The 144179-nt window shown below is 38.9% G+C and overlaps 1 long non-coding RNA gene and 1 other non-coding gene across 4 annotated transcripts; both read right to left on the reverse strand.

Annotated features, from left to right (window-relative positions):
* Nucleotides 1-2949: 2949 nt before the first annotated feature.
* Nucleotides 2950-3056, reverse strand: LOC131820272 (U6 spliceosomal RNA). Its single transcript, XR_009349566.1, has one exon. It is a non-coding gene; the product is annotated as a U6 spliceosomal RNA (small nuclear RNA).
* A 26683-nt stretch (nt 3057-29739) lies between these two features.
* LOC131819949 (uncharacterized) lies at nt 29740-114061 on the reverse strand. Of its 3 annotated transcripts, none has more exons than XR_009349418.1 (3): nt 113857-114061; nt 40923-40982; nt 29740-29941 (listed from the first exon to the last, which is right to left on the reverse strand). It is a non-coding gene; the product is annotated as an uncharacterized LOC131819949 (long non-coding RNA). The 3 variants fall into 3 exon arrangements; XR_009349417.1 differs by lacking the exon at nt 113857-114061 and adding an exon at nt 49476-49562; XR_009349419.1 differs by lacking the exon at nt 113857-114061 and adding an exon at nt 43235-43336.
* Nucleotides 114062-144179: the final 30118 nt, after the last annotated feature.

The following is a 144179-nucleotide window of genomic DNA, read 5'->3' on the forward strand; positions in this document are numbered from 1 at the left end:
CCTTAGCCTAGTATTCCCAGCACGATGGGAGAAACCCGCATATAGCGATAGCCTCTTTGCCAGGGCATCCCCTCTGGGAAAGCACAGCATTCTTTGGGATCAGAGTCAGGTCTGTGGGATGCTGCCTGCTGCTTGCGGGAGCTAGTATCCACAGCACGGTGTGATAAACCCACATGGAGCGAAATCCTCTTGGCCTGGGCATCCCCTCTGCCTGAGAGAGAAGCGCGGTGGCGCCTGTGGAAAGAGCCTTAAGGGACACGTCTGTCACTGCAGAGCGACGGAAGCCTGGCTGCTAAGGAGACACGACGGGAAAATTAGGGCAGGGGAAAGGGCTCCACTCTGAGGAAGGAGTCAATGCAGAAAGCCTTTGGGCTCAAGGAGAGAGTAGCTCCTTGGCCACCTGTCCGTGATGGAGACATGGGCTAGCCACCACGCGCCTACCCTGAACTCGAGAAACAACTCCCAGAAAGAACTGGCCATCAGATGCCGTATTCCACCAGGATGTGGAAGCTTGGAGGAGGCACGGGGTTTAATGGGAAGGAGAGGGGGAGTCCCGCAAAACTCCCTATTCAGTGCACAGGGCAGTGTGCAGGGATCCTGTCACCGTCCTTTCAGGAGGGGAAAGCACTGGCCTAGTCCGCGAGTCCTGCTGAGCGCCTGAGTAAAAGGCCAAGCGATGCCTACACCGAGAGATGGTAGTGCATAGAGTGCCGTCCTAGGCTACGCACGCTACTGCACGGTGGTGGCTGTGTCTCCTTAGATCGGGCTGGCAGTGTGAACCCAGGACGCGAACATGGAGCCCGTTTAAGCAAGGACCAAGAGGCACCAGCTCTCCTGCAGCTCTTCTTCCCTGACGCGACTGGAGCCTTTCTGAGGAAGCAGCGGCGAAGTGCTCTTCGCTCCAAGCCAAAGCCTCTGAGAAATCAAAGCATTCGCTGAGAAGTGTTTTGCGGCTGCTGCTGCTTGCTTGAGCCCAGTCCCTCGGTGGGAGAATCCCGCATACAGCGAAAGCCTCTTTGCCTGGGCATCTCCCCTGGGAAAGCACAGCATTCGTTGGGAAATCAGAGTTGGGTTTGGGGATGCTGCTGCTGCTTGCCTGAGCTACTCTCCACAGCAGTTTGGAAGATACCCGCATGGAGCGAAATACTCTTTGCCCTAGCATCCCCTCTGCTTGAGAGAGAAGCGTGGTTGCACACTTGTGTCACCGCCCTCCCCAGGAGCACGTGTGGGGAAGGCGCAGCACGCCGCCCCCGGGGAAGAGAAGGAGCCGCTGGCTTTAGGGTCGGGAAAATTGAACAGCCACATGCAGAAATATGACATTGGATCATTTCCTTACACCATACATGAAAATAGACTGGAAATGGGTGAAGAAGTATAATGTGAGAAAGAATCCATCAAAATCCTTTAGGAGAGAGCAGATAGCAACCTCTTTGTCCTCAGCAGCAGCAACTTCTTCCTAGGAACATCGCCAAAGGCAAGGGAAGCAAGGGAAAGAATGAACTATAGCGATTTCCTCAGATCAAAAAGCTTTTGCCCAGCAAAGGAAACAGTTAACAAAGCCAAAAGATGACTGTCAGAAGTTATCTGGGAGAAGATATTTGCAAATGACATACCAGATAAAGGGCCAGTATCCAAAATTTATAAAGAGCTTATCAAACTCAACACCCTAAGAACAAATAATCCAATGAAGAAATGGGCAGAGGACATGAACAGACATTTCTGCAAAGAATACATCCAAATGGCCAACAGACACATGAAAAAATGCTCCACATTACTTGGCATCAGGGAAATACAAATCAAAACCAGAATGAGATACCACCTCACTCCTTTCAGAATGGCTAAAATGAACAAGTCAGTCAATGACAGATGCTGGCGAGGATGTGGAGAAAGGGCAACCCTCCTACACTGTACGCGGGAATGCAAGCTGGTGCAACCACTCTGGAAAACAGCGTGGAGGTGCCTCAAAAAGCTGAAAATAGAACTACTCTAGGACCTAGTGATTGTAGTACTGAGTATATACCCTACATATACAAACGTGGCATTCTGAAGGGGCACATGCACCCAAATGTTTATAGCAGCAATGTCCACAATAGTTACACTATGGAAAGAACCTAAATGTCCTTCAACAGATGAATCAATAAATAAGATGTAGTATATATGTACAATGAAATACTATGCAGCCATCAAAAGAAATGAAATCCTGCTATTTGTGATGTTGTGGATGGAACTAGAGGGTATTATGCATGGCAAAATAAATCAATCTGAGAAAGACAACTATCCTATGATCTCCCTGATATGATGAAGTAGAGATGCAACATAGGCGGTTTGGGGCGTACGAAAAGAAAAATAAAAGAAGATGGGATTGGGAGGGAGACAAACCATAAAAGACTGAATCTCACAAGACAGACTGAGGGTAGCTGGGGGGAGGTGTGTTGGGAGAGGATGGTGGGGGTATGGACATTGGGGAGGGCAAGTGCTATGGTGAGTGATGGTGAGTGCTATGAAATGTGTGAACCTGGTGATTCACAGACCTGTACCCCTAGGGATAAAAACACATTATATGTTTATTAAAAAAATTAAAAAATAATTTAAAAAATCCATTAAAGAGAAAACACATATTGCAAGCCCAGAGCTAATCTCATATTCAATCAAAAAAGTTTGAAAGTTTTCCCCTTAACGATCAGAAAAAAGACAAGTGTATCCACTTTCACTACTCTCATTTGACATACTACTGGATGTCCTAGCCAGAGAAACAAGGAACATAAGGAAATAAAAGACTCCAAAAAAAAAAGAGGAAGAAGTAAAATTTTATTTTTTTGGATAACATGAACTTACATGTTAAAAAATCCTAAAAACTTCACAAAAAATTTTGAATAAACAAATTTAGTAAAGCTGCCAAATACAAGATCAATATATAACAGACAAGAATTTTGTTTTGTTTCATTTCTTTTTAATATGGAATGCTTCCCAGTTTTTCATGTCATCCTTGTTTAGTGATCACGCTAATCTTCTCTGCATCATTCCAATTTTAGTATATGTGCTGCCAAAGTAAGCACAAGACAGGAGCATTTTAACACTCTAATGATGAACTATCTGAAAAAATAAAGAAAACAATCTAATTCACAATAGCATCAAAAATAATAAAATACTTAGGAATAGATTTAACTAAGAAGATGAAAGATCTGTACTCCATAAACTATGACATTGATAAAGAAATTGAAGGAGACACAAACGGAAAGATAGCTCATATTTATGAATGGCAAGAATTAACATTGTTAAAATGTCCATACTACCGAAAACCATCTGTAAATCCAATTCCTATCAAAAATCCAATGTTAGGGGCGCCTGGGTGGCTCAGTGGGTTAAGCCGCTGCCTTCGGCTCAGGTCATGATCCCAGGGTCCTGGGATCGAGCCCTGCATCAGGCTCTCTGCTCAGCAGGAAGCCTGCTTCCTCTTCTCTCTCTGCCTGCCTCTCTGCCTGCTTGTCATCTCTCTCTGTCAAATAAATAAATTAAAAATCTTAAAAAAAAATCCAATATTATTTTTTTACAGAAGTAAGTAAAGAATCCTAAAATTTATATGAGACCATAAAAGACGACAAATAATAAAAGCAGTTCTGAGAAAGAATGAAGAAGAGAAATTACACTTCTTGATTTGAAACTATACTACAAAGCCCTCATGCTCAAAACAATAAAGTATACTGGCATAAAAACAGACCCATAAACAAGTAGAACAGAATTGAGAGTCCAGAAATAAATCCTTTCATACAGTCACCTAATATTTGACAGGGGCCAACATATGTAATGGGTAAAGATAGTCTGTTCAATAAATGATATTTAAAACTGAATAGTCACATAAACAGTATGAAACTGGAACCTTATATCACTCATAAGTCTTAACTTGAAATAAATTAAAGACTTAAAGGTTATGCATGAAACTACATTACATTTCCTAAAGGAAAACATAGGACAAATTCTCCTTGACATTGGTCTTGCCAATAGTTTTCTGGATACCAGACCAAAAACACAAGCAAAAAAAGCAAAAATAAATAAATGGTACTACATCAAACTAAAGTTTCTGCATTGCCAAAAAAAAGAGAGAGAGAATGAAAACACAATCCACAGAATGTAAGAAAATACTTACAAATCTTATATCTGAAAAGAGGTTAATAACCAACAGATACAAATAGAAAAAATATATATAATTTAAAAAATAGCAAAAGGATCTCAATAGACTTTTTTTTTTCAAAAAAGTTATATAAATGACCAACAGGAGCATTAAAAAGTGCTCAACGTAAAAAACTCAGGGCAAAGTCATTATGTTGTTGTTGTTGTTGTTTACCTCTGAAAAACACAGCAAGATATTACTACCTCTTATAATACATACTACCCAAAAATTGAAACTAACAAATTTTGGTAAATATTGGGGAAAATGGGGAACTTATGCACTGTGATAGGGATATAAATTTGTATGGAAAACAGTATGGAGATTATTCATATTATTAAAAGTAAAATTACCATATGATTCAGTAATCCCACTTCTAGGTATATATCTAAAGGCAACGAAATCACTGTTCAAAGACATATCTGCACTCTTATGTTTATTATAAAATTATTAACTCTAAGCAAGAGATGGAAATAACTTCAGTATCCATTAATGGATGAATGAATAAAATAAGTATGGTAAAAATATACTATGGAATACTACTTAACCATGAAAAATTAAGAAATACTGCCATTTACAACAGCATGGATGGATCTTGAAGGCGTTATACTAAGTGAAATATTTCAAAGATTGTATATATTTTTTAAATTTATGTATTATGATATCCCTTACATACAGAATCTGAGGAAAAGGCAAACTAATGGAAACTTAGAGTTGAGTTGACAAGAGGTGAACCTGGGTGGAATAAGGTGGTCAAAGGGTACAAACTTGCAACTATAATATGAAAAAGTTCTGGGGATCTAATGTACAGCATGATGATCATAGTTAATAATATATACATACATTTTTATTGTGCTTCCCTTTATTAAACTTTGCATATATCACATTCTTACAAGTTGAAAGTTTATAGCAATCTTGTATAAAAGAGGTCTGCTGCCACCATTTTTCTAACAACATTTGTTCATTTTGTGTCTCTCTGTCACATGTTGGTAATTCTTGCAATATTTCAAGTTTTTTCATTATTATTGTATTTGTTATGGTGATCTGTGATCAGTAATTATGACCCACTGAAAACTCAGAACTAGTTTACTTAAGGTATATACATGGTTTTTCTTAAAAAGCATAATGCTTTTGAACAGTACAGTATAGTGATTATTTTTTATATGCACTGGGAAACATAATTTTTTATTTGCACTGGGAAACCAAAAAAAAATAATAATTTGACTTAGTTTTTTGAGATAATCACTTTATTGAGGCAGTCTGGAACAAAACCCACAAGACCTCTGAAGTTTATCTCTACTATACTATATACATAAAAGTTGCTAAGAGAATAGATCTTAAAATTCCTTACGATACATGCATAAAAAACAGTGGCAACTATACAAGATAGTAGATGTATTAACATTTTTATATAGATTATATTGCAATAAAGATGTATACCAATTTATCAAATTGTACAAAATTTACACAATGTTAAAAGTTTGCAATGTTATAAGAAATCATTTCTTACATTTACAAATTATAATATGTCGTTTTTTTTCAATAAAGCTGGAAAAAACTTTTTGTAGAATTAATCTATTTTTCAAAAAAGGAAGTAAGGAAGTAGAAACTGCAACGAACTCTGAAATAATAGAATATAAAATCCATTTTCGTTATAGACACTGTGACAAAAACTATTACTTAGTTTACAATGAAGGAGTACTTATGAAGCATGAAGGATGGCCTATAAATAAGGCTGAAGGAGCTCAGTTTTAAGGTTTAAATTTAAAATCTTCTTTTGAAATACTAAACTGACCACCCATTTTTCCAAACATAAATGTCTTAACTGCATGAATTTATTTCATACAACTCTATAATCTAGTTTCATAAGAAAGCAGCATGCAAATTTTGAATTAGACAGACTTGCTTATTCAGTAAAGGATACTTCACTAAAAATAAATAGAAGAAAAATCAGCATATTTATTATGATAATTATTATTCATAATGAGATTCATATTGAATTAGGGAATATATATCCTCAGAGGGGGTAAAGTAAAATGAAATTTATTTTGGTAAATGTATCTGTGAATAGTCAATACAATGCCTCAATATAAATGAATATTACCATTTTGAACAATTTAATTACTATTATTAGAATTATTATAAGTATAAAAATAGCTATCATTTTAGCATGGAATATGAGACTCTCATGCTCCATGCTTCATCACATCCACACAACAACTCTGCATAATAAGTATTATCATCACCATTTCATGGGTGAAAAAACTGAGGCTAACACATTTAGATAACTGGTTTATGATTACATGGCTAGTAAAGATGCATCACACTAATTTAGGCTTTATGATTTCAGAATTGTATTCTTTCCACTGCACATTCTATTACTCTGTAAATACTTGGCTTGTTTTCATTTAGTTCTTTAATTTTATTCATGTGGTGATGGCTTAAAGCTTCATTTAAAGGAAGCTTAAAAAATTCATTTAACCAAAAGCTCCCAAGAATTAAAAATGTCATGGATCTAATGTAGACATGGATATCATTAGTTAATGGGTAACTATATATTTTCCACTCTAGTGAGATAACAATCAGAGTATTTTTCTATGTTTTAGACTCTCAGTGTTAAAAAGGACTTTGTTAAAATAGAAATATTTAGACAAAGGTGATCAAAAGTCTGGATCAGGTCACCTTAAGATAAATATGAGGAAACTGAGGAAACAAATGGAGATTTGAACACTGAGCTATGATATAATGAATGGTTTAAAGTATTTAGTAGAGCATAGAAAAGCCCTTTAAAGCCTGGTCTTAGCCTAGCATTGCAGCTTCTGGGATATTTGTCTATCTATCATCTACCTACCTATCTATCTATCTATCTATCTAGATATAAATTTGAAAACTTTTTTAACTTAAAGATTTTGAGAAATAGAACATAATCAGCACCATAGAAGATCTGTTTATGATAACAACCTAGCCCCTCCTCCCAGTTTGTTAATATTCTCTCTTATTTAATGTAACATTGTGCAAATAGACCACTACTGATCTGCCGTTATGAATGAAATAGCTATAATCATCTGTGTGCATATCCTGGTGAAAATATTCATTTAGTTCCATGTTGTATTTCTAGGAATGGACCAAATCTTTATTTAAGTTTTTTAAGTTTTCTAAATATTGTCCAACTTACCTCAAATGTTTTTATTATGGGCACTTTCATTCTTTCACATTCTTGCAAGACAATTTTACTGTTGCCCAATATGGTAAGTGTGTAATAGTATGTCATTTTAGGTTTTAATTTATTTTTAATTTAATTCAATTTAATTCCAGATTCATAATAAAGATAAACAGTTTTTATATATGAGTGGCCATTTGGATTACCCTTTCTGTAAAGTACATGCTCAAATCTTTTGATTTGTGTCATACTGACTTCTTTAATAGATTTTCTGAATGAACTTTTAGCTGTGTAGGTCTTCTCTATTTTATTTTGAACTTGTTTTCATTTCAAAATCTTTATATTTATTTTCATAATCTGCTTTTATTTTGCTTTGTCTATTATCTATGTATCTATCTATTTATTTGCAAGCAAGAGAGAGCGAGCAAGTGAGAGCACAGGGAGGGATAGAAAAAGAAGGGGAAAGAATCTTAAGCAGGCTCCACGCTCAGCACAGAGCCCAACTCTGGGCTCTATTTCACAACCCTGACATCATGACCTGAGCCAAAATGAAAGAAATAAAATACAATTAAGGTGTTAAAAAAAAAAGGAAAAAGAATTGGAGGTTTAATTAAGTGAGCCACCCAGGCACCCCTGTGGTATCTTAAATTAGCTGTCATATCTTTAAAGTTCTAGAGTATCCATTTGGTTCATTTATAAAACCTTTCTCAATATCATTTTTAGTTTCAGTTTTTGTTCAATTTGCTTCCCCTCTCATTTCTTTGAGCAGAGTAATCAAGCCATTTTACAATCTTTATTGATCATTTTAACATCATACTTAATCCCATTTTGTCTATCAAATCTTGTTAATGGTTTTTCTTTGTGTGGTTTGTTACATTTTGCTATGTTCAAGACATTATATTTGAAACTCTTATTGAGTAGGGATAATTAAGAGCTATAATAATGGTATGGTCCTCCTTGGCAGGATTTTATCTTATATTGGAGACTCTACAAGACAATCATACTCCAAATTCAGTGATTGACTTTCTCAGTTTACACAGAAGGCAAGGTAGGCTATAGTCTTATTTCTGCTTCTCCTTGTGCTTTGGGGATCTCAACTTAAATTTGGGTTGTACCAAAGTCCTCAAATTTGATTGCTGCTGGATTTTGAATTTTGTTTCTCTAGTATCAAGAGTCTATTAACAACACAGCTCAGTGTGTTTTAGCAGTTTCAAATGCTCTCATAGCTAAAATGGCTTCAGGGCATATATCTCTAGGCTCTCATTGTATTTCGTATTTTGGCACAGTAATCCCACCCTTGATTTTTATAATCATTCTGATATTTTTAACTTTAAAAGCTATTTTGTCTGGATTATTAGTTGTCTTAAGTAGGAGTTTTTAGATCACCATTACTAGAAGCAACAACAAATATACATGAAAATGTCTGCAGTAGTTTATCACATCTTTATGGCTTTGAACTTCCATAAGCTGAGGCATCCTTCTCTAATCACTTAGGCAAACTCCAATTTACCCTTTAAAACAACACAAGAATTGCTTCATTTAAGAACATGTTCAGGGATGACTCTTCCCCACTGTTCTTACCAACATTCCCACACACTCTTTGCTACCCACACCTTGTTTATGAACTTTCATTAGGTATATCAGCGTGACCAGAATTTTGCTCTATTGTATTTTTGTCCTTTAGAGCTTTAATTAAATATGAATTCCATAAAAAGTCTGTCCCTTTTCTTTCAAACTTGGGTTAGTTATTTCTTCTCATTCTTTGTCAGAAGTTACTTTATTAGAGAAACTTATAGCTCTATTGTGACTTTGGAGCCTTTACAGTTTTTTGACTGGAAAAATCACCCATCCCTAAGATTTTTACACAGCTTCCTAGCTGATATTATTCAGAAATCTGTTCAAAACAGACTTTTTCAGGGAGGCCCTTTCGGACCACTCAGTTAAAAAGCCTCTTCTCAATCACTGCTCTTTTTAAAATGTGCTTATTTAGTTCAAATATGCATCACTATTAAAGAAAAACCAGTACGATTTTTTTTTTTAAAGTTGGCTTACCTATTATCTATCTCTCCAACTAAAATGATTTCTCTGTGCTGGGGTTTTGTTGTTCTCATCTTAAACCAGGCACTCAGTAAATTGTCTCTGAATGATTGAATTGTTTGACTCCCTTGCTAGATTCTCAACTTCATGAGGCCAAGGATTGTTCTATTCAGTTCTTCCTTATCCTCCATGTCTGTTATATTGCAGTCAATTACGTGACTAATGGGAAAAATCACAGAAAGAGTTAAAACAATAGAAAAACCCTGTAGGTTCAATAACATAAAGCTTTCTAAAATTATTTAGCCCAGGAATTGAATACTGGCTGCACTTTTGATTTTTTTTAAATGGTATTGAATTTAATTTAAATGGAAATACTTGAATGGTAGAATAATAAAAAAATTATAAAATCAACTTGCTCCTTAAAGTAAGAATTATATAGGGCATCTCTCCTAAAAGCAAAATTTTCAAATGTCAAACATCTGAAAGCATAGTAGGAGAAGTAAGAGTGTGAATTGTATTTCAATGCTCTTTTCTTTATATTCAGCAAACAGCTTCATTCACACCTTTCCAATTTTTTCAACTCTTTTGACAAAGCCTTAAGAGGAGTTACTGCTGATGACAACCATCACAGCCTAACAGGAGAAATTCTATAAAGAAAAATAATAGCATGTTTTTCCCAAATTGTTAAGGATATGGTGAAGCTCTGTCGGATTCAAAAGAGGAATGTGCAATTCCATGCTATATATCATAATAACTTATTTTAATAGTGGCTTTGCAATTTTTCAGATATATCCATTTACTGAAACCACTATCAAATAAACAGAAACAAACAAATTAACAGGGGTTCGAGACAGAAGTTATCTAATCTAAAAATAGCACATGTTCACAGAATACACAACACATATCCCAAGTACTACTATAGGTTTCAAGTAATAGTCAAAACAATAGTAAAAATGATTCAGACCCTACCAGTCAAATCATAAATGGGACCTTAACTGTAAATCCTTATCTTTAGATCAAAGCGCGTAATTGGGTGCTGAAGATACATTATAGAACTAATATGTTATAGAACTCCTCTGAAATGAGTCATTTATTCCATCACTTTTCCTGCACAGCTGCTGACCCATGTTTTGGTTCCTGGAAATAGCTGCTACCCTGTCATACTTCTTAAAAGCACATATATTGATAACTCTACTCATTCCTCCATTCCTCTGTGACTGTCACTGTGTTAAAATGTGGAATCAGCTGACTCACTTGGGGTGGTAATAAAGTAGATGAGTTTGCAAAGTATTTTGTTATTTCTAAAAATGCAAAAACCAAATTACATTGAAATCATAAGGGGTGTTTCAGGGAGAGCTGTAGGATGTGGTTTCTTGTGTAATCCACAGAGATTAGCTCCAACACATATTTCAACTCTCCTCTAGGAGCAACCTTAGTGGTAAAGCAAGAAGATAAACAGATGTATACGCACCCTGGCACAAAATTATCACTTATGTTTGGCTTCCTAGTCTCCTCGTGTTACTTATTTATCTTAACTTCTCTCTGAAATCAGGGAACACAGAATCTCAATCAGTTGACATTTTTCTACTGAATGACCCAATAGTGTGATCATACCCCTAAGACTTTTTTAAATTATTTCACTCATAATCCCAAATCTGCTTTGCTTCCTCATCTGAGTACACTGTAATTTGATTTCAAAATGAGGACAGTTGTCAGTAATGCCACATTCATTAATCTATTTTACAATTCCATGTACTTAGAACTATGAAGATATGTTAATAACATCCATTCCAATAAGCCACCCTAAATTTATTATCATGAAACAAGACCTCAAGTAAGAGAATTCAAAATCATCCATGTATTTGCAACTTATTGCAATAAAGCCTTTATCAATAGACTTCCCTGTGCACATGGTGGTCAAATTGCTGGTGAAAACCAGCCAGATCTATTACAAGCTTTCTCATGGCTTCTAGGTAACCCAAGTGAGCCTTTATTGATACTGGGAAGGGATAAAGCAGGGAAGGGATAAACAGTGGTGTAAGAATTGGCTAGACAAAAGTAATGACTCTCATTACAAAGTGAGTATTTTAAAGCAAAAGAGCCTGTTGGGTATATTGTTTTATAAAATAGTGGTTTTTTTTTATTAACTTTTAAAAATTCAATTAGTTAACATATAGTGTACCATTACTTTCAAATGTAGATTTCAGTTATTCATCCATAGCATATAATAGCTAATGCTCAGTACTTACTGTTATAGCTTCTTGAAAGCAGAATTTTAACCCACTGAGCCACCCAGGCGCCCTTGAAAGCAAACTTTTAGATCACATTTTCTGATTACTTCCATGTAGTACAACACTTTCCTGCTAGCAACCTTCAAAACATACAGTTTGTTAGAGGGATTTCTTTAATAATAAATAAATAGGAATTTATTTAAATTTATAAATATATAAAATAAATAGGAATTTATTTAAATTTATTTAAATATTGCACACTGTTTCATTGTTCATAAATAAGGTAATGATATTATAGCCATTAGTTGGTAGCACTGATATATCACTTTCTTTTTACTCCTCAGTGCATTCTCTTTACACAAAATAGATATATATTTTAAAAGAATCTGAATCTGTGGCAAACTTTTAAAAAACCCTATACAGTAAAGTTTATCATTTTAAGTAATCTCAATTATCTTCCTCAATTGTGATAGTATATCCTTCTATCTAGGCCAGATATTGTATGAGGGATTTGAAGAGACATACTTTTCTAAATTTCACTTTTCTCATCTGCAAAATGCTTATCAGGATCCTACAATAAAATACACTTACAATTTTTAGATGAAAATTTATTTACTTATTTTAAGATTTTATTTCTTTATCAGAGAGAGTGGGCGAGAGAGCAAGCACAGGCAGAATGGCAGGCAGAAGCAGAGGGAGAAGCAGGCTCCCGGCCGAGCAAGGAGCCTGATGCGGGACTCAATCCCAGGATGCTGGGATCATGACCTGAGCCAAAGGCAGCTGCTTAACCAACTGAGCCACCCAGGCGTCCCTTTTGATGAAAATTTAATCTGTATAAACAATATATTTGCTGTAATGCGTGGTTCATGGAAAACATCTTAATTAATTGTAAGCAACAACAGTATTAGAAATTAAGTAAATGTTTCTATAATATTTAAAGTTTTAACACATAATGCCAGTGCTTTGCCTTATTTTCTCAAATCCCTTTACCACTTTCACTGACAGAGTCAAATGTACTTTTTCTACTAGTAGCCAGCTCTTTGTCTTTTGTCAGAAAGATGCCCTTGTGAATTATTTATAATAGAGATATTAGCAATAATAATAATAATAATAATAATAATAAGTAGCAATGAAAATGTTAAAAAAAAAGTTTTCTTAACTAATTAGGGTTCTTAGACATCAGTTAGAGGGACCACCTCTGGCAAGCAAATTAATCTGCAAAACATTCCCAGAATTAACAAGTCAATCAGATACAGGGTTGTCCGTAGACTGAAAGGTGAAGCAAAAGGACTAGGTTTGGAAAATAGGTAAGGACAGTGAAAAAAATGATCAAATTTTTAGGCAAAATAAATTCTTAGGTGTCCTTTCAATGGAGTCCTGGGCATTATGTAGCAGAAACTCTGGAGATTATCTCAATCCATTGGAATCACCCCGTTTATTAGCTTGCTATTGACAAAGTTATTTACAAACTGTAGAGCAAGAGGTTATAATGTAGAAAACTGATGGTAATGCACAAGATTCTTGTTAACAATAATGCAAGTTAGTGATTTTTCATTAGAAAACATAAATTCTATATCCCAAATTATGGGCCCAGAGCACTACTGCTGCACAACTCTGCTTATATCCCAAATAACCATGTGAACTAGTTTTAATATCTGCTTCTCTTATTACTTTTTGAATAAAAATTATTGACACAAGTATTTTATAATTGTGTGATAATCATATTTAATTTCATGGAGAACAAAACACACTTTAGCATAGCTAGGTTCGTTCACAGAACCAGCCTTGATAACACACTTCTATAAGTTAGAAATGATGTAATAAATGTAGAATATTGGGCACTTGTTTGGTATTCTTTGCCATGTTTTGCACTATCTAAAAAGAGATCAGTGAACTTGGACTGGAGTTAGTAGACATGGAAGAAAATAAAATATTACAGAGAAGAATACTCTGTGGTCCACAACCTAAACGGGCTGGGATTCCCATCATTTGGATCCCTGTAGCTTTACAAAAGTCAATTAAATTTTTGTATCTCCGATTAAAGTTGATCCCCCAGTACTTTTTCAAACATCTCTTGTAAAGTATTGTTTCCCAGAAAAAAAAGGATTTTGCACATGTATCTGCCTTTGTCTCTGATCATGATCTCAGTCAGGATCCTGGGATCGAGCCCCATATCGGGCTTCCTGCTCATTACGGAATATACTTCTCAGTCTCTCTCTGCCGCTACATCCCCCTGCCCCACTCATGCTCTCTCTCTCTCTCAAATAAATAAATACAATCTTTAATTTTTTAATTAAAAATAAGATAAATAAAATAAAAAGTCTGGTCTTACTGCCCCATTTAGCTCCTTTTTTTTTTCAGTTGTATTTAAAGCAGCATGAGAGAACATGAGGCTCTCAAACTTAAAAAAAAAAAGGAAAAAATTGAGTTTTGTTAGGATTTAAGATCTTGTCTGCTAGACAAAAATGTTGGCTTTGTTAACATGTGAAAATTAACAAAAGAGAATAAGATAGAACTCTAATAATTTTTGTAGAAATTAAAAATTTCCTCCAACCCAATTACATACAGACCCATTAAGTAAATTCATTCCAATGTCCCAAACCGACCTTTTCTAATAGTTATGCATCCGTGTAAACAGGGTCAACCCAAGGAATGAATAAATATTATTATTTTTTTCCTGTCTCTTCCACAGTCACATCTGGGTAGATTGGTAGCAAGCCAATTATCTATCTTATAAGACATGATATCATAAGGAAGGGTATTCTGTCCATTTGGAACAACTGAAAATCGTTGTAATTTTATCTTGGTGCAGTAACTTGAGATGGCACAGTGTGGGTTATGAATATATTTTATTTTTTTTACTGGGAAGAAGAGATTATAGAGATATTGGTTATCCAAGAGAAACTGACAGGTGTTGATAGTTGCCAGGTCAATATCCATTTACTTTTTCCTTTAATATCAGAAAGCACTGAGGGATTGACAACAAGGAAATTTAAAACAACATCAAATATTTTATTGTCTCTTTTCTAGTTACATTGTAACCATATGACAAAGTATCAGTCGTACAAGATATCATTCTCTTTTACCTCTATCTTTCTGCCAGAAATGTGGGCTTAATAGTGAGAACTCCAACAGCAATTTTTGCAACTGTGAATAAAAAGCCATGAAAACCTCTAAGATACTTCACTTGACTTTCTTAGGACTCTGAACCAACACCAGAAAACACTCTCTGTAGTCTTCTTGTTAAATGAAAAAATATGGTTAAACCACTTTTGACAGTCTACTACATACAGCAAAATGTAAATCTTAATTGAAATATGTCCTCTCAGCTGTGCTTAAGCAACTGAGTCCTGAGCTTTTCAGGTTTTCAGTCTGAAAGAGTACACCTCTGGTGCTCTGAAAGGGAAGAGAAAGGACACCCTGTTCTCCATATAAATTAAAGAAGAGAAATCTGTGCATTTAAGTGGGCCATATAAAATTTATCAAGCAATTATCTCCTAACTCCTTCCTATCCAAATTACCTGATATGCTCTCCCTACTCCTTTAATCCACGTTACTGCCTTTTCCAGGATTCTGTATCACATCACAGCATGTCTTCTGTTATTTCCTTCTTGCAAGCTAGTTTTGTTTTCTCCATCTAAAAAAATCAACAATCATTGTGTATTTCAATTCCCATTTTCCTCAAATGCATTGATTCTTCTTATCTATTACTCTTTTCTCATACTCAGTGTCTTTGTCTTTATGGGGTTTGTACTTTGCTTTACCCCATCCTTTACTGCCCTTATATAATCAAATCTAATAACTTCTTAGAGAAAGTTAAAAATTCCTGCATAGCCACACGTGAACACAAAGTCACTGATTTTAAGCAAACCTATAAGATAGTCAGACATCCATTCAATTTCTTTTTTTAAAGATTTTATTTATTTATTTATTTGACAGAGAGAGATGACAAGCAGGCAGAGAGGCAGGCAGAGAGAGAGGAGGAAGCAGGCTCCCTGCTGAGCAGAGAGCCTGATTTGGGGCTCGGTCCCAGGACCCTGGGATCATGACCTGAGTCGAAGACAGTGGCTTAACCCACTGAGCCACCCAGGCGTCCCTCCATTCAATTTCTTAACTGAGTCTCAAATGCATCCTGAGTTCTAACCTAAACCTAAGTTCTACTTCTTACACGTTGTTCTATGACCAAATTCTTTCAGTTCAGTATTTTGTAACATGTAAATATTACTCAATTGATGCTTTGTTTGTGTATTTCTATGAAAATAATTTGAATGATTTATTGTTATATTTATAGATTTATAATCAAAGTTTCATCAGTTGAAGTTTTTGGAAATTTCAGATATAATGATTAACCTAAAATGATACTGCCTCAAATCCCTCTGATATCAAGGCCCAACACCTGATTATAGCCAAACCTGTGGTGGATAGTTCCATGGGAAATTGCAGCTACTTAACACTGATAGCATCTCATGTTCTCTCTCTCATTTTAGAATGTCTCCAACACAACCCAAAAGTGTAGGAGAGTTAATGTCCTCTGAGGACAGCTCTCAGTGAAGTGGAAATAAGAACCATAGGTAAAATTGTCAGTTTTCAGGTCTTCATGAGGACAACTTAAAGAAGTTTCTTAGGACCTTTCAGTAAAAGCAAGCCTTCATTTTCTATCCACAACAATTATATCAACAATGTACCTCTTTGACAAAGTTGCTTCTTCACTGTATCACTTTCCCATTCTTTTCTACCTTGGGTAATCTCCCAGATAAACTAACAGTACTCAAATCCTTTGTCCTACTCTTTGCTCTCAGGATAAATGGAGCCAAAAGTCTTAGATTAATATCAAGTTCTGAATGGGATCTTAGAGCTATTTCTGTCCAGATTTTCATAAACATAGGGACCTTTGAATTATCAGGCTATAAGTAAGTTCTAAATGGAGGGGGCAAAAGCAAAAAGTAGAAATTTTTATGTTTGATTTTTAATCATGATTAATTGACTTTATTGATTATTAAAAATACTAACATTATAAAAGCGTGGATCTTTGTAAAACAATGTCATTATGTAAGAAATAAGTTGCATAGTCCTTTTGAGAATATTAAACCAAGTGTTCAGGTGCCATCTAATTTCTTGTTTAATCCAGAACTTTGGTGTGCATTATCTTGAGGAATAGGATTTTGAAGTCCAGACAGACTAACAGAAAACTGATCGAAATGTGTGTGTTTATATTTCTGCTTTTGTTGTAAAAATCAAAGTGTGATTGCTGGTTTAAAATGGTAAAACTAATAATGTTCATGGACTCTATTATAAATTTTCTAATTGTATGGGAAGAATCCAATAAACATAGAATTAATTGATTTGCAAATCCTCAAAGAGCTACAGGATCAGGTAGTGGTATGTTCTGATTCAACAGCATCATAATGCAGCATTTTATATGTGTGGCTAATAGATATTTTCATGAGTGTTTGCTAGCTAGTCATCCAATACAGAGAAATATTAGGTAGGGTAATTACTCACAGTTCTGTTTAATAAAATGAGAGAAAATTATCAAATGACACTAATAATAATAATCCTATAGCAGGCTAAATAATTCAATGATAATTACAAGTATTAATCCGGCTTTCTTCCCTGATTATGACTCTTCTCTCCTTTATCCTAATGGGAGTAGCAGATTGTCTGCAATGAATTGTGAAAACCCAGCAGTGACTTTGGCAGTGAAGGCCTCCCATCAATTTTGATAGGTTAAAATGATTCTGGTTGGTCTTGAGCAAATGTGCCAATTTTTTTTTCGGTGTGTGTCAGAAAAGAAAGAAGCAATAGTAAATTCTTGCTGTTATTCCATGGAGCCAATAAAATCATACTGCCAACAAGAGGCTGTTGACACCGTAACTGTAGTTAACTGTCTTGAATACTAGGCCTGGAAATAAAATTCCAATATTTCACATAACCTCTTTTTTTTTTTAAAGAAAAAAACAAAACAAAACAAAACAACTATACAGCTTACATATAGGGCCCTGCTATTGTGTAACTATTTTTGAACATGTCTACTGTGTGTGTATATATATATGTATTTTTTTTCTGTGCAATAAATTCATTTGGAGATAAATTTGGATTGCAAATTATTTTGGGGGAGGCATGGTATTTGTGGCTAGTCTTACAAGTAAAAAGGACTAAAAGAAAGAAGAAAAACATTGTTTATTACAGCATATTTACATCTGTCCAAAGTACTTATTTACTATAATACTGACTAATGTATAATACTGTACACAAAGAAAGAAGTTAAATGAGTTATAATTCAGTCGAAGTATAGCTGGCCATTTTAAAACTTACCACTGAATCTTTCTGGTATGAAATGTGATATCTGGCAATCTGGTCCAGTTCATTACATCAGGTCATTTGTATGTTCTTATTACCATTTTGATAGCATAGCACATTTTATAACCCAGACATTTTACAATGGAACTATGATGCATGTATTTTCAAAAGTATAGACATACATGAAGCTAAGAGGTCAAAAAAGATGAATGTCCGTAGTACCATATAGACTCAACAAATAAAAGTGTCCAAGGCTCTGAGTGAGATTTATGAATATTGTATAAGATTAGGCCAACATGTGGTTTTGATATAAATAATCTGTTCTTAAATTAGAATTACAGTCGTTGAGTACAGTGTTGAAAATGGCAGATAGATTTTAGCTATCTTTGCTCACTAGGGAAAATGGAAAAATGTTTAGTTTGGTCAGATTTTCACTTAACTTCTGAAAAATCTTAAGTTTGAGAGAACCCTTCTGAAATAAGAATCGTTAAAGACATAACCCCTTTGGCACAAGTTTTCAAGAAACTTGTTGGATGTTGTAGACAATTATATGGCACGCGTACTGCTCTAGATGTTTCATGCCAATAATATGTAATCCATACCAAGGCGACATATACATATAGAGATGTTCCTCAGCTTACAAGGGGGCTATGTACAGAGAAACACATAAAAAATTGAAAATGCATTTAATACCCCTAAACTATCAAATATCATAGCTTACCTTAAGCTTATTTAAACATACTCAGAACACTTACATTTGCCTGCATTTGGGAAAAATCATCTTAAGCAAAGCCTATTTTATAACAAAGTATCAAATATCACATGCAATTTATTAAATATTACACTAAAAAAAAGAAGAATGGTTATATATAGAATGGTTGTAAGAATATCAGGTGTTCACCCCTGTAATCTTCTAGCTGACTGGGAGCTGTGGCTCACTGCCGCTGCCCAGCATCACAAGATGGCACCACCACATGTCACTGGCCCAAATTTATAAAGACCCAAATTCAAAATTCAAAGTACAGTTTCTACTGAATCACTTTCACTTTCACATCATTGCCAAATATATCATAAGTTGAATCACTGTAAATCAGGAGCCATCTTATTTGAAAGGTAAATCACAGTCACCCATATACACACAAAAAAAGGCCTTCATGTAGGGCCATCTATGGATCTCTAAACAACATAGCATGACATATCAACGGCAAAAAATGGACGTGAAGGGGACAATTGCTTTGCGTCAGTACTCTGAGCAGTAACATACATGGCCTTACTCACCTAGCAGAACTCCAGAGCTAGCTGATGGCAAGGAATTTTACAAATGTTTGCTGAACAGATGAAGCACTATTCTTTTTAAATTAGTGTGCATATCTGTTTTCTAAAAATATGTTAATTTATTTTATTGACTTATTACAAAACCAAATAATTTCCTCTTATTTAAGTGGCAGGTAAACAGAATTCTTTTTAATTTAAATCAAATGGCTTTTTAGGGAAAATATACTAAAAATTCTGAAACTTGTATTGCTTATGAATCTTTTATTGGAATCCTTATCAAGTTGTATTTTTCAAGTTTTTCCTAAATAATCTTCAATGAATTGAAAATATTTTTTGGATTTTATTCAAGGCTATTAACACACAATTTCACTTTGTTAAATATAGTGCTAAACTTTCAACCAAAACGTTGTTTCTTTTTTTTTCCACTACCACATCCTCCATCTACTGACTGGATTCTCTCCCCAACTAGCACATATATACCATTGTCTATCTTTAGGATAAGTAAGGGTCATCTTTTGTCTTTATTCTATTCCTCGTATGCTTCTGAACTTGTTGAATTTTAATATAGTCACACCATAAGCATCACATATTTGATTCCGCTTTAAATAGTAAACAGTGCACAAACAGAGCATACCTTCAAAGCTATCAATAGGCTTACTCTGATATATTATTTTTGTATTTTTGTAAATTAAAATAATTAAATTATAGAACAAGAGTTTCAGGTGGTAGGTATTGTAAGTTTTACCCAAACTGACTTTTGTCAAACTCGTTTTTGTCATCATATATGTCAAGTAGTTTTCTCGGGTTTATTTTTAGAATATCCTTGTATAATGAATATTTACACTGATATCTAGTATAAAAATCTTGCAATTTATTTTAGAAACATTAAGATATTGAAAATCAATCTATTTCTTTAATTCATTGAAGACATTTTTGGCTTGTTTCTAGTACTTTCTTACTGGTTAAAAAATAAATTTGAAGTAGTCTGAATTTCATTATCATATGGCACTTGCCCTTTGATGAATACAAAGACGATATTCTATATTAGCTATCTGAGAAGAATTTATTTTTTTAATTTTATTTATTTGTAAGAGAGTGAGTGAGAGAGAGCACAAGCAGGGGTAGCAGCAGGGTGAGGGAGAAGCAAACTCCCGGCTAAGCAGGGAATCTGTTGCAGAACTGAGTGCCAGGACCCTAAGATCATGACCTGAGCTAAAGGCTCAGGCGTTTAACTGACTGAGCCACCCAGGTGTCCCAGTCTGAGAAGAGTTCTGTATGTTATTCCTATTAATATGCAGTTTAAAGTCTAGGTAATTAACTTAATATTTAAGTGGCTATTACATAGATAGCACTATGTTCCAGGCAGAGGGTAAGAAAGAAATATTAAATCAACCATATTCTATGCATTCTAAATAAAAATAATTAATCAATCATAATAAATCCTTCTATTTATGGAATATCAACTTATAAGCTTTCCTCCATATGAACAATGCCAAATACCAGAATAAAGGGTCATCTAATACAAATAAAGGATAGAATTAAAGAATTCTGGTAAGCCATTTAATTTTGAAAAATGGTGTTCTATTGTTGCTGAGTTGTGGTTTTCAGTTACATAATATCTGATAAGTGTAGAAGTAACATGAGTGTTACGTGAGATGAGAAATGGTATATAATTAAGATATTTTTAAATGTACAGATAAATACAAATTTGTAAACATAGCATTATGGAGGAATAAAAATAAATGATAGCTACACACTCTAAAGTGAATAAATCTTGGAAAGCTAATAGAGAAGTAAAACAAGGACAGTGCAAAAAGTATGGTACATTTTTATGAAGTTCAAACAAATTCTGTGAAACCATAGATGGACTTAAAGATACTATTATGTATCAAATATTGTAAAAATTAAGCAAGGAAATAGCAAACATAAAATAACCAAAGCATACAAACTTGGGTAGATACAATAGGTGTGATCATGTTCTACTTCATAAAGAGATGAGTTAATAGATAAATAAAAGTAACTAGACTTTTTAGAAGTTAATAAAACTTTGCCTGTTATTTCTTAGTCATATAAAATATATGGTTTTCTAACAAAAACGTTTATCTTAAAAATATTTAAAAATAAATTTCAGGCTACTCATAAGGTTATATTTACTTTTCCACTGAAGGAAAAGCTGGTTGTTGTAGTTGTAGTTGTTTGTTTGTTTTAGTCTCCTTCTAGTTTTTATTATTATAATGTGGAATGAGGAATGTTAGATTGAAAAGGGAATTATTTTATAGACAAAAATCATTACTTGATTCACCTCCTGGTACAGCAGATGGAACTCCTGAATATATGCCCTTTTGCCTTACGGAAGAGTAACAGTTACGCTTACTTCTGAAACATACTTGGTGGTGGCCCTAAATAGTGACACCATAGTAAACATTTTGAATATTTGCAATTAATTTTTATAGTCATAGGGCTCCAAAAGGCACTGCTGGTATCGTAGCAGGTATTTCAATAAAGCTTAAAGTTGCCTGACTGTTAAAAATATTAACAAGGCACAAAACATGGCAGAAGTATTGTCCTCAGATATTATTTTTTCCATATGCTCCTGATTCCAGACATGACAAGTTATTTTTTAAAAAATTTTTTAATAAAAGATTTTATTTATTTATTTGACAGAGATCACAAGTAGGCAGAGTCAGGCAGAGAGAGAGAGGAGGAATCAGGCTCCCTGCTGAGCTGAGAGCCCGATGTGGGACTCGAACCAAGGATCCTGGGATCATGACCTGAGCCGAAGGCAGAGGCTTTAACCCACTGAGCCACCCAGGCGCCCCCATGACAAGTTATTTTTGATAGATATATATACAATGTATTTTCCAGTTATAAGAAAAATGGTTCTGCTATTTTAAACCTTTTTTTAAAATTACATAATTTTTTAATTAAAATTTTATTTTTTAATGTTTTACTTTTCTTTTCTTTTTTAAAGATTTTATTTATTTATTTGACAGACAGAGATCACAAGTAGGCAGAGAGGCAGGCAGAGAGAGAGAGAGAGAGGGAAGCAGGCTCCCTGCAGAGCAGAGAGCCCAATGCGTGACTCAATCCCAGGTCCCTGAGATCATGACCCGAGCCGAAGGCAGCAGCCCAACCCACTGAGCCACCCAGGCGCCCCAATGGTTTACTTTTCAATATACTACTTAGAATATAAAACCTATTCCATTTTGTAAGAAGTTTAACCATTTAAAAAATGGTAATTTTCTCATTGTGTCTTCCCCTCACATTGCTTTATTTTGAAAAAAAATTTTCACAATAAACATAACTGATGCTTTCCTTCTGATGGTCCCTCTGTTGGTCATAGTGTATATGAGCCATGACAATTAGTTTTACAAAATTTATTGATGTTTGTTGATATGTTTTATCATAACTAATTTTCCCTCCCTTATCTAGATTCCCCAGCTTTCAGACAGGTGGACACTTCAATAAACCATACCCAAGGGTTGTATCAAGTACTTCTTAGACATTCTCTCAGATCCTTGAGGTCTAATTTTGCCTAGGGATTTGCAATAGGTTCTGCCAGAGGCACCACTGTGACAACTGATGTCCATGGTCTATCTCCTGCTAAGCTAAAGAGGTCACTGGTTTCCAAGTTTATCTATACAATTAATGCATTCCAGCAAGTTCTTTTTTTTTAATATTAACAAACTTATTTTAAAGTTTATATGGAGAGGCAAAGACTCACAGTAGTCAACATAGTGTTGAAGGAGAACAAAGACTGAGGACTGACTTAAAAGTTTACCATAACGATGGGGTGCCTGGGTGACTCAGTGGGTTAAGCCTCTGCCTTCGGCTCAGGTCATGATCCCCAGGGGCTTGGGATCGAGTCCCGCATTGGGCTCTATGCTCAGCAGGGAGCCTGCTTCTCCTCATCTCTCTCTCTGTCTGTCTCTTGCCTATTTGTGATCTCTATCTCTGTCAAATAAATAAATAAAATCTTTAAAAAAGTTTACCATAACGATAATTGTAAGCAAGATATTGTAATACCACAGAAAGACTAGATTAAAGCAACAGAATATATATTATCAATTATATTTTATATTTAATATAAAAGCAAAAGCAATACAAGAGAGCAAAATACAATCTTGTAAACAAATGGTTCTGGAGTAATGGTGAAGCTAAATGTAAAAATATAAAATAAAATAAATTAAAAATATAAAATAAATCCAGGCAAATATCATACACTCTTCACAAAAATTAACTCAGATTGGATTATAAACCTAAACATGAAACATGTAGAAGGTAATATAGAAGAAAATTTAAATGACCTTGGTTTTGGCAATAACTTTAGCTACAAAAGCACAAGCCCTGAATTTAAAAATGTCTACTCTGTGAAACACAATGCCAAGAGAATGAAAAGGCAAAGCACAGACTATGAGAAAAAATTTGCAAAATACACATCTGGCAAAGGACTGTTAATCAAAAATACACAAAGACCCCTTAAAACTCAACAATGGGGGAAAAACCTGATTAAAAATGAGCCAAAGACCTTAGCAGATACCTCACAAAAGAAAATATTACAGATGGCAAATAAGCATATAAAAAGATGCTTCACATCATATGTCATCAGGAAAATGCAAATTAAAACAAAAAAGAGACACCAGTACATACCCAGAATCCAGAGCACTGACAACAGAACACGAAATGTTGGTGAGGATGTGGAGCAACAGGAATGTTCTTCCATGTCTATTGAGAATAAAGAATGGAAAACAACTTGGCAGTTTCTTAAAAAACTAAACATATTCTTGCCAGATGATTCAGCAGTAGCAGTTCTTGGTATTCATCCAAAGAAGATGAAATCTATACCCACAAAGATGTCTATAGTAGTTTTATTCATAACTGACAAAAGCTTGGAAGCAACCAAGATATCCTTCCATAGGTGAAAGGAAAAATAAAGTGTAGTATAGGCAAACAATGGAATATTATTTAATGCCAGAGAAATGAATTACCAAGCCATGAAAATATATGGATATAAATATTTAATAAATATTTGATTTTAGGCTTCTACCAGTCTATCAATAGTATTAGTATATTTTAACAGTGAATGCTCAGCATTCATGAATTTACCTAATAAAATATTTTGGTCTCAATATTTTAAATACTTCAACCTCTATGATTATATTCCTAATAATTTTGAATTGGGGTAAATAAACCTTAATTTTTTGTAACTTGTTTCTTATTGCAAAAGAGATCAATGAAATTTTAGAAAATACAAATTTACAAAAAAAAAGTTTAGTTTACTATTGCCAAATAATTTAAAACTTTATCTTATATTCAAATACATATATTTTTCTAAATTGATTTATATGCTACTAAAACCAAAAACTTTTAGTTATACTAGATTTCATATCATGCAATCAATGCCAGAAATCCATCTGGCAATGATTTGTCTTAAATAGAGTTAAGATGGGTGTTATTACAATGCAAGATGGAAACAAAGATAGTATAACAATTGGTGTTACATAACTTTTCCGTTTTGATCAAGTTACTAATCTACAAAAGGCTTTTATCAGTGACAGACTTGGGAATTTAACAAAACTTTTAAACTAGCATGTGCGACTCATTCCTAGAAAACAACACAAGAAAACAACACTTTATTTAGATTAAATCATGACTATTTCTCCATTTGAATAAAAAAGGTCGCAACCCCAATAAGTTTATTGAACATGAAAAGTTGAAATGCTATAATGCTCCTAAGGAATTAAATGATCCAGTCATGAATTACAAAAAAAGGATATAAATTACCAAAGTGTTTGTATAATTGGAATGTACAACTGCCCATTATCGTTCAATAGTGTAGGCTTGTACAAGAACTCTATAAAAGAACTCCACTTCTAAACTGTGGAACATATGTTCCCTTTCCCCCTATATACAACTATTAAGCCATTCATTTAGCTTTTAAAATATCCACTTAATACAGGCTTTTTACACATTTGAACAGGCAGCAGGGCTCTATTCTTATTGCTTACATCTGAAGGATAGACGTCTAGCGTAAGAGGTAAAGCCCATAAAGGAGCCCAATAATAACAACAAAATACAGTTTAGTGAGCCCTTACAATCTGCCAGCTACCTTTCTGAGAATACTTCAATTAATAAAACATATAAAATACCTGACCACAAAGAGCTTACATTCTTTTGAAATATAATAGTGAAATAAACCAATAATAGAGGGGCACCTCGGTGGCTCAGTCCATTGAGTGACTGCCTTTGGCTTGGGTCATGATCTCAGGGTCCTGGGATGTAACTCCCCAGCACGCTTTCTAGGCAGTGGGGTGTTTTCTTCTTCCTCTGCGCACCCTCCCAATTCTCTCTCTCTCTGTCTCAAATAAGAAAATAAACCAGTAATAGAATAATGATTGATGGTTGATGGTGATAAGTGTTACAAAGAAATACAAGAAAGGGAAAAGCCATTGCAGAATGCTGGGATGAAAGTTAATTTTATTTTGTGTTGGGTGGTTATATCTCATTTAGGAGATATTATTTGCACAAAGACCCAGGAAGTGAAGGAGAGTTTTATACAAATATTAAAGGAAAAGATTGCTCTAGGCAGAGCAAGTAAGTATATAGACTTTGTGTGAACAGCTTGTCTGTTGCTTTTGAGGAAAAGCAAGGAGGCCAATGTGGAGTTCATACTGGTAGAGAGAGGAAGAATGTATTGATGTATGACCTTCTAGTACATTGAAACGCCTTCAGTTTTTATTTAATATGAAAGGGGAACATACCAAAAGACTTTCAACAGCAGAATAAAATCATCTGACTTGATTTTTAGGTTAAATTGCTGTACCAAAATAAATTTGCAGGGAGAAAGGAGTGCAGTATGTGTGGAAGTGGGGTTATCAATCAAGTCAATAATTCAGGAACATATGATGGTGTTTTTAGCATGCTGGGTGTTAATAGAAGTGGTGAGGTATGGTTTTCATTTTGTATATATTTGGATGGTGAATATTCTGGTGAACGGGATGGGGTATGTGCAGGACAGACAATATCAACATTTATTTTACCTGCACAAACAGAAGGGTGGAGTCTTCATTTCCTGATATGGAGAGAACTCTGAGTTCAAATGTTCTTCCTCATTAAATGGCATAGTGATGATGAGGATTTAGTCAGACAGTGAAAGAGAGCAGTAAGCAAAGTGTTAAGCGGTAAGACATTATAATACATTTGAACATCAAAAAACGTTGTGTTGGATCATCTGTTTATGTGAGTAAATAAATAAATAAAGCTTCCTGGGGTTCTGATAGAGGTAAAGAAGACTGCTATATGATCCAAAGGGGCACGTGCACCAAATGTTTAAGGCAGTAATATCCACAATAGCCAAACTATGGAAAGAACCTAGATGTCCATCAACAAATGAATTTATATATATATATATATATATATATGCGATGGAATACTATGCAGCCATCAAAAGAAATGAAATCTTGCCATTTGCGTTGACATGGATGGAACTAGAGGGTATTATGCTTAGCAAAATAAGTCAACCAGAGAAAGACACTATCATATGATCTCCCTGATATGAGGAAATGGAGGTGCAATGTGGGGGGTTTGGGGGACAGGAAAAGAGTAAATGAAACAAGATGGGATCGGGAGGGAGACAAACCATAAGAGACTCTTCATCTCACAAAACAAACTGAGAGTTGCCGGGGTGGTGGGGAGGGTAGGGAGAGGGTGGTGGGGTTATGAACATTGGGGAGGGGATGTGCTGTGGTGAGTGCTGTGAAGTGTGTAAACCTGGCGATTCACAGACCTGTACCCCTGTGGCAAATAATACATTATATGTTAATTAAAAAAGAAGAAGAAGAAGAAGACTACTATAAATCATATGCTCTGGTGTTCAGCAAAGAGTGTGTAATCAGGCATATTTTATTAAAGTAACCAAGTAAAATGATGGTCGAAAATTGGAATAACAGAAAACATAAAAATCAGAGATTTAAAAAAAAATATGGGACAGTGTAGAGAATATAGTCAATGATATTATAATAGTGTTATATGGTGACAGATGGTGGCTATATTTGTAGTGATCATAGAATAATGTATGGAGATATTGAAAACCTGAAACCAATGTAACACTGAATATCAACTATACTCAAATGAAAAAATAGTAAAAATTAAACATTTTAATTTAAAAAGATAAAAAGAGGGACAAGAATTTGAAAAGTCAATTTCAAAAAGAGTAAGATGAGGCTAAGACATACTCTGAACCTTGAGGAAAACACCATTTTGAAAATTCTTCCCATTCTGAGAAAACTCAAATGAATCAGTACCATAAAAGAACCCATTTTAACTGAGAGATGTAATGAATGCTCAAGAAATAATTTTATGACAGGATAATTCCTCCCTCTGAAACAGCATACAGAAACCAGGGGAAACACCTGGAAGCAAAATAAGCTATACTGAAAATAAGAATTAGGAAAAAGATAAATGATGAAAGATAAGAAAATTAGACCTGCGACAAAGACCTAGTGAAGAGAATTTTTAGCTTGTGGTTTAATGTTTTTGAGGATAATCTAGAGTTCATAACTGCCTTTAGGCAGACTGGTTGTAGGCAGTTTAGGCAGACCCCTAAGACAGGCCTACTTTGGGCAGGTGGTGTTGGAGGAGGCCATTGGGCTGGACAAAGACAAATCCAACCATTTGACTAAAGTGTCTGTGAAGATGTTGAAGTCAGATGCAACAGAGAAAGACCTGTCAAACCTAATCTCAGAAATGGAGATGATGAAGATGATTGGACAGCACAAGGACACCATCAACCTGCTGGGTCCTGCACACAGGACGGTCCTTCGTACACTCTCATGGAATATGCCTCCAAAGACAACATACAGGAGTACCTGCAGGCCCAGAGGCCTCCTGACCTGGAGTACTGTTACAATATCAGCCACAATGCAGCAGAGCAACTCTCCTCCAAGGACCTGGTATCCTGTGCCTACCAGGTAGCCTGAGGCATGGAGTACCTTGCCTCCAAGAAGTGCATACACCAAGACCTGGCCACCAGGGAAGTGCTGGTGACAAAGGACAACATGATGAAGATCTCAGACTTCAGCCTTGCCAGAAATATCACCACATCAGTTACTATAAAAAGACAACCGACAGTGGACTGCCTGTGAAGTGGATGGTCCCTAAGGCCATGTTTGACCAGATCTACATCCACCAGAGTGACTTCTGGTCTTTTGGGGTGATCCTGGGCAAAATTTTCACTCTGGAAGCCTCCCATATCCTGGAGTGCCTGTGGAGGTGGTTTTCAAGCTGCTGAAGGAGTCATTTGATGGATGAGCCAATAAGTGCACCAGAGAGTTATACACAATAATGAGGGGTGGCTGGCATGTGGTACCTTCGAGCTGCTGGTAGAAGACCTGGATCATACTGTGGCCTTGACCTCCAACCAGGAGTACCCGGACCTGTCCTTGGCCCTGGAACAATACTGTCTATGCTTTCCCAACACCCAAAGCTCCACCTGCTCCTCAGAGAAGAATTCCACCTTCTCTCATGTGCCGTTGCCCAGGGAGGCCTATCTGCCCTGACACCCAGCCCAATTGCCAATGGTGGACTCAAATGACTAGTATCCCTATTACTCCTGTCCAGATTCTGTCATAAGCTGTAACCCTTACCCCCCACCCTCCCTGAAAGACTCACTGCCTTCTCCTTTGTCCCTTTCCTACTGGCAGGAGCCGGCTGCCTACCTGAGGCCTCCACCCGTTGAAGTTCACCTCTCTTCCCCTTTCTCTTCCTCCTCCTTACAACCTGCTCATGAAAGAAAGGCACAGAGAGGCAGGTACTTGCTCGTGGCTACTTCCTTCCCTCCCATATGTTGGACCAAGACCCCTCCCTGTCATCTGGTACTGCCTGGACGTCGAGGGAGTTGGAGATGAGGCATGCCAGTGAAAGCTGTCGGAGCTTTCCTGTTTTGGTTTTGTCTGCTTAGCATAACATGTAAGACTGAGTTCTGCTGGCAGGGACCTAGTCCTTGGGGCTATAGCACTAGCGAGGGGAGGTCAACTGCTCTGGGCCTTGGCTAAGAGCAACCCCTGCTCCAGAGATATGGTGCCAAGGGCTTATTAATTTTGATACTAATTTGCTTTTCTGACCAAATACCTGGTATCAAAAGATGGGAAGGCAAAGACTGGAAGCAGTGTTGTGACCATTGGGTCCAGCCCCAAACTATGAAGAAAACACAAAGTGTATAAATCTGAGTAAGTATATATTTACACACCTTTTTAAATAGGTTGTTATCAAAGATTTAATCAATGGGTAATATGCTTCTCGTGGCTGGGAAGCATCAGTTGCCATATATTAAAAACAAAGAAAAGAGGTGTCTGGGTGGCTTCCTCCATAAGTGTCCCTTCTTTTCAGGTCATGATCCCAGGGTCCTGGGATGGAGCCCCACATCAGGCCCTATGCTCAGTGGGAAACCTGCTTCTCCTTTTCCCTCTGCCCTGCTTATAGTTCCTCTTCCTGTCTCTCTGTCTGTCAAATAAATAAAATATTTAAAAAAATACAAGAAAGAAAAAAATGTTTTTAAAAGGTCTTTTTTTTTTTTTTTAATTTTCTAGGGGTGCCTGGAAGACTCAGTTGTTTAAGCAGATGTTTGCCTTTGGCTGAGGTCATGATTCCAGTGTACAGGGATCCAGCCCTGCATGGGACTACTTGCACCCCAAGGAGCTTGCTTCTTCCTCTCCCTTTGCACGTGATTCCCCCTGCTTGTGTGCTTCTTCTTCTTCTCTCTCTCTCTCTCTCTCTCTCCTGCTGTCAATAAACAAAATAAAATCTTTTACTAAATAAATAAATAAACAAACAAACAAATAAATAAATAAATAAATCTACTTTCACTCTAGGTCCCTTAACAAAAATTGGTACTGCTTTATTTAAAAAAAAAAAAAAAAGATAATTTAGAAAGATGCTTCCAGAGTTAAAAAGCTGTTTTGTTTCTTTGTCAGGATTAAATATATAAGTGCTTTAAAAAGTAAAAGAAAATATATGCTATATTAACACTAATCACACTATAACTTTGGTGGTTATATCAAGATAATGAAAAGTGATTTTAAAGCAAATTTCATTATCAGACATAAAGATCAATTCAAAATTACAGAAGAGTAAAAGGATGAATTCATCAGGGAGTATAATAATTCTTGACTTTTAATACTTAATAACAGGGCACCTGGGTGGCTCCGTGGGTTAAGCCGCTGCCTTCGGCTCAGGTCATGATCTCGGGGTCCTGGGATCGAGTCCCACATCGGGCTCTCTGCTCAGCAGGGAGCCTGCTTCTCTCTCTCTCTCTCTGCCTGCCTCTCTGTCTACTTGTGACCTCTGTCTGTCAAATAAACAAATAAAATCTTTAAAAAAAATACTTAATAACTGATTTGGGGATATATAGGGAAAAACTAAGAACAAAAATCATAACTTCTACCTTAGAAGAGAAATGGAAAAAAATTTCAACACCCTTATTTTAAGATTATATAAGATTATATAGACAAATGGTCATCAAATTGGTAAGATATGTAAGACTTGAACTAAATTATCAACTAACTAGATATGCTTGATATTACAGAACACTCCCAACAACTGCAGACTACATATATCTTAATCCATGATTTTCTTTGCAAAATCAACATTGATAATGTTCTAGTCATACCGCCGTGTACCAGGAAAGAAGTAGCATATTTCTTGAAAAACACAGCTATCAAAGCTCCATTGAGAAACCGTAAAGATGGAGAAGGGATTTGCAAATTATATATCTGATAATGGACATCTACTCTGATTATTAAAAAATGAATAAAAATAAAAAACCTTACTAATAACCAAACAGAGTATCCAATTTTACATGTGAAGAACATTATTGAAGAGACATGTCACCAAAAGTATATGGATGGCTTATAAGCACATGACAAATTTCTCAACATTTAGACATTGAAGAAATACAAATTAAAATCATAATGAGACATGCTTACATATCTATTAGAATGGCTAAAATTATGAAGGCTAATTGTACTTCGTCTGAGCTCGATTGGGAAGCAACAAAAAATCTAAACTGTTGTTGGCATATATCATGATACCACCACTTTGGAAAATAGTTTGAAAATTTTTTTAAATGCAAAATATGTTGCAGTTACACAAATAGCCATTTTACTTCTAGGCATTCAACCAAGAGAAACAAACCCTATGTTCATACAAGGACTTGTATATGAATTTCATAGCAGCTTTATTTTTAAGAATTGAAAACAGTGGAAATGTTCATCAATGTCCATCAATAGAGCAAAGACAAATTATGATCTTTTCATTAAAGAGATTACTGTTCAACATCAAAATGAACTATTTACAATTGGAGATTCTCAAAGTAATGATGCTGAGAAAAGAAAAGCCAGACAATGAATAGTATATACTGTGTGATTCCATGACTATAAAAAATCAAGAAAATACAAATTTATATATAGTCACAGTCATCAAATATATTGGTGTGATTTTAGTGCCTTCTTCTGTGCTCCCATAGCTTCCTCCACTTGGATCTCCGAGCATTTGTTACACCATGTGAAAATATGAACTCTTTTTCTTTATTCTGTATTACTAGAATAAGAATCCTTGAAATTTTATGGACATTTGAACTCTCCGTTATTAGCAGAAATTCTATCACACAGTAAGTTTCCAAATATAAAAGCCAGAGTTTTACAATGACTTCTAAGCTTTTACATGATCTAGCCACTCATTTAACCTCTGTGACCTCTTTCCCTGCTACTCTTCAGTCACTCACAGTGGCCTCCTTGCTATTCCTCAGATATGCCAGGCATGATCCAACCTTATGGCCTTCAAGATAGCCAATTCCTTTGTCTGGAGTGACCTTATTGCTGATAGTTCTGGGCAAATTCATCACCTTTCCATACCTTTGTTCAATTGTCAGCTTCATTGTAACTACCCTGATCTTCCTATTAAAAATTTTAACTCCCCATCCCCTGCCTAGCAATCTTGATTTTTCTCACCCTGATCGAATTTTTCTTTTTCCCCATTGTACTCATCATTTTTGAATGCACTATGCAATTTTTATTAAGGTGTATAGCTTTTGATTGTCTCACCCATTAAAATAAAAGTTCTACAAAGCCAAGTATTTCATTTACCAGTGTAGTCTGAAGTAATATCTGCCATATAATAGGTTCAGTAGACAACTGGTAAATTTCAAAATAAATTAATGTTGAGAGTATACTGAATTTCATAAGTCATTTCAATATTTTTTCCAAAAAATAAACTATGTAAAACATACTTTATATTTACTTTCAAAATATTTTATAGCATATAATGGACAATATACATAAGCCTTAAAGAAACAATCATATAAATAACCATTTCATACCTGCTTAAAAATTGCATAATACCACACTCCTAGATCCTCTCTGAACGCTCTAAAATAACCCATCAAAGGAAATACATTTTTAAAAATAACAGAGTTTTTGGCAAATAATTTAATAAAATTAAAGTTTCATTCATCTATGTAGATCATAATAAATGTTTTTAATAAGCATGAAATTATAACTCTGAAGTGTGCTAAAATGAAACCACCTGCGAAGGGTGAGAGAACAAAAATAAACATCATTTTTCCAAATAAGAGGAATTTATTGCCTTTGAATCAAAGCATGTGGATTTGTTCAAACTGGCAATAAAGGATTATGGAAACACAAACCATAGAAAGTCAGATTTTAGATTTCTAAAAGACTTCGAAGTGAAGAGTATACATTTTTTAAATGCTACATAATGCTACATAATGACAAGATGACAGGTTGTGACAAATAGCATTTTAAAAGCTCTACTCATAATGGAACGGAAGGTGTCATTTCCCTATAATTTTATATATATCATTAATTTACTATATCTGGATACAACATATTACCAAACAGATGTTCATCAAAGACTAAATCATTTCTAATGGAACATAATAATTTGAACCTACATGTATTAATCATTTTTTCCGATCTAACATTTATAGTCTCGCTAAACATTTTATCAGTTGTCGACAAAATTCAAATAAAATAGGATAAAAAGTCGTGTTTGGAAAAGTAGATTTTTTTTCAAATTTGCATTTAAATGAAAATATTTGCTGATATTTTTAAAACTTTAAATGTAATTTTATATATATCTGACCTATCAGATGATATAAAATTCTTAGAGAAAATATGACATATTTTTTTATCTTGGTTGAAGGTATTAATAAAGAGCAACTGTTTGTATTATTTGTATTGTGATATCTTAGTTAATAAACATGAATAACTGGTATAAAATATGTTTTTTTAAAAATTTTATTTATTTACTTGACAGAGATCACAGGAAGGCAGAGAGGCAGCCAGAGAGAGAGGAATGGAAGCAGGCTCCCTGCTGAGAAGAGAGCCCACTGTGGGACTCAATCCCAGGAACCTGGAATCATGACCTGAGCTGAAGGCAGAGATTTTAACCCACTGAGCCACCCAGGCGCCCTAAAATATGTTTTTTTTTTTTATATAGAATTATAGTTCTTGCCAAAATATGGAACTAGCTGGAACTGAATGCCTCCTTCAAAGTCCGCTCTGGAGAAATTATGCAAGTGTAATATGGAACTATTTCAGATATTAACCAAAAACAAAGAAATGATGATAAATTCCTTAAAAGACTCAAAGTTGCTCTTGACTGGTATATTTCAAGCTCTATTCCTGGTTTGAAGACAGGTTTTAACAGGCCTGTCACTGTAGAAATCAGCTGGATGTTTAGAGGCTATCAGAACTGTACAAAAACCTTAAAGGGGTAAGGACTTGAAAATCCTTTAGAGAGATTAGATCCCTAAGGCATTATTCCTCCACACATTTTCCTCCAATCAATTAAGACTGATGGATGAGGGGCACCTGAGTGGCTCTCTCATCACGTGGGTGGTGGGTTAAGCCTCTGCCTTCATCTCAAGTCATGGTCTCTGGGTCCTGGGATCCAGCCCCACATCGGGCTCTACTCAAAAGGAAGCCTGCTTCCCTCCCTGCTTGCCTGCCTCTCTGCTTACTTGTGATCTCTCTCTCTCTCTCTCTTTCTCTCTCTCTGTGTCCAATAAATAAATAAAATCTTAAAAAATAAAGGCTGATGGATGATAAATTATGAAAACTGCTCCCTCCAAATGATGCTTCTTCATAAGGATTTAAGAATTTAAAATTTTAAGAATTTAAAATTGAAACTTGATCATAGGATTTATCTTATAGAATAACATCAAGTGAAGGCAGTTATTATTAGTTCTTAAGTATTTGTGATTCTGAACTCTTGGCCTCATTAGTAAATTTATTTTTAAATTCTCCCATGGAGTGGTGATTGGCCTTCAGTCTTTCATTGATGTACATCATTGGGTCAAATGAGATGTGTGTGCCCAGAACTATATATAATCTTCTTTGTATTTCACTGGAGATGGCATTTCTGAGTTTTGTTCAATTGAATTTGGACAGATGTTTTAATAGTCACTTCTAGAGTTGGCCCTGGAGAATATCTTCCTTTTTTTCTCTTCCCGATTCTCTGAAAAACCTAATTCACATTATCACAGTGATATCACAATTCAAGTTTTTCCAAGCACTATAGCTGCAAAATAGAAGGAAGCTACTCAGAATGTAATACTATTGTGAATGATTGAGAAAGAAAACATTATTATAATTAAGCTACCAGGTTTCAATGTATTTTATTGTTGCTTAGAAAATCCTAGCATACCCAGACTTTACAGAGATTTGATGATCCGAAGAGGAGCTGAACTCATGGACCAAAATAACTATGCACATAAAAAGTACAATTACTTACCTAAAAAAGATGATGTGGTTAACTTTATATGGCAATCCAAGTGTTATTGGAACAGGAATATAAAAAAAAAGCTTAGGGGCGCCTAGGTGGCGCAGTGGATTAAGCCACTGCCTTCAGCTCAGGTCATGATCTCAGGGTCCTGGGATCAAGTCCTGCATCAGGCTCTCTGCTCAGCAGGGAATCTGCTTCCCTCTCTTTCTCTCTCTCTCTCTGCCTGCCCTCCTTCTACTTGTGATCTCTCTCTGTCAAATAAAGAAAGAAAGAAAATCTTAAAAAAAAAAAAAAAAGAATGACTGTACTTTTAAAAAATAGCTTAAAAGGGGCGCCTGGGTGGCTCAGTGGGTTAAGCTGCTGCCTTCGGTTCAGGTCATGATCTCAGGGTCCTGGGATCAAGCCCCACATCGGGCTTTCTGCTCAACAGGTAGCCTGCTTCCCTTCCTCTCTCTCTGCTCGCCTCTCTGCCTACTTGTGATCTCTCACTGTCAAATAAATAAATAAAATATTTTTAAAAATAGCTTAAAAGTATATGATAAAATAATGATATACATATACAAAGAAAAGATACTATACTGTGAATATAAATTAAGTGAAAATTGTTGAAATAAAGAATACAATAAATGGAGACTAAGATGAATATAGCTGTAAAATGAATAAATGAGTTGGGAAAAACAAACAAACAAACAAATTAATGACTTCTGCCCAAATGCAGCAGAAGAGAAAAAAAAATAAAGAAAATATTTAAATAAGTACTGAGATAAATTTTGGAGAATTAAAGAAAGATAAAAGACACCAGACTTAAAATGATGCCAAACATGAGAAATCAGAAACAAAACAAAACAAAAACCACACACAAAAAAAAACCACTCATATACATTATGGTGAGTTTTAAGAATATCAAAAACAGAGAAGAGCATAAATGATGCCCAAGAGAAGAACAGATCACCTAAAATGTACAAGAATAATACTGACAACAGAATTCTCAATAGTAATAGCATATAAAGGAGACAGCTGGGTGTTTGTATAGATGGAAAAGATATTTGAAACTAGATATTATACATCAACCCAAATTATTTTTTTTAAAGATTTTATTTATTTATTTGACAGAGATCACAAGTAGGCATAGAGGCACAGAGGCAGGCAGAGAGAGAGAGAAGGAAGCAGGCTCCCCGCCAAGCAGAGAGCCCGATGCGGGACTCGATCCCAGGACCCTGAGATCATGACCTGAGCCGAAGGCAGCGGCTTAACCCACTGAGCCACCCAGGCGCCCCCATCAACCCAAATTATTGATTAAATTTGAGAGCACAGTAAAAATACAATGAAGCATGTTAGGTCTTAGAACATTTATCACACAGCGACACACATTTTAGAAAACTTCCTTGGAGGACAGCTCAATTTAGATAGAGAAAACAGAATTATGTACTCAAAGGCACATTTTGAAGGAAGGATTGAATATAGTCTGCACTGCAAATATTCTTTAATCGTATGTTCTGAATTTCCTAAATTTAAGAAGTATTTGTTTAAATATTTATCTTTAAATAAACCCTAGGAGACTTTTTCTTGGATTCTGGAAAATCAGTCCATTGGGATACAAATCTTTTTGCCACTGATGGAAATTGCCTAATGTATTGTTACAGCAATTGTGATTTGCCAATACATGGGTGATGTGTGTGTGTTGTGTGTGTTTATTTTTATTTTTGATGGTTTTACTCTTCTATGAGATTTTTAAGTAGACATAATTTTAATAAATTATGATTTGTTGAAATTTATCTGAGGTTATATATAATAAAATGAAATTTGTGTGAACTAAAGAAGTGCGTCTCCATTTTTTTGTTTTAAGAGTAGACTGGTCTTTAAATATTGTCCAAAGAAGTACATTATATTCATTATTAAATTTGATAATATACAATAAAGTATTTATGGGCATATGGAACCATATCAAATTCTACTATTAATTCATATTAATAATTACCATAAGAGGAAAAAGGGATATTTTTCAAAATGAAAATTAGCATATTCTTCGGAATATGATATAGTGTTATTCACTGAACAGAGGGAACAAATGTCAAAGTTTAACACAGTTTACAGAATGTTTTAACATAAATTGAAATTTAAATCTGACCAAATTTCACAGTTTTAAGTAAAATGGTAGCATTTTATATCCTTGAAAAGTGGTAAGTGACCCAAAACATTGCTTAGAAAAACAAATTTAACACTACACTAGTCTGCGATGGTTAAGTGATGGTACAACTTGCCATTGTGTATCATCAAATGGTATATTTTTTTCTTTTGGTCTTGTCATTATATTTTATTTTAGCCATTCTGGTAAGTGTGTAGTGATATCTCAGTGTCATTTTAATTGCATTTCCTTGATGTCTAATTATGTCAAAATATATTATTTTGATGTTTAATGTTCTGAGCTTTCTCAGTTCAAGACCATGAAGCCACTTGGGAAAAATACAGTTGCAGATGCACTCATAGACCAACTCTTATTTAGAAATAAGAAGAAACATTACTACCCATTCCAACAAAAAATAGACTTGTTATGCAGTAGGGATTTTATAAATTACCTGACACAACTTATATAGTAAGATGAAATGGGACAGGTGGCTTCTTGCAGCTATATACAACATCATTTTAATTTCAATTTTCAGTATAATTTTTCCAAGGTATACACAGAATATATATTTAATGTAAATTGTGAACATTTTAAACTCTGTATATGGAAATTAATCAATCTTAAGTTTATAACAATCAAAATTAACGGAAGTTTATTTAAAATTAGTTAGCTTTCTCTGCATTGCAAGACAGAATAATCAAGAATTGGTAAGAAAAAAATAATCTCTGTAAAATTACCGGGGGTGCATTAATAAGTGTTCGGTAACCGATCAAACTCACAATTTGGATTGAATGGCAAGTGATTTTTAAAATCTGGAACTCATTGTCAATTTTTTTTTCTTCATTGTGTCTTAATAAATTACTCTGTTCATTTGCATGGAAGTGAAGAAAAATGCATGACATTTCATCTCAACACTAACACTTTTAACTGGCAACTCTGAATGTACTTTACAGCAGTGTCACAAAGTAAAGATCAATGATGTTTCATGAAATATTTGTTATAATTCTCAAGGAGATAGGGAGTTTGTGCAAAAATGCAAATCACTTTGCGACTAAACACATTGTTTATTTCAGCTAATTTTAAGAAAGTATGCTAAGACTCTCTCAAAAAAGGAAGCAATGATTTAGGTTTTCCTTCAAACTCCTTATCTAATCCTGAACCAACAGCACATAGTTCAAAGAGCAACTAATTGGAGCAGCTCCAATTTACACGTTTCCTAACAATGCTTAATTTAGTGGAATTTCTGTCCAATTATGTTAATTTGGTGTAGTGAAAGACAAACATTCAAAAAGATCATCCTTAATTTATATAGATTGCCAAACTCTGCATTTTCTGAATGACGCCCAGGAACGTATTTTCAAAAACAAACAAACAATGGCAGAACCACTATTATGTCATCTCTAGGCAGAAAGTGACTCAGAGCCTACATTACTCTCTACCTGAAAGTATACTGTAGGCACTGAAACTACTACCCTGAGTCTGTGCTATCAAATTCCTTAAGTTAGAAAGTTTTAAACCCGTCTGTGTGGGAGTATTTCATTTACAGATAGAGACTTGGTTGTTTATACATTTTCATACTTGATTTTTAGGGTGTAATAACTATGTTTTAAAATTCATGGTGGTGGGACGCCTGGGTGGCTCAGTTGGTTAAGCAGCTGCCTTCCGCTCAGGTCATGATCCCAGCGTCCTGGGATCGAGTCCCACATCGGGCTCCTTGCTCGGCGGGGAGACTGCTTCTCCCTCTGCCTCTGCCTGCCACTCTATCTGCCTGTGCTCCTGCTCTCTCTCTCTCTCTCTAACAAATAAATAAATAAAATATTTAAAAAAAAATTCATGGTGGTTTTGAATACTGTTGGATAATTGTGCTAAAATGGTATATCCATTCCTCCTAGGAAACAGAAATTATAGAAAGGTAGTGCTTTTCAGATCTGACATCTTTGAGTCATTGCAGTTTCAGTATAAATGCAATAGGAAAAGTGACATTCATGTTTATGATATTTTCTATAAATAAATTAGAATGTACTGGAGGCCTGATATAAAGTGGGATGCCTAAACTTCAGTAAGATCTTGTTTTCAATTCAAAATAAATTTTATTTTTTATTTTTTTTATAATGTCCCTCAATTTCAGATAAGTACCCCCCATTAGGTCCACTCCATTTTTTTTTTAAGATTTTATTTATTTTATTTGACTTATAGAGATCACAAGTAGGCAGAGAGGCAGGCAGAGAGAGAGGGAAGAGGAAGCAGGCTCCCTGCTAGGCAGAGAGCCCGATGCGGGGCTCGATCCCAGGACCCTGGGATCATGACCTGAGCCAAAGGCAGAGGCTTTAACCCACTGAGCCACCCAGGCGCCCCCAAAATAAATTTTAAAGTGAATTATGCACCTCTAAGTTCAGAGACAATAAACATCAACCAACACAATTAATAAGTTCTATTTCTTGAAATTTCGGGAGCATTGATAGTCTCATCTCCTGGAAGAACAACAGCTAAAATTTTTGGTCATGGATTCTTGCTAAAATATCACTTTCCCAAAGAAAATTAATCGAATTTTCATTGATTGTTATTGATCATGAAGAATATAACAACCACGATAAAAAGAATAGGAAAACCATGATATCTCATCTGTAAGGGCATGTGGAAAGTAGGAAATGCTAATAAAAATAACTACCATTATTTCCTAAGTTTACATAATATAACAGAACAAAAATATTTCATAACAATATTTTCTAGGCTCATTCTGATAACTCTTTTCTACATTCAAATTTAAAGGTTGAGGCATGTGATATATATTACACAAAAAACATCCCAAGGAATTTGTTAAAAAAAAAAAAAAACTCTTAATAAAGGACAAATGCAAAGGAATTTTTTTCTAATTTAATTAACAAATTGTGAATCGACTTACCTATTTCATCACAGTGTATCAGGCACCAATAATATTTTTTAATCGTCATACCTGATGCAATAGTTACCATCTTTCAGACATACTGATCAGGAACAAGCAAATAAACAAGAGCACTGTAGCTTAAGATCTACCTGCATAAATATAGGACTACTTCAGACAATCTCTTCACCACAACATAGCAATGAATAGAAATCATACATGCTCTGTAATGGACATACAGATGAGATAGAAGGGGATGGGTGTTAATATATGCAGAATCTTTATTAATTACATTGTAAAACATAATATGGAAAAACAGAATACAATTTTAGAAATACCCAGGTCACCATCATTGTTTTATTTTTATATGTGTAGATAAGGAGTTTAATAAACAATCCATGACTATTCAACTTCTTATATTTTGTAAATTTTAGCAAAAGTAACAAACCTAGCAACTAGAAAATTGTATCGATCTGCAAAATACAGCTTTGCCAGTATGGTAGAGGAAAAGCAAAACAAAATAAGTAAGAAAAGTTTAACATTTCACAAGAGTTTTACTTTTATTTTTTTATTTATTATTTTTTATTTTTCATTTATTATTTACTTCTATTTTCTACTTTATTTTAATGAAAATGTCATGACCATAACATAAAAGCAGAATTAAACCAACATGAGAAATTATTTTTTCATAAGTTATAATAAACTAGCTTGGTGATTCATTCAAAAATTATATTACAAACTTCAGTGTTCTTGCAGTAAGTATCACTGCATAAACAAATGAGTCAGGAGTCATAAACTAATGATGATTCTAAATGTTATTTAGAGAGACATTCTGTTCTTAATATATTTCAAATATTCTACACAAGGCAAAGTGGATCCAAGTAATCTGTAGGCAAAATAAGATTTTAGAGAAGTATATATTTCCAACAGTATTTATAAAATATTACCTTTATGTAAGGCATCATCCTGGACTTTGTGGAGAACACACAAAGGAGTAAGAAGTGGCCCTTCAAGAAACATATACAATATCAAGGTTTAACATGAAGCAGCATGTCTTCTCTAAGTAAAAACACATTGTACCAACTGACTTTACTGAAACTTTATATTTATTGCTCTCGTTTTAGGTCATAGTGTCCTTCTGCATGCAGGCTGCTATAACGGACATGATATAGACTGAATAGCTTATAAAGAACAGGAATTTATTTCTCACAGTTCTAGAACTGAGAAGTTCAAGACTAAGGAAGGGGCAGATCCAGGGAGAGCCCACTTCCTCATAGATGGCTATCTTCTCACTGTAAACGTACATGATGAATGAATCAAGAGAACTCTCTGGGGTCTCCTTTAAAAGGACTGTCATCCCACTTATGACCTAATCACCTCCCAAAGGCCCCTATGTTTTAATACTATCACTTCCAGAGTTAGATTTCATAATATGATTTTGGGAGACACAAACATTCACACCATAGTATATATAAACAAAAAAAGACACAAGAACAACAAACAACAAAAATTATTTTAACTACCTATTATTTTCAACTACATAAAATTTTAATTTGTTTCTATATAATATTAAATAACTCATTTGAGTGATTCACTTATATCCAATGCATCTGAGTGCAATTAAATTTGCTTACCCAACATATCCAGCAGCACATTTCTTCAGACTATCCCATTCCCCACCTTACAGGATTTACCACAATTAGAAGACAGGGGATAGAGGATAGATAGATAGATGTATACGTAAACACACTTGTACATACACATATGCACAATTTTCCCTGTTAATGATACTCATGCAAATAAAATTGAAGCTCAAGGAAACCTGTCTTGTGTGTTACTTAATATCCAGTTTTTAGTCAACATCCAAAAACAAATAATCCAATAAAAACATGGATAGAAGACATGAACAAGTGTTTCCCCAAAGAACACATTCAAATGTTCAGTAGATACATGAAAAGATGTCCATCATCATGTATCATCAGGAAATTGCAAAGCAATACTAGAAAGACATACCACCTCACACCTGTCAGAATGGCTAAAATCAACACTACAAGAAACAAAAAGTGTTGGAGAGAATGTGAAAAAGTAACACTTGTGGGGGCTGCCTGGGTGGCTCAGTGGGTTAAGCCTCTGCTTTCAGGTCAGGTCATGATCTCAGGGTCCTGGAATCAAGTCCCACATCGGGCTCTCTGCCAGGCATGGAGCCTGCTCCCTCCTCTCTCTCTCTCTACTTGTGATCTCTCTCTGTCAAATGAATAAAATCTTAAAAAAAAAAAAGAAAAAGTAACAATTGTGAACTGTTGGTGGTGATGCAAACTGATACAGCCATATTTGAAAACAGTATGGAATTTCCATAAAATTTAAAAATAGAAGTCCTTTGTGATCCAACAATCCTGTTGGTGTGTATTTACCCAATGAATATAAGAAAACTTATTCAAAGGGATGCTAGCACCCCTATGTTTATAGCAGCATTATTTGTAAAGCTAAGATATGGAAAGAGCCCAAGTATCCATCAATTTATGAACAAATAAAGAATAAGTGGTATGTATATACAATGGAATTTTAATCTGCCATAAAAAAGACTGAAATCTTGCCATTTGCAATAACATGGATGGAACTAGACAGCATAATGCTAAAAGTGAAATAAGTCAGTCAGAGAAAGACAAATACCTTTACTCATATATGGAATAAAAGAAAAGGAAACAAACAAGCAAAGGGGAAAATAATAAGACATAGAAAGAGAAACAAAGCAAGAAACAGACATTTCATTACGGAGAGCAAACTGATGGTTACTTGAGGGGATCGGAAAGGAGTGATGGATTAAATAAGTGATGGGGGTTAATTAGAGCACTTGTCATGATGAGCACTGAGTGCTATATGTTATATTGTACACATGAAACTAATACAACCATATATGTTAACTAACTGGATTTCAAATGAAAACTTTTTTAAAATCCCAGTTTTTAGCTCACATTCTGGCTTACAAAAGGGATTTAGTCAGGAATTTGGAAATTAGTTAATGAACAAATAAGGGGTGAACAGGCAGTTGTTAGATAAAATTACTATCCTTTCTGGCATGATCTTATACCTTTTATCTAGAATTATTTTTAGCACATTAGACTCTTCTTATTTTATTTTGAGTCATTAAACAAAAATTTCCTCAAAAGACCTTAGACTCCATCCAATTTGAGCAACACTGTGAGAGAGGAAATGGTGTCAAGGAGGAAAAAAAAAAAAAGATGAAACTACATGTGTTTACTAGTGAATGCATAGTTCTTCCACAGAAGAAGCTCTAAATGGTCATGGCTCCAGCTTTATATGTGTTCAGTCATATGTTCAGAAGTAGGTAACACTATCAAAAAATATAAAGCATCTGAGATTATTTTCCCTTATTTGAAAGCTGGTGTATGAGTCTGCCGTGGTTTCTTGGGTGTTGATAGAAGACGCAGACTCATGGTTCAGAAATAATATAGTTTATTATTCACAGCAATAGAGGTAGCCAGAATATTAACAGTATTTGTGTGTGTGTGTGTGTGTGTGTGTGTTTGTGTGTGTGTGTGTGTGTGTGTGTGTGTGTGTAGGGGTGGGAGTTATATATCAGTTCTGAGCCTCAGTTCCCACAAAAAGAATCAAAACAGAGGCAGATAATATTTGCAAACACAACAGGTTAAGTTAAAAAAAAAAAGATACTATTTCTGTCTTCCAAGTCTATTCAATACAACCATCTTCAAAGGATGGTCTAGAACAAATAATAAATGCAGAAATGTAAGCAACCAATTGAAAAGTGTCTCCCAAGAAACACACTTTGAGAGTCTTCATTTGACAAAAATACTATAGGATATTACATGGATCAGGTGCATTGAATACTGGAAGGTTAAAATTACAAGGGACCAAATATTTTTAAGCAGTTCTGGCATCCAGTAGAGTTCAAATAGGTTTTATAAGATTGAGGAAAGAAGCCATCAAAACCTGGGCCCAGGGGCGCCTGGGTAGCTCAGTGGGTTAAGCCTCTGCCTTCGGCTCAGGCCATGATCTCAGGGTCCTGGGATCGAGCTCTGCATCAGGCTCTGTGTTCAGCAGGGAGCCTGCTTCCCCCTCTCTCTCTGCCTCTCTGCCTACTTGTGGTCTCTGTCTGTCAAATAAATAAATAAAATCATAAAACAAAACAAAAAACCTGGGCCCAATTTTCCCAAAAGTATGATTCTGATCCCAAAAGTATGATTCTGATTCTAGTCTCTATGATGTTATCCCTTGAAGACAATGTCTCTAATTGACTTGAATTAGTTTACTAAAGAGCATACCCCCATTTGTTGTAGGAGATGAACAATATTTTAACCTATGCTCACGTAAGTAACTTGGTGCATAATCCCTTTTCTATTAAACCATAGTGCAAGGACCAATGCCGCGTTTTTGAGAGAACCCCAAGCTATTTTTCTAGAATGGCCGTATGCCTATATATCAGGCGTCCTGTTTTCACTCCCTTTGTGGAGCACCTACCCTGGAGGTCATGTAATAACCAATGACCAAAAAACAATCAAAAAGCCCAAACATCCAGGTCGAAGTGCCATCCCTGCCTGGAGATGAGTAGACTGCTCAACAGATCCCGGGCAGGCATCTCAGCCCAGGCCTGTGCTGGGGAAGCTGGTTGCTGGCTTTGGGCGCAATCAGGAAGCCAGCAAACTGACTGGAGAGTGCAGCCAGGGTTAACAGGACTGATGACCTTTTCGCAGCCAGGCCATGGGCGGACACCCGCTCAGGGAGCCAGGCTAGGAGTCTGCCCAGAGCCGGCGCTGGCCACGCTTGCAGCCCCCCAGGGCTTCGGTCCCGCGCCCCAGCCCGGGCCGGCCTCAGGAGGGAGGGGGGCGGGGGCGGCGCAGAGAAGGGGCTTTGCTAATTGCCAAAGCGGGTAGTGAGCTCGGGGAGGACTCAGGAGGGATGGGGGCGGGGGCGGGTCGAGGGCGGCGGGAGAAGGGACTTTGCTAATTGCCAAAGCGGGAAGTAAGCTCTCGGAGGATGTGGCGGAGAGTCTGGGAGGAGGTGGAGCGGCTGGCGGAGGAAAGGCACGCAGCGCCGCGGTGCTGTGCTGCGGCCCAGTCGGGACTGCAGGACCCACCGGACTCGCCGTCCGTGGGCTCCTGCGTGAGGCCCTGCAGTCCCGCTCCTGCTGCCTGCTGCCCCTTCCCGCCCCAAGGCTTCTCCGAACCACCCTCTGCGCACAGGTAAAGTTACACCGCGCCGCGCCCTCACCAGGAGCAGAAAGCTGGGGACGCGACCTGGGGGCGGGGAGGGGGGTTGTCTAGGCCCAGCCTCCCAGGAACCCCAGGGCACCGGGACCACCCCGGACGCTGGGCCGAACCCGGGTCCGCATGGGGTCGGGCTGGGGACAGTGCCTTGCGAGGTGCCCCCCACCAGCGGGCGCACTAGCCCCCATCGTTGGGCACCCCCACTCCCGCGTGCTGAGGACCACCTTCCCTCCCCAGCCTTGGCCCCGCTGCTTTTGTTCTGGACTTGGGATCCCAGGTGGAAACTAGACCCTCAGACCTCCCTGGCAGCAAGGAGGGCAGGGAGGGATTCTTGGTCTTCTGCCCTGGCTCTTCCTCTCTCCCCATTCACAAGCCTTCTGGCTTCCCTTTCCTCTCCTCATTGTCAGTTTTATTAAATGGTTTTCTTCTGCATGTTGACCCGAAGAGCTATTTCATGAAAGAATATACACGAAACTGAGTCGGAGCCCACCTGTGAGAGCCCACCTGTAGAGGCCTTTCTTTAGAATGGTCTCTGGTTCTAGCCTCAGTTCAGAATACTGCATGTACCTGAGGACCTAGTCCAGATGTTTCTTTCATCTCTGACTTGAATTTGAAATCCTCCTCAGACTTCAGCTTCCAGGATTTCTCCAGTCCTTGCTCTCCCACTGTCTTGGTGGGGATCCGCCATGAGTGTTGAACCCAGGAATGAATGAATGATATATACCACAGATCGCTGGGGCTTTGTCTTGTTTTGCTGAGGTTGGAAAGGCTTGGGAGAGACCCCCTGTATGCAGATACAGAGCAGCATGCAATTGCTTAGATAAACGTGATCCCCACTATATTGCTTGGGCATTGAACATTTCGCCCTTAACCTGTGGCTTGAGCAGTTAGGAGGAGACAATCTGGAGGTGAATCAGAAGATGGCTGAATCCACATGGTGGTGGTCTGGGTTTGGGAGATTTTCCTGGAGATTCAAACGAAAGATCTAAATTCTTCCAGTGGGGAGTGGTAAACATTTTATGGATGGGAGATGGAAAATAAATGGTCTGGTTAACCTTTCCCTCCCCCTCAAAACCCATTATTTGAAAAAACAAAAAGAGAAGTGAAGGGAGAAATCCTCCCACTCCCATCCCCACTCACCTCCATAGCCACCTCCTCTTCCAAGAACCGAACAAACAAGGTGCCAAGAAGTGTTAGGTACCAGCAGTGGTCTCAGATCTCATTCAAGGATCATGGTGAAAGGCATTCAGAGATTGTGGGGGCACAGGGATCCAATTAAGGGGGACAAGTTTAAGGTTTGCCTGGCCCCCTAAAAATTAATGGCACTAGAGAAGATGAGTTTTGGGAACTATAGGTTAATGGATACAATGTGTAAAAAGCTTCAGTGAGTCATGGTGGGAAGAGGCCATGAGGGCAGCAAATACAGTCTTAGATGATGTTATTAATAGCACTACAGGCTCTAGATTTCCTGTGGTGGCAAGACCAGCCCGGCCAAAGTGGATACTCACAACCTGGAACAGAGGGTCTTGGAGATCCCAGCACGTGAGTTATGATGAGAAGGTAAAATGATAGGAGGTGTCCTTTGGAAGGGCTGTCTCCTTGACTTTAAAAGGGAGAACCCACATCTGTAGGTGAAATCTTTTTGGCTACAAAGAGGGCCGAGGCCTCCTAAGGTCAAGGTCTCCTCGTCACTTGCAAAGATGTTGAAGAACATATTCAGACATTTCAAAGATGTCCTCATGTCCATCGGTTCCCACTCTGGAATTCTATCAATAAGGTGAGAGTTCCTCTAGTTGCAAAAAAGATCTAAAAAGACGTCCCTTTCTCATGTAATTTCTGTAACCTCCAGGGCACACCCACCTCCACCTTCCAGCTCTGTAATGAAGCCACAGCTGGTGCCAATTTGTGGAACTCCTTAAAGGCTATTCTCCCTTATATACCCCCGGACCAAGTTCCCATGCTCCCTCACCTGATTTCCTGCACTCACCTCCCACCTGGTGTGTTCACACCTGCAAGTGCCTTTTACCAACCCCTTTGCCAAAAGGCAGCCAGAGTGACCTTTCAAAGACCTATCAGTTCCTGGCATTTGTCTCCATAGAAATCTGCACTGATCTTCTAACAAATTCCCAGTCCTCCAAAGGCACCCATAATCCTCGCATCAGTTTCTTCATAGCCCTCCAACTGACTGATGCCTGTTCTGCCCCATCTCTCTGCCCTTCAACCACACTGCCTCCCTCTTCCTGTGGAGACCCCTCATGGCGCCTGCCTCCAAGCACAGGTGATTCCCATTGATGGGAAGACCCTCTTCCTCTCCCCTATCTCCCCACTCCAGTTACTCCCAGTTATTCCTGAGCTCACAAGCCCCATGGTACACACTCTCCATGCAGCCTGCTCTCTCTTTTCTAGCACTGGCCTCCGTTTCTAGCTGTGGTTGTGTCATGGATGTCCCTCCCCAGCCAGCCTCCAAGCTCTCCTTCCCTTTAGCTCCAACACCTGACACAGTGCCTGGCACGTAGTAAGCCCTGGCTAGCTTCTAAGAGCCTCACTGAGGGACTGAAAGCATTTTAAAAACGTCACCACGTAGGCTCCAAACTGTAGGCAGAAAAATCTTTGCCTGGATTGACATTTTAGAGACGTATTCGTCAAGTTGGATATGTTCACTGACTTTACCTTGTAAAATTAAAAAAAAAAAAAAGGACCTCTGTATCGCTTCGCATCTAACGAAGGCACATGTATACTATTAGACCACGTTATGAGCTTAATGGAAGGAGACAAGATGTTTTCGCTAAGAAAATGTATAAGACTGTTGAGGTCAAGTGGGAGGAAACAGTCCGTTTGTTGGAGCATTGCTATCTTACTCTATCACAGCCACTCATAAAAATCTGACACGGGGTGAGTCAGAATTGTCTGTCGGAGATGAGTTAGATCTTGCTCATGTTCCTACAGACATGAAATCCAGGAATGAAGAAGGAGGCTTTGAAAGCCTGGGTTGAGGAGGCGGTGTGGTTCACTGCGATGAGCTAAGTGCCCAGGGCCACCGGAGGACATGCGGGCCTGTGTCCTTCCTTTGTTCTGGGGTCCCTCTTGCACCATGTGGTGAGGCTGGTGGCTGGGAGCAGCTCAGGACAGGACCCGGTGGCATCTTACCTCTCCCACCCTCCTGTGGGCTCCAGTGGGCTCCAGTAGGTCCCAGGGGACAGCCTGCCTTCCTTGCAAAGCCCAGTAGCACTGGGAGCAGAAACTGGGACCAAAGAGTGAGCACCCTGTTTGACAAGCTGGACCAGCCACCTCTTCTCCAGATGCAGGGGGAGCCCTGGCATGCTGACTCCTCCCTTCTCCCTTTCCCCTTTCCTCTCTTCCTCCCTCTTCCCTTCCCCTCTCTCCTTCCCTGGTGGTGCCCTTTCCCAATGCCCACTTCATCCCTTTTCCTTTCTACATGCCTGTCTTCTAGAGTTTCTTCTCTTTCCTCCCCATTACTTCCCTTCATCTGAATCTCCTCTTTGGTCCCTTTGTCCCTGCTCTCTGCTCCTCCTCCCCTTCCCTGGCCCCTGTTCCCCTCCATCCCGACTGCAGGCAGAGCTGGACTAACATGCTCACTTGCTAGCTCAGCCACCCTCCAGAGAATCACTCCTTGGTGGCCACCTTCCTGACCCCCTGGTCCCTTCTCCACTTGTTCAGATATTGCTCTGAAGTCTGAGGAGGACAGAGGCGGGGCTGCCACAGAATCAGGCCAGAGGAGAACCAAACCATGTGTCCACACTGTCCCCCAGCACTGCTGCTCTGAGAGCTTTCAGAGTCCTCAACAGGGTTAGGATTTAGGGGCTTCTTCAGAACCGGGAGTGAAAACAACCATAGGTCAAAAGAAAAGCTATGACCCCCACACAAAAATAATAATCACAAATGAAAACTATGTAAACTCTGAAGTCCCAAAGTCGAAGAATTGCCTTGAATCTGTCGCCAGAAAGCACCCAAGGCCTCACTCTCTGGGTTCTGGGTGCCCTGGGAATGGCAGGAGGCTCTGACATGCTCCTGCCAAACGATGGGGGCTAGCCCGCCCACTGGCGGGGGGGTGGGGGTTACTTCGTGCAGCGCTGTCCCCGGCCAGACCCCTGGCGGACGGGGTGCAGGGAGGCGTCCGGGGTGTTCCCGGTGCCCTGGGGTTCGCGGGAGGCTGGGCCCCGACACCCACCCACCCCGCTCGTGCTCGTGGCCCGGGTTTTCTGCTCCAGGTGAGGGCGCGGTGCGGTATCACTTTACCTGTGAGCAGAGGGTCCTCCGGAGAAGATATGGGGCGGGGAGGGGCAGCAGGCAGCGGGAACAGGACAGCGCGGCCTCGGAGGCTAGGCTGGAGCACGGGAGCGCAAGGGCGGCGAGTACTGTAGGTCCTGCAGTCCCGACTGGGCCGCAGCACAGCACCCTGGCGCTGCGCGCCCCTCCTCCGCCAGCCCCTCCACCTCCTCCCGGACTCTCCTCTGCATCCTCCTCGCGCTCACTTCCCCCCTCAGGAATTAGCAAAGCCCCTTCTCCGGGCCGATCCCGCCCCGCCCCCGCCCCCCTCCCTCCTGAGTCCTCCGCGAGCTCACTTCCCGCTTTGGAAATTAGCAAAGCCCCTCTCTGCGCCGCCCCCGCCCCCCTCCCGCCTGAGGCCCGGGCCCTGGCTGGGGTGCAGGGCAAAGCCCAGGCGGGCTGCGAGCATTGCCAACGCCCACTCTGGGCAGCCTCCTAGCCTGGCTCCCTGAGCAGGTGTCCTCGCGCGGCCTGGCTGCAAAAAGATCATCAGTCCTAAACGCCAGCTGCACTCTTGGGTCAGTTTGCTGGCTTCCAGATTGCGCCCAAAGCCAGGAACCAGCTTCCCCAGCACAGGCCTGGGCTGAGATGCCTGCCCGGGATCTGTCTGAGCAGTCTCCTCTTCTCCATGCAGGGATGGCACTTCGACCTGGATGTTTGGGTTTTTTGTTTGTTTTTTTTGGTCATGGGTTATTACATGACCTCCAGGGTAGGTGCTCCACAAAGGGAGTGAAAACAGGACACCTTGATATATAGGCATACGGCCATTCTAGAAAAATAGCTTGGGGTTCTCTCGGAAACGCGGCATTGGTCCTTGCATTATGGTTTAATAGAAAAGGGATTATGCACCAAGTTACTTAAATGAGCATAGGTTGAAATCGTTTACTGAGAGTAAATATGTAAAATAGTTATATTTTAACTATAAATCTATCATCAATCATAAATCTATTACACGAAGGTTACAGGCAATTGAAATGCAAGAGCACTCTCTTCAGGGTTTTAAATAATCCGTGTCTGTCTTGGCACATGAGAATGCAAAGATAGGAAATGGTTTGTAAAAGATCATATAATAGCTTTTACTAATTCTATTTATTTGACAGACAGAGATCACAAGTAGGCAGAGAGGCAGGCAGAGAGAAAGATGGGGAAGCAGGCTCCCCGCCAAGCAGAGAGCCTGATGAAGGGCTGGATCCCAGGACCCTGAGATCATGACCTGAGCCCAAGGCAGAGGCTTAACACGCGGAGCCACCCAGGCGCCCCCAGATGAAATACATTTCTGACTTAGAAACTCCATATAGAATTTTTTTGTCCATGATGACAACTGAAGAAAATGTGTCATCCCTAAACCTAACCTTAACCCCTAACAACGCTGAAACCTAAGCTGACCTTAAAGCCCAAACTAGAACCCTGAATCCCAAACCTGAAATGGAACCCAAAGCCTGTACCTGAGCCCTGGATCCAAGCCCTGAACCACGAACCCAAACCCTAAACCAGACCTCCAAGTCATGAACCCTGAACCCAAATCTCAGCATGAAGCCAAACCCCAAATTTGACCTTGAACTTTATCCCCTAAGCCCTGAGTCTTAAAGCCTAAATCATAAACTTAAAGCCCTAAACTATAACTCTGTTCCCTTGTCCTTCACTCTAAATCCTCACCCTAACACTAAACCCAAAGCCTGATCTAGAACTCTGACTAAAACCTGAACCTGAACCCAAATTCAAACCCTTCACCACACTTTGCTTATGCACTTGCCATTGATGGATATTTGCAGTTTCTACCTTTTGATTCTTGTGAACATTGTTTGGGTTGGGGGCTAGGGTTAGGGTCTTGGATTAGGGTAGGGTCCAGGCTTGAGACCAAGTTGAGGTCAGAGTGTGGGTCTGCATCAGGGCCATGTTCAGTGCCACTCTTTGGGTCAAGGACTGTTGTAATTCCACATTGTTTCCAATTCATTGTTCCTTAGCTATTTGGGGGGAAGTTGGGGGGTATTGGGCTCCATGCAGCTTGAATTTCCGGAATGAAATGGCGTCAGCTGGACCCCGGGAGGGAGCAGGACCTTCCACTGAAGGGTGAGCTCCCACAGTCCTGCACTGCCTTCCACCGCCTGCAGAGGGCGCCAGACCGCAGCTCCCGCCCTGAGCCCAGGCTGCGCAGCCACAGCTGGGTTCGGAGCCCCGGAGCCCCGCCTCTTCAGGACCCACTGTGGAGACTTCTGGAGAATGTGGGGCGCCTCCCACCCTGACAGGACAAGCTGAGGAGGGTGTGGCTCTGCAGCCACACTGACCGGACCCGTTGTGGAGGACGCGCCCACACTGGCAGCAGTCCGACCTCCTAAGGACTCTGGAGGAGGTGAGGAGAAGCCGCCTGAGTGGACTGTCAAGGGGTTCATGGTCTCAGGACCCCACAGAGGAAGGGCGCCCTGTGTAGACACTGGGGCTTCCGTCGTTTTGTGTGAGGAGACGTGGCCTCCTGCTGTGCTGTGCGCGGGGCTGTGGGGTCCCCCCTTTCTGGGCTCGGGTGCTCCTCGGTCCTTGTCTGTGTTTGTGTGCTCGCGGATTCGGTTCCTGGGGCTCCTCAGATGGTCTGCAGTCAGGGAGCGTCCGCCTGCTTCGGTGCTTGTGCTCCCCCCACCTCAGCCCTGCGGGGTCCTTCCCGTGTCCACACCCACTCCAGGCTTGTGCCGAGTCCCGAAATTCAGGAGCCAGAGTGAGGACTCTGTAGACGGTTTTGGGGAGAGTAGGTATTTTCCCAGTGTGGGTTCTTCCCTGAGCACAGTGCCTCCCCATCTCCGTGTGTCCCCCTCCCTGTCTGTCGTCATTGTTGCAGGGCTGTCAGAGGACAGGTCTGTCACCTTCTTGGTTCAGGGGCCTCCCGGGTATCTTGCTGCCTTGGATGCAGGTGTAAATGAGATCGTTCTCCGTAGTCTCTTTCTGATGGTTCCTTCTGAGCACGTAGGAGTGCCACTAATTTGTGCATATTGATTTTTTTCCTTGCAAGTTCTTGAATGTATTAGTTCGATTTGCCTTAAACTCCATCTGCCAGTTATTTGACCAGCAGCATGGGTTTATTTGGGAAGAGCAGAGAATGGCAGTCTGGGCTGAGCAAGCTACGGTCCCATCACAGGCAAGTGCGAGAAACAAAGGAGAGGAACATTATTTCATGGAGGAGGAAGAAGTTGGGAAGGGTGCTTGAAGGAAAGTCCCCTGGAGAAAGGCAGAGTGATGGAGAATTCTCACCAGCTGAGCTGCAAAGCTCCTACAAAAAGTCAGGAGATGAACCTCCGGCTTCCCCTGTGGGGCCTGGAATTGGTGAGTCTCTCCTGTGGGGGATTGCAATGTGGGGTCTGTAATGGGCACTGAGCACCAGGCGCCCCCTTCCAGCCTCCCCTTCTGGCATCCCCCGTCCACTTTACTGGGGCTTCCCTTCCTGCTTTTGCACAGTTCTAACCAGCTTGTGGTGGAAGGTTGTGGAAAACTGAAATTCCAAGTCCACTGCTTCTACTGCACCTGAGATACAGGGGTCCATTATTTAATCCTCCCATGAGTCTCTTGCTAACATGTGTCCTCTCCATGTTGGGTGACCTGGATCTGGGAGGGCTTGGCCTCCATCCCAAAGTCTGATGTTCTCCCTGCTTCCGTGTCGTCGTGCTAACATGGATGTTTGGAAGAGTCATTTCCTCTGCGGTGATTTCAAAGTGCAGTCAGCTTGTTATAGCAGCACAAATACGTGCTGTCTCCACACTCAGATTCCCCAGCCGTCATTTCTTTACCACGTTTGCCACTTCACACGGGATGCTTCAGTGTGTTTGATCCCACACCAGGACAATGTCCTGCAGAACCACCACATAACCTGAAATGAGGAGATCATTACAGAACCCATCCAAGGGTTAGTGTTAGGGACCAGGGACATGGCAGGACTAACCTGAAGACCCCATGGAGAGCTGTCTGGGTGGCTGAGTTGACAGTGTACGTGAGGGTGTCTGGCTCTGGCTTTGTGTCCAGGAGTCAGCTCTGTGTGGGTGTGTCCTCAGCTGGGCATGCAGATTTCTGCTCCTCTGAATCCTTTCCGGAGTTCCAAATGGCACAGTTTCCTTCTGGGCGGCAGGCTGAGTCCTCTGGGATTGCCCAGGTGTCCCCAAATTGTAGGGCACCTACTGCAAGGCCTTAGGGGTCAGAATCCTGAGAACCAAACCAAAGGTTATGGTTAGGGCCCACCACATGGCAGGCCCGATCTGCCAGCACTCTGTCCATCTTTCTGGGGGAGGGGGCAGTCGAGGGATTTGTTCAGGGTGAGTGTCAAGCTCCAGGTTTGCATCCAGGGGCCTGCTGAATATGGGGGTGTCCAGAGGTAGGAATGCAGATTTCAGTTCCTCTGAATCCTTTCTGGGGTTCCAAATGGCATGGTTCCTTTCAGGGTGGCAGGGTGAGTCCTATGGTGTTCCTACTGTCTTCAATCTCTGAGGCTTTGGAGCCAGGCCGTCGGGGACAGACCTCTCAGGACAGAATCTAGGCTTAAGAGTTTGTGCCTATGGGCATGGCTGCACTGATCTGAAAGCACTGTGGCGAGGATCACAGGGGTCTGAGTTGAGAGCATGGTTCAGGATCAGTATCAAGGTCTGGGTTTGTGTCCAGGGGACCGCTGAATGTGGGGGTGGTCTCAGATGTTCAAGACGATTTCCCCTACTCTGAATCCTTTCCAGCATTCCAAATAGCCGGTGGCAAGCTGAAATCTCTGGGATTTCTCAGGTCTTGCCCTTGCCCTTGCAAGGGCAAGATACTTTTTACAGTAAAAGAATTCACCAGATGAGCTGAACAGCAGAAAAGACACAGCTCAGGAGTAAATCAGTGAACAGGAATATCATGCCAAAATCTTCTTTGAGAACACACTACAGAGCAAGGGAAGATAGGAGAGAAAGCTGAGATATAAAGGACAAACCCTCCAACTTTCCAACATCATTCCCTACTTGTTTATTTCCATTGCTGTCAGCTCCTCCCCAGTCAAAAATAAGTCACCTGAGCCAGCCTTTTTTCTTCCTGAGTTTGGGGCACTGCAAAGCCCACCAGAGGGGCCAAGGGCACCCCTGTACCTGCTGAGCTGAGCCCATTTGTACCCCAACATGGAGAAGGTACCAGCCTGGCCCTCTGGTGCTCCATGGTCTGTGGCAGTCCTTCCTTCTGGACCCTGCTTTGCTGCTCTTCCTTCCCTAACCCTGGTCTCAAACTAGGGATTGCTCCTGGAGGAGGAACTCAGGGAGATGAGGCTCAGGAGGGCCTCCCTGCCTGGAATCTCCGTGTGAGGAGTGCACAGCCAACAGATTTTGCGCAGGGACTTGCAAAATGCAGAGAGGCAGATTTCCTTTCTCTCTTTCTCTCTCTCTCTCTCTAGCCTCATACCAGCCGGGAGTTCTTAGAACTTTCTTCAGTGACTTCTAGGTGTAGCTTGGCCACTATTTCCACAGAAAGGCCACTTGAGCATGATCAAACCCACGTATAAGCAATTACATTAAAAAAAAAAAAAAAACAATAAGCCAATGCACACAGACCTTTGACAGCAGCACAGGACGCTCAAGGGACCAGAGTTCCTACCTTGGGCAATAGTGGTAGAGGCCGGGTTCTGCCACGCAGGTCCCTAGACCTTTGGCAGTTTCCATGATTGCAAATCCAGACATTCAGAATCCTGAGGGGCAACATACTAACCACAAAAGAGCAAAAATTCATCAGGATTCAGAGAGTGGAAATCCATTTGTACTGGAAAAGAAAGAAGTAGGCTTGCTGTGAATCCAGCAGGGAGGACAGGCATAGATAAAGGCTGGTGTATGGGTCACGGAAACTATTGTTTCTCAAGGGTCATGCTGTCTCTGTAAAATGCTATGAGGACTGTCTCTTGGGGAACTCCTGCTTTCCTACCAGTGACGCCCCCAGATTCTGCTTTGCTAGTCCCATGGATTCCTGGGGATACCCAGTTGATAAGCTACGCTGTCCTCATGACAACACTTGCTAATGGACTGAATGTGTGTGTCTTGTCCCAATTCAGATGTTGAAGCCCTGACCCTCAAGGAGTGCCATCAGGAGGTATGGGCTTTGAGAGGTGATGAGGTCATGAGATTGGAACACTTGTGAATGAGATAAAAGCACTTCTGAGAAAAGACCTGAGAGATTGTTCTGCCAGCTGTCATCCATGCAAGGCTACAACAGAAATATGGGCATCTATAGATAATGAAGCAGTCTCTTGCTAGATATCAGATCTCCCAGGATCTTGCTTTTGGACTTCTCAGTCTCTAGAACTGCAAGGAATAGTACATGTTTTGCTGTTTCAGCCACCCAGTCTGTCATCATTTGTTGCAGCAACTTGAACTGAATAAGGCAGAGCCCAAGTCCTGGTTAATCCCTGCTTCTACTCATTTCCCCTCAGAAAGAGCTTCTAATCCAGAACTGACCTCTGCTTTCCATTCACGTGCTTCAGACTCCTTCTGTGAGAGCCCAGACTTTGTAAAAGACTCTTCCCTCATGGCAACCAGCATTCTGTGACTCCTGAGGAATGTCCTCCCTGACTATATTGAGTCAATCAATCTGATTTTGATTCTGGAGTCCCAGGATCAAGGACTGCATCAGGCTCCCAGCTTCATGGGGAGTCCGCTTCTCCCTCTGACCTTCTCCCCTCTCATGCTCTCTCTCTCACTCTCTCTCTCTCTCTCAAATAAATAAATAAAAATCTTTTAAAAATCTGATTTTAACGGACCATAAGCTTGTTCTTGCTGGTCTTTGGAAGATTAGGCATTAGCCCTTCGGAGAAAGTTCTGAATGTCTGCTTCATGAAGGGGTGAACTGTGTCCCCAAAGTCTAATCACAGATGCTGAGACAAATCCTCCCAGGTGCTGGTTTTTCAAAGCACTTAATGCTTTGGCTTTGAAGTTCCTCACTTGACAGTTCTGCTTTAATCAGTTTGTGACAAAACAACCAATTGGTGGTGGATGCAAAGTGCACTGATAAAGTTAATGTCAGGGAACAATTTTTTGAGTATCAAGCATGTGCATGTGTGTGCACACACATATCCATGTGCTAAGCATTATGGTAAATGTCTGACAAGAACTAAAACATCAAAATGTCAGGATACCCCATTAGCTGATATTTTTATTATTCCTACATCCTAAACTATGAAAATCAGGGTCAGAGAATAAGAAGTGGCAAAAAGAATCAAGATTTGAGGCAGTTCGATTTCACAGCCAGCCTTGATCAATAGGCATGTACACCTGTGTCTACTTTCAGCTCTGTGTAACCTTGCCATAACCTTGGATAAGCCATTCATCTCTCAAGTTCAGGTTCTTGGTCCAAAGAGGGAAGGGGCACAGGTTGAGTACCTCCGGTGGGACTTCCTGGCAGGCTTGTTCATCCAAGCATTCCTGTTTCAGTTTGAGTAATTGAATCAAGTCTTTGTTTTACCGAAGGCCAAGCTTGTCCAGTGTGTCCATGCCACCAGCCAACAACATTTGTCCATGCCATGTAACAACTGAGCAACGTTCATAGGAATGGGGGGAGGAAAAGATGTCCACAGGTGTTGACAGATGTTCTGCATGGAGGGACAGGAGCTGGGGCCATCACCTGCTGTTTCTAGTGGCCTTCTCTGTCGAGTTAAAATAAATGGCAATAATTTGCAACGACAGGGATGAAAGTAGAGGGTATTATGCCAAGCGAAATAAGTCAGTCAGAGAAAGACAATTATCATATGATCTCACTCATATGTGGAGTTTAAGAAACAAAACAGAATCATAGGGGAGTAAAGGAAAAAAATAAAACAAGATGAAGTCAAAGAGGGAGACAAACCAGAAGAGACTTTAAAAAAAAAAAAGATTTTTATTTACTTATTTGACAAACAGAGATCACAAGTAGGCAGAGAGGCAGGAAGAGAGAGAGAGGAGGATGCAGACTCCCCAGGGAGCAGAGAGCCTGATGTGGGGCTCGATCCCAGGACCCTGAGATCATAACCTGAGTTGAAGGCAGAGGCTTTATCCCACTGAGCCAGCCAGGTACCCCTCAGAAGAGACTCTTAATCACAGTAAACAAACTGAGGGTTCTTGGAGGGGAGGGGGATGGGTGGATGGGGTAACTGGGTGATGGACATTAAGGAAGGCATGTGATACAGTGAGCACTGGGTGTTATAAAAGACTGATGAATCACTAACCTGTATGTCTGAAACTAGTATTATATGTTAATTAATTGTATTTAGATTAAAATTTTCTTTAAAAATAATTTTAAAATAAAATAAATAACAATCAAATAATGATCAGAGTTATCCAGCAGGGAGTATCAGATCTAGATGTCAGTTAAATTTAAGGGGCTTGCCGAAGTTTAGGAGAGTCACGCTAGGTCATTTTCCTGTGTGGGGAAGTCTTCAGGGGCAGTTCCAAAGACAAAGAATATTAATATTTCTCCTTCCCCCATTCCTCCTAGAGCCAAAGATGTTTCCTCCACTCACCCACTGGCCCTGTATGTAGGTGTTGCTTTCTCTCTACCAATCAAAAAATCAGTGAGTAACTAGAACTTCACCTTTTCCAGTATCCCCCTACCCCCGACCTTTTGTCTTTAATGGCCATGGGCAACAGGGACAAAGACATTTTTTAAAAACTTACAGAGATCTATTATGCTCTACTACCTTGGCCCGCATGGGCCACTGCAAAGGGATTCTGTGAACCGTGTACTCAGATGAATGGTCATTATCTTCAAAAAGGCAGGGGCAGTGATAGACACAGGAATCAAAAAAGCAAGAGTTAATGGACCATCAGAATAATGGAGTACCAACACTTTTTTGTCCTTGGCTTGAATCCTCAAGGTCCAGTGTCTCAACAGAATTTTCATTTTGGTCTCATCTGACTCACTTGTCCACCCCTGGGCCAGTTGGCAGTTATACTGAGAACTGGAAATTTTCCTTAGAAGAGAGAAAGAGTATTTGTCAGGTAAACCAAGGAAATGTCCATTATAGGAAGTTAGGCCTTTTGTCGTGGTACTCCATTAGCACCCTCCTGACTGTTAAAGAAAAAAAAAATTTGTGACACCCATTAAAGACAGTAAGGAAGATTTTATTCAAGGGATGCTACTACGATGGGATTTTATTTTATAGTATGGGAGAGAAATCTGGCTCAGCTCAGACAAATGGAGATTTACAGCTAAAGAGCATGGTGGGGGTCACTGAATGTAAAATTAAGATGGAACATCAAGGGTAAGGATGAAGGGATTCTGGCTAAACCATCTGGACAGTAATATTGTTGAAGAAAGGCTAGGGTCATAAACTATTGAGATCAGGGGATAAGGAATTTTTTAAAAGACTTATTAATATATTTTAGAGAGAGGGAGCAGGGGTAGGGGTAGAGGGAGAGGGAAAGAGAATTTTAATCAGACTCTTCACTGAGCATAGAGCCTGAGGTGAGGCTTAATCTCAGGACCGTGAGATCATGACCAGAGCAGAAACCAAGAGTCAAACGTTCAACCAGCTGCACCAACCAGGTGCCCTGGGAATAAGGGATTTGATCAGATATTAAGCATTATAGATACTGAAGCACCTGGGTGGCTTAGTTGGTTAAATCTCTGGCTTTGGCTTAGGTCATGATCTGATCCCAGAATCAAGCCTGGCATTGGGCTTGCTGCTCAGTGGGGAGTCTGGTTCTCTCTCTCCCTCTGCTATTCCCCCTGCTCAGGCTCTCTCTCTGTCAAAATAAATAAATCTTAAAAAAAAAAAAAAGAGTGGTAAGATACCAGGGGTGAGAGATAAGGAATTTGATCAGATATGAAGAGTAGGATAGGAGATTGCTGAAAAATTGACTAAGCAGATTTCTTGCTAAAACTGGGCTAAGTGGGCGGAGCCTGAGGTCAAGGCTGGACAGAAAGAGGACTCAGAGGAACTTGACTCCAGTCTGGTCAAGGAGAAAATCTTCATCATCCATGACCATTGTATTTTCTGCAGTCACACATTTTACTAATTCTTTTATCAGACATTCAGTGAACGAGAAACATGAACACAGCAGCAATAATATAACAAATGTAAGTGCTCTAGCAGAGACAAAGGCAGTATAGGAATCCACTTCATCAGATTTAGAATATGCATGACTCCATGACTGAATTACTATCACTGCTTGACTGTTGAGATTAAGATGTAGTACAGAGGATCAGAGGGAAGGAAGGGAAATCTGAATGGGAGTTATCAGAAAGGGAGACAAACCATGAGGCACCTTTAACTATAGGAAACAAACTGAGAGTTGCTGGGGCGGGAGGGGAGTGGGAGACATGGAGTAACTGGGTGATAGGCATTAAGGAGGACACGTGATGTGATGAGCACCAAGGGTTATCCACAACTGATGAGTTACTAAATTCTCTGAAACCAATGATGTACTATCTAATGGCTAATTGAATTTAAATATCTAAAAAAGACACTTAAAAAAAAGATGTAGCATAACTCACAATATCCTTTGAGTGGAAGAATGTGCGGAATTTCCACACCTCTGCTGTCCAAGTCCCATGGCTAGTAGCCACATGTGGCTAATGACCACTTAAAAGGTGGCCAGTTCAAATGGAGAAATGCTGTAAAAGCAGGATAAACACTGGCTTTCAAAGACATATTGTAACCAAAGGTCAGAGAGTATTGCCACCCTCACATCACAAACATCGCATGACTTCTACAGCTAATGAGAGTGGGACCCAAGATGGGAGAGGTCAACCTGAAAGTCCAGGATGTCAGAAAGAATATGGGGAAGAAAGAGTCACAATCCTGGAGTGGATGGGCTGAGGACTGTCAGATTGCCTTTCTTTTTTTTTTTTTTTTTTTTTTTTTTTGGTGATTCTGTCTGTATACGGACAAGGATAATTCACTGGAGATGACATCTGTATGCCTCACCTTTTCAAGGGAAAATTATGAAAACGCATATACACCCACAGCCATAGTTTAATTATATTTGAAATGTATTCAGAACTACTCCAGTCAGTAAATTGCATATTTTCACATTTAGCTTCTCAATTTTCTCTTCGGCACCTCCCATTCTTGAAATGCCAACACAAATCCCATCTCTTGACTAAGGACCATAAACTACCTCACTATCAGAGTCTACACAGTTCATTCATTCATTTGATTCATTCAAAGCAACCTAATCTTGAGTGATGTCTTAGGCGCTCTTCTAGGGACTGGTGACACGGTGAACAAAATAGGTAAAGATCTCACTTTCATGGAGCCTATCTGGTATTTAGGGGAAAATCTTTCCTTATCAACATAAAAAGACTTATTATGGATGTTGCTTAGAATTTCAGTTTTTTTTTTTTTTTCTTGACAGTATCTCAGGTGATCATCTTTGAGGGGGTTCTCCTGAAAAATACCTTTGGGGGGTGCTGACTCGACTTTCTGAGTCAGACACTTTCCTAAAGACAGGGGTCACAGAAAAAGTGACAACTGTCACTCTTGCAGTAAGAACAGGGATCACAGTACTTGAAACAGAGATATGCTGCTCAGCTGTCAGAAAGTCCACAAGGCTCCAAATGTGTGTGGCCAACTAATGGAACCTGTAACTCAGAGGTTGTCATCCTGAGAGCAATGGGAAATCCCTCTATTTAAGGAATCTCCTTGACGGAAGCTTGACAATGGCCTTGATTTACTTACTATGATGTTTAGGTGATTATACACATTAAGAAAAGTGCACAAGGCACTTACATTTCCATGATACCATCAAAGATATTGTTGTTTTATTAAAATGTTACATCTAGAGCTGTAACGTATAGAGTAGTTAAGTCAATCAGTATGTGGTACAGGTGAGACTATTGTAACAGCCATACTTCCATAAAAAAGAAAAATTTTTTGTGGTTTCTGATCTAGGAATCAGCCAGTGAATAATTCTATATCAGTGTCCAGTTACCGGGCTAAACATGTAATCTATTTATATTTCTGAGGGTAAGCTGAATTGTGATCACTGAGCCAGCTGTGTTCTAGTAACTACTCATTTACCCAACATAACAGATATAAGAAGGTAAAAGGCTTCTAAGGAGACTGGTTACTTATATTTTGAACCACATTTTGGCAGGTATAACTTGCAACTTGTGCTTAGTGCTAAGATTTCTGATATTTACTTTCTCCTTCCTTTGGCAAGTCAAGTTAGTTAAAAAGTAATTAGAGTTGAGTCCATTGTTTTTCTTAAATGTTTACAGAGATATAGAACTCTCAAGTTTCTTTACTAGACAGGATTAGATCACATTAGTGATAAAGATCAGAATGATTTACATTGCTAAAACGAGAACTTCCTGTCAGTTTGGAGAAAGCTCATTTTTATAACCAACATATTGGCTGGGCTAGAGATTAATGAGTGCTATGGGTGGGGTGATGAAAGTGATATATTCAATGACCTGTGGAATTTGTTCTGTAATTTCCCCACTCCTCTGGTCAGCAGAGCGTCTTCTTCAGTACCCAGCACTGCCCATAACTGCATTCAGAAAATCACTCTCCAAAAATGGTTATTTGTTTTGCCTTTTTGATAATTTTTTAAAACATTTGATTTATTTACTTGTCAGAGAGAGAGAATGAGAGCATAAGCAGGGGGAGCAGCAGAGGGACGGGGAGAAGCAAGCTTCCTGCTTGGTGGGATTGCACAAGGGCTGAAGAAGACAGAATGGGAAGGGGACAAGGAGAATAGTGGGTTTCAGATTCTTGGGAACAAAGCCCACATTTATTTCTATGTTTATCTCACTGCTCTAAACCCAGGTCACAGCACAGTGCCTGCAGCAGAGTCATGGAAGTGCTCCAGAACTGATAACTATTGCTATTTATGCTACTCAAATTCCTCCACAAAGGGCCAAGTGTCATAGCTTCTCCCAGTTCCCCACACTGAACGCAATGAAGAATCAAACTATCGGGTTAAGGATGGCGAGGGGCATTTAACAGGACCCAGATCACAGGAGCCATATTGTATTGCAGGACCAGGGGTCTTACCAGTGACTAGGTATTCACTCCTCTTGAGAGGCTAGCTCCTTGGATCTCCCTCTTCAATCCTCTGAACCCATGTCTGGCATCAGAAACAAAAGTAAACATAACGTATCGCCCTCGTTTATTTTTTACTATTATTTGTTACAGAGGAAGAGAGAGATCACAAGCAAGGGGAGCAGCAGGCAGAGGGAAGGCAGGCCCCCTACTAGAGCCTGGTATGGGATCCAATCCCAGGACCCTGGGATCATGACCTGAACCAAAGGTAGATGCTTAACTGAGTAAGCTACCCAGGCATCCCTTATTGTCCTTCTTTAAAATTTAATGTATTCTCTCTCCCTCTCTCTTTGTCCCCACTCTGTCACTCATACTCACACAATCACAGAGTCACAGACAATAGCAAGATATTTCCCATTCTAATTCGCTAAGGCACTATGAGCTTAAGCTCAACAGAATCACTTTGCCAGCTGCTGCTCTACCGTGCCCTGATCCCTGCTCTATCCCCAAGCTCGATCTGTAACTCAAGTGTCATGGTGGTGGCTCTTTCTGCCCTCCCTCCACAAGGCTGTCATCAGCACACTCTTCCCCGTGGCTCCACTCCCCGGCACTGGCTGCCTTTGGTCTACTGGTATGCCCTCTCCTAGAGCTTTTCCACTCTCCCTGAGGGGAAGACAACCCTTACTTCTCCCCTGTGGCTGTCACGTGTCCGCTATATATTGTGACGATCAGCCCAATTAAGAGATTGGGAACTAAAAGACCGGCTTCTGCTTATGGATAAAACTAACTCTGGGGTTTGGGACACATGACAGCAGCACATGGTGGTAGAACTGAGATGGTTAGGGAGTTAATCTGCATTTTCACATCTGGTCAGCAGCAGAACAAAGAGGACACCCCAGATCTCCTATCTCCCAGAACAGTACTCTTCAGGTAACTTACAGCACCATCCTTCTCCAGCTTTGGAAGTGGCACTTTTCCAACCCCAAAGTCTTGATTCTAGGCAGCACTCCGAGAGATACTCCCTCCAGAATCACCCCTGGCTGGAAGTAGTGGTTGGCCAAGGCCTCTCAAATATCTTCCCTTCAGAGTTGCGCTTGCATCAAACTCAAAACTGTGGCACGTACGGGACTTTCCTGTCGGCCTCTAGCTCTAATGACCTATTGGACTTCAGAGGTGCTCTTTTATACCCACTTACCTTATAACATCAACGTGTGACTCCTCTAGAATTCTCTCCATGGTTTTTCTCCTGTACTAATTGTTATGGACTGAATTGTGTCCCCACAAAAGTCATATGAAGAATTCCTAATCTCCAGTGTGACTGCATCTGGAGATAGGGCCTACCCAGAAGGGGGTACTGAAGGCTTGGTGAGGTCACAGGAGTCCTAATCTGCTAGGACTGGTGTCCTCATAAGGGCCCTCATAAGGGCCCCCTCTCTGGGGGCCCACAGAGAAGAGGTCATCTGAGGGCACAGTTGAAAAGATAGTGATCTATAGACCAACAAGAAAATGCTCACTGGAGACCAACCTTGCTGGCACCTTGATCTGGAACTTCTGGCCTCCAGATCTGTGAGAAAATACATTTCTGCCATTTAAGCCCTCCAGCCTGTGTTTGGTATAGCATCCTGAGTAGACAAAAATATACTGATAAAGCCTTCTGTCAAGCTTGGGAGAAACTTTCTATACACTGTGCTCCATGCTTTTGGGTCTAACCCTTCTCTCCATAGCCATTGCTAATATTTGAGCCAGAGAAGTCATAAGTACTAGCAATGTTGGAATTGGATAGGGGATCAATAACCATCTAACACAGTATCCCCAGCTATGAAGAATTAACACACAGACACACACACACACACACACACACACACACACACACTACAAACATGGTTATCTCACTTAATTACATTGGTGATTTCTTGATACCCAAGCCCACATGCCAGCTCCCCTTCGGAGTACTAACCTCACTATCTCCCTGTGACCTACCCACCTCCATGCAGACCTAGGACCTTATAACTCAACTCCTGCTGAGCTAATGACAAAAGTTTATGATTCAGTTCCTATCTCTCCTGCTTTATTCATGACCTCTTAAAGTCTAGTGACCCATCCTCCTCTTCTTTCTAAAAAACAAAACAAAACAAAACCCACTGCTTCCTGGGAACCTTTCAGATTTTTAAAAAATTTTTAAAATTTTTTATTTCTTTTCAGCATAACAGTATCCAGTGTTTTTGCACCACACCCAGTGCTCCATGCAATACGTGCCCTCCCCAGTTCCCACCACCTCATTCCACCTACCCCCCCCACCCCTTTTAAATCCTCAGATTGTTTTTCAGAGTCCATAGTCTCATGTTTCACCTCCCCTTCCAATTTCCCTCAACTCCCTTCTCCTCTCCATCTCCCCTTGTCCTCCATGCTATTTGTTATGCTCCACAAATAAGGGAAACCCTATGACCATTGACTCTCTCTGCTTGACTTATTTCACTCAGCATAATCTCTTCCAGTCCCGTCCATGTTGCTACAAAAGTTGGGTATTCATCCTTCTTTCAGATGTTTTTTACCTCTATAATCTACTGGAGGATAACAATGTACCAGAACCCTTGAGTGACCATTAATGCCTATTGGTCACATCGTGTATGCTACGTAGGACCCTATTCTGTGTTCTTAACAATCATGGCTTCGACTCGTTCTGAAGGTGGACTTTAACTGGAGTCTATTGTGCAAATACCTGAAGCAGGAAGTCCCCTGCCCAGTGAATGAGGCATGCAGACTTCCAGAGGTCTTGAGGTCCTCTCTTCAAATATACACATTCACTTTGAGAAATCAGGATTCCCACCCAAACGAGAGACAAATGAAAAGAAAAAAAGTAAAAAAAGAAAAGAGGAAAAAAGAGAGAGAGAGAGAGAGAGGGGAAAGAAAGGGAAGATGAAAAATAAGGTTCAGCCCAGATGGGCCCCAAAATAAGATTAATGAAGTAGACAAACAAAAAGAGATAAAAAGACTGATACAAGTATATGACAAGAGAAATATATATATATATATATGTATATATATATATACACACACATATATGTATATATATACATGTGCAAATAAAGAAAGAACCTCGTCAAAAAGAACCACAAGTGTAAAATTTATATGCTATCAGGACAAACACAAAAAACACAGAAACACTGGTGGAAGAACATGGGAAAGTTCTTATAAATTCTCAGTGTGTGCGAGGAAGGTTGTTTTGATTCTTCCTGGATGTATCTTGATATCTTTGTTAAAGGACTCAACTTTCCTAAGATAATGGGGATTAAAAATTGGTTTACCTATAGGGGTAGTATTGATTGGGGAAAGGGGATTACTTTAGAGTTTAACTCTATATGAATATTAGAGGATAAAACTAAAAAGGAATAAACTAGACTAAACTAAAATTTTAAAAAGGGAATTCAAAAAATAAAAATGCAAAAGAAAAACATAGGTGTATGTATCGAAAAGTTAGGTTAGAAAGGTATTTGGAATTTGATGTACTGTACAACTCGCTGTGATGGTAAATAGGTTAAAAAAATTACCTATGTGTAAAAAAAAAAAAAAAAAATGAACCGGAATAGTGGGAACAAGTGAACAATACAAGTTTTCCTATGAAGTAGTGGTTGTTCTCTTGTAGTCGTTTTTTTTTCTTTCTTGGTTTGTTTTCTCGGGGAGGGGCCTGCCACGTGGGTTGTCAGTCAATTATGAGTGGCTGCCTTCGGCTCAGGTCATGATCCCAGGATCCTGGGATCGAGTCCATCTTCAGTCTCTCTGCTCAGCAGAGAGCCTGCTTGTAACTCTCCCTTTGCCTGAAGCTCTGCCTACTTGTGCTCTCTCTGTCAAATAAATAAATAAATAAAATCTTTTTAAAAAACTGGAAGGGCTTCTCAGTCACTCTTTCCTACTATCCCCATTTGTACATAAGGAAAGGCAGTGCAAACCTGGAGGGAGGATCCAAGAATAAAAATGAAAGAAAGAAAGAGAGAAAGAAAGAAAGAAAGAAAATGAAAAAGAAAGAAAATGAAAGGAGAACTGGATGAGAGACTAGAACCAGAGCTTCACCAAAGTATAGCCTTCCAGGAAGTAGAAAATGGGATGTTTGCTTCCAGCTTGGAGAGTATTGGAGCTTGGGTAAAAGAAACAAGCAAAATCCCAATGATTACGAGGCTCTGGAGGAATGGGGTGGGGTACCCAGGTGACCAGTAGGTTACAAACACTGATTCTACCCATTTTCATTAGAAAGAAAAAAAAATACCCTGCAGTTCATCCTCTTCATGCCCCTCCCTCCTGAAAAGAGAGTACAAAGCAGTGACTCTCGAGGTACATAAAAATGAGTGAGACATAAACCAACAATCACAAATGTTTCAGAAAAATCAAGCCACGGAATAAAAGAACAGCTTTAATATGTTTTATCCTTTCTTTCAAGAGAGAATATGCACCTAAGGGGGGGAAAAAGTGTTAGACATTAACATCAATGTAATTAAATTAATCATATGGATAAGCCAGAATATCTTATCATGAAATGAGAGCAGGCAGTTATAAAAATAATTAACCGATATCTTGGAAATACAAATAGCAACAGAAGTAAAAAGAAACCTTTCAAAGAGATGGGTTGAATAGCAGAATGAGCACTGCTTAAAACCAAACCAGAGAGATGGAATATCAAGCTAAGGAATTCTCTAAGAAGGCAACCCAAGGAAGTAAAAGAAAAAACCTCTGAGTGACAGGTAAGGAATTACAGAAGACAGACCTAAAGTTCCAGTAGAAGTCTACAGACATCCCATCGGTTTGTTATCCTTCCTGCTTATCTTCTCAGCCAAAAGTAAAGCACCTTAGCGCCGTTGGACATTTTCCCAGTTATTGTTGGCTTCTGGCTCAGAGGCTCAAGTGCTGGTTTGGGCCCCAGTTTTCCCCCAGGATTCCCCTACCAGCACCTGTGACTTTTTCAGACAGCCTCCTCAGGAAGCCCAGGACAACCAGCAGCTTCAGCGCTACCCAGTCCCTAGCACTGTGCCTCCTAAGCTAACACTTCGTTACACTCTACCCGTCGAGAGCCGGTCCGAGGCGACGCCCCAGGACTCCAATGAGTCCAGCTGCCAGATGCCAATCCAGCGATGAGAAAGCTCCTGAGCTCCAGAAAGCCACATGGGGACGCTGAGCCCCAAGACCCCTGCATCATGGTCCCGCCCCTCCACGCAGACCCCGCCCCTTTATCAGCCAGGCTCTGTTGGAGTGCGGGGCCTTGTGGGAGTTGTGGTCCCCGCAGGGCCTCCAGCCTCCTGCGGGAAGGTGGGGCTGGCAGCTGGAAGAACCCGGGAACCACAGCTGCGAAGGACGAAGGACGCCTCTGCCTCCCTGGGAACTCAGGCTCTATGGCGGCCAATTAGGCAGGACCACGTGAGTCTCCAAAACAAAGAGCAGGAGCAGGCTGGGCGCCTTCCCCTAGGCCCGCCGCCCTCCTGTCCTCCCACCCTCTCGCACTCCCTCACTCCCATGAGCCCCCTCTCAGGTTTGGGACTTGATGAGGGAGCAGGAGGCTGACTGAGGAAAAAGCAAAAGCTGGCACCTTGCACCCCCTCTCCACCCGCTCCCCTCTGTAATATGTGTAACATTCCTCAGGCACCCCTGACCGCCATAAACGAGAAACAAAGAGTTAACTTGCAGAGCTCACAATCCTGCAAGACAGGCATCTCCCAACTATCTTGATGTTAATGGCTTGGTAAAAGACAACTCCTCTTTAGCATATGAAAACTCCCTTGAAACCTCCCTTACCCTCACCTTCCCCCAACCACAGATTTCTTAACCTGCAGCTCTTCCTGCCCACAGGTGCTGTCCCCATGCCTCAATAAACCACCCTTTTGCAGCAAATATGTCTCAAGAATTCTTTCTTGGTCATCAGCGCCGGACCTCAGCCCACTGAACCTCGACATTAAAGAAATACAAATTAAAATCATAATGAGACATGCTTACATATTTATTAGAATGGCTAAAATTATAAAGGCTAATTGTACTTGGTCTGAGCTAGATTGAGAAGCAACAAAAAATCTAAACTGTTGTTGGCATATATCATGATACAACCACTTTGGAAAATAGTTTGAAATTTTTTTTAAATGACTACTAATATCACCTACATTATTTTAAAGCCTGTTTAAGGCTTCTGAAATACATAGGTTTTGTAAACACTTATTAAGCATCTTGTATATATCAAACACTTTAAAAATCTCTGCTTTAAAAACAAAACAAAACAAAAAAACTCTACCTCAATGGAACTTTGAGTCTGAAAAAGATACAGGCAATATACAAGGCAACAGATAGAATAATTACATATTTGATTATATACTCCGAGGATGTCACATTAAATTGATATGAAAATGATGAGAAGGATCTGGATTTCTTGTCAAAATTTTTTGCCTTAAAAAGAAATTGATATTTAGGGAAAGTTGTTACTGAAAGAGGTCCTGTGTCAACCAAAAATGTTAAACCATGATCTGACTAAATTTTCCAGTTGTGATCATTGCTTTGTTTAGCTGTCTTATATTAAGACTGAATTTAGTAATTCAGTCTCAAATTTCAGTAAGTCTTTTTTTAATGATTTTATTTATTTATTAGAGAGCGAGAGGGAGGGGCAGAGGGAGAGGAAGAACCAGACTCCTTGCTGAGCAGGCAGCTGATGCAGGACTGGATCCTAGTACCCTGGCATCATGGCCTAAGCTGAAGGAAGACACTTAACCAACTGAGCCACCCAGGCACTCTAGACTGTAAACTTCTTAAAGGTAAAAACGTTTATTCTTCTAGTAGTTCCACAGACATTTCTAACATCCATAAGAAAGCATGTACTGATGTAAAATGCCAGCAAATCCAATTATTTAGAAAAGAAAGAAAGAAAGAAAAGATATATCTGGATAAAGAGAAAAACAGAAAATCTAATAATACATTGAATTATTAGAGCAAAGAGTGGAGGAAGAGAAAATAAATATGAAATAGAGATTTCCACTAAAAGAAAAAAATTGAATAAGGCAGGAGATTTAGAAAATTATTATGACAGACTTGAGAAAAAAATAAAATGGGAATTTTTAGAAAATAGCAATGAATGAAAAGGTAAATTGCTCCTACCTCTATAATATTAGCTGTTTGTTGTTGTTGTTGTTGCTAATTTACCTATTTAAGCTAATAAACAAAGAAAGGTTTCATTTAGGGATAAGGTTTCTATATATATATATATATATATATATTTTGCATTTAGGGATAAGATATATATATATATATATATATATATATATATATATATTAATTTTCATTGTTATAAAATGTGTCACAGGGCGCCTGGGTGGCTCAGTGGGTTAGGCCGCTGCCTTTGGCTCGGGTCATGATCTCAGGGTCCTGGGATCGAGTCCCGCGTCGGGCTCTCTGCTCGGCGGGGAGCCTGCTTCCTCCTCTCTCTCTCTCTGCCTGCCTCTCTGCCTGCTTGTGATCTCTCTCTGTCAAATGAATAAATAAAATCTTTTAAAAAAAATATGTGTCACAGAAAGTGTTTAAACTTTAAGATACAGATGCAACATGTAACGAACTACGTTGTTTGAACGTCCAATTTGTAAATGCTATTAGAGGAAACTTGGTGGAAATGTCCTTATGTGGTTGTGTTTCTGGAACTAAGTATATTTATTAATAAGGAATAGTTTAAAATTATGAAATGACCAGGAGTGGACAATTTTCCTAATCCTATCAGCTCTTTGCAGCTCTTTTATTAGCCCCCTTCAGGAATATCAGTTTTATTTATCTAATTAAATTTTATATTAATGTGCTTTTGACTTTTGGCCTTTCTCTTCCTTCTGTTCTTTTTTTCCCCCTAAATTACATGTTTCTGTTTAACAGCTACTATCAATTTTTTGATATGAATTCTCAGCATCAATTTACTAACTCCAGAGATGAAGCAGCATCAATATTTAGAAGCGAAGAATACAAAGCCTTGGGCATCTGGATGGCTCAGTCAGTTAAGCATCTGCCTTTGACTCAGGTGGTGATCCCAGGGTCGTGGGATGGAACCCCAGGTTGAACTTTCTGCTCAGCTGGGAGCCTACTTCTCCCTCTCCCTCTGCCTGCAGCTCCCTTTGCTTGCGTTCTCCCTCTTTTTGTCAACTAAATAAAATAAAATAAAATAATGTAAATAATACAATTATTTATTTATTAAAATGCATTTATTACACAATACATAATGTACTGCATAATTATAATAATGATTAAATAATTTATTAAATATTTATATTAAATATATCGATTTAATTAAATAAATATTTTTTAGAATTTAAAATATTTCAAATTTAGATTGTTAAATATTAAATCATTAAATTAATAAATATCTAAACATAATTAAATAAAATAATTTATTTATTAAAATGAATAAAATAATGTTGTCATTATCTGAGCATGTATTTTTAAATAGTCTAAAAAAACCATCTAATACAGTCTAAATACATTGAGTTCAGATATTTATACAAGTTAACCCAGACACTCAACCCACAGACAGTTTCAAAACATTTGTTTTTATCTACTACTCAAAATACGATTGTAATGTATTTATTTATAACTTTGACATAGCAAGGAAACTTGGAGGAAAAGGAGACATTTGCTTTTAATATTTGAAAATTATTTTGTTGATTTAAAAACAATAAAAACCTTAACACATGAGCATTTCTTCTTAAAAAACACTGTGAAGTTTCTGAGTCACATTCTATTAAAAGTGCTGATAAAATGGCCTCAGTTACTCATTTAAATTATCAGCTGAATGGGTAACAAATGAAGTAGAGAGCTTTTTAATTATTTATGAATGTATTGCTTGTGGATGGAGTGCCACATAGAGTTACCTCTCTTTTTGGCTTTGTTTTGTGAGCAGCAGTGGAATCTATGAATGAGATTAAACATAAGGACATTCACAGAAATTCTTAATGAACTTCTGGGGAAGGGCAATAAGTGCAAGGAAAAACTGCAGCAAGACTAATTACAAATTTCAAGTGGTCATCGCTTAATTATAGAAGCTTTTAAGTTCAAGTAATATATCTTTTTTATGAGCCTATCATATTGTATTAATTACCACAAACTGCACTCTTGAACACTTATCTTTTCACATATTTCTTATTCTTAGTACTTAAAATTACCCTTATGATTGATCAGTAAATGGATTTTACTGACAATGCATTTATTTACATAAATAAATAATGCTGTTTATATATATAAAAACAATTGAATATGTGTATGTGTTCAATGAAATTTTTTTTCAAATTAACATCTTAATTCTACCACATAGGTTACAAATAGATATAGACTTTATAGATTCATCAAATATTTTATTCTCAAATTTATATCTCCTTTGTGAAGTAAATGAAACTGTATATTTTAAATATAATCCTATCACATGTAACAGTTACTAGTGCATCCCAGGACATACATAGGTCAGGTCCTACTCAAGGCATCACGGATAACTGGATTTAACTTTCTATCCTGGGAGTCTTCTGTATATTTCTGTGGCTTTTATACTACAATCAGGAGGAAGAATTCTTTTGCTAAAAGCTTCCAAATCACTATGTGAGTAGATTATTTGTAGACTAGTGATATAATATTATAGTTTAATATGTAAAGCATGATAAAATAAAATGCTATTGCCATATTTAATTTGTTCAGTAAAGCATTCATTTAGTTATCAAGCATTCATTTGCTTTTTTTTAAGATTTTATTTATTTATTTGACAGACAGAGAGCACAAGTAGACAGAGAGGCAGGCAGAGAGAAAGGAAGGGAAGCAGGGTCCCTGCTGAGCAGAGAGCCTGATGTGGGGCTCTATCCCAGGACTCTGGGATCATGACCTGAGCAGAAGGCAGAGGCTTTAACGCACTGAGCCACCCAAGAGCCCCAAGCATTCATTTTCTTTATACAGAAGAGATAGAACAATATTATATAGTAGAAAATACAGTAAATAATCTAGAAACCTTGATCATTTTGTTTTGGCAATTTTAGAACATAAAATTAGCTAAAGCTCAAGTGCAAGTTATATTTGTATCATAGGAGGAAAAGTTAATTAAAAGTTTGTTTATTACCATAGTTTAACACTTCAACAAAATGATAACGAGTCAAAAATTAATGAATATATGAAGTATACAATAAAAACAATAATCTTGAGTGTACGTGACTCACTGTAGGTATTGATAGGCTAGAAATCAAAGGGAAAGTATCTATAGGGTTTGTTCAGTTCCATGCTCATCAGATTAATAGGCTTTCTCATATTGCTTCCTTCACCACATTAATTTGTCTAATGAAGTTTTCAAGAGTAAAAGACAGTGATAGGTTCATGGCTGGAGAGAAGGTACAGAATCTAAGATAGTTCAGCAGTGCTTATTATTTAAGAGAAAGACAGCATGGGAGGTGAGGGGTGGAAGTAAAGGGATAAGAAGAGAGAATCTTAAGCAACCTCCTTGCCCAGCACAGAGCCTATAGGGGCTTCGTCTCATCGCCCTGAGATAACAACCTGAGCTGAAATCAAGAGTCAGATGCTTATCTAATTGAGTCACCCAAGTGCACCATTTTTTTTTCCTGTATCTTTATTTTCATCTCTTTCTGTAACTGAGTTTCCCTTCAAAATCAGGACTTGCATACACAATCTAAATAATTATTTTGGGATTTGATCACGTGGAAGAGGAGAGAATGAGAAGAGCTAAGTGGTCCAGGAGAAACATATATGAGTTCAGACTGAGTGGATTATGATTGTGGACAACTGAGCATCAATCCTAATGCACAGAATACATCTCAGAATTATTTTCCTGAAACAAGAAAGAATCTGTTTAACCCACTGGCTTCTGCATCCTATCCACAGTGGTTAAAATTCATCCCAGAAGTAATTAATGTCCCTGACTTTTCTATTACTGGGCATGAGAGAGGAGCTGAGTGGGCTTGGTCAGTGTCCCACCTAATGAAAGGCAGAGCAGATTCAGGCAAAAAAAAAAAAAAATTATTAGTTCTTTCCAAATTAGATTTAATGGGATTCTATTTTTCATTCATGAATTCATTTTACATTTTATATTTTATCGATTTTTCTAAGCTTTGGCCAATATTCACTGCATTTTTGAATAGCTTTTATCTATTATTGTAAATCATTTTTCTGCTACATTTGTTTAGTCATGGTTATCCATTTCTTCTTCCAAGTTTTTCAGATATGTGATATCAATTTCCAAATAAATTATTTAAAATGTTTATTTTTTATACTAAACTTCTATGAAAAACATTGATATATGTATTATGGCATATTGTTCCCCTTTCAACTTATTTTTTAAAATGTGAATGTGCCTTGGCAAATATATATTGTTTCTTTTTATGTTTATGTAGATTCTTCATAATTTTCCCAAGTTCATTGGCTTATGGTTTCTATTTTTTAAATAATTTTCCTACTGCCAATTAATAGATTTTTTTCCATTACCTTGTCTAAGTTGCTATTGCCATTATAAGTAAAAAGCATCTGGAAATCTATATCCCTGTCCAGTTTCCTCAAATCACTCATTATTTTCAGGATCTAGTTGGATTTTCTTACAGGTTCCAGGTGGACAAGCTTTTGAACTGGTGCTAATTATTATTTCTGTTTCTGGCTTCCTGCATTTACCAGCTTAGGGATCATTTTTAACAATTATGATGAAATGAGGCATCCTATTCTTATTCTCAACTTCATTAATAATGATATTAGTGTAACATGTCCTACAAGATAATAATAGATACATGTAAAATAATTTCATTGACCAAAAAAGTGGTGGAAAATGTAAATAAAACACAGTGGCAACCAACTAGTCATTTCAAGTTGAGCTATTTTTTCCCCCTTTATCTCCCTGTCTCTTTAATTTCCTGTAGCACATTCCTACAAAGTATTTTAAGGTGTTTTATATGCACATACATAGAGATCATCATGGAGTCTAAATCTAATAATTCCTTGTCAGTTTTAAATATTTTAAGTATTGTTCATTCCTATGTCAGTTGTCTATTAACTTTTTCTCCACACTGCACTTAATTGCAAGGAAATATTTAATTTTAATATAAATTAATTAATCACTTTAATAAATATTTTTACCTTATGGATTAATCTTTGATGCTTATTTCTTAATTTTTTTTAACTTTTAAAATTTTATTTATTGAGAGAGAGAGAGTGAGAGAGAGAGAGAGAACAAGCGCAAGCAGGGGAAGCTGCAGAGGGAGAGGGAAAAGAAGAAGCAGGTTCCCCACCAAGCAGGGAGTCAAGCTCAGTCTCAGGGCCTTGGGATCATGATCTGAGGTGAAGGCAGAGGCTTAGCTGACTGAGCCACTGAGTCTAATTGTTATCTTTGATATTTAAGGAAATACTTTATCATCTCTAATTGATCCCCTATGTCACAAATACAGTTTTCTCTATGGTGCTATTAATTTTATTGTCTTCAAATTAGACTCTTTTTCTAGAAGCATTTTTAATCAGTCTCTTAGGTCTATAATTTAGTTTTTATACATTTCATTTAGTATTTTATTTTATCTTCATCATTTCTGAGTATTCCTGACCAGTACTCATTGGTCAAATCTTTCTTATTAATCTATTCCAAAAATTTGTTTGTTTCTATAAGATTTTGTTATTACTGCTGTCGTTCTTAGGTTTTGCCTTTATATTCTTTTTGTTTTGTTTTGTTGTTTTATGCTTTGGTGTTTTTGTTGTATTGTTTTCTCTTTCTTTTGAATTAATACAATCAAAGCTTTAGATTTCCTTCATACCTTTAATTATTGTCACTTATTTTCACAAATGATATTACCATAGTACAGTGATTCTAAATATTTCTGAATTAGCTGTATTATTTCTTTTTAGGTATAAAGTTAACTTCCAGTTACATGGACTTAATATTTTGGTCATTCTATTCTAGTTTTATTGCCTTATCATTGGAAAATATAGCCTGATACTGAACTCTAGGTAATGATGTGGGAGAGCTAGGTTCTTGTCTCTTGGAGTCAAAGAAGGAATCTCGTGGGCAATGGAGAGTGAGTAAGTGACAGAAGTTTACCAAGTGAATATATAGAAAAAGCTCTCACAACTAAGAGGGATCCCCACACAGTTAACAATGAGTGCCTTCAGGGTTTATTTTTTACAAAAAGGTAACCAGGCAACTTTAATCCTTTTAACATCTCTATCAATAACTGCTGCAATGGCTTACCTCCTTTTTAGGGTCTGATTATTCTTTTTTGGTTACAGGTGTTTATCATAGAGACACCCACCCCACATGACCCACCCCATACACCTAGAGCAGGGTGGTCCTCCATCCCACATGCCTAGATCAGGGTGCTCTTCCCTGGGGTAGGGTGGTCCAATTTATCTCTTTACTCTGGTTTTGCCACACCACATTTTGGGGATTTCTGAGAGCCTGTTCACAAAGTTCCCTATGGATCTCTTCTTCCTTAGCCCCACATGTCCATTACTCATTTTGAGAGTTGATATTACCAAGTACTGTAATTCTAAAATTTTCTGAATTAGCTGTATTATTTCTTTTTAGGTATGAAGTTAACTTCCAATTATATGAATTTAATATTTTGGTCATTGTTTTCTAATTATATTGCCTTATTCTTGGAAAATATAGCCTGATATTTAACTCTAGGAATTTATTGGCATATACTTCTGGCCTAAATAATGGCCTGTTTGTGTAAATGTTCAACTTATGCTTATATAGTTACTGAAGACTATAGTTTTGGGGTCAGGATTGCTACATTTATTAATAAATCAGGACTATTAGATTCTGTAAATTTTAATGTCTCTTAATTTAATCTAATTAAATTATCAGTTAATGAAAGAAGTTAAATTTTTTATGTACTACTGTATCTAAACTTATCAAAGTCTTTTGCTATAATTAGACAAGTATGTCATCCTATTTTTATACCAAGTTTACATTTAAAAAAATCATACTATCTGAAATATTATTTATTATTATTATTATTATTATTTTTAAAGATTGTATTTATTGGGGTACCTGAGTGGCTCAGTCAGTTAAGTGTCTAACTATAGCTCAGGTCATAATACCCGGGTCCTGGGATAGAGCCCCGCAGGGGGTTCCCTGCTCAGTGGGGTGCTTCTTCCTCTCCCTCTCTTAATCCCCCTGCTGTGTGCATGTTTTCCTTTTCTCACTCTCTCTCAAATAAATAAGTAAAATTTAAAGATTATCTCTCTCAAATAAATAAGTCAAATTTTTTTCTCAATGGGAGGGAGAAGCAGACTCTCCACTGAGCAGGGAGCCTGATGCAGGGCTCAATACCAGGACCCTGGGATCATCACCTGAGCTGAAGACAGACACTTGAACCGACTATGTCACCCAGGCACTCCAGTTGTTTATTTATTTATTTATTTTTATTATGCATATGTTTTATCTCTCTTTTCTTCAAGTCTTTTTTCGATCTTTTTACTTTTTTCATAAAACTGAATTATTTCAAGATGACTTGGTCATCCTCTTTTCCCCCACCCCATAGGTCATAGAGTACATTTTAACTGTTAAAATAATATTAGTATTTAAGTGCTGCCTACACAAATTAAGGCAAATTATCTGTGGTCTGTATTCCTGAAAATATTTTTTTTTATTATGCCTTCCTAATCCAATGACATTTTATAAGGATCTAAATGTTTACATTTGTGATTATTTTTTCAAGATAATAAAGCTATTACTTCATTCTTTTTTATATCTGATGTTATTTAAAAAATTTCTGTCAGTCTGATTCTTGTTTCTTTATTAATGAATTATTTTTTTTCTCTCTAACACTTATGATTTTTATTTTTTTTTGTCTTTGGTATGTATGCCCTAGTTTCGGATTCATAGATTCAACTATAGTTATGAATATTTTCTTTCTTTTCTTGTATGTAAGTTTTAATCCAGTGTCTTGACTATTTTATGATTGAGAAATAGATGTTCATTAATATTCAAATATTTCTTTCCGTTTTCTTCTTTCATTTAAAAAAAGTCATTTATTTTATTTTATTTAAAAAATATTTATTTATTTATTTGGAGTAGAGAGAGAGGGTCATGAAGAGTGGCTGATTATATACTTTCAATTTGGGAGGAGGTTAGGGATAGCACAAGCCTCCAAGGTAGTTTATAAACAAGGTTTCCAGGACCTTGAGGGGGCTAGCTATTGTTAGGGAAAGGTCATTTATTACTATTTAGTAAAAACTCAGGGAAGAGACTCTTCTGATGTGTATCAGTGGGTATATGCTTGGGAGATGATTGCCAATGTATATCTTGAGGGCAGGGGTGGGGAGTAGAGATAAAGAAGTTTCCAAAGTAATTTTTACATGTGAAAGTAGATTTTCAGTATCCTGGGGGGGTGGACTAAGAATGCTTTTTGCCCTGAGTGGTTGTGTCCACATGGAAGCATCTGAGTCCCCAGAGGAACTTCAAGGACTTGTCAACAGGCTATGAGTAGTAAGGAAATCTAATTTTTTCTCTAGCTTTTGTTCCACACACATCACCTACATCTTACACCTCTTTTATATTGATAATTTTAATGCTTTGCTGGTATCCAGATGACTATATCCTTAAGTGACTTCTTATCTCTATTGAATCCATTACGTATTCTATCCATTGTATTCTTAATTCAACTAGATTACATATATTTAATCTAGTAGTACCACTAGGTTCTTATTCTTGTTTTTATTTCAAAATCTTTCCTTATTTCCTTACATTATTTATTGGGTATATTTTAAATCCCTGATATACTCACTTAGTATATATAAGCTGTCAACCTTATTCTTATTTTGAGGTAGCTATATCTTTTTGGGTTTTAGGACATCATACCAACAATGCCAAATAATTTTCAGACAACAGCAGGATCTCCAAGAATTCGACTAAATTCTGACACTATCTACCTGAACATAGCCTAAGATTTCATCAGTTAAGGGATCAGTCCTCCAAGACTATCTCCAACCCCATCTCAGATGCCAGTCTCACTGTAGGCCCCAGGTTATTACCTGTGCTTGTGACGGAGCAACTACAGGTTGGAAGTCCCAGTGGCCTACTTCTTACGTTCTTTTAATTTGCTACAGGGACTCAAAAAACTCAGAAAAATACTTACTTTATGTTTGCCAGCTTATTAAAAGATATAATAGAAGATTTAAATCAATAGATAGATAAAGAAGTGCACAGGGCAAGGTATGGAGAATGGGCACAGAGTTTCTATTACCTTCTGTAAGACTGCCACTCTTCCTGCCTTTTCATACATTTAACAAACTAAAAGCTTTCTGAACCCAGTCCTTTCAGGTTTTCTGTGGAGGCTTCATGACATAGTCATGACTGACTAAATCATTGTCATTTGCTGATCTAATCTCCAGCTCCTCTTCCCTCCCCAGATAATCCTGAATTGGGAGGAAGGGGAGGCATGTTGGGCAAAAAGTTATGAAGGCTTTCACCAAGTGGTTGGTCCTTCAGGCAAACAGCCCTTGCCTTGAGTGAGGTCTGAAGGTCACTTCATTAACATAACAAAACACACCTGTCTCACCCTTATCACAGGAAATCCCAAGAGTTTTAGGAGCTGTGAGTCAGTAGCCATGGTTGAAAACCAAATATTCAGATGACCAAAATATATTTCTTGTAAACCACTATATTACACTACATGCTTAAGTATTTAACTATGTGATCTTTTAAACTAATATTTTTCTAAGAGTCTAAACTGTTCTGTCAGTAATCTGGATTGGGGAGTGATGCATTGCCAAATTTCTGTCGTTTCAGTCCAGGAAGTCAAAGAGAAACAACAGGAGAGCCCCTTAGGGCAGGAAGTTCAAAGTAACAATGTTGACTACTACTCCCTTTTCTTGATTTTTTTTTTAAACAAGCAAATCATCTCTTCAGAGTTGCAGTTTAAAGCCAAGAACATGCGGAATTGGGAGAAAAAAATAGTTAAATTTGGAGACTTGCAGAGGTAGAATCAGAGTAGTGAAAGCCATTACAGTAACGGAACTAACTGAGGTCAGTCTTTGGTGAATCACAGAAACAGGTGGAGTTGTCAAACAAAGGAATCTTTGTTTACAACATACAAGGAGATCACAGGGAATAAGTTCCAAAGCCTTGACTGTTTGAACAGGAGAGACATTTTTATTTAGTATTTAAGATGAATACTCAGAAGGGAGAGTTTTATTATCCCATGTATGGTTGGTCATAAGGTTGTGGATGCATGCACATCCACATATGTATTTGTGCAATATGTATTGCATGTTCACCTGAATGAAGCTTGTATTCCACCGAGGGCAGAAACTTCAACGTTAGAATAAAGCAGAGGTAACTGTTGGACAAGGGAAAGGGACTCTGCAGGCTTCAAGAGCAGCTATAAACTAGATGGGGTCTTGGGCTCATTTTCTGGGACAAGGAATGCAAGGCCTTGATTACTTTTGAAATAGCACTAGGAGTTTTACCACTGATTTATTGTCTCAATAGCTTAGGCTATTTCCTGGTCTGGTGGTGACTGTGAGTTTTCCCATTGCCTTGTTCCCTCAAAATCCTTAACTAGTGAGGTTTTTGCATTTCTTTGTAAGAACCTCCCAGGGAGTTTTGGAAGAAGTGTGCTTGGGCAAGTACACAGGTGGGGTATAGATCATTGAAAATAGCTGGGGACAAAAAATGACTTTTCTTATGTCAGGAAAACTATATCTCATCTTTAATTTTCTGGGAACCTCTCACTCTTTCTGCTGATGTTACCAGCAGTCATCTGAGATATTACTGATTGTTCTCTTGAACCTAAGGAAAAGGAAATGTAGAAAGCAAAAGACAAATCTTTAAAATCTATCCTGCAACTCATCAATTCACTGCAGCCACCTCTCTGTCTTTCCCTTTCTCTTTTTCTCTCTTTCTCTTTCTCTCTCACTTTCTCTCTCACATATGCACAACACATGCAAATCAACTTAAAACAAATTTTAATTTTCCCTATTCCATTTTAATATACTTGAGGCATGATCATTTTCTTAGTAAATACAAGAAAAAAAAATCTAGGATTCCATCATTCTGTGTGATTAAAGTATTGAGGAATTTACTTCCAATAGCACTTATAAAAACATATTTTATTTAAGTAATATTATATAATTAGGTGCCTGCATTTTTCTTATTCTCCAACTAGTGTTATTTGGCAATTAATATTTTGTCAATCAATATTCCCCTATATCTGAATGTGTGGGCAGTGAGAGATGAGTTAGAGGCAAGGATGGTGAACACTCCCAAGAACTGCAGACTACATATATCTTAAGCCATGATTTTCTTTGCAAAGGTCAACATTGATAATGTTCTAGTCATACCTCTGTGTACCAGGAAAGAAGTAGCATATTTCTTGAAAGACACAGCTATCAAAGCTCCATTGAGAAACCGTAAAGATGGAGAAGGGATTTGCAAATTATATATCTGATAATGGACATCTACTATGATTATTAAAAAATGAATAAAAATAAAAAACCTTACTAATAACCAAACAGAGTATCCAATTTTACATGTGAAGAACATTATTGAAGAGACATGTCACCAAAAGGATATAGATGGCTTATAAGCACATGACAAATTTCTCAACATTTAGACATTAAAGAAATACAAATTAAAATCATAATGAGACATGCTTACATATCTATTAGAATGGCTAAAATTATAAAGGCTAATTGTGCTTGGTCTGAGTTAGATTGAGAAGCAACAAAAAATCTAAACTGTTGTTGGCATATATCATGATACCACCACTTTGGAAAATAGTTTGAAAATTTTTTGAAATGCAAAATATGTTGGAGTTACACAAATAGCCATTTTACTTCTAGGCATTTAACCAAGAGAAACAAACCCTATGTTCATACAAGGACTTGTATATGAATTTCATAGCAGCTTTATTTTTAAGAATTGAAAACAGTGGAAATGTTCATCAATGTCCATCAATAGAGCAAAGACAAATTATGATCTACTCATTAAAGAGATTACTATTCAACATCAAAATGAACTATTTACAATTGGAGATTCTCAATGTAATGATGCTTTTCTCAAAGAAAAGCCAGGCAATGAATAGTATATGCTGCGTGATTCCATGACTATAAAAAATCTAGAAAATACAAATTTATATATAGTCACAGTCATCAAATATATTGGTGTGATTTTAGTGCCTTCTTCTGTGCTCCCATAGCTTCCTCCACTTGGATCTCCGAGCATTTGTTACACCATGTGAAAATATGAACTCTTTTTCTTTATTCTGTATTACTAGAATAAGAATCCTTGAAATTTTATGGACATTTGAACTCTCCGTTATTAGCAGAAATTCTATCACACAGTAAGTTTCCAAATATAAAAGCCAGAGTTTTACAATGACTTCTAAGCTTTTACATGATCTAGCCACTCATTTAACCTCTGTGACCTCTTTCTCTGCTACTCTTCAGTTACTCACAGTGGCCTCCTTGCTATTCCTCAGATGCCAGGCACGATCCAACCTTATGGCCTTCAAGATAGCCAATTTCTTTGTCTGGAGTGACCTTATTGCTGATAGTTCTGGGCAAATTCATCACCTTTCCATACCTTTGTTCAATTGTCAGCTTCATTGTAACTACCCTGATCTTCCTATTAAAAATTTTAACTCCCCATCCCCTGCCTAGCAACCTTGATTTTTCTCACCCTGATCGAATTTTTCTTTTTCCCCCTTGTACTCATTAGTTTTGAATGCACTATGCAATTTTTATTAAGGTTTATAGCTTTTAATCATCTCACCCATTAAAATAAAAGTTCTACAAAGCCAAGCATTTCATTTACCAGGGTAGTCTGAAGTAATATCTGCCATATAATAGGTTCAATAGACAATTGGTAAATTTCAGAATAAATAAATGTTGAGAGTATACTGAATTTCATAAGTCATTTCAATAATTTTTTCCAAAAAATAAACTATGTAAAACATACCTTAAATTTACTTTCAAAATATTTTATAGCATATAATGGACAATATACATAAGCCTTAAAGAAACAATCATATAAATAACCATTTCATACCTACTTAAAAACTGCATAATACCACACTCCTAGATCCTCTCTGAATGCTCTAAAATAACCCTTCAAAGGAAATACATTTTTAAAAATAACAGATTTTTTGTCAAATAATTTAATAAAACAAAAGTTTCATTCATCTATGTAGATCATAATAAATGTTTTAATAAGCATTAAATTATAACTCTGAAGTGTGCTAAAATGAAACCACCTGCGAAGGGTGAGAGAACAAAAATAAACATCATTTTTCCAAATAAGAGGAATTTATTACCTTTGAATCAAAGCATGTGGATTTGTTCAAACTGGCAATAAAGGAATATGGAGACACAAACCATAGAAAGTCATATTTTAGATTTCTAAAAGACTTCGAAGAGAAGAGTATACATTCACTTCTCACTTATTGCTCCTACATATTCATGAATTTGAGAGAAAAAATAGGCCCTGTGTGTCTTAGCAGCTAATGGGATATATTTTGATATTTACATGCTTACACATATTATGTGTTATAGTCTTCTCTTTTACATGCTGTGAAAAGGTTAACCCCTATTCTGCAGAGATCTGAAAATGTAAAACAGTGCCTGAGTAGCTGAATTCATCTAATTCGAATTTCTTGCAGGTCTAAGACCTATTGTTTTTCACTTGACTGCCTCCTTTTTCATCTGTCAATTGGTTACAGATTCTGGTACTGAAGAGAATACATTGGGGCTGGTGGCTCAGTGGGATAAAGCCTCTGCCTTCAGGATCTCAGGATCCTGGGATCGAGCTCCACATCGGGACATAATGTAACGACAGATAGTTTATATGGGAGCCCTTTGGGTACTCTGGTGGATGAATGCTTTTAAGTTAATTTTTCATGGACATGGGGAGTTAGAGAAGAGAAGGGAGGTGGGGGAAATTGGAAGGGGAGCTGAACCATGAGAGACTATGGACTCAGAAAAACAATCTGAGGGTTTTGAAGGGGCGGGGGGTTGGGAGGTTGGGGTACCAGGTGGTGGGTATTATAGAGGGAACTGCTTGCATGGAGCACTGGGTGTGGTGCAAAAAGAATATTCACTTGATAAACTTCTGTCACTTACTCACTCTCCATTGCCCACGAGATTCCTTCTTTGACTCCAAGAGACAAGAACCTAGCTCTCCCACATCATTACCTAGAGTTCAGTATCAGGCTATATTTTCCAATGATAAGGCAATAAAACTAGAATAGAATGACCAAAATATTAAGTCCATGTAACTGGAAGTTAACTTTATACCTAAAAAGAAATAATACAGCTAATTCAGAAATATTTAGAATCACTGTACTATGGTAATATCATTTGTGAAAATAAGTGACAATAATTAAAGGTATGAAGGAAATCTAAAGCTTTGATTGTATTAATTCAAAAGAAAGAGAAAACAATACAACAAAAACACCAAAGCATAAAACAACAAAACAAAACAAAAAGAATATAAAGGCAAAACCTAAGAACGACAGCAGTAATAACAAAATCTTATAGAAACAAACAAATTTTTGGAATAGATTAATAAGAAAGATTTGACCAATGAGTACTGGTCAGGAATACTCAGAAATGATGAAGATAAAATAAAATACTAAATGAAATGTATAAAAACTAAATTATAGACCTAAGAGACTGATTAAAAATGCTTCTAGAAAAAGAGTCTAATTTGAAGACAATAAAATTAATAGCACCATAGAGAAAACTGTATTTGTGACATAGGGGATCAATTAGAGATGATAAAGTATTTCCTTAAATATCAAAGATAACAATTAGACTCAGTGGCTCAGTCAGCTAAGCCTCTGCCTTCACCTCAGATCATGATCCCAAGGCCCTGAGACTGAGCTTGACTCCCTGCTTGGTGGGGAACCTGCTTCTTCTTTTCCCTCTCCCTCTGCAGCTTCCCCTGCTTGCGCTTGTTCTCTCTCTCTCTCTCACTCTCTCTCTCTCAATAAATAAAATTTTAAAAGTTAAAAAAAATTAAGAAATAAGCATCAAAGATTAATCCATAAGGTAAAAATATTTATTAAAGTGATTAATTAATTTATATTAAAATTAAATATTTCCTTGCAATTAAGTGCAGTGTGGAGAAAAAGTTAATAGACAACTGACATAGGAATGAACAATACTTAAAATATTTAAAACTGACAAGGAATTATTAGATTTAGACTCCATGATGATCTCTATGTATGTGCATATAAAACACCTTAAAATACTTTGTAGGAATGTGCTACAGGAAATTAAAGAGACAGGGAGATAAAGGGGGAAAAAAATAGCTCAACTTGAAATGACTAGTTGGTTGCCACTGTGTTTTATTTACATTTTCCACCACTTTTTTGGTCAATGAAATTATTTTACATGTATCTATTATTATCTTGTAGGACATGTTACACTAATATCATTATTAATGAAGTTGAGAATAAGAATAGGATGCCTCATTTCATCATAATTGTTAAAAATGATCCCTAAGCTGGTAAATGCAGGAAGCCAGAAACAGAAATAATAATTAGCACCAGTTCAAAAGCTTGTCCACCTGGAACCTGTAAGAAAATCCAACTAGATCCTGAAAATAATGAGTGATTTGAGGAAACTGGACAGGGATATAGATTTCCAGATGCTTTTTACTTATAATGGCAATAGCAACTTAGACAAGGTAATGGAAAAAAATCTATTAATTGGCAGTAGGAAAATTATTTAAAAAATAGAAACCATAAGCCAATGAACTTGGGAAAATTATGAAGAATCTACATAAACATAAAAAGAAACAATATATATTTGCCAAGGCACATTCACATTTTAAAAAATAAGTTGAAAGGGGAACAATATGCCATAATACATATATCAATGTTTTTCATAGAAGTTTAGTATAAAAAATAAACATTTTAAATAATTTATTTGGAAATTGATATCACATATCTGAAAAACTTGGAAGAAGAAATGGATAACCATGACTAAACAAATGTAGCAGAAAAATGATTTACAATAATAGATAAAAGCTATTCAAAAATGCAGTGAATATTGGCCAAAGCTTAGAAAAATCGATAAAATATAAAATGTAAAATGAATTCATGAATGAAAAATAGAATCCCATTAAATCTAATTTGGAAAGAACTAATAATTTTTTTTTTTTTTTTGCCTGAATCTGCTCTGCCTTTCATTAGGTGGGACACTGACCAAGCCCACTCAGCTCCTCTCTCATGCCCAGTAATAGAAAAGTCAGGGACATTAATTACTTCTGGGATGAATTTTAACCACTGTGGATAGGATGCAGAAGCCAGTGGGTTAAACAGATTCTTTCTTGTTTCAGGAAAATAATTCTGAGATGTATTCTGTGCATTAGGATTGATGCTCAGTTGTCCACAATCATAATCCACTCAGTCTGAACTCATATATGTTTCTCCTGGACCACTTAGCTCTTCTCATTCTCTCCTCTTCCACGTGATCAAATCCCAAAATAATTATTTAGATTGTGTATGCAAGTCCTGATTTTGAAGGGAAACTCAGTTACAGAAAGAGATGAAAATAAAGATACAGGAAAAAAAAATGGTGCACTTGGGTGACTCAATTAGATAAGCATCTGACTCTTGATTTCAGCTCAGGTTGTTATCTCAGGGCGATGAGACGAAGCCCCTATAGGCTCTGTGCTGGGCAAGGAGGTTGCTTAAGATTCTCTCTTCTTATCCCTTTACTTCCACCCCTCACCTCCCATGCTGTCTTTCTCTTAAATAATAAGCACTGCTGAACTATCTTAGATTCTGTACCTTCTCTCCAGCCATGAACCTATCACTGTCTTTTACTCTTGAAAACTTCATTAGACAAATTAATGTGGTGAAGGAAGCAATATGAGAAAGCCTATTAATCTGATGAGCATGGAACTGAACAAACCCTATAGATACTTTCCCTTTGATTTCTAGCCTATCAATACCTACAGTGAGTCACGTACACTCAAGATTATTGTTTTTATTGTATACTTCATATATTCATTAATTTTTGACTCGTTATCATTTTGTTGAAGTGTTAAACTATGGTAATAAACAAACTTTTAATTAACTTTTCCTCCTATGATACAAATATAACTTGCACTTGAGCTTTAGCTAATTTTATGTTCTAAAATTGCCAAAACAAAATGATCAAGGTTTCTAGATTATTTACTGTATTTTCTACTATATAATATTGTTCTATCTCTTCTGTATAAAGAAAATGAATGCTTGGGGCTCTTGGGTGGCTCAGTGCGTTAAAGCCTCTGCCTTCTGCTCAGGTCATGATCCCAGAGTCCTGGGATAGAGCCCCACATCAGGCTCTCTGCTCAGCAGGGACCCTGCTTCCCTTCCTTTCTCTCTGCCTGCCTCTCTGTCTACTTGTGCTCTCTGTCTGTCAAATAAATAAATAAAATCTTAAAAAAAAGCAAATGAATGCTTGATAACTAAATGAATGCTTTACTGAACAAATTAAATATGGCAATAGCATTTTATTTTATCATGCTTTACATATTAAACTATAATATTATATCACTAGTCTACAAATAATCTACTCACATAGTGATTTGGAAGCTTTTAGCAAAAGAATTCTTCCTCCTGATTGTAGTATAAAAGCCACAGAAATATACAGAAGACTCCCAGGATAGAAAGTTAAATCCAGTTATCCGTGATGCCTTGAGTAGGACCTGACCTATGTATGTCCTGGGATGCACTAGTAACTGTTACATGTGATAGGATTATATTTAAAATATACAGTTTCATTTACTTCACAAAGGAGATATAAATTTGAGAATAAAATATTTGATGAATCTATAAAGTCTATATCTATTTGTAACCTATGTGGTAGAATTAAGATGTTAATTTGAAAAAAAATTTCATTGAACACATACACATATTCAATTGTTTTTATATATATAAACAGCATTATTTATTTATGTAAATAAATGCATTGTCAGTAAAATCCATTTACTGATCAATCATAAGGGTAATTTTAAGTACTAAGAATAAGAAATATGTGAAAAGATAAGTGTTCAAGAGTGCAGTTTGTGGTAATTAATACAATATGATAGGCTCATAAAAAAGATATATTACTTGAACTTAAAAGCTTCTATAATTAAGCGATGACCACTTGAAATTTGTAATTAGTCTTGCTGCAGTTTTTCCTTGCACTTATTGCCCTTCCCCAGAAGTTCATTAAGAATTTCTGTGAATGTCCTTATGTTTAATCTCATTCATAGATTCCACTGCTGCTCACAAAACAAAGCCAAAAAGAGAGGTAACTCTATGTGGCACTCCATCCACAAGCAATACATTCATAAATAATTAAAAAGCTCTCTACTTCATTTGTTACCCATTCAGCTGATAATTTAAATGAGTAACTGAGGCCATTTTATCAGCACTTTTAATAGAATGTGACTCAGAAACTTCACAGTGTTTTTTAAGAAGAAATGCTCATGTGTTAAGGTTTTTATTGTTTTTAAATCAACAAAATAATTTTCAAATATTAAAAGCAAATGTCTCCTTTTCCTCCAAGTTTCCTTGCTATGTCAAAGTTATAAATAAATACATTACAATCGTATTTTGAGTAGTAGATAAAAACAAATGTTTTGAAACTGTCTGTGGGTTGAGTGTCTGGGTTAACTTGTATAAATATCTGAACTCAATGTATTTAGACTGTATTAGATGGTTTTTTTAGACTATTTAAAAATACATGCTCAGATAATGACAACATTATTTTATTCATTTTAATAAATAAATTATTTTATTTAATTATGTTTAGATATTTATTAATTTAATGATTTAATATTTAACAATCTAAATTTGAAATATTTTAAATTCTAAAAAATATTTATTTAATTAAATCGATATATTTAATATAAATATTTAATAAATTATTTAATCATTATTATAATTATGCAGTACATTATGTATTGTGTAATAAATGCATTTTAATAAATAAATAATTGTATTATTTACATTATTTTATTTTATTTTATTTAGTTGACAAAAAGAGGGAGAACGCAAGCAAAGGGAGCTGCAGGCAGAGGGAGAGGGAGAAGTAGGCTCCCAGCTGAGCAGAAAGTTCAACCTGGGGTTCCATCCCACGACCCTGGGATCACCACCTGAGTCAAAGGCAGATGCTTAACTGACTGAGCCATCCAGATGCCCAAGGCTTTGTATTCTTCGCTTCTAAATATTGATGCTGCTTCATCTCTGGAGTTAGTAAATTGATGCTGAGAATTCATATCAAAAAATTGATAGTAGCTGTTAAACAGAAACATGTAATTTAGGGGGAAAAAAAGAACAGAAGGAAGAGAAAGGCCAAAAGTCAAAAGCACATTAATATAAAATTTAATTAGATAAATAAAACTGATATTCCTGAAGGGGGCTAATAAAAGAGCTGCAAAGAGCTGATAGGATTAGGAAAATTGTCCACTCCTGGTCATTTCATAATTTTAAACTATTCCTTATTAATAAATATACTTAGTTCCAGAAACACAACCACATAAGGACATTTCCACCAAGTTTCCTCTAATAGCATTTACAAATTGGACGTTCAAACAACGTAGTTCGTTACATGTTGCATCTGTATCTTAAAGTTTAAACACTTTCTGTGACACATATTTTTTTTAAAAGATTTTATTTATTCATTTGACAGAGAGAGATCACAAGCAGGCAGAGAGGCAGGCAGAGAGAGAGAGAGGAGGAAGCAGGCTCCCCGCCGAGCAGAGAGCCCGACGCGGGACTCGATCCCAGGACCCTGAGATCATGACCCGAGCCAAAGGCAGCGGCCTAACCCACTGAGCCACCCAGGCGCCCTGTGACACATTTTATAACAATGAAAATTAATATATATATATATATATATATATATATATATATATATATACTTATCCCTAAATGCAAAATATATATATATATATATATATATATATATATATATATATATATATAGAAACCTTATCCCTAAATGAAACCTTTCTTTGTTTATTAGCTTAAATAGGTAAATTAGCAACAACAACAACAACAAACAGCTAATATTATAGAGGTAGGAGCAATTTACCTTTTCATTCATTGCTATTTTCTAAAAATTCCCATTTTATTTTTTTCTCAAGTCTGTCATAATAATTTTCTAAATCTCCTGCCTTATTCAATTTTTTTCTTTTAGTGGAAATCTCTATTTCATATTTATTTTCTCTTCCTCCACTCTTTGCTCTAATAATTCAATGTATTATTAGATTTTCTGTTTTTCTCTTTATCCAGATATATCTTTTCTTTCTTTCTTTCTTTTCTAAATAATTGGATTTGCTGGCATTTTACATCAGTACATGCTTTCTTATGGATGTTAGAAATGTCTGTGGAACTACTAGAAGAATAAACGTTTTTACCTTTAAGAAGTTTACAGTCTAGAGTGCCTGGGTGGCTCAGTTGGTTAAGTGTCTTCCTTCAGCTTAGGCCATGATGCCAGGGTACTAGGATCCAGTCCTGCATCAGCTGCCTGCTCAGCAAGGAGTCTGGTTCTTCCTCTCCCTCTGCCCCTCCCTCTCGCTCTCTAATAAATAAATAAAATCATTAAAAAAAGACTTACTGAAATTTGAGACTGAATTACTAAATTCAGTCTTAATATAAGACAGCTAAACAAAGCAATGATCACAACTGGAAAATTTAGTCAGATCATGGTTTAACATTTTTGGTTGACACAGGACCTCTTTCAGTAACAACTTTCCCTAAATATCAATTTCTTTTTAAGGCAAAAAATTTTGACAAGAAATCCAGATCCTTCTCATCATTTTCATATCAATTTAATGTGACATCCTCGGAGTATATAATCAAATATGTAATTATTCTATCTGTTGCCTTGTATATTGCCTGTATCTTTTTCAGACTCAAAGTTCCATTGAGGTAGAGTTTTTTTGTTTTGTTTTGTTTTTAAAGCAGAGATTTTTAAAGTGTTTGATATATACAAGATGCTTAATAAGTGTTTACAAAACCTATGTATTTCAGAAGCCTTAAACAGGCTTTAAAATAATGTAGGTGATATTAGTAGTCATTTAAAAAAAATTTCAAACTATTTTCCAAAGTGGTTGTATCATGATATATGCCAACAACAGTTTAGATTTTTTGTTGCTTCTCAATCTAGCTCAGACCAAGTACAATTAGCCTTTATAATTTTAGCCATTCTAATAAATATGTAAGCATGTCTCATTATGATTTTAATTTGTATTTCTTTAATGTCGAGGTTCAGTGGGCTGAGGTCCGGCGCTGATGACCAAGAAAGAATTCTTGAGACATATTTGCTGCAAAAGGGTGGTTTATTGAGGCATGGGGACAGCACCTGTGGGCAGGAAGAGCTGCAGGTTAAGAAATCTGTGGTTGGGGGAAGGTGAGGGTAAGGGAGGTTTCAAGGGAGTTTTCATATGCTAAAGAGGAGTTGTCTTTTACCAAGCCATTAACATCAAGATAGTTGGGAGATGCCTGTCTTGCAGGATTGTGAGCTCTGCAAGTTAACTCTTTGTTTCTCGTTTATGGCGGTCAGGGGTGCCTGAGGAATGTTACACATATTACAGAGGGGAGTGGGTGGAGAGGGGGTGCAAGGTGCCAGCTTTTGCTTTTTCCTCAGTCAGCCTCCTGCTCCCTCATCAAGTCCCAAACCTGAGAGGGGGCTCATGGGAGTGAGGGAGTGCGAGAGGGTGGGAGGACAGGAGGGCGGCGGGCCTAGGGGAAGGCGCCCAGCCTGCTCCTGCTCTTTGTTTTGGAGACTCACGTGGTCCTGCCTAATTGGCCGCCATAGAGCCTGAGTTCCCAGGGAGGCAGAGGCGTCCTTCGTCCTTCGCAGCTGTGGTTCCCGGGTTCTTCCAGCTGCCAGCCCCACCTTCCCGCAGGAGGCTGGAGGCCCTGCGGGGACCACAACTCCCACAAGGCCCCGCACTCCAACAGAGCCTGGCTGATAAAGGGGCGGGGTCTGCGTGGAGGGGCGGGACCATGATGCAGGGGTCTTGGGGCTCAGCGTCCCCATGTGGCTTTCTGGAGCTCAGGAGCTTTCTCATCGCTGGATTGGCATCTGGCAGCTGGACTCATTGGAGTCCTGGGGCGTCGCCTCGGACCGGCTCTCGACGGGTAGAGTGTAACGAAGTGTTAGCTTAGGAGGCACAGTGCTAGGGACTGGGTAGCGCTGAAGCTGCTGGTTGTCCTGGGCTTCCTGAGGAGGCTGTCTGAAAAAGTCACAGGTGCTGGTAGGGGAATCCTGGGGGAAAACTGGGGCCCAAACCAGCACTTGAGCCTCTGAGCCAGAAGCCAACAATAACTGGGAAAATGTCCAACGGCGCTAAGGTGCTTTACTTTTGGCTGAGAAGATAAGCAGGAAGGATAACAAACCGATGGGATGTCTGTAGACTTCTACTGGAACTTTTAGGTCTGTCTTCTGTAATTCCTTACCTGTCACTCAGAGGTTTTTTCTTTTACTTCCTTGGGTTGCCTTCTTAGAGAATTCCTTAGCTTGATATTCCATCTCTCTGGTTTGGTTTTAAGCAGTGCTCATTCTGCTATTCAACCCATCTCTTTGAAAGGTTTCTTTTTACTTCTGTTGCTATTTGTATTTCCAAGATATCGGTTAATTATTTTTATAACTGCCTGCTCTCATTTCATGATAAGATATTCTGGCTTATCCATATGATTAATTTAATTACATTGATGTTAATGTCTAACACTTTTTCCCCCCCTTAGGTGCATATTCTCTCTTGAAAGAAAGGATAAAACATATTAAAGCTGTTCTTTTATTCCGTGGCTTGATTTTTCTGAAACATTTGTGATTGTTGGTTTATGTCTCACTCATTTTTATGTACCTCGAGAGTCACTGCTTTGTACTCTCTTTTCAGGAGGGAGGGGCATGAAGAGGATGAACTGCAGGGTATTTTTTTTTCTTTCTAATGAAAATGGGTAGAATCAGTGTTTGTAACCTACTGGTCACCTGGGTACCCCACCCCATTCCTCCAGAGCCTCGTAATCATTGGGATTTTGCTTGTTTCTTTTACCCAAGCTCCAATACTCTCCAAGCTGGAAGCAAACATCCCATTTTCTACTTCCTGGAAGGCTATACTTTGGTGAAGCTCTGGTTCTAGTCTCTCATCCAGTTCTCCTTTCATTTTCTTTCTTTTTCATTTTCTTTCTTTCTTTCTTTCTCTCTTTCTTTCTTTCATTTTTATTCTTGGATCCTCCCTCCAGGTTTGCACTGCCTTTCCTTATGTACAAATGGGGATAGTAGGAAAGAGTGACTGAGAAGCCCTTCCAGTTTTTTAAAAAGATTTTATTTATTTATTTATTTGACAGAGAGAGCACAAGTAGGCAGAGCTTCAGGCAAAGGGAGAGTTACAAGCAGGCTCTCTGCTGAGCAGAGAGACTGAAGATGGACTCGATCCCAGGATCCTGGGATCATGACCTGAGCCGAAGGCAGCCACTCATAATTGACTGACAACCCACGTGGCAGGCCCCTCCCCGAGAAAACAAACCAAGAAAGAAAAAAAAACGACTACAAGAGAACAACCACTACTTCATAGGAAAACTTGTATTGTTCACTTGTTCCCACTATTCCGGTTCATTTTTTTTTTTTTTTTTTTACACATAGGTAATTTTTTTAACCTATTTACCATCACAGCGAGTTGTACAGTACATCAAATTCCAAATACCTTTCTAACCTAACTTTTCGATACATACACCTATGTTTTTCTTTTGCATTTTTATTTTTTGAATTCCCTTTTTAAAATTTTAGTTTAGTCTAGTTTATTCCTTTTTAGTTTTATCCTCTAATATTCATATAGAGTTAAACTCTAAAGTAGTCCCCTTTCCCCAATCAATACTACCCCTATAGGTAAACCAATTTTTAATCCCCATTATCTTAGGAAAGTTGAGTCCTTTAACAAAGATATCAAGATACATCCAGGAAGAATCAAAACAACCTTCCTCGCACACACTGAGAATTTATAAGAACTTTCCCATGTTCTTCCACCAGTGTTTCTGTGTTTTTTGTGTTTGTCCTGATAGCATATAAATTTTACACTTGTGGTTCTTTTTGACGAGGTTCTTTCTTTATTTGCACATGTATATATATACATATATGTGTGTGTATATATATATATATATATATATATATATATATATATATTTCTCTTGTCATATACTTGTATCAGTCTTTTTATCTCTTTTTGTTTGTCTACTTCATTAATCTTATTTTGGGGCCCATCTGGGCTGAACCTTATTTTTCATCTTCCCTTTCTTTCCCCTCTCTCTCTCTCTCTCTCTTTTTTCCTCTTTTCTTTTTTTACTTTTTTTCTTTTCATTTGTCTCTCGTTTGGGTGGGAATCCTGATTTCTCAAAGTGAATGTGTATATTTGAAGAGAGGACCTCAAGACCTCTGGAAGTCTGCATGCCTCATTCACTGGGCAGGGGACTTCCTGCTTCAGGTATTTGCACAATAGACTCCAGTTAAAGTCCACCTTCAGAATGAGTCGAAGCCATGATTGTTAAGAACACAGAATAGGGTCCTACGTAGCATACACGATGTGACCAATAGGCATTAATGGTCACTCAAGGGTTCTGGTACATTGTTATCCTCCAGTAGATTATAGAGGTAAAAAACATCTGAAAGAAGGATGAATACCCAACTTTTGTAGCAACATGGACGGGACTGGAAGAGATTATGCTGAGTGAAATAAGTCAAGCAGAGAGAGTCAATGGTCATAGGGTTTCCCTTATTTGTGGAGCATAACAAATAGCATGGAGGACAAGGGGAGATGGAGAGGAGAAGGGAGTTGAGGGAAATTGGAAGGGGAGGTGAAACATGAGACTATGGACTCTGAAAAACAATCTGAGGATTTAAAAGGGGTGGGGGGGTAGGGGGAATGAGGTGGTGGGAACTGGGGAGGGCACGTATTGCATGGAGCACTGGGTGTGGTGCAAAAACACTGGATACTGTTATGCTGAAAAGAAATAAAAAATTTTAAAAATTTTTTAAAAATCTGAAAGGTTCCCAGGAAGCAGTGGGTTTTGTTTTGTTTTGTTTTTTAGAAAGAAGAGGAGGATGGGTCACTAGACTTTAAGAGGTCATGAATAAAGCAGGAGAGATAGGAACTGAATCATAAACTTTTGTCATTAGCTCAGCAGGAGTTGAGTTATAAGGTCCTAGGTCTGCATGGAGGTGGGTAGGTCACAGGGAGATAGTGAGGTTAGTACTCCGAAGGGGAGCTGGCATGTGGGCTTGGGTATCAAGAAATCACCAATGTAATTAAGTGGGATAACCATGTTTAGAGTGTGTGTGTGTGTGTGTGTGTGTGTGTCTGTGTCTGTGTGTCTGTGTGTTAATTCTTCATAGCTGGGGATACTGTGTTAGATGGTTATTGATCCCCTATCCAATTCCAACATTGCTAGTACTTATGACTTCTCTGGCTCAAATATTAGCAATGGCTATGGAGAGAAGGGTTAGACCCAAAAGCATGGAGCACAGTGTATAGAAAGTTTCTCCCAAGCTTGACAGAAGGCTTTATCAGTATATTTTTGTCTACTCAGGATGCTATACCAAACACAGGCTGGAGGGCTTAAATGGCAGAAATGTATTTTCTCACAGATCTGGAGGCCAGAAGTTCCAGATCAAGGTGCCAGCAAGGTTGGTCTCCAGTGAGCATTTTCTTGTTGGTCTATAGATCACTATCTTTTCAACTGTGCCCTCAGATGACCTCTTCTCTGTGGGCCCCCAGAGAGGGGGCCCTTATGAGGGCCCTTATGAGGACACCAGTCCTAGCAGATTAGGACTCCTGTGACCTCACCAAGCCTTCAGTACCCCCTTCTGGGTAGGCCCTATCTCCAGATGCAGTCACACTGGAGATTAGGAATTCTTCATATGACTTTTGTGGGGACACAATTCAGTCCATAACAATTAGTACAGGAGAAAAACCATGGAGAGAATTCTAGAGGAGTCACACGTTGATGTTATAAGGTAAGTGGGTATAAAAGAGCACCTCTGAAGTCCAATAGGTCATTAGAGCTAGAGGCCGACAGGAAAGTCCCGTACGTGCCACAGTTTTGAGTTTGATGCAAGCGCAACTCTGAAGGGAAGATATTTGAGAGGCCTTGGCCAACCACTACTTCCAGCCAGGGGTGATTCTGGAGGGAGTATCTCTCGGAGTGCTGCCTAGAATCAAGACTTTGGGGTTGGAAAAGTGCCACTTCCAAAGCTGGAGAAGGATGGTGCTGTAAGTTACCTGAAGAGTACTGTTCTGGGAGATAGGAGATCTGGGGTGTCCTCTTTGTTCTGCTGCTGACCAGATGTGAAAATGCAGATTAACTCCCTAACCATCTCAGTTCTACCACCATGTGCTGCTGTCATGTGTCCCAAACCCCAGAGTTAGTTTTATCCATAAGCAGAAGCCGGTCTTTTAGTTCCCAATCTCTTAATTGGGCTGATCGTCACAATATATAGCGGACACGTGACAGCCACAGGGGAGAAGTAAGGGTTGTCTTCCCCTCAGGGAGAGTGGAAAAGCTCTAGGAGAGGGCATACCAGTAGACCAAAGGCAGCCAGTGCCGGGGAGTGGAGCCACGGGGAAGAGTGTGCTGATGACAGCCTTGTGGAGGGAGGGCAGAAAGAGCCACCACCATGACACTTGAGTTACAGATCGAGCTTGGGGATAGAGCAGGGATCAGGGCACGGTAGAGCAGCAGCTGGCAAAGTGATTCTGTTGAGCTTAAGCTCATAGTGCCTTAGCGAATTAGAATGGGAAATACCTTGCTATTGTCTGTGACTCTGTGATTGTGTGAGTATGAGTGACAGAGTGGGGACAAAGAGAGAGGGAGAGAGAATACATTAAATTTTAAAGAAGGACAATAAGGGATGCCTGGGTAGCTTACTCAGTTAAGCATCTACCTTTGGTTCAGGTCATGATCCCAGGGTCCTGGGATTGGATCCCATACCAGGCTCTAGTAGGGGGCCTGCCTTCCCTCTGCCTGCTGCTCCCCTTGCTTGTGATCTCTCTCTTCCTCTGTAACAAATAATAGTAAAAAATAAACGAGGGCGATACGTTATGTTTACTTTTGTTTCTGATGCCAGACATGGGTTCAGAGGATTGAAGAGGGAGATCCAAGGAGCTAGCCTCTCAAGAGGAGTGAATACCTAGTCACTGGTAAGACCCCTGGTCCTGCAATACAATATGGCTCCTGTGATCTGGGTCCTGTTAAATGCCCCTCGCCATCCTTAACCCGATAGTTTGATTCTTCATTGCGTTCAGTGTGGGGAACTGGGAGAAGCTATGACACTTGGCCCTTTGTGGAGGAATTTGAGTAGCATAAATAGCAATAGTTATCAGTTCTGGAGCACTTCCATGACTCTGCTGCAGGCACTGTGCTGTGACCTGGGTTTAGAGCAGTGAGATAAACATAGAAATAAATGTGGGCTTTGTTCCCAAGAATCTGAAACCCACTATTCTCCTTGTCCCCTTCCCATTCTGTCTTCTTCAGCCCTTGTGCAATCCCACCAAGCAGGAAGCTTGCTTCTCCCCGTCCCTCTGCTGCTCCCCCTGCTTATGCTCTCATTCTCTCTCTCTGACAAGTAAATAAATCAAATGTTTTAAAAAATTATCAAAAAGGCAAAACAAATAACCATTTTTGGAGAGTGATTTTCTGAATGCAGTTATGGGCAGTGCTGGGTACTGAAGAAGACGCTCTGCTGACCAGAGGAGTGGGGAAATTACAGAACAAATTCCACAGGTCATTGAATATATCACTTTCATCACCCCACCCATAGCACTCATTAATCTCTAGCCCAGCCAATATGTTGGTTATAAAAATGAGCTTTCTCCAAACTGACAGGAAGTTCTCGTTTTAGCAATGTAAATCATTCTGATCTTTATCACTAATGTGATCTAATCCTGTCTAGTAAAGAAACTTGAGAGTTCTATATCTCTGTAAACATTTAAGAAAAACAATGGACTCAACTCTAATTACTTTTTAACTAACTTGACTTGCCAAAGGAAGGAGAAAGTAAATATCAGAAATCTTAGCACTAAGCACAAGTTGCAAGTTATACCTGCCAAAATGTGGTTCAAAATATAAGTAACCAGTCTCCTTAGAAGCCTTTTACCTTCTTATATCTGTTATGTTGGGTAAATGAGTAGTTACTAGAACACAGCTGGCTCAGTGATCACAATTCAGCTTACCCTCAGAAATATAAATAGATTACATGTTTAGCCCGGTAACTGGACACTGATATAGAATTATTCACTGGCTGATTCCTAGATCAGAAACCACAAAAAATTTTTCTTTTTTATGGAAGTATGGCTGTTACAATAGTCTCACCTGTACCACATACTGATTGACTTAACTACTCTATACGTTACAGCTCTAGATGTAACATTTTAATAAAACAACAATATCTTTGATGGTATCATGGAAATGTAAGTGCCTTGTGCACTTTTCTTAATGTGTATAATCACCTAAACATCATAGTAAGTAAATCAAGGCCATTGTCAAGCTTCCGTCAAGGAGATTCCTTAAATAGAGGGATTTCCCATTGCTCTCAGGATGACAACCTCTGAGTTACAGGTTCCATTAGTTGGCCACACACATTTGGAGCCTTGTGGACTTTCTGACAGCTGAGCAGCATATCTCTGTTTCAAGTACTGTGATCCCTGTTCTTACTGCAAGAGTGACAGTTGTCACTTTTTCTGTGACCCCTGTCTTTAGGAAAGTGTCTGACTCAGAAAGTCGAGTCAGCACCCCCCAAAGGTATTTTTCAGGAGAACCCCCTCAAAGATGATCACCTGAGATACTGTCAAGAAAAAAAAAAAAAACTGAAATTCTAAGCAACATCCATAATAAGTCTTTTTATGTTGATAAGGAAAGATTTTCCCCTAAATACCAGATAGGCTCCATGAAAGTGAGATCTTTACCTATTTTGTTCACCGTGTCACCAGTCCCTAGAAGAGCGCCTAAGACATCACTCAAGATTAGGTTGCTTTGAATGAATCAAATGAATGAATGAACTGTGTAGACTCTGATAGTGAGGTAGTTTATGGTCCTTAGTCAAGAGATGGGATTTGTGTTGGCATTTCAAGAATGGGAGGTGCCGAAGAGAAAATTGAGAAGCTAAATGTGAAAATATGCAATTTACTGACTGGAGTAGTTCTGAATACATTTCAAATATAATTAAACTATGGCTGTGGGTGTATATGCGTTTTCATAATTTTCCCTTGAAAAGGTGAGGCATACAGATGTCATCTCCAGTGAATTATCCTTGTCCGTATACAGACAGAATCACCAAAAAAAAAAAAAAAAAAAAAAAAAAAGAAAGGCAATCTGACAGTCCTCAGCCCATCCACTCCAGGATTGTGACTCTTTCTTCCCCATATTCTTTCTGACATCCTGGACTTTCAGGTTGACCTCTCCCATCTTGGGTCCCACTCTCATTAGCTGTAGAAGTCATGCGATGTTTGTGATGTGAGGGTGGCAATACTCTCTGACCTTTGGTTACAATATGTCTTTGAAAGCCAGTGTTTATCCTGCTTTTACAGCATTTCTCCATTTGAACTGGCCACCTTTTAAGTGGTCATTAGCCACATGTGGCTACTAGCCATGGGACTTGGACAGCAGAGGTGTGGAAATTCCGCACATTCTTCCACTCAAAGGATATTGTGAGTTATGCTACATCTTTTTTTTAAGTGTCTTTTTTAGATATTTAAATTCAATTAGCCATTAGATAGTACATCATTGGTTTCAGAGAATTTAGTAACTCATCAGTTGTGGATAACCCTTGGTGCTCATCACATCACGTGTCCTCCTTAATGCCTATCACCCAGTTACTCCATGTCTCCCACTCCCCTCCCGCCCCAGCAACTCTCAGTTTGTTTCCTATAGTTAAAGGTGCCTCATGGTTTGTCTCCCTTTCTGATAACTCCCATTCAGATTTCCCTTCCTTCCCTCTGATCCTCTGTACTACATCTTAATCTCAACAGTCAAGCAGTGATAGTAATTCAGTCATGGAGTCATGCATATTCTAAATCTGATGAAGTGGATTCCTATACTGCCTTTGTCTCTGCTAGAGCACTTACATTTGTTATATTATTGCTGCTGTGTTCATGTTTCTCGTTCACTGAATGTCTGATAAAAGAATTAGTAAAATGTGTGACTGCAGAAAATACAATGGTCATGGATGATGAAGATTTTCTCCTTGACCAGACTGGAGTCAAGTTCCTCTGAGTCCTCTTTCTGTCCAGCCTTGACCTCAGGCTCCGCCCACTTAGCCCAGTTTTAGCAAGAAATCTGCTTAGTCAATTTTTCAGCAATCTCCTATCCTACTCTTCATATCTGATCAAATTCCTTATCTCTCACCCCTGGTATCTTACCACTCTTTTTTTTTTTTTTAAGATTTATTTATTTTGACAGAGAGAGAGCCTGAGCAGGGGGAATAGCAGAGGGAGAGAGAGAACCAGACTCCCCACTGAGCAGCAAGCCCAATGCCAGGCTTGATTCTGGGATCAGATCATGACCTAAGCCAAAGCCAGAGATTTAACCAACTAAGCCACCCAGGTGCTTCAGTATCTATAATGCTTAATATCTGATCAAATCCCTTATTCCCAGGGCACCTGGTTGGTGCAGCTGGTTGAACGTTTGACTCTTGGTTTCTGCTCTGGTCATGATCTCACGGTCCTGAGATTAAGCCTCACCTCAGGCTCTATGCTCAGTGAAGAGTCTGATTAAAATTCTCTTTCCCTCTCCCTCTACCCCTACCCCTGTTCCCTCTCTCTAAAATATATTAATAAGTCTTTTAAAAAATTCCTTATCCCCTGATCTCAATAGTTTATGACCCTAGCCTTTCTTCAACAATATTACTGTCCAGATGGTTTAGCCAGAATCCCTTCATCCTTACCCTTGATGTTCCATCTTAATTTTACATTCAGTGACCCCCACCATGCTCTTTAGCTGTAAATCTCCATTTGTCTGAGCTGAGCCAGATTTCTCTCCCATACTATAAAATAAAATCCCATCGTAGTAGCATCCCTTGAATAAAATCTTCCTTACTGTCTTTAATGGGTGTCACAAATTTTTTTTTTCTTTAACAGTCAGGAGGGTGCTAATGGAGTACCACGACAAAAGGCCTAACTTCCTATAATGGACATTTCCTTGGTTTACCTGACAAATACTCTTTCTCTCTTCTAAGGAAAATTTCCAGTTCTCAGTATAACTGCCAACTGGCCCAGGGGTGGACAAGTGAGTCAGATGAGACCAAAATGAAAATTCTGTTGAGACACTGGACCTTGAGGATTCAAGCCAAGGACAAAAAAGTGTTGGTACTCCATTATTCTGATGGTCCATTAACTCTTGCTTTTTTGATTCCTGTGTCTATCACTGCCCCTGCCTTTTTGAAGATAATGACCATTCATCTGAGTACACGGTTCACAGAATCCCTTTGCAGTGGCCCATGCGGGCCAAGGTAGTAGAGCATAATAGATCTCTGTAAGTTTTTAAAAAATGTCTTTGTCCCTGTTGCCCATGGCCATTAAAGACAAAAGGTCGGGGGTAGGGGGATACTGGAAAAGGTGAAGTTCTAGTTACTCACTGATTTTTTGATTGGTAGAGAGAAAGCAACACCTACATACAGGGCCAGTGGGTGAGTGGAGGAAACATCTTTGGCTCTAGGAGGAATGGGGGAAGGAGAAATATTAATATTCTTTGTCTTTGGAACTGCCCCTGAAGACTTCCCCACACAGGAAAATGACCTAGCGTGACTCTCCTAAACTTCGGCAAGCCCCTTAAATTTAACTGACATCTAGATCTGATACTCCCTGCTGGATAACTCTGATCATTATTTGATTGTTATTTATTTTATTTTAAAATTATTTTTAAAGAAAATTTTAATCTAAATACAATTAATTAACATATAATACTAGTTTCAGACATACAGGTTAGTGATTCATCAGTCTTTTATAACACCCAGTGCTCACTGTATCACATGCCTTCCTTAATGTCCATCACCCAGTTACCCCATCCACCCATCCCCCTCCCCTCCAAGAACCCTCAGTTTGTTTACTGTGATTAAGAGTCTCTTCTGAGGGGTACCTGGCTGGCTCAGTGGGATAAAGCCTCTGCCTTCAACTCAGGTTATGATCTCAGGGTCCTGGGATCGAGCCCCACATCAGGCTCTCTGCTCCCTGGGGAGTCTGCATCCTCCTCTCTCTCTCTTCCTGCCTCTCTGCCTACTTGTGATCTCTGTTTGTCAAATAAGTAAATAAAAATCTTTTTTTTTTTTAAAGTCTCTTCTGGTTTGTCTCCCTCTTTGACTTCATCTTGTTTTATTTTTTTCCTTTACTCCCCTATGATTCTGTTTTGTTTCTTAAACTCCACATATGAGTGAGATCATATGATAATTGTCTTTCTCTGACTGACTTATTTCGCTTGGCATAATACCCTCTACTTTCATCCCTGTCGTTGCAAATTATTGCCATTTATTTTAACTCGACAGAGAAGGCCACTAGAAACAGCAGGTGATGGCCCCAGCTCCTGTCCCTCCATGCAGAACATCTGTCAACACCTGTGGACATCTTTTCCTCCCCCCATTCCTATGAACGTTGCTCAGTTGTTACATGGCATGGACAAATGTTGTTGGCTGGTGGCATGGACACACTGGACAAGCTTGGCCTTCGGTAAAACAAAGACTTGATTCAATTACTCAAACTGAAACAGGAATGCTTGGATGAACAAGCCTGCCAGGAAGTCCCACCGGAGGTACTCAACCTGTGCCCCTTCCCTCTTTGGACCAAGAACCTGAACTTGAGAGATGAATGGCTTATCCAAGGTTATGGCAAGGTTACACAGAGCTGAAAGTAGACACAGGTGTACATGCCTATTGATCAAGGCTGGCTGTGAAATCGAACTGCCTCAAATCTTGATTCTTTTTGCCACTTCTTATTCTCTGACCCTGATTTTCATAGTTTAGGATGTAGGAATAATAAAAATATCAGCTAATGGGGTATCCTGACATTTTGATGTTTTAGTTCTTGTCAGACATTTACCATAATGCTTAGCACATGGATATGTGTGTGCACACACATGCACATGCTTGATACTCAAAAAATTGTTCCCTGACATTAACTTTATCAGTGCACTTTGCATCCACCACCAATTGGTTGTTTTGTCACAAACTGATTAAAGCAGAACTGTCAAGTGAGGAACTTCAAAGCCAAAGCATTAAGTGCTTTGAAAAACCAGCACCTGGGAGGATTTGTCTCAGCATCTGTGATTAGACTTTGGGGACACAGTTCACCCCTTCATGAAGCAGACATTCAGAACTTTCTCCGAAGGGCTAATGCCTAATCTTCCAAAGACCAGCAAGAACAAGCTTATGGTCCGTTAAAATCAGATTTTTAAAAGATTTTTATTTATTTATTTGAGAGAGAGAGAGAGAGTGAGAGAGAGAGCATGAGAGGGGAGAAGGTCAGAGGGAGAAGCGGACTCCCCATGAAGCTGGGAGCCTGATGCAGTCCTTGATCCTGGGACTCCAGAATCAAAATCAGATTGATTGACTCAATATAGTCAGGGAGGACATTCCTCAGGAGTCACAGAATGCTGGTTGCCATGAGGGAAGAGTCTTTTACAAAGTCTGGGCTCTCACAGAAGGAGTCTGAAGCACGTGAATGGAAAGCAGAGGTCAGTTCTGGATTAGAAGCTCTTTCTGAGGGGAAATGAGTAGAAGCAGGGATTAACCAGGACTTGGGCTCTGCCTTATTCAGCTCAAGTTGCTGCAACAAATGATGACAGACTGGGTGGCTGAAACAGCAAAACATGTACTATTCCTTGCAGTTCTAGAGACTGAGAAGTCCAAAAGCAAGATCCTGGGAGATCTGATATCTAGCAAGAGACTGCTTCATTATCTATAGATGCCCATATTTCTGTTGTAGCCTTGCATGGATGACAGCTGGCAGAACAATCTCTCAGGTCTTTTCTCAGAAGTGCTTTTATCTCATTCACAAGTGTTCCAATCTCATGACCTCATCACCTCTCAAAGCCCATACCTCCTGATGGCACTCCTTGAGGGTCAGGGCTTCAACATCTGAATTGGGACAAGACACACACATTCAGTCCATTAGCAAGTGTTGTCATGAGGACAGCGTAGCTTATCAACTGGGTATCCCCAGGAATCCATGGGACTAGCAAAGCAGAATCTGGGGGCGTCACTGGTAGGAAAGCAGGAGTTCCCCAAGAGACAGTCCTCATAGCATTTTACAGAGACAGCATGACCCTTGAGAAACAATAGTTTCCGTGACCCATACACCAGCCTTTATCTATGCCTGTCCTCCCTGCTGGATTCACAGCAAGCCTACTTCTTTCTTTTCCAGTACAAATGGATTTCCACTCTCTGAATCCTGATGAATTTTTGCTCTTTTGTGGTTAGTATGTTGCCCCTCAGGATTCTGAATGTCTGGATTTGCAATCATGGAAACTGCCAAAGGTCTAGGGACCTGCGTGGCAGAACCCGGCCTCTACCACTATTGCCCAAGGTAGGAACTCTGGTCCCTTGAGCGTCCTGTGCTGCTGTCAAAGGTCTGTGTGCATTGGCTTATTGTTTTTTTTTTTTAATGTAATTGCTTATACGTGGGTTTGATCATGCTCAAGTGGCCTTTCTGTGGAAATAGTGGCCAAGCTACACCTAGAAGTCACTGAAGAAAGTTCTAAGAACTCCCGGTTGGTATGAGGCTAGAGAGAGAGAGAGAGAAAGAGAGAAAGGAAATCTGCCTCTCTGCATTTTGCAAGTCCCTGCGCAAAATCTGTTGGCTGTGCACTCCTCACACGGAGATTCCAGGCAGGGAGGCCCTCCTGAGCCTCATCTCCCTGAGTTCCTCCTCCAGGAGCAATCCCTAGTTTGAGACCAGGGTTAGGGAAGGAAGAGCAGCAAAGCAGGGTCCAGAAGGAAGGACTGCCACAGACCATGGAGCACCAGAGGGCCAGGCTGGTACCTTCTCCATGTTGGGGTACAAATGGGCTCAGCTCAGCAGGTACAGGGGTGCCCTTGGCCCCTCTGGTGGGCTTTGCAGTGCCCCAAACTCAGGAAGAAAAAAGGCTGGCTCAGGTGACTTATTTTTGACTGGGGAGGAGCTGACAGCAATGGAAATAAACAAGTAGGGAATGATGTTGGAAAGTTGGAGGGTTTGTCCTTTATATCTCAGCTTTCTCTCCTATCTTCCCTTGCTCTGTAGTGTGTTCTCAAAGAAGATTTTGGCATGATATTCCTGTTCACTGATTTACTCCTGAGCTGTGTCTTTTCTGCTGTTCAGCTCATCTGGTGAATTCTTTTACTGTAAAAAGTATCTTGCCCTTGCAAGGGCAAGGGCAAGACCTGAGAAATCCCAGAGATTTCAGCTTGCCACCGGCTATTTGGAATGCTGGAAAGGATTCAGAGTAGGGGAAATCGTCTTGAACATCTGAGACCACCCCCACATTCAGCGGTCCCCTGGACACAAACCCAGACCTTGATACTGATCCTGAACCATGCTCTCAACTCAGACCCCTGTGATCCTCGCCACAGTGCTTTCAGATCAGTGCAGCCATGCCCATAGGCACAAACTCTTAAGCCTAGATTCTGTCCTGAGAGGTCTGTCCCCGACGGCCTGGCTCCAAAGCCTCAGAGATTGAAGACAGTAGGAACACCATAGGACTCACCCTGCCACCCTGAAAGGAACCATGCCATTTGGAACCCCAGAAAGGATTCAGAGGAACTGAAATCTGCATTCCTACCTCTGGACACCCCCATATTCAGCAGGCCCCTGGATGCAAACCTGGAGCTTGACACTCACCCTGAACAAATCCCTCGACTGCCCCCTCCCCCAGAAAGATGGACAGAGTGCTGGCAGATCGGGCCTGCCATGTGGTGGGCCCTAACCATAACCTTTGGTTTGGTTCTCAGGATTCTGACCCCTAAGGCCTTGCAGTAGGTGCCCTACAATTTGGGGACACCTGGGCAATCCCAGAGGACTCAGCCTGCCGCCCAGAAGGAAACTGTGCCATTTGGAACTCCGGAAAGGATTCAGAGGAGCAGAAATCTGCATGCCCAGCTGAGGACACACCCACACAGAGCTGACTCCTGGACACAAAGCCAGAGCCAGACACCCTCACGTACACTGTCAACTCAGCCACCCAGACAGCTCTCCATGGGGTCTTCAGGTTAGTCCTGCCATGTCCCTGGTCCCTAACACTAACCCTTGGATGGGTTCTGTAATGATCTCCTCATTTCAGGTTATGTGGTGGTTCTGCAGGACATTGTCCTGGTGTGGGATCAAACACACTGAAGCATCCCGTGTGAAGTGGCAAACGTGGTAAAGAAATGACGGCTGGGGAATCTGAGTGTGGAGACAGCACGTATTTGTGCTGCTATAACAAGCTGACTGCACTTTGAAATCACCGCAGAGGAAATGACTCTTCCAAACATCCATGTTAGCACGACGACACGGAAGCAGGGAGAACATCAGACTTTGGGATGGAGGCCAAGCCCTCCCAGATCCAGGTCACCCAACATGGAGAGGACACATGTTAGCAAGAGACTCATGGGAGGATTAAATAATGGACCCCTGTATCTCAGGTGCAGTAGAAGCAGTGGACTTGGAATTTCAGTTTTCCACAACCTTCCACCACAAGCTGGTTAGAACTGTGCAAAAGCAGGAAGGGAAGCCCCAGTAAAGTGGACGGGGGATGCCAGAAGGGGAGGCTGGAAGGGGGCGCCTGGTGCTCAGTGCCCATTACAGACCCCACATTGCAATCCCCCACAGGAGAGACTCACCAATTCCAGGCCCCACAGGGGAAGCCGGAGGTTCATCTCCTGACTTTTTGTAGGAGCTTTGCAGCTCAGCTGGTGAGAATTCTCCATCACTCTGCCTTTCTCCAGGGGACTTTCCTTCAAGCACCCTTCCCAACTTCTTCCTCCTCCATGAAATAATGTTCCTCTCCTTTGTTTCTCGCACTTGCCTGTGATGGGACCGTAGCTTGCTCAGCCCAGACTGCCATTCTCTGCTCTTCCCAAATAAACCCATGCTGCTGGTCAAATAACTGGCAGATGGAGTTTAAGGCAAATCGAACTAATACATTCAAGAACTTGCAAGGAAAAAAATCAATATGCACAAATTAGTGGCACTCCTACGTGCTCAGAAGGAACCATCAGAAAGAGACTACGGAGAACGATCTCATTTACACCTGCATCCAAGGCAGCAAGATACCCGGGAGGCCCCTGAACCAAGAAGGTGACAGACCTGTCCTCTGACAGCCCTGCAACAATGACGACAGACAGGGAGGGGGACACACGGAGATGGGGAGGCACTGTGCTCAGGGAAGAACCCACACTGGGAAAATACCTACTCTCCCCAAAACCGTCTACAGAGTCCTCACTCTGGCTCCTGAATTTCGGGACTCGGCACAAGCCTGGAGTGGGTGTGGACACGGGAAGGACCCCGCAGGGCTGAGGTGGGGGGAGCACAAGCACCGAAGCAGGCGGACGCTCCCTGACTGCAGACCATCTGAGGAGCCCCAGGAACCGAATCCGCGAGCACACAAACACAGACAAGGACCGAGGAGCACCCGAGCCCAGAAAGGGGGGACCCCACAGCCCCGCGCACAGCACAGCAGGAGGCCACGTCTCCTCACACAAAACGACGGAAGCCCCAGTGTCTACACAGGGCGCCCTTCCTCTGTGGGGTCCTGAGACCACGAACCCCTTGACAGTCCACTCAGGCGGCTTCTCCTCACCTCCTCCAGAGTCCTTAGGAGGTCGGACTGCTGCCAGTGTGGGCGCGTCCTCCACAACGGGTCCGGTCAGTGTGGCTGCAGAGCCACACCCTCCTCAGCTTGTCCTGTCAGGGTGGGAGGCGCCCCACATTCTCCAGAAGTCTCCACAGTGGGTCCTGAAGAGGCGGGGCTCCGGGGCTCCGAACCCAGCTGTGGCTGCGCAGCCTGGGCTCAGGGCGGGAGCTGCGGTCTGGCGCCCTCTGCAGGCGGTGGAAGGCAGTGCAGGACTGTGGGAGCTCACCCTTCAGTGGAAGGTCCTGCTCCCTCCCGGGGTCCAGCTGACGCCATTTCATTCCGGAAATTCAAGCTGCATGGAGCCCAATACCCCCCAACTTCCCCCCAAATAGCTAAGGAACAATGAATTGGAAACAATGTGGAATTACAACAGTCCTTGACCCAAAGAGTGGCACTGAACATGGCCCTGATGCAGACCCACACTCTGACCTCAACTTGGTCTCAAGCCTGGACCCTACCCTAATCCAAGACCCTAACCCTAGCCCCCAACCCAAACAATGTTCACAAGAATCAAAAGGTAGAAACTGCAAATATCCATCAATGGCAAGTGCATAAGCAAAGTGTGGTGAAGGGTTTGAATTTGGGTTCAGGTTCAGGTTTTAGTCAGAGTTCTAGATCAGGCTTTGGGTTTAGTGTTAGGGTGAGGATTTAGAGTGAAGGACAAGGGAACAGAGTTATAGTTTAGGGCTTTAAGTTTATGATTTAGGCTTTAAGACTCAGGGCTTAGGGGATAAAGTTCAAGGTCAAATTTGGGGTTTGGCTTCATGCTGAGATTTGGGTTCAGGGTTCATGACTTGGAGGTCTGGTTTAGGGTTTGGGTTCGTGGTTCAGGGCTTGGATCCAGGGCTCAGGTACAGGCTTTGGGTTCCATTTCAGGTTTGGGATTCAGGGTTCTAGTTTGGGCTTTAAGGTCAGCTTAGGTTTCAGCGTTGTTAGGGGTTAAGGTTAGGTTTAGGGATGACACATTTTCTTCAGTTGTCATCATGGACAAAAAAATTCTATATGGAGTTTCTAAGTCAGAAATGTATTTCATCTGGGGGCGCCTGGGTGGCTCCGCGTGTTAAACCTCTGCCTTGGGCTCAGGTCATGATCTCAGGGTCCTGGGATCCAGCCCTTCATCAGGCTCTCTGCTTGGCGGGGAGCCTGCTTCCCCATCTTTCTCTCTGCCTGCCTCTCTGCCTACTTGTGATCTCTGTCTGTCAAATAAATAGAATTAGTAAAAGCTATTATATGATCTTTTACAAACCATTTCCTATCTTTGCATTCTCATGTGCCAAGACAGACACGGATTATTTAAAACCCTGAAGAGAGTGCTCTTGCATTTCAATTGCCTGTAACCTTCGTGTAATAGATTTATGATTGATGATAGATTTATAGTTAAAATATAACTATTTTACATATTTACTCTCAGTAAACGATTTCAACCTATGCTCATTTAAGTAACTTGGTGCATAATCCCTTTTCTATTAAACCATAATGCAAGGACCAATGCCGCGTTTCCGAGAGAACCCCAAGCTATTTTTCTAGAATGGCCGTATGCCTATATATCAAGGTGTCCTGTTTTCACTCCCTTTGTGGAGCACCTACCCTGGAGGTCATGTAATAACCCATGACCAAAAAAAACAAACAAAAAACCCAAACATCCAGGTCGAAGTGCCATCCCTGCATGGAGAAGAGGAGACTGCTCAGACAGATCCCGGGCAGGCATCTCAGCCCAGGCCTGTGCTGGGGAAGCTGGTTCCTGGCTTTGGGCGCAATCTGGAAGCCAGCAAACTGACCCAAGAGTGCAGCTGGCGTTTAGGACTGATGATCTTTTTGCAGCCAGGCCGCGCGAGGTCACCTGCTCAGGGAGCCAGGCTAGGAGGCTGCCCAGAGTGGGCGTTGGCAATGCTCGCAGCCCGCCTGGGCTTTGCCCTGCACCCCAGCCAGGGCCCGGGCCTCAGGCGGGAGGGGGGCGGGGGCGGCGCAGAGAGGGGCTTTGCTAATTTCCAAAGCGGGAAGTGAGCTCGCGGAGGACTCAGGAGGGAGGGGGGCGGGGGCGGGGCGGGAGCGGCCCGGAGAAGGGGCTTTGCTAATTCCTGAGGGGGGAAGTGAGCTCGAGGAGGATGCAGAGGAGAGTCCGGGAGGAGGTGGAGGGGCTGGCGGAGGAGGGGCGCGCAGCGCCAGGGTGCTGTGCTGCGGCCCAGTCGGGACTGCAGGACCTACAGTACTCGCCGCCCTTGCGCTCCCGTGCTCCAGCCTAGCCTCCGAGGCCGCGCTGTCCTGTTCCCGCTGCCTGCTGCCCCTCCCCGCCCCATATCTTCTCCGGAGGACCCTCTGCTCACAGGTAAAGTGATACCGCACCGCGCCCTCACCTGGAGCAGAAAACCCGGGCCACGAGCACGAGCGGGGTGGGTGGGTGTCGGGGCCCAGCCTCCCGCGAACCCCAGGGCACCGGGAACACCCCGGACGCCTCCCTGCACCCCGTCCGCCAGGGGTCTGGCCGGGGACAGCGCTGCACGAAGTAACCCCCACCCCCCCGCCAGTGGGCGGGCTAGCCCCCATCGTTTGGCAGGAGCGTGTCAGAGCCTCCTGCCATTCCCAGGGCACCCAGAACCCAGAGAGTGAGGCCTTGGGTGCTTTCTGGCGACAGATTCAAGGCAATTCTTCGACTTTGGGACTTCAGAGTTTACATAGTTTTCATTTGTGATTATTATTTTTGTGTGGGGGCCATAGCTTTTCTTTTGACCTATGGTTGTTTTCACTCCCGGTTCTGAAGAAGCCCCTAAATCCTAACCCTGTTGAGGACTCTGAAAGCTCTCAGAGCAGCAGTGCTGGGGGACAGTGTGGACACATGGTTTGGTTCTCCTCTGGCCTGATTCTGTGGCAGCCCCGCCTCTGTCCTCCTCAGACTTCAGAGCAATATCTGAACAAGTGGAGAAGGGACCAGGGGGTCAGGAAGGTGGCCACCAAGGAGTGATTCTCTGGAGGGTGGCTGAGCTAGCAAGTGAGCATGTTAGTCCAGCTCTGCCTGCAGTCGGGATGGAGGGGAACAGGGGCCAGGGAAGGGGAGGAGGAGCAGAGAGCAGGGACAAAGGGACCAAAGAGGAGATTCAGATGAAGGGAAGTAATGGGGAGGAAAGAGAAGAAACTCTAGAAGACAGGCATGTAGAAAGGAAAAGGGATGAAGTGGGCATTGGGAAAGGGCACCACCAGGGAAGGAGAGAGGGGAAGGGAAGAGGGAGGAAGAGAGGAAAGGGGAAAGGGAGAAGGGAGGAGTCAGCATGCCAGGGCTCCCCCTGCATCTGGAGAAGAGGTGGCTGGTCCAGCTTGTCAAACAGGGTGCTCACTCTTTGGTCCCAGTTTCTGCTCCCAGTGCTACTGGGCTTTGCAAGGAAGGCAGGCTGTCCCCTGGGACCTACTGGAGCCCACTGGAGCCCACAGGAGGGTGGGAGAGGTAAGATGCCACCGGGTCCTGTCCTGAGCTGCTCCCAGCCACCAGCCTCACCACATGGTGCAAGAGGGACCCCAGAACAAAGGAAGGACACAGGCCCGCATGTCCTCCGGTGGCCCTGGGCACTTAGCTCATCGCAGTGAACCACACCGCCTCCTCAACCCAGGCTTTCAAAGCCTCCTTCTTCATTCCTGGATTTCATGTCTGTAGGAACATGAGCAAGATCTAACTCATCTCCGACAGACAATTCTGACTCACCCCGTGTCAGATTTTTATGAGTGGCTGTGATAGAGTAAGATAGCAATGCTCCAACAAACGGACTGTTTCCTCCCACTTGACCTCAACAGTCTTATACATTTTCTTAGCGAAAACATCTTGTCTCCTTCCATTAAGCTCATAACGTGGTCTAATAGTATACATGTGCCTTCGTTAGATGCGAAGCGATACAGAGGTCCTTTTTTTTTTTTTTAATTTTACAAGGTAAAGTCAGTGAACATATCCAACTTGACGAATACGTCTCTAAAATGTCAATCCAGGCAAAGATTTTTCTGCCTACAGTTTGGAGCCTACGTGGTGACGTTTTTAAAATGCTTTCAGTCCCTCAGTGAGGCTCTTAGAAGCTAGCCAGGGCTTACTACGTGCCAGGCACTGTGTCAGGTGTTGGAGCTAAAGGGAAGGAGAGCTTGGAGGCTGGCTGGGGAGGGACATCCATGACACAACCACAGCTAGAAACGGAGGCCAGTGCTAGAAAAGAGAGAGCAGGCTGCATGGAGAGTGTGTACCATGGGGCTTGTGAGCTCAGGAATAACTGGGAGTAACTGGAGTGGGGAGATAGGGGAGAGGAAGAGGGTCTTCCCATCAATGGGAATCACCTGTGCTTGGAGGCAGGCGCCATGAGGGGTCTCCACAGGAAGAGGGAGGCAGTGTGGTTGAAGGGCAGAGAGATGGGGCAGAACAGGCATCAGTCAGTTGGAGGGCTATGAAGAAACTGATGCGAGGATTATGGGTGCCTTTGGAGGACTGGGAATTTGTTAGAAGATCAGTGCAGATTTCTATGGAGACAAATGCCAGGAACTGATAGGTCTTTGAAAGGTCACTCTGGCTGCCTTTTGGCAAAGGGGTTGGTAAAAGGCACTTGCAGGTGTGAACACACCAGGTGGGAGGTGAGTGCAGGAAATCAGGTGAGGGAGCATGGGAACTTGGTCCGGGGGTATATAAGGGAGAATAGCCTTTAAGGAGTTCCACAAATTGGCACCAGCTGTGGCTTCATTACAGAGCTGGAAGGTGGAGGTGGGTGTGCCCTGGAGGTTACAGAAATTACATGAGAAAGGGACGTCTTTTTAGATCTTTTTTGCAACTAGAGGAACTCTCACCTTATTGATAGAATTCCAGAGTGGGAACCGATGGACATGAGGACATCTTTGAAATGTCTGAATATGTTCTTCAACATCTTTGCAAGTGACGAGGAGACCTTGACCTTAGGAGGCCTCGGCCCTCTTTGTAGCCAAAAAGATTTCACCTACAGATGTGGGTTCTCCCTTTTAAAGTCAAGGAGACAGCCCTTCCAAAGGACACCTCCTATCATTTTACCTTCTCATCATAACTCACGTGCTGGGATCTCCAAGACCCTCTGTTCCAGGTTGTGAGTATCCACTTTGGCCGGGCTGGTCTTGCCACCACAGGAAATCTAGAGCCTGTAGTGCTATTAATAACATCATCTAAGACTGTATTTGCTGCCCTCATGGCCTCTTCCCACCATGACTCACTGAAGCTTTTTACACATTGTATCCATTAACCTATAGTTCCCAAAACTCATCTTCTCTAGTGCCATTAATTTTTAGGGGGCCAGGCAAACCTTAAACTTGTCCCCCTTAATTGGATCCCTGTGCCCCCACAATCTCTGAATGCCTTTCACCATGATCCTTGAATGAGATCTGAGACCACTGCTGGTACCTAACACTTCTTGGCACCTTGTTTGTTCGGTTCTTGGAAGAGGAGGTGGCTATGGAGGTGAGTGGGGATGGGAGTGGGAGGATTTCTCCCTTCACTTCTCTTTTTGTTTTTTCAAATAATGGGTTTTGAGGGGGAGGGAAAGGTTAACCAGACCATTTATTTTCCATCTCCCATCCATAAAATGTTTACCACTCCCCACTGGAAGAATTTAGATCTTTCGTTTGAATCTCCAGGAAAATCTCCCAAACCCAGACCACCACCATGTGGATTCAGCCATCTTCTGATTCACCTCCAGATTGTCTCCTCCTAACTGCTCAAGCCACAGGTTAAGGGCGAAATGTTCAATGCCCAAGCAATATAGTGGGGATCACGTTTATCTAAGCAATTGCATGCTGCTCTGTATCTGCATACAGGGGGTCTCTCCCAAGCCTTTCCAACCTCAGCAAAACAAGACAAAGCCCCAGCGATCTGTGGTATATATCATTCATTCATTCCTGGGTTCAACACTCATGGCGGATCCCCACCAAGACAGTGGGAGAGCAAGGACTGGAGAAATCCTGGAAGCTGAAGTCTGAGGAGGATTTCAAATTCAAGTCAGAGATGAAAGAAACATCTGGACTAGGTCCTCAGGTACATGCAGTATTCTGAACTGAGGCTAGAACCAGAGACCATTCTAAAGAAAGGCCTCTACAGGTGGGCTCTCACAGGTGGGCTCCGACTCAGTTTCGTGTATATTCTTTCATGAAATAGCTCTTCGGGTCAACATGCAGAAGAAAACCATTTAATAAAACTGACAATGAGGAGAGGAAAGGGAAGCCAGAAGGCTTGTGAATGGGGAGAGAGGAAGAGCCAGGGCAGAAGACCAAGAATCCCTCCCTGCCCTCCTTGCTGCCAGGGAGGTCTGAGGGTCTAGTTTCCACCTGGGATCCCAAGTCCAGAACAAAAGCAGCGGGGCCAAGGCTGGGGAGGGAAGGTGGTCCTCAGCACGCGGGAGTGGGGGTGCCCAACGATGGGGGCTAGTGCGCCCGCTGGTGGGGGGCACCTCGCAAGGCACTGTCCCCAGCCCGACCCCATGCGGACCCGGGTTCGGCCCAGCGTCCGGGGTGGTCCCGGTGCCCTGGGGTTCCTGGGAGGCTGGGCCTAGACAACCCCCCTCCCCGCCCCCAGGTCGCGTCCCCAGCTTTCTGCTCCTGGTGAGGGCGCGGCGCGGTGTAACTTTACCTGTGCGCAGAGGGTGGTTCGGAGAAGCCTTGGGGCGGGAAGGGGCAGCAGGCAGCAGGAGCGGGACTGCAGGGCCTCACGCAGGAGCCCACGGACGGCGAGTCCGGTGGGTCCTGCAGTCCCGACTGGGCCGCAGCACAGCACCGCGGCGCTGCGTGCCTTTCCTCCGCCAGCCGCTCCACCTCCTCCCAGACTCTCCGCCACATCCTCCGAGAGCTTACTTCCCGCTTTGGCAATTAGCAAAGTCCCTTCTCCCGCCGCCCTCGACCCGCCCCCGCCCCCATCCCTCCTGAGTCCTCCCCGAGCTCACTACCCGCTTTGGCAATTAGCAAAGCCCCTTCTCTGCGCCGCCCCCGCCCCCCTCCCTCCTGAGGCCGGCCCGGGCTGGGGCGCGGGACCGAAGCCCTGGGGGGCTGCAAGCGTGGCCAGCGCCGGCTCTGGGCAGACTCCTAGCCTGGCTCCCTGAGCGGGTGTCCGCCCATGGCCTGGCTGCGAAAAGGTCATCAGTCCTGTTAACCCTGGCTGCACTCTCCAGTCAGTTTGCTGGCTTCCTGATTGCGCCCAAAGCCAGCAACCAGCTTCCCCAGCACAGGCCTGGGCTGAGATGCCTGCCCGGGATCTGTTGAGCAGTCTACTCATCTCCAGGCAGGGATGGCACTTCGACCTGGATGTTTGGGCTTTTTGATTGTTTTTTGGTCATTGGTTATTACATGACCTCCAGGGTAGGTGCTCCACAAAGGGAGTGAAAACAGGACGCCTGATATATAGGCATACGGCCATTCTAGAAAAATAGCTTGGGGTTCTCTCAAAAACGCGGCATTGGTCCTTGCACTATGGTTTAATAGAAAAGGGATTATGCACCAAGTTACTTACGTGAGCATAGGTTAAAATATTGTTCATCTCCTACAACAAATGGGGGTATGCTCTTTAGTAAACTAATTCAAGTCAATTAGAGACATTGTCTTCAAGGGATAACATCATAGAGACTAGAATCAGAATCATACTTTTGGGATCAGAATCATACTTTTGGGAAAATTGGGCCCAGGTTTTTTGTTTTGTTTTATGATTTTATTTATTTATTTGACAGACAGAGACCACAAGTAGGCAGAGAGGCAGAGAGAGAGGGGGAAGCAGGCTCCCTGCTGAACACAGAGCCTGATGCAGAGCTCGATCCCAGGACCCTGAGATCATGGCCTGAGCCGAAGGCAGAGGCTTAACCCACTGAGCTACCCAGGCGCCCCTGGGCCCAGGTTTTGATGGCTTCTTTCCTCAATCTTATAAAACCTATTTGAACTCTACTGGATGCCAGAACTGCTTAAAAATATTTGGTCCCTTGTAATTTTAACCTTCCAGTATTCAATGCACCTGATCCATGTAATATCCTATAGTATTTTTGTCAAATGAAGACTCTCAAAGTGTGTTTCTTGGGAGACACTTTTCAATTGGTTGCTTACATTTCTGCATTTATTATTTGTTCTAGACCATCCTTTGAAGATGGTTGTATTGAATAGACTTGGAAGACAGAAATAGTATCTTTTTTTTTTTAACTTAACCTGTTGTGTTTGCAAATATTATCTGCCTCTGTTTTGATTCTTTTTGTGGGAACTGAGGCTCAGAACTGATATATAACTCCCACCCCTACACACACACACACACACACACACACACACACAAACACACACACACACACACACACACACAAATACTGTTAATATTCTGGCTACCTCTATTGCTGTGAATAATAAACTATATTATTTCTGAACCATGAGTCTGCGTCTTCTATCAACACCCAAGAAACCACGGCAGACTCATACACCAGCTTTCAAATAAGGGAAAATAATCTCAGATGCTTTATATTTTTTGATAGTGTTACCTACTTCTGAACATATGACTGAACACATATAAAGCTGGAGCCATGACCATTTAGAGCTTCTTCTGTGGAAGAACTATGCATTCACTAGTAAACACATGTAGTTTCATCTTTTTTTTTTTTTCCTCCTTGACACCATTTCCTCTCTCACAGTGTTGCTCAAATTGGATGGAGTCTAAGGTCTTTTGAGGAAATTTTTGTTTAATGACTCAAAATAAAATAAGAAGAGTCTAATGTGCTAAAAATAATTCTAGATAAAAGGTATAAGATCATGCCAGAAAGGATAGTAATTTTATCTAACAACTGCCTGTTCACCCCTTATTTGTTCATTAACTAATTTCCAAATTCCTGACTAAATCCCTTTTGTAAGCCAGAATGTGAGCTAAAAACTGGGATTTTAAAAAAGTTTTCATTTGAAATCCAGTTAGTTAACATATATGGTTGTATTAGTTTCATGTGTACAATATAACATATAGCACTCAGTGCTCATCATGACAAGTGCTCTAATTAACCCCCATCACTTATTTAATCCATCACTCCTTTCCGATCCCCTCAAGTAACCATCAGTTTGCTCTCCGTAATGAAATGTCTGTTTCTTGCTTTGTTTCTCTTTCTATGTCTTATTATTTTCCCCTTTGCTTGTTTGTTTCCTTTTCTTTTATTCCATATATGAGTAAAGGTATTTGTCTTTCTCTGACTGACTTATTTCACTTTTAGCATTATGCTGTCTAGTTCCATCCATGTTATTGCAAATGGCAAGATTTCAGTCTTTTTTATGGCAGATTAAAATTCCATTGTATATACATACCACTTATTCTTTATTTGTTCATAAATTGATGGATACTTGGGCTCTTTCCATATCTTAGCTTTACAAATAATGCTGCTATAAACATAGGGGTGCTAGCATCCCTTTGAATAAGTTTTCTTATATTCATTGGGTAAATACACACCAACAGGATTGTTGGATCACAAAGGACTTCTATTTTTAAATTTTATGGAAATTCCATACTGTTTTCAAATATGGCTGTATCAGTTTGCATCACCACCAACAGTTCACAATTGTTACTTTTTCTTTTTTTTTTTAAGATTTTATTCATTTGACAGAGAGAGATCACAAGTAGAGAGAGAGAGAGGAGGGAGCAGGCTCCATGCCTGGCAGAGAGCCCGATGTGGGACTTGATTCCAGGACCCTGAGATCATGACCTGACCTGAAAGCAGAGGCTTAACCCACTGAGCCACCCAGGCAGCCCCCACAAGTGTTACTTTTTCACATTCTCTCCAACACTTTTTGTTTCTTGTAGTGTTGATTTTAGCCATTCTGACAGGTGTGAGGTGGTATGTCTTTCTAGTATTGCTTTGCAATTTCCTGATGATACATGATGATGGACATCTTTTCATGTATCTACTGAACATTTGAATGTGTTCTTTGGGGAAACACTTGTTCATGTCTTCTATCCAGGTTTTTATTGGATTATTTGTTTTTGGATGTTGACTAAAAACTGGATATTTTTTTTTTAAAGATTTTATTTATTTATTTGACAGACAGAGATCACAAGTAGGCAGAGAGGCAGGCAGAGAGAGGGAAGGGGGAAGCAGGCTCCCCGCCGAGCAGAGAGCCCCATGCGGGGCTCGATCCCAGGACCCTGAGATCATGACCTGAGCCGAAGGCAGAGGCTTTAACCCACTGAGCCACCCAGGCGCCCCTAAAAACTGGATATTAAGTAACACACAAGACAGGTTTCCTTGAGCTTCAATTTTATTTGCATGAGTATCATTAACAGGGAAAATTGTGCATATGTGTATGTACAAGTGTGTTTACGTATACATCTATCTATCTATCCTCTATCCCCTGTCTTCTAATTGTGGTAAATCCTGTAAGGTGGGGAATGGGATAGTCTGAAGAAATGTGCTGCTGGATATGTTGGGTAAGCAAATTTAATTGCACTCAGATGCATTGGATATAAGTGAATCACTCAAATGAGTTATTTAATATTATATAGAAACAAATTAAAATTTTATGTAGTTGAAAATAATAGGTAGTTAAAATAATTTTTGTTGTTTGTTGTTTTTGTGTCTTTTTTTGTTTATATATACTATGGTGTGAATGTTTGTGTCTCCCAAAATCATATTATGAAATCTAACTCTGGAAGTGATAGTATTAAAACATAGGGGCCTTTGGGAGGTGATTAGGTCATAAGTGGGATGACAGTCCTTTTAAAGGAGACCCCAGAGAGTTCTCTTGATTCATTCATCATGTACGTTTACAGTGAGAAGATAGCCATCTATGAGGAAGTGGGCTCTCCCTGGATCTGCCCCTTCCTTAGTCTTGAACTTCTCAGTTCTAGAGCTGTGAGAAATAAATTCCTGTTCTTTATAAGCTATTCAGTCTATATCATGTCCGTTATAGCAGCCTGCATGCAGAAGGACACTATGACCTAAAACGAGAGCAATAAATATAAAGTTTCAGTAAAGTCAGTTGGTACAATGTGTTTTTACTTAGAGAAGACATGCTGCTTCATGTTAAACCTTGATATTGTATATGTTTCTTGAAGGGCCACTTCTTACTCCTTTGTGTGTTCTCCACAAAGTCCAGGATGATGCCTTACATAAAGGTAATATTTTATAAATACTGTTGGAAATATATACTTCTCTAAAATCTTATTTTGCCTACAGATTACTTGGATCCACTTTGCCTTGTGTAGAATATTTGAAATATATTAAGAACAGAATGTCTCTCTAAATAACATTTAGAATCATCATTAGTTTATGACTCCTGACTCATTTGTTTATGCAGTGATACTTACTGCAAGAACACTGAAGTTTGTAATATAATTTTTGAATGAATCACCAAGCTAGTTTATTATAACTTATGAAAAAATAATTTCTCATGTTGGTTTAATTCTGCTTTTATGTTATGGTCATGACATTTTCATTAAAATAAAGTAGAAAATAGAAGTAAATAATAAATGAAAAATAAAAAATAATAAATAAAAAAATAAAAGTAAAACTCTTGTGAAATGTTAAACTTTTCTTACTTATTTTGTTTTGCTTTTCCTCTACCATACTGGCAAAGCTGTATTTTGCAGATCGATACAATTTTCTAGTTGCTAGGTTTGTTACTTTTGCTAAAATTTACAAAATATAAGAAGTTGAATAGTCATGGATTGTTTATTAAACTCCTTATCTACACATATAAAAATAAAACAATGATGGTGACCTGGGTATTTCTAAAATTGTATTCTGTTTTTCCATATTATGTTTTACAATGTAATTAATAAAGATTCTGCATATATTAACACCCATCCCCTTCTATCTCATCTGTATGTCCATTACAGAGCATGTATGATTTCTATTCATTGCTATGTTGTGGTGAAGAGATTGTCTGAAGTAGTCCTATATTTATGCAGGTAGATCTTAAGCTACAGTGCTCTTGTTTATTTGCTTGTTCCTGATCAGTATGTCTGAAAGATGGTAACTATTGCATCAGGTATGACGATTAAAAAATATTATTGGTGCCTGATACACTGTGATGAAATAGGTAAGTCGATTCACAATTTGTTAATTAAATTAGAAAAAAATTCCTTTGCATTTGTCCTTTATTAAGAGTTTTTTTTTTTTTTAACAAATTCCTTGGGATGTTTTTTGTGTAATATATATCACATGCCTCAACCTTTAAATTTGAATGTAGAAAAGAGTTATCAGAATGAGCCTAGAAAATATTGTTATGAAATATTTTTGTTCTGTTATATTATGTAAACTTAGGAAATAATGGTAGTTATTTTTATTAGCATTTCCTACTTTCCACATGCCCTTACAGATGAGATATCATGGTTTTCCTATTCTTTTTATCGTGGTTGTTATATTCTTCATGATCAATAACAATCAATGAAAATTCGATTAATTTTCTTTGGGAAAGTGATATTTTAGCAAGAATCCATGACCAAAAATTTTAGCTGTTGTTCTTCCAGGAGATGAGACTATCAATGCTCCCGAAATTTCAAGAAATAGAACTTATTAATTGTGTTGGTTGATGTTTATTGTCTCTGAACTTAGAGGTGCATAATTCACTTTAAAATTTATTTTGGGGGCGCCTGGGTGGCTCAGTGGGTTAAAGCCTCTGCCTTTGGCTCAGGTCATGATCCCAGGGTCCTGGGATCGAGCCCCGCATCGGGCTCTCTGCCTAGCAGGGAGCCTGCTTCCTCTTCCCTCTCTCTCTGCCTGCCTCTCTGCCTACTTGTGATCTCTATAAGTCAAATAAAATAAATAAAATCTTAAAAAAAAATGGAGTGGACCTAATGGGGGGTACTTATCTGAAATTGAGGGACATTATAAAAAAAATAAAAAATAAAATTTATTTTGAATTGAAAACAAGATCTTACTGAAGTTTAGGCATCCCACTTTATATCAGGCCTCCAGTACATTCTAATTTATTTATAGAAAATATCATAAACATGAATGTCACTTTTCCTATTGCATTTATACTGAAACTGCAATGACTCAAAGATGTCAGATCTGAAAAGCACTACCTTTCTATAATTTCTGTTTCCTAGGAGGAATGGATATACCATTTTAGCACAATTATCCAACAGTATTCAAAACCACCATGAATTTTTTTTTAAATATTTTATTTATTTATTTGTTAGAGAGAGAGAGAGAGCAGGAGCACAGGCAGATAGAGTGGCAGGCAGAGGCAGAGGGAGAAGCAGTCTCCCCGCCGAGCAAGGAGCCCGATGTGGGACTCGATCCCAGGACGCTGGGATCATGACCTGAGCGGAAGGCAGCTGCTTAACCAACTGAGCCACCCAGGCGTCCCACCACCATGAATTTTAAAACATAGTTATTACACCCTAAAAATCAAGTATGAAAATGTATAAACAACCAAGTCTCTATCTGTAAATGAAAGACTCCCACACAGACGGGTTTAAAACTTTCTAACTTAAGGAATTTGATAGCACAGACTCAGGGTAGTAGTTTCAGTGCCTACAGTATACTTTCAGGTAGAGAGTAATGTAGGCTCTGAGTCACTTTCTGCCTAGAGATGACATAATAGTGGTTCTGCCATTGTTTGTTTGTTTTTGAAAATACGTTCCTGGGCGTCATTCAGAAAATGCAGAGTTTGGCAATCTATATAAATTAAGGATGATCTTTTTGAATGTTTGTCTTTCACTACACCAAATTAACATAATTGGACAGAAATTCCACTAAATTAAGCATTGTTAGGAAACGTGTAAATTGGAGCTGCTCCAATTAGTTGCTCTTTGAACTATGTGCTGTTGGTTCAGGATTAGATAAGGAGTTTGAAGGAAAACCTAAATCATTGCTTCCTTTTTTGAGAGAGTCTTAGCATACTTTCTTAAAATTAGCTGAAATAAACAATGTGTTTAGTCGCAAAGTGATTTGCATTTTTGCACAAACTCCCTATCTCCTTGAGAATTATAACAAATATTTCATGAAACATCATTGATCTTTACTTTGTGACACTGCTGTAAAGTACATTCAGAGTTGCCAGTTAAAAGTGTTAGTGTTGAGATGAAATGTCATGCATTTTTCTTCACTTCCATGCAAATGAACAGAGTAATTTATTAAGACACAATGAAGAAAAAAAAATTGACAATGAGTTCCAGATTTTAAAAATCACTTGCCATTCAATCCAAATTGTGAGTTTGATCGGTTACCGAACACTTATTAATGCACCCCCGGTAATTTTACAGAGATTATTTTTTTCTTACCAATTCTTGATTATTCTGTCTTGCAATGCAGAGAAAGCTAACTAATTTTAAATAAACTTCCGTTAATTTTGATTGTTATAAACTTAAGATTGATTAATTTCCATATACAGAGTTTAAAATGTTCACAATTTACATTAAATATATATTCTGTGTATACCTTGGAAAAATTATACTGAAAATTGAAATTAAAATGATGTTGTATATAGCTGCAAGAAGCCACCTGTCCCATTTCATCTTACTATATAAGTTGTGTCAGGTAATTTATAAAATCCCTACTGCATAACAAGTCTATTTTTTGTTGGAATGGGTAGTAATGTTTCTTCTTATTTCTAAATAAGAGTTGGTCTATGAGTGCATCTGCAACTGTATTTTTCCCAAGTGGCTTCATGGTCTTGAACTGAGAAAGCTCAGAACATTAAACATCAAAATAATATATTTTGACATAATTAGACATCAAGGAAATGCAATTAAAATGACACTGAGATATCACTACACACTTACCAGAATGGCTAAAATAAAATATAATGACAAGACCAAAAGAAAAAAATATACCATTTGATGATACACAATGGCAAGTTGTACCATCACTTAACCATCGCAGACTAGTGTAGTGTTAAATTTGTTTTTCTAAGCAATGTTTTGGGTCACTTACCACTTTTCAAGGATATAAAATGCTACCATTTTACTTAAAACTGTGAAATTTGGTCAGATTTAAATTTCAATTTATGTTAAAACATTCTGTAAACTGTGTTAAACTTTGACATTTGTTCCCTCTGTTCAGTGAATAACACTATATCATATTCCGAAGAATATGCTAATTTTCATTTTGAAAAATATCCCTTTTTCCTCTTATGGTAATTATTAATATGAATTAATAGTAGAATTTGATATGGTTCCATATGCCCATAAATACTTTATTGTATATTATCAAATTTAATAATGAATATAATGTACTTCTTTGGACAATATTTAAAGACCAGTCTACTCTTAAAACAAAAAAATGGAGACGCACTTCTTTAGTTCACACAAATTTCATTTTATTATATATAACCTCAGATAAATTTCAACAAATCATAATTTATTAAAATTATGTCTACTTAAAAATCTCATAGAAGAGTAAAACCATCAAAAATAAAAATAAACACACACAACACACACACATCACCCATGTATTGGCAAATCACAATTGCTGTAACAATACATTAGGCAATTTCCATCAGTGGCAAAAAGATTTGTATCCCAATGGACTGATTTTCCAGAATCCAAGAAAAAGTCTCCTAGGGTTTATTTAAAGATAAAAAAAAGTCTCCTAGGGTTTATTTAAAGATAAATATTTAAACAAATACTTCTTAAATTTAGGAAATTCAGAACATACGATTAAAGAATATTTGCAGTGCAGACTATATTCAATCCTTCCTTCAAAATGTGCCTTTGAGTACATAATTCTGTTTTCTCTATCTAAATTGAGCTGTCCTCCAAGGAAGTTTTCGAAAATGTGTGTCGCTGTGTGATAAATGTTCTAAGACCTAACATGCTTCATTGTATTTTTACTGTGCTCTCAAATTTAATCAATAATTTGGGTTGATGGGGGCGCCTGGGTGGCTCAGTGGGTTAAGCCGCTGCCTTCGGCTCAGGTCATGATCTCAGGGTCCTGGGATCGAGTCCCGCATCGGGCTCTCTGCTTGGCGGGGAGCCTGCTTCCTTCTCTCTCTCTCTGCCTGCCTCTGTGCCTCTATGCCTACTTGTGATCTCTGTCAAATAAATAAATAAAATCTTTAAAAAAAATAATTTGGGTTGATGTATAATATCTAGTTTCAAATATCTTTTCCATCTATACAAACACCCAGCTGTCTCCTTTATATGCTATTACTATTGAGAATTCTGTTGTCAGTATTATTCTTGTACATTTTAGGTGATCTGTTCTTCTCTTGGGCATCATTTATGCTCTTCTCTGTTTTTGATATTCTTAAAACTCACCATAATGTATATGAGTGGTTTTTTTTTGTGTGTGGTTTTTGTTTTGTTTTGTTTCCGATTTCTCATGTTTGGCATCATTTTAAGTCTGGTGTCTTTTATCTTTCTTTAATTCTCCAAAATTTATCTCAGTACTTATTTAAATATTTTCTTTATTTTTTTTTCTCTTCTGCTGCATTTGGGCAGAAGTCATTAATTTGTTTGTTTGTTTGTTTTTCCCAACTCATTTATTCATTTTACAGCTATATTCATCTTAGTCTCCATTTATTGTATTCTTTATTTCAACAATTTTCACTTAATTTATATTCACAGTATAGTATCTTTTCTTTGTATATGTATATCATTATTTTATCATATACTTTTAAGCTATTTTTAAAAATATTTTATTTATTTATTTGACAGTGAGAGATCACAAGTAGGCAGAGAGGCGAGCAGAGAGAGAGGAAGGGAAGCAGGCTACCTGTTGAGCAGAAAGCCCGATGTGGGGCTTGATCCCAGGACCCTGAGATCATGACCTGAACCGAAGGCAGCGGCTTAACCCACTGAGCCACCCAGGCGCCCCTTTTAAGCTATTTTTTAAAAGTACAGTCATTCTTTTTTTTTTTTTTTAAGATTTTCTTTCTTTCTTTATTTGACAGAGAGAGATCACAAGTAGAAGGAGGGCAGGCAGAGAGAGAGAGAGAAAGAGAGGGAAGCAGATTCCCTGCTGAGCAGAGAGCCTGATGCAGGACTTGATCCCAGGACCCTGAGATCATGACCTGAGCTGAAGGCAGTGGCTTAATCCACTGCGCCACCTAGGCGCCCCTAAGCTTTTTTTTTATATTCCTGTTCCAATAACACTTGGATTGCCATATAAAGTTAACCACATCATCTTTTTTAGGTAAGTAATTGTACTTTTTATGTGCATAGTTATTTTGGTCCATGAGTTCAGCTCCTCTTCGGATCATCAAATCTCTGTAAAGTCTGGGTATGCTAGGATTTTCTAAGCAACAATAAAATACATTGAAACCTGGTAGCTTAATTATAATAATGTTTTCTTTCTCAATCATTCACAATAGTATTACATTCTGAGTAGCTTCCTTCTATTTTGCAGCTATAGTGCTTGGAAAAACTTGAATTGTGATATCACTGTGATAATGTGAATTAGGTTTTTCAGAGAATCGGGAAGAGAAAAAAAGGAAGATATTCTCCAGGGCCAACTCTAGAAGTGACTATTAAAACATCTGTCCAAATTCAATTGAACAAAACTCAGAAATGCCATCTCCAGTGAAATACAAAGAAGATTATATATAGTTCTGGGCACACACATCTCATTTGACCCAATGATGTACATCAATGAAAGACTGAAGGCCAATCACCACTCCATGGGAGAATTTAAAAATAAATTTACTAATGAGGCCAAGAGTTCAGAATCACAAATACTTAAGAACTAATAATAACTGCCTTCACTTGATGTTATTCTATAAGATAAATCCTATGATCAAGTTTCAATTTTAAATTCTTAAAATTTTAAATTCTTAAATCCTTATGAAGAAGCATCATTTGGAGGGAGCAGTTTTCATAATTTATCATCCATCAGCCTTTATTTTTTAAGATTTTATTTATTTATTGGACACAGAGAGAGAGAAAGAGAGAGAGAGAGAGAGAGATCACAAGTAAGCAGAGAGGCAGGCAAGCAGGGAGGGAAGCAGGCTTCCTTTTGAGTAGAGCCCGATGTGGGGCTGGATCCCAGGACCCAGAGACCATGACTTGAGATGAAGGCAGAGGTTTAACCCACCACCCACGTGATGAGAGAGCCACTCAGGTGCCCCTCATCCATCAGTCTTAATTGATTGGAGGAAAATGTGTGGAGGAATAATGCCTTAGGGATCTAATCTCTCTAAAGGATTTTCAAGTCCTTACCCCTTTAAGGTTTTTGTACAGTTCTGATAGCCTCTAAACATCCAGCTGATTTCTACAGTGACAGGCCTGTTAAAACCTGTCTTCAAACCAGGAATAGAGCTTGAAACATACCAGTCAAGAGCAACTTTGAGTCTTTTAAGGAATTTATCATCATTTCTTTGTTTTTGGTTAATATCTGAAATAGTTCCATATTACACTTGCATAATTTCTCCAGAGCGGACTTTGAAGGAGGCATTCAGTTCCAGCTAGTTCCATATTTTGGCAAGAACTATAATTCTATATAAAAAAAAACATATTTTAGGGCGCCTAGGTGGCTCAGTGGGTTAAAATCTCTGCCTTCAGCTCAGGTCATGATTCCAGGTTCCTGGGATTGAGTCCCACAGTGGGCTCTCTTCTCAGCAGGGAGCCTGCTTCCATTCCTCTCTCTCTGGCTGCCTCTCTGCCTTCCTGTGATCTCTGTCAAGTAAATAAATAAAATTTTTAAAAAAACATATTTTATACCAGTTATTCATGTTTATTAACTAAGATATCACAATACAAATAATACAAACAGTTACTCTTTATTAATACCTTCAACCAAGATAAAAAAATATGTCATATTTTCTCTAAGAATTTTATATCATCTGATAGGTCAGATATATATAAAATTACATTTAAAGTTTTAAAAATATCAGCAAATATTTTCATTTAAATGCAAATTTGAAAAAAAATCTACTTTTCCAAACACGACTTTTTATCCTATTTTATTTGAATTTTGTCGACAACTGATAAAATGTTTAGCGAGACTATAAATGTTAGATCGGAAAAAATGATTAATACATGTAGGTTCAAATTATTATGTTCCATTAGAAATGATTTAGTCTTTGATGAACATCTGTTTGGTAATATGTTGTATCCAGATATAGTAAATTAATGATATATATAAAATTATAGGGAAATGACACCTTCCGTTCCATTATGAGTAGAGCTTTTAAAATGCTATTTGTCACAACCTGTCATCTTGTCATTATGTAGCATTATGTAGCATTTAAAAAATGTATACTCTTCACTTCGAAGTCTTTTAGAAATCTAAAATCTGACTTTCTATGGTTTGTGTTTCCATAATCCTTTATTGCCAGTTTGAACAAATCCACATGCTTTGATTCAAAGGCAATAAATTCCTCTTATTTGGAAAAATGATGTTTATTTTTGTTCTCTCACCCTTCGCAGGTGGTTTCATTTTAGCACACTTCAGAGTTATAATTTCATGCTTATTAAAAACATTTATTATGATCTACATAGATGAATGAAACTTTAATTTTATTAAATTATTTGCCAAAAACTCTGTTATTTTTAAAAATGTATTTCCTTTGATGGGTTATTTTAGAGCGTTCAGAGAGGATCTAGGAGTGTGGTATTATGCAATTTTTAAGCAGGTATGAAATGGTTATTTATATGATTGTTTCTTTAAGGCTTATGTATATTGTCCATTATATGCTATAAAATATTTTGAAAGTAAATATAAAGTATGTTTTACATAGTTTATTTTTTGGAAAAAATATTGAAATGACTTATGAAATTCAGTATACTCTCAACATTAATTTATTTTGAAATTTACCAGTTGTCTACTGAACCTATTATATGGCAGATATTACTTCAGACTACACTGGTAAATGAAATACTTGGCTTTGTAGAACTTTTATTTTAATGGGTGAGACAATCAAAAGCTATACACCTTAATAAAAATTGCATAGTGCATTCAAAAATGATGAGTACAATGGGGAAAAAGAAAAATTCGATCAGGGTGAGAAAAATCAAGATTGCTAGGCAGGGGATGGGGAGTTAAAATTTTTAATAGGAAGATCAGGGTAGTTACAATGAAGCTGACAATTGAACAAAGGTATGGAAAGGTGATGAATTTGCCCAGAACTATCAGCAATAAGGTCACTCCAGACAAAGGAATTGGCTATCTTGAAGGCCATAAGGTTGGATCATGCCTGGCATATCTGAGGAATAGCAAGGAGGCCACTGTGAGTGACTGAAGAGTAGCAGGGAAAGAGGTCACAGAGGTTAAATGAGTGGCTAGATCATGTAAAAGCTTAGAAGTCATTGTAAAACTCTGGCTTTTATATTTGGAAACTTACTGTGTGATAGAATTTCTGCTAATAACGGAGAGTTCAAATGTCCATAAAATTTCAAGGATTCTTATTCTAGTAATACAGAATAAAGAAAAAGAGTTCATATTTTCACATGGTGTAACAAATGCTCGGAGATCCAAGTGGAGGAAGCTATGGGAGCACAGAAGAAGGCACTAAAATCACACCAATATATTTGATGACTGTGACTATATATAAATTTGTATTTTCTTGATTTTTTATAGTCATGGAATCACACAGTATATACTATTCATTGTCTGGCTTTTCTTTTCTCAGCATCATTACTTTGAGAATCTCCAATTGTAAATAGTTCATTTTGATGTTGAACAGTAATCTCTTTAATGAAAAGATCATAATTTGTCTTTGCTCTATTGATGGACATTGATGAACATTTCCACTGTTTTCAATTCTTAAAAATAAAGCTGCTATGAAATTCATATACAAGTCCTTGTATGAACATAGGGTTTGTTTCTCTTGGTTGAATGCCTAGAAGTAAAATGGCTATTTGTGTAACTGCAACATATTTTGCATTTAAAAAAATTTTCAAACTATTTTCCAAAGTGGTGGTATCATGATATATGCCAACAACAGTTTAGATTTTTTGTTGCTTCCCAATCGAGCTCAGACGAAGTACAATTAGCCTTCATAATTTTAGCCATTCTAATAGATATGTAAGCATGTCTCATTATGATTTTAATTTGTATTTCTTCAATGTCTAAATGTTGAGAAATTTGTCATGTGCTTATAAGCCATCCATATACTTTTGGTGACATGTCTCTTCAATAATGTTCTTCACATGTAAAATTGGATACTCTGTTTGGTTATTAGTAAGGTTTTTTATTTTTATTCATTTTTTAATAATCAGAGTAGATGTCCATTATCAGATATATAATTTGCAAATCCCTTCTCCATCTTTACGGTTTCTCAATGGAGCTTTGATAGCTGTGTTTTTCAAGAAATATGCTACTTCTTTCCTGGTACACGGCGGTATGACTAGAACATTATCAATGTTGATTTTGCAAAGAAAATCATGGATTAAGATATATGTAGTCTGCAGTTGTTGGGAGTGTTCTGTAATATCAAGCATATCTAGTTAGTTGATAATTTAGTTCAAGTCTTACATATCTTACCAATTTGATGACCATTTGTCTATATAATCTTATATAATCTTAAAATAAGGGTGTTGAAATTTTTTTCCATTTCTCTTCTAAGGTAGAAGTTATGATTTTTGTTCTTAGTTTTTCCCTATATATCCCCAAATCAGTTATTAAGTATTTTTTTTAAAGATTTTATTTGTTTATTTGACAGACAGAGGTCACAAGTAGACAGAGAGGCAGGCAGAGAGAGAGAGAGAGAAGCAGGCTCCCTGCTGAGCAGAGAGCCCGATGTGGGACTCGATCCCAGGACCCCGAGATCATGACCTGAGCCGAAGGCAGCGGCTTAACCCACGGAGCCACCCAGGTGCCCTGTTATTAAGTATTAAAAGTCAAGAATTATTATACTCCCTGATGAATTCATCCTTTTACTCTTCTGTAATTTTGAATTGATCTTTATGTCTGATAATGAAATTTGCTTTAAAATCACTTTTCATTATCTTGATATAACCACCAAAGTTATAGTGTGATTAGTGTTAATATAGCATATATTTTCTTTTACTTTTTAAAGCACTTATATATTTAATCCTGACAAAGAAACAAAACAGCTTTTTAACTCTGGAAGCATCTTTCTAAATTATCTTTTTTTTTTTTTTAAATAAAGCAGTACCAATTTTTGTTAAGGGACCTAGAGTGAAAGTAGATTTATTTATTTATTTATTTATTTGTTTGTTTATTTATTTATTTAGTAAAAGATTTTATTTTGTTTATTGACAGCAGGAGAGAGAGAGAGAGAGAGAGAGAGAAGAAGAAGCACACAAGCAGGGGGAATCACGTGCAAAGGGAGAGGAAGAAGCAAGCTCCTTGGGGTGCAAGTAGTCCCATGCAGGGCTGGATCCCTGTACACTGGAATCATGACCTCAGCCAAAGGCAAACATCTGCTTAAACAACTGAGTCTTCCAGGCACCCCTAGAAAATTAAAAAAAAAAAAGACCTTTTAAAAACATTTTTTTCTTTCTTGTATTTTTTTAAATATTTTATTTATTTGACAGACAGAGAGACAGGAAGAGGAACTATAAGCAGGGCAGAGGGAAAAGGAGAAGCAGGTTTCCCACTGAGCATAGGGCCTGATGTGGGGCTCCATCCCAGGACCCTGGGATCATGACCTGAAAAGAAGGGACACTTATGGAGGAAGCCACCCAGACACCTCTTTTCTTTGTTTTTAATATATGGCAACTGATGCTTCCCAGCCACGAGAAGCATATTACCCATTGATTAAATCTTTGATAACAACCTATTTAAAAAGGTGTGTAAATATATACTTACTCAGATTTATACACTTTGTGTTTTCTTCATAGTTTGGGGCTGGACCCAATGGTCACAACACTGCTTCCAGTCTTTGCCTTCCCATCTTTTGATACCAGGTATTTGGTCAGAAAAGCAAATTAGTATCAAAATTAATAAGCCCTTGGCACCATATCTCTGGAGCAGGGGTTGCTCTTAGCCAAGGCCCAGAGCAGTTGACCTCCCCTCGCTAGTGCTATAGCCCCAAGGACTAGGTCCCTGCCACCAGAACTCAGTCTTACATGTTATGCTAAGCAGACAAAACCAAAACAGGAAAGCTCCGACAGCTTTCACTGGCATGCCTCATCTCCAACTCCCTCGACGTCCAGGCAGTACCAGATGACAGGGAGGGGTCTTGGTCCAACATATGGGAGGGAAGGAAGTAGCCACGAGCAAGTACCTGCCTCTCTGTGCCTTTCTTTCATGAGCAGGTTGTAAGGAGGAGGAAGAGAAAGGGGAAGAGAGGTGAACTTCAACGGGTGGAGGCCTCAGGTAGGCAGCCGGCTCCTGCCAGTAGGAAAGGGACAAAGGAGAAGGCAGTGAGTCTTTCAGGGAGGGTGGGGGGTAAGGGTTACAGCTTATGACAGAATCTGGACAGGAGTAATAGGGATACTAGTCATTTGAGTCCACCATTGGCAATTGGGCTGGGTGTCAGGGCAGATAGGCCTCCCTGGGCAACGGCACATGAGAGAAGGTGGAATTCTTCTCTGAGGAGCAGGTGGAGCTTTGGGTGTTGGGAAAGCATAGACAGTATTGTTCCAGGGCCAAGGACAGGTCCGGGTACTCCTGGTTGGAGGTCAAGGCCACAGTATGATCCAGGTCTTCTACCAGCAGCTCGAAGGTACCACATGCCAGCCACCCCTCATTATTGTGTATAACTCTCTGGTGCACTTATTGGCTTATCCATCAAATGACTCCTTCAGCAGCTTGAAAACCACCTCCACAGGCACTCCAGGATATGGGAGGCTTCCAGAGTGAAAATTTTGCCCAGGATCACCCCAAAAGACCAGAAGTCACTCTGGTGGATGTAGATCTGGTCAAACATGGCCTTAGGGACCATCCACTTCACAGGCAGTCCACTGTCGGTTGTCTTTTTATAGTAACTGATGTGGTGATATTTCTGGCAAGGCTGAAGTCTGAGATCTTCATCATGTTGTCCTTTGTCACCAGCACTTCCCTGGTGGCCAGGTCTTGGTGTATGCACTTCTTGGAGGCAAGGTACTCCATGCCTCAGGCTACCTGGTAGGCACAGGATACCAGGTCCTTGGAGGAGAGTTGCTCTGCTGCATTGTGGCTGATATTGTAACAGTACTCCAGGTCAGGAGGCCTCTGGGCCTGCAGGTACTCCTGTATGTTGTCTTTGGAGGCATATTCCATGAGAGTGTACGAAGGACCGTCCTGTGTGCAGGACCCAGCAGGTTGATGGTGTCCTTGTGCTGTCCAATCATCTTCATCATCTCCATTTCTGAGATTAGGTTTGACAGGTCTTTCTCTGTTGCATCTGACTTCAACATCTTCACAGACACTTTAGTCAAATGGTTGGATTTGTCTTTGTCCAGCCCAATGGCCTCCTCCAACACCACCTGCCCAAAGTAGGCCTGTCTTAGGGGTCTGCCTAAACTGCCTACAACCAGTCTGCCTAAAGGCAGTTATGAACTCTAGATTATCCTCAAAAACATTAAACCACAAGCTAAAAATTCTCTTCACTAGGTCTTTGTCGCAGGTCTAATTTTCTTATCTTTCATCATTTATCTTTTTCCTAATTCTTATTTTCAGTATAGCTTATTTTGCTTCCAGGTGTTTCCCCTGGTTTCTGTATGCTGTTTCAGAGGGAGGAATTATCCTGTCATAAAATTATTTCTTGAGCATTCATTACATCTCTCAGTTAAAATGGGTTCTTTTATGGTACTGATTCATTTGAGTTTTCTCAAAATGGGAAGAATTTTCAAAATGGTGTTTTCCTCAAGGTTCAGAGTATGTCTTAGCCTCATCTTACTCTTTTTGAAATTGACTTTTCAAATTCTTGTCCCTCTTTTTATCTTTTTAAATTAAAATGTTTAATTTTTACTATTTTTTCATTTGAGTATAGTTGATATTCAGTGTTACATTGGTTTCAGGTTTTCAATATCTCCATACATTATTCTATGATCACTACAAATATAGCCACCATCTGTCACCATATAACACTATTATAATATCATTCACTATATTCTCTACACTGTCCCATATTTTTTTTAAAATCTCTGATTTTTATGTTTTCTGTTATTCCAATTTTCGACCATCATTTTACTTGGTTACTTTAATAAAATATGCCTGATTACACACTCTTTGCTGAACACCAGAGCATATGATTTATAGTAGTCTTCTTCTTCTTCTTCTTTTTTAATTAACATATAATGTATTATTTGCCACAGGGGTACAGGTCTGTGAATCGCCAGGTTTACACACTTCACAGCACTCACCACAGCACATCCCCTCCCCAATGTTCATAACCCCACCACCCTCTCCCTACCCTCCCCACCACCCCGGCAACTCTCAGTTTGTTTTGTGAGATGAAGAGTCTCTTATGGTTTGTCTCCCTCCCGATCCCATCTTGTTTCATTTACTCTTTTCCTGTCCCCCAAACCCCCCACATTGCACCTCCATTTCCTCATATCAGGGAGATCATATGATAGTGTCTTTCTCTGGTTGACTTATTTTGCTAAGCATAATACCCTCTAGTTCCATCCATGTCAACGCAAATGGCAAGATTTCATTTCTTTTGATGGCTGCATAGTATTCCATCGCATATATATATATATATATATATATATATATATATATATATATAAATTCATTTGTTGATGGACATCTAGGTTCTTTCCATAGTTTGGCTATTGTGGATATTACTGCCTTAAACATTTGGTGCACGTGCCCCTTTGGATCATATAGCAGTCTTCTTTACCTCTATCAGAACCCCAGGAAGCTTTATTTATTTATTTACTCACATAAACAGATGATCCAACACAACGTTTTTTGATGTTCAAATGTATTATAATGTCTTACCGCTTAACACTTTGCTTACTGCTCTCTTTCACTGTCTGACTAAATCCTCATCATCACTATGCCATTTAATGAGGAAGAACATTTGAACTCAGAGTTCTCTCCATATCAGGAAATGAAGACTCCACCCTTCTGTTTGTGCAGGTAAAATAAATGTTGATATTGTCTGTCCTGCACATACCCCATCCCGTTCACCAGAATATTCACCATCCAAATATATACAAAATGAAAACCATACCTCACCACTTCTATTAACACCCAGCATGCTAAAAACACCATCATATGTTCCTGAATTATTGACTTGATTGATAACCCCACTTCCACACATACTGCACTCCTTTCTCCCTGCAAATTTATTTTGGTACAGCAATTTAACCTAAAAATCAAGTCAGATGATTTTATTCTGCTGTTGAAAGTCTTTTGGTATGTTCCCCTTTCATATTAAATAAAAACTGAAGGCGTTTCAATGTACTAGAAGGTCATACATCAATACATTCTTCCTCTCTCTACCAGTATGAACTCCACATTGGCCTCCTTGCTTTTCCTCAAAAGCAACAGACAAGCTGTTCACACAAAGTCTATATACTTACTTGCTCTGCCTAGAGCAATCTTTTCCTTTAATATTTGTATAAAACTCTCCTTCACTTCCTGGGTCTTTGTGCAAATAATATCTCCTAAATGAGATATAACCACCCAACACAAAATAAAATTAACTTTCATCCCAGCATTCTGCAATGGCTTTTCCCTTTCTTGTATTTCTTTGTAACACTTATCACCATCAACCATCAATCATTATTCTATTACTGGTTTATTTTCTTATTTGAGACAGAGAGAGAGAGAATTGGGAGGGTGTGCAGAGGAAGAAGAAAACACCCCACTGCCTAGAAAGCGTGCTGGGGAGTTACATCCCAGGACCCTGAGATCATGACCCAAGCCAAAGGCAGTCACTCAATGGACTGAGCCACCGAGGTGCCCCTCTATTATTGGTTTATTTCACTATTATATTTCAAAAGAATGTAAGCTCTTTGTGGTCAGGTATTTTATATGTTTTATTAATTGAAGTATTCTCAGAAAGGTAGCTGGCAGATTGTAAGGGCTCACTAAACTGTATTTTGTTGTTATTATTGGGCTCCTTTATGGGCTTTACCTCTTACGCTAGACGTCTATCCTTCAGATGTAAGCAATAAGAATAGAGCCCTGCTGCCTGTTCAAATGTGTAAAAAGCCTGTATTAAGTGGATATTTTAAAAGCTAAATGAATGGCTTAATAGTTGTATATAGGGGGAAAGGGAACATATGTTCCACAGTTTAGAAGTGGAGTTCTTTTATAGAGTTCTTGTACAAGCCTACACTATTGAACGATAATGGGCAGTTGTACATTCCAATTATACAAACACTTTGGTAATTTATATCCTTTTTTTGTAATTCATGACTGGATCATTTAATTCCTTAGGAGCATTATAGCATTTCAACTTTTCATGTTCAATAAACTTATTGGGGTTGCGACCTTTTTTATTCAAATGGAGAAATAGTCATGATTTAATCTAAATAAAGTGTTGTTTTCTTGTGTTGTTTTCTAGGAATGAGTCGCACATGCTAGTTTAAAAGTTTTGTTAAATTCCCAAGTCTGTCACTGATAAAAGCCTTTTGTAGATTAGTAACTTGATCAAAACGGAAAAGTTATGTAACACCAATTGTTATACTATCTTTGTTTCCATCTTGCATTGTAATAACACCCATCTTAACTCTATTTAAGACAAATCATTGCCAGATGGATTTCTGGCATTGATTGCATGATATGAAATCTAGTATAACTAAAAGTTTTTGGTTTTAGTAGCATATAAATCAATTTAGAAAAATATATGTATTTGAATATAAGATAAAGTTTTAAATTATTTGGCAATAGTAAACTAAACTTTTTTTTTGTAAATTTGTATTTTCTAAAATTTCATTGATCTCTTTTGCAATAAGAAACAAGTTACAAAAAATTAAGGTTTATTTACCCCAATTCAAAATTATTAGGAATATAATCATAGAGGTTGAAGTATTTAAAATATTGAGACCAAAATATTTTATTAGGTAAATTCATGAATGCTGAGCATTCACTGTTAAAATATACTAATACTATTGATAGACTGGTAGAAGCCTAAAATCAAATATTTATTAAATATTTATATCCATATATTTTCATGGCTTGGTAATTCATTTCTCTGGCATTAAATAATATTCCATTGTTTGCCTATACTACACTTTATTTTTCCTTTCACCTATGGAAGGATATCTTGGTTGCTTCCAAGCTTTTGTCAGTTATGAATAAAACTACTATAGACATCTTTGTGGGTATAGATTTCATCTTCTTTGGATGAATACCAAGAACTGCTACTGCTGAATCATCTGGCAAGAATATGTTTAGTTTTTTAAGAAACTGCCAAGTTGTTTTCCATTCTTTATTCTCAATAGACATGGAAGAACATTCCTGTTGCTCCACATCCTCACCAACATTTCGTGTTCTGTTGTCAGTGCTCTGGATTCTGGGTATGTACTGGTGTCTCTTTTTTGTTTTAATTTGCATTTTCCTGATGACATATGATGTGAAGCATCTTTTTATATGCTTATTTGCCATCTGTAATATTTTCTTTTGTGAGGTATCTGCTAAGGTCTTTGGCTCATTTTTAATCAGGTTTTTCCCCCATTGTTGAGTTTTAAGGGGTCTTTGTGTATTTTTGATTAACAGTCCTTTGCCAGATGTGTATTTTGCAAATTTTTTCTCATAGTCTGTGCTTTGCCTTTTCATTCTCTTGGCATTGTGTTTCACAGAGTAGACATTTTTAAATTCAGGGCTTGTGCTTTTGTAGCTAAAGTTATTGCCAAAACCAAGGTCATTTAAATTTTCTTCTATATTACCTTCTACATGTTTCATGTTTAGGTTTATAATCCAATCTGAGTTAATTTTTGTGAAGAGTGTATGATATCTGCCTGGATTTATTTTATATTTTTAATTTATTTTATTTTATATTTTTACATTTAGCTTCACCATTACTCCAGAACCATTTGTTTACAAGATTGTATTTTGCTCTCTTGTATTGCTTTTGCTTTTATATTAAATATAAAATATAATTGATAATATATATTCTGTTGCTTTAATCTAGTCTTTCTGTGGTATTACAATATCTTGCTTACAATTATCGTTATGGTAAACTTTTTTTAAAGATTTTATTTATTTATTTGACAGAGATAGAGATCACAAATAGGCAAGAGACAGACAGAGAGAGAGATGAGGAGAAGCAGGCTCCCTGCTGAGCATAGAGCCCAATGCGGGACTCGATCCCAAGCCCCTGGGATCATGACCTGAGCCGAAGGCAGAGGCTTAACCCACTGAGTCACCCAGGCACCCCATCGTTATGGTAAACTTTTAAGCCAGTCCTCAGTCTTTGTTCTCCTTCAACACTATGTTGACTACTGTGAGTCTTTGCCTCTCCATATAAACTTTAAAATAAGTTTGTTAATATTAAAAAAAAAGAACTTGCTGGAATGCATTAATTGTATAGATAAACTTGGAAACCAGTGACCTCTTTAGCTTAGCAGGAGATAGACCATGGACATCAGTTGTCACAGTGGTGCCTCTGGCAGAACCTATTGCAAATCCCTAGGCAAAATTAGACCTCAAGGATCTGAGAGAATGTCTAAGAAGTACTTGATACAACCCTTGGGTATGGTTTATTGAAGTGTCCACCTGTCTGAAAGCTGGGGAATCTAGATAAGGGAGGGAAAATTAGTTATGATAAAACATATCAACAAACATCAATAAATTTTGTAAAACTAATTGTCATGGCTCATATACACTATGACCAACAGAGGGACCATCAGAAGGAAAGCATCAGTTATGTTTATTGTGAAAATTTTTTTTCAAAATAAAGCAATGTGAGGGGAAGACACAATGAGAAAATTACCATTTTTTAAATGGTTAAACTTCTTACAAAATGGAATAGGTTTTATATTCTAAGTAGTATATTGAAAAGTAAACCATTGGGGCGCCTGGGTGGCTCAGTGGGTTGGGCTGCTGCCTTCGGCTCGGGTCATGATCTCAGGGACCTGGGATTGAGTCACGCATCGGGCTCTCTGCTCTGCAGGGAGCCTGCTTCCCTCTCTCTCTCTCTCTCTGCCTGCCTCTCTGCCTACTTGTGATCTCTGTCTGTCAAATAAATAAATAAAATCTTTAAAAAAGAAAAGAAAAGTAAAACATTAAAAAATAAAATTTTAATTAAAAAATTATGTAATTTTAAAAAAAGGTTTAAAATAGCAGAACCATTTTTCTTATAACTGGAAAATACATTGTATATATATCTATCAAAAATAACTTGTCATGGGGGCGCCTGGGTGGCTCAGTGGGTTAAAGCCTCTGCCTTCGGCTCAGGTCATAATCCCAGGATCCTTGGTTCGAGTCCCACATCGGGCTCTCAGCTCAGCAGGGAGCCTGATTCCTCCTCCCTCTCTCTGCCTGACTCTGCCTACTTGTGATCTCTGTCAAATAAATAAATAAAATCTTTTATTAAAAAATTTTTTAAAAAATAACTTGTCATGTCTGGAATCAGGAGCATATGGAAAAAATAATATCTGAGGACAATACTTCTGCCATGTTTTGTGCCTTGTTAATATTTTTAACAGTCAGGCAACTTTAAGCTTTATTGAAATACCTGCTACGATACCAGCAGTGCCTTTTGGAGCCCTATGACTATAAAAATTAATTGCAAATATTCAAAATGTTTACTATGGTGTCACTATTTAGGGCCACCACCAAGTATGTTTCAGAAGTAAGCGTAACTGTTACTCTTCCGTAAGGCAAAAGGGCATATATTCAGGAGTTCCATCTGCTGTACCAGGAGGTGAATCAAGTAATGATTTTTGTCTATAAAATAATTCCCTTTTCAATCTAACATTCCTCATTCCACATTATAATAATAAAAACTAGAAGGAGACTAAAACAAACAAACAACTACAACTACAACAACCAGCTTTTCCTTCAGTGGAAAAGTAAATATAACCTTATGAGTAGCCTGAAATTTATTTTTAAATATTTTTAAGATAAACGTTTTTGTTAGAAAACCATATATTTTATATGACTAAGAAATAACAGGCAAAGTTTTATTAACTTCTAAAAAGTCTAGTTACTTTTATTTATCTATTAACTCATCTCTTTATGAAGTAGAACATGATCACACCTATTGTATCTACCCAAGTTTGTATGCTTTGGTTATTTTATGTTTGCTATTTCCTTGCTTAATTTTTACAATATTTGATACATAATAGTATCTTTAAGTCCATCTATGGTTTCACAGAATTTGTTTGAACTTCATAAAAATGTACCATACTTTTTGCACTGTCCTTGTTTTACTTCTCTATTAGCTTTCCAAGATTTATTCACTTTAGAGTGTGTAGCTATCATTTATTTTTATTCCTCCATAATGCTATGTTTACAAATTTGTATTTATCTGTACATTTAAAAATATCTTAATTATATACCATTTCTCATCTCACGTAACACTCATGTTACTTCTACACTTATCAGATATTATGTAACTGAAAACCACAACTCAGCAACAATAGAACACCATTTTTCAAAATTAAATGGCTTACCAGAATTCTTTAATTCTATCCTTTATTTGTATTAGATGACCCTTTATTCTGGTATTTGGCATTGTTCATATGGAGGAAAGCTTATAAGTTGATATTCCATAAATAGAAGGATTTATTATGATTGATTAATTATTTTCATTTAGAATGCATAGAATATGGTTGATTTAATATTTCTTTCTTACCCTCTGCCTGGAACATAGTGCTATCTATGTAATAGCCACTTAAATATTAAGTTAATTACCTAGACTTTAAACTGCATATTAATAGGAATAACATACAGAACTCTTCTCAGACTGGGACACCTGGGTGGCTCAGTCAGTTAAACGCCTGAGCCTTTAGCTCAGGTCATGATCTTAGGGTCCTGGCACTCAGTTCTGCAACAGATTCCCTGCTTAGCCGGGAGTTTGCTTCTCCCTCACCCTGCTGCTACCCCTGCTTGTGCTCTCTCTCACTCACTCTCTTACAAATAAATAAAATTAAAAAAATAAATTCTTCTCAGATAGCTAATATAGAATATCGTCTTTGTATTCATCAAAGGGCAAGTGCCATATGATAATGAAATTCAGACTACTTCAAATTTATTTTTTAACCAGTAAGAAAGTACTAGAAACAAGCCAAAAATGTCTTCAATGAATTAAAGAAATAGATTGATTTTCAATATCTTAATGTTTCTAAAATAAATTGCAAGATTTTTATACTAGATATCAGTGTAAATATTCATTATACAAGGATATTCTAAAAATAAACCCGAGAAAACTACTTGACATATATGATGACAAAAACGAGTTTGACAAAAGTCAGTTTGGGTAAAACTTACAATACCTACCACCTGAAACTCTTGTTCTATAATTTAATTATTTTAATTTACAAAAATACAAAAATAATATATCAGAGTAAGTCTATTGATAGCTTTGAAGGTATGCTCTGGTTGTGCACTGTTTACTATTTAAAGCGGAATCAAATATGTGATGCTTATGGTGTGACTATATTAAAATTCAACAAGTTCAGAAGCATACGAGGAATAGAATAAAGACAAAAGATGACCCTTACTTATCCTAAAGATAGACAATGGTATATATGTGCTAGTTGGGGAGAGAATCCAGTCAGTAGATGGAGGATGTGGTAGTGGAAAAAAAAAGAAACAACGTTTTGGTTGAAAGTTTAGCACTATATTTAACAAAGTGAAATTGTGTGTTAATAGCCTTGAATAAAATCCAAAAAATATTTTCAATTCATTGAAGATTATTTAGGAAAAACTTGAAAAATACAACTTGATAAGGATTCCAATAAAAGATTCATAAGCAATACAAGTTTCAGAATTTTTAGTATATTTTCCCTAAAAAGCCATTTGATTTAAATTAAAAAGAATTCTGTTTACCTGCCACTTAAATAAGAGGAAATTATTTGGTTTTGTAATAAGTCAATAAAATAAATTAACATATTTTTAGAAAACAGATATGCACACTAATTTAAAAAGAATAGTGCTTCATCTGTTCAGCAAACATTTGTAAAATTCCTTGCCATCAGCTAGCTCTGGAGTTCTGCTAGGTGAGTAAGGCCATGTATGTTACTGCTCAGAGTACTGACGCAAAGCAATTGTCCCCTTCACGTCCATTTTTTGCCGTTGATATGTCATGCTATGTTGTTTAGAGATCCATAGATGGCCCTACATGAAGGCCTTTTTTTGTGTGTATATGGGTGACTGTGATTTACCTTTCAAATAAGATGGCTCCTGATTTACAGTGATTCAACTTATGATATATTTGGCAATGATGTGAAAGTGAAAGTGATTCAGTAGAAACTGTACTTTGAATTTTGAATTTGGGTCTTTATAAATTTGGGCCAGTGACATGTGGTGGTGCCATCTTGTGATGCTGGGCAGCGGCAGTGAGCCACAGCTCCCAGTCAGCTAGAAGATTACAGGGGTGAACACCTGATATTCTTACAACCATTCTATATATAACCATTCTTCTTTTTTTTAGTGTAATATTTAATAAATTGCATGTGATATTTGATACTTTGTTATAAAATAGGCTTTGCTTAAGATGATTTTTCCCAAATGCAGGCAAATGTAAGTGTTCTGAGTATGTTTAAATAAGCTTAAGGTAAGCTATGATATTTGATAGTTTAGGGGTATTAAATGCATTTTCAATTTTTTATGTGTTTCTCTGTACATAGCCCCCTTGTAAGCTGAGGAACATCTCTATATGTATATGTCGCCTTGGTATGGATTACATATTATTGGCATGAAACATCTAGAGCAGTACGCGTGCCATATAATTGTCTACAACATCCAACAAGTTTCTTGAAAACTTGTGCCAAAGGGGTTATGTCTTTAACGATTCTTATTTCAGAAGGGTTCTCTCAAACTTAAGATTTTTCAGAAGTTAAGTGAAAATCTGACCAAACTAAACATTTTTCCATTTTCCCTAGTGAGCAAAGATAGCTAAAATCTATCTGCCATTTTCAACACTGTACTCAACGACTGTAATTCTAATTTAAGAACAGATTATTTATATCAAAACCACATGTTGGCCTAATCTTATACAATATTCATAAATCTCACTCAGAGCCTTGGACACTTTTATTTGTTGAGTCTATATGGTACTACGGACATTCATCTTTTTTGACCTCTTAGCTTCATGTATGTCTATACTTTTGAAAATACATGCATCATAGTTCCATTGTAAAATGTCTGGGTTATAAAATGTGCTATGCTATCAAAATGGTAATAAGAACATACAAATGACCTGATGTAATGAACTGGACCAGATTGCCAGATATCACATTTCATACCAGAAAGATTCAGTGGTAAGTTTTAAAATGGCCAGCTATACTTCAACTGAATTATAACTCATTTAACTTCTTTCTTTGTGTACAGTATTATACATTAGTCAGTATTATAGTAAATAAGTACTTTGGACAGATGTAAATATGCTGTAATAAACAATGTTTTTCTTCTTTCTTTTAGTCCTTTTTACTTGTAAGACTAGCCACAAATACCATGCCTCCCCCAAAATAATTTGCAATCCAAATTTATCTCCAAATGAATTTATTGCACAGAAAAAAAATACATATATATATACACACACAGTAGACATGTTCAAAAATAGTTACACAATAGCAGGGCCCTATATGTAAGCTGTATAGTTGTTTTGTTTTGTTTTGTTTTTTTCTTTAAAAAAAAAAAGAGGTTATGTGAAATATTGGAATTTTATTTCCAGGCCTAGTATTCAAGACAGTTAACTACAGTTACGGTGTCAACAGCCTCTTGTTGGCAGTATGATTTTATTGGCTCCATGGAATAACAGCAAGAATTTACTATTGCTTCTTTCTTTTCTGACACACACCGAAAAAAAAATTGGCACATTTGCTCAAGACCAACCAGAATCATTTTAACCTATCAAAATTGATGGGAGGCCTTCACTGCCAAAGTCACTGCTGGGTTTTCACAATTCATTGCAGACAATCTGCTACTCCCATTAGGATAAAGGAGAAAAGAGTCATAATCAGGGAAGAAAGCCGGATTAATACTTGTAATTATCATTGAATTATTTAGCCTGCTATAGGATTATTATTATTAGTGTCATTTGATAATTTTCTCTCATTTTATTAAACACAACTGTGAGTAATTACCCTACCTAATATTTCTCTGTATTGGATGACTAGCTAGCAAACACTCATGAAAATATCTATTAGCCACACATATAAAATGCTGCATTATGATGCTGTTGAATCAGAACATACCACTACCTGATCCTGTAGCTCTTTGAGGATTTGCAAATCAATTAATTCTATGTTTATTGGATTCTTCCCATACAATTAGAAAATTTATAATAGAGTCCATGAACATTATTAGTTTTACCATTTTAAACCAGCAATCACACTTTGATTTTTACAACAAAAGCAGAAATATAAACACACACATTTCGATCAGTTTTCTGTTAGTCTGTCTGGACTTCAAAATCCTATTCCTCAAGATAATGCACACCAAAGTTCTGGATTAAACAAGAAATTAGATGGCACCTGAACACTTGGTTTAATATTCTCAAAAGGACTATGCAACTTATTTCTTACATAATGACATTGTTTTACAAAGATCCACGCTTTTATAATGTTAGTATTTTTAATAATCAATAAAGTCAATTAATCATGATTAAAAATCAAACATAAAAATTTCTACTTTTTGCTTTTGCCCCCTCCATTTAGAACTTACTTATAGCCTGATAATTCAAAGGTCCCTATGTTTATGAAAATCTGGACAGAAATAGCTCTAAGATCCCATTCAGAACTTGATATTAATCTAAGACTTTTGGCTCCATTTATCCTGAGAGCAAAGAGTAGGACAAAGGATTTGAGTACTGTTAGTTTATCTGGGAGATTACCCAAGGTAGAAAAGAATGGGAAAGTGATACAGTGAAGAAGCAACTTTGTCAAAGAGGTACATTGTTGATATAATTGTTGTGGATAGAAAATGAAGGCTTGCTTTTACTGAAAGGTCCTAAGAAACTTCTTTAAGTTGTCCTCATGAAGACCTGAAAACTGACAATTTTACCTATGGTTCTTATTTCCACTTCACTGAGAGCTGTCCTCAGAGGACATTAACTCTCCTACACTTTTGGGTTGTGTTGGAGACATTCTAAAATGAGAGAGAGAACATGAGATGCTATCAGTGTTAAGTAGCTGCAATTTCCCATGGAACTATCCACCACAGGTTTGGCTATAATCAGGTGTTGGGCCTTGATATCAGAGGGATTTGAGGCAGTATCATTTTAGGTTAATCATTATATCTGAAATTTCCAAAAACTTCAACTGATGAAACTTTGATTATAAATCTATAAATATAACAATAAATCATTCAAATTATTTTCATAGAAATACACAAACAAAGCATCAATTGAGTAATATTTACATGTTACAAAATACTGAACTGAAAGAATTTGGTCATAGAACAACGTGTAAGAAGTAGAACTTAGGTTTAGGTTAGAACTCAGGATGCATTTGAGACTCAGTTAAGAAATTGAATGGAGGGACGCCTGGGTGGCTCAGTGGGTTAAGCCACTGTCTTCGACTCAGGTCATGATCCCAGGGTCCTGGGACCGAGCCCCAAATCAGGCTCTCTGCTCAGCAGGGAGCCTGCTTCCTCCTCTCTCTCTGCCTGCCTCTCTGCCTGCTTGTCATCTCTCTCTGTCAAATAAATAAATAAATAAAATCTTTAAAAAAAGAAATTGAATGGATGTCTGACTATCTTATAGGTTTGCTAAAAATCAGTGACTTTGTGTTCACGTGTGGCTATGCAGGAATTTTTAACTTTCTCTAAGAAGTTATTAGATTTGATTATATAAGGGCAGTAAAGGATGGGGTAAAGCAAAGTACAAACCCCATAAAGACAAAGACACTGAGTATGAGAAAAGAGTAATAGATAAGAAGAATCAATGCATTTGAGGAAAATGGGAATTGAAATACACAATGATTGTTGATTTTTTTAGATGGAGAAAACAAAACTAGCTTGCAAGAAGGAAATAACAGAAGACATGTTGTGATGTGATACAGAATCCTGGAAAAGGCAGTAACGTGGATTAAAGGAGTAGGGAGAGCAT

The sequence above is a fragment of the Mustela lutreola genome, chromosome 17 (genome assembly GCF_030435805.1).
Source record: "Mustela lutreola isolate mMusLut2 chromosome 17, mMusLut2.pri, whole genome shotgun sequence".
Classification (NCBI taxonomy): domain Eukaryota; kingdom Metazoa; phylum Chordata; class Mammalia; order Carnivora; family Mustelidae; genus Mustela; species Mustela lutreola.